This window comes from Bos taurus, chromosome X, assembly GCF_002263795.3.
Source record: "Bos taurus isolate L1 Dominette 01449 registration number 42190680 breed Hereford chromosome X, ARS-UCD2.0, whole genome shotgun sequence".
Classification (NCBI taxonomy): domain Eukaryota; kingdom Metazoa; phylum Chordata; class Mammalia; order Artiodactyla; family Bovidae; genus Bos; species Bos taurus.
The window spans coordinates 56,289,376-56,433,554 of NC_037357.1; the positions used below are offsets into that span (position 1 = coordinate 56,289,376).

The window sequence follows — 144,179 nt, forward strand, 5'->3', positions numbered from 1 at the left end:
TCGATTCCCCCCTCCTGATGTCTAAGCTTGTTTTTGTGGCTGTAGAGGAAAGGCATGGGCGGGGCTCTGCTGCACAGCACCAAGAACCACAAACCCGTCCCCTGAGTGAGGGTACAGAATGTACCCAGACTGCAAACCACACCCTGTGGCTTGGGGAGGCCCCTGGGGCGGGCTGGGGAGCTGTCACACTACATTGTTTGAGAGCCCTGTGCCTAGCAACTGGCTTGGGATGCCACAGCATTTGGACAGTGGGATGTCCCAAGGGGGCCAGGATTGAGTTAAAGGACCTCCAGCCAAAGCATCTCCCAGGACCCTGGGTCTCTCTGATCTGAAGAGAGGTCTGTGGACCCCTGGCACCCTCCTGGGCCAAACTAGGTCTGGAGCTGACCTAGGAGAGCTTCCAGCCTAAGGCCACCAAGAGGGAGCATTTGCAGTCCCAACCAGACCCTCCTCCACCCCAACCCATTTCGGGGAACAGATTCTGCCCTCCCTCCACCTGTCTGCTCCAAGCCCAGGAGGCCTCACCAGGGTTCCCAGAGCAATGAAAGCACAGAGACAGATGAGACCTTTGGGGAGGGTGGAGACAGTTTATTGAAGCAATTTGAAAATGAAAGCAGGTTGGGAAGAGGCCAAACCCACAGAAAATGACGGAAGGACTTCTGGTCAGATGAGTTGGAGAAAGAAGGTCCTTTGAAACCAGATGAAATTCAGTGGGGACAAGTGCAAGGGGCTTGTTAGTGACAAAACCTGACAACATAATTTGGCTCAACACAAATAAACACAAAAACACCAAGTGAAGGAGGGAGTTGACCACAAGTTGGATATGAATCAGCCTCAGAAGACAGCATGGCTCACTTACATTGGCTGCATTTTCCAAACCAAAGATCAGAATGCCTAGTAAGCAAGGATGAGTATACTTAGGGGAAACAAGTTTCAGTGGTTGGAATTGAGACTCTCCCCAGCAAACCTAAGTCCTAGGCTCACTGAGACCATGCTTTGTATGAGAGCTATGTCCAGAATCTGGGGGAAATGGAGAAGGTTCAAAAGGAGAAAAAAGATGAAAAATGGGACATCTGAGCAAAAATTGGCAAAGGAAAGGTAGCACGACCCAGGCACCAACATTCAGGAGCTGGACACTGAGCTACTTTGCAACATCAGGAAAGGTACTTAACCTCCTGAGCTCCAGTTTCCTTGTCCTTAAAAGTGGAATCACAATATCTGCCATAACAATTTTTGTGAAGATTTAAGTGAATCCAGAGACATAAAGCACAAAACACATAGTAGGTCCTCAATAAATGCATAGCTGTCAGTTTGGAGAGGGAAGAATAAGATACAGAGGATTTTATGAGAACGTTATGAAGTAGTTGTTCTCCCATATCCATGGAACAAGGAGAAATGGATGACAACCGGAGTAGGAAGCACTTTGGTAGGAGTGGGTCAGAACCTGGGGATCATCCGAAGTTGCAAACTGACAGCTGACAGGCTGAATCCAGCCCTCAGGCATGTTTTCTTTGGCTCAAACAGTGTTTTCCAAAAATCTGAATTACTTGCCAACCTTTTAAAATGTGAAAGATTTCACATGAAAGTACATATTTCTGGCCTCTCTTGAGAAAGCAGAAAATCTAGCAATCCGGGACCCACATGTTTGCATGACAGCAATTATGGGAAGGGAGCCAGCAAGGGCTGCTTCTGGAAGGTCTCTCACACCAGTGTTTCTCAAACTGTAATTCTCGGAGTAATCACCTGATGTACGTGCTAAATTGCTTCAGTCACGTTGGACTCTTTGCGATCCTGTGGACTGTAGCCTGCCAGGCTGCTCTGTCTGTGGGATTCTCTAGGCAAGATTATTGGAGTGGGTTGTCATGCCCTCGTCCAGGGGATCTTCCCCACCCAGGGATCAAACCCATGTCTCTTACATCTCCTGCATTGGCAGGCCAGTATTCTGTTAAAGTGCACATGCTCATATCCAGAAGAGGCAAATCCACAGAAAGTATAATAGGGGCTGCCCATGGCTGGATGGAGGAGGGAATTGGAGGAGGCGGGGTGATTACTAATGGGTACCAGATTACTTTGGGGGGTGATGAAAAGTAAATCAGGTAAGAGGTGGTAGTTGCACAAATTTGTGAAACTTATAGTAAAAATGATTGAGTTGTCCTCTTTCAGAGCGTGAATTTTGTGGTGTGTGAATTATATCTTAATAAAGCGGTTACTTTAAAAATGCAGAAACTGATTCAGTAGGGCCAGAGGTGGGGCTGGAGACGCCCGAAGTTCAAACAAGCTCCCGAGTGTGGTCAGGGCTGTGAGGCTGAAGACCAGCTCACTGAGGCTCTAGACACCGTGGGCTCTCAATCTCGGGTGCACACTGGAACCATGTAGGGAGTTCTTAAAAGCTACTCACACCTGGGTCCCACCCCCAGGGACTCAGATCACTTTGGTCTGGGGTGAAGCCCGGGCACCGGGATTTTTTTTAAGCTCCTCAGTTGATTCTACTTGGCAACCAACTTTGAGAACCCCTGTCTTGGCCGGTGGCTGCTTTCCCCTTTACTTCCTTGGCGCTCCCCAAGACATCTGAACCCCTGCTCCGCTCCAAGCCCCCCGAAGGAAGGCTGTGACTGGCCACCCTGGCCCTGCCCACTGCCCTCATCCCACGCTGGTTCTGGGATTCTAAACCCAAACATCTCCTACCCCAACTCCTCTCAAGTGCCTGGGAGTTCGCATAGGTCGTTTGGTTTTCCCGGGGCAGCTTTGGGTGAGGACGTTTGTCAGAGGTTTTTGGGAAATTGAAAGAGCCCCCGATCCTCCCAGGTGCCTCTGGTAAGTAAGCCGGGATTCGACAGGAACACAGGTGGGGCTCCGCGGCAGTCGGGCCTCCCCTCCCCACCCAGCCCTCGTCGGGCGGCTGCCCGGCCCACGCACACGCCCTCTAGCTTCCCCGGCCCACGCTGCATGGGAAGCCATGTGCTCACCGGGGAGGGTGAGCGGGAGGCAAGGGATGCCTTGGATGCCGCTTAAGAACCAACCGCAGCGACTCTTCCTGTGGGACCTGGGCAGCAGTGGGGCAGGAGAGAGGGCGGGGGAGGAGAGCGTCCGCTGAGGTTGACTTGGGTAACTCACGATTGCGATTGCGTGAGAGCGTCTTAGAGCGGCAGCCCTGAGCAAGGTCCAGACACGGGCAAGTCATTCCAAGTGAAAAGAGGTTATAACCACAGAAACACAGAACATTTCGTTCTGAGTGGGAGGAAGACAGCTGGGCAAGGCCAATGGAAAGCCGCCCCCCACCACCAACCAGCCTTGCTTTTACAGGACTGACACCATTTCCCAGATGTTTTAAGGATAACATCTATATTTTTTCCCCCACTGACTATTTTCTCTGTGTAGTTGCCTTGAATGCAGCTATTTGTGTCCTCTTTTTCTCAAGTGCTTGTCTCTTTTTCCTAGAGATTGGAGAAGATCTAATTGGCTTCTATCTAGAAGGTGCAGTAAAAGCTCTTGTTAAAGGCTGGATTGCCAAAGCGATCCTAATTGATTTAGCACCAGGGACATTTTCACACTTGCTCTTGATAACTCCTGGGAGGTGCAGGAACAAGGAGGTGCCTTTGAGATCTGGTGTACAGTTGGGAGAGCAAACAGATGCCTCCAGTGGTGGGTCACTGCCTGGCCCTCCAAGACTCCCTCTGTTTTCAAGACTAGCTTTTCTCCTTCGTTTTTCAGTGTGTGGTATGAATCTGGGCACATGGGTGCCTGCACTGGAGGAGGGTAGCTGAGTGGCCACGGGGATGGCTAGGTAGGAGGTGATCTTTGAGTTCTTTGAGCTCCTTGTTCCTTCCTTCCACCCAAGAGATCAGAGCTTGGAGGGGGGAAGGGGCCATTCCCCCCGACCCTCCCTCCGCCACATACACCTGCTGCTACCTCCCAGCATGGCTGCTTAAGGCAAGAGTAAGGTTGGACATTCTTACAAAACTTCCTCCCTCGGCGGTAGCTGCCTCCCCACACTGAAAAAGGGCTGATTGGACAGTCAGCATCTCCTTGGCCCCACCTGGTGTAGCCTGCTGGCTCTGCCCTTGCCCTTTGCCCTCTGTCTCTGGCTTCTTCTCCAACAATGGCACATGAGATAAAAGGCAAAAGGCTGAGCCATAGAGGCAAGTTGCTGTGAATTAGGATGAGAGGCCCTGGAAGGACCACTGTCTATGGAGCAAGGACTGAGTCCCTGAGACAAGGGTTCTTAAGCAGGGCTCTGTGGCCACGCGGTGGTGGCCTGAAGGGGATGGTTCTGAGCTGTGACCCTGGGGAAAAATCTGACAAGGGGAGATGGACATAAAGTCAAAGGTGGGCAATTATACCCTTTAGCATTTATTGAATGCTTCCTAAGTGCCAGGTACAGGGCTAAATGCTTTACATATATAATCTCATTTAATCCTCCCAACTATGTGCATGCTAAGTCACTTCAGTCATATCCAACTCTTTGCAACTCTATGGACTGTAGCCTGCCAAGCTCCTCTGTTTATGGGATTCTCCAAGTAATAATACTGGAGTGGGTTGCCATGCCCTCCTCCAGGGGATCTTCCCAACCCAGGGATAGAACCCGCGTCTCTTATGTCTCCTGCATTGGCACATGGGTTCTTTACCACTAGTGCCACTTGGAAAGTCCCCCAACTACCCTAATTGGCTCTATTTTACACATGGCTAGTAGCAATTCTGGCTCAGAGAGGTTAAATAACCTGTCCAAGGCCCATAGGTAGTAAAGGGAAAGCGAAGCCTAGACTTCAGCTCCATCTGAGTTTACAGCCACTACCCTTGGACCGATAGCCCCCTCACCGCCAGCATAATGGCCTCAGAATTACCAAGGAAGGTGCTGGCAACTCCAGCCCAGGCACTGAGGGACCACTGCCTCCCAGAGATTCTGAAGAAAGACAGTGGGGCTTGTGGAGAAAAAAATATCATCCCATCCTCTGTGCCCAGCTTTGCAGCCTGTGATGAGCCCTTTCCTTCTGTCAGCTGTAGGTGTCTGCCCCAGCCGTGTGTAGATCCACGTGCAGCCCCAAGGATCATGGGACCAGGCAGGACCAGAGGGCGGTGCAGATGTCTTGGCTGGTGGGAAACAAATCAACATGCAGGAGGCTCGGCCTTCTTGGCTCTTGCAGCCCCAGGGAGCCCTAGGTTTGAGCTGGGAGAGTGTTCTAGATGTTCCTGGCCAGCAGGGCTAAGATGGGGCATCTCTTTCATCAGCCGTGCTAAAAATTGTCCCCCAGAGAGAGCCAGCACTGTTTAGACACCTGTTGTTCTCCTCGGTGTGTACTTTTCTGTAAGGGTTCGCACCAGGGGGCCCTTTGGGGTGGTCTTGGGCATGGCCTGGTCCTTGTCCCAGCAGGCAGGGCCTTCTGGCCAGGGAGAGTGAATCACCCAGCCCAGAATTCATGCATCTGTTTGGGAGAACACTGTGTGCTCTGGACTGGCACTGGAGCCCGAGGGGAAAGGGAAGAGTGCAGAATGGAAGGCAGTGGAGAGCCTGGGAGGGGCTTCGGCCCTTGCCGCTGCTCAGTCTCTTCCTCCCAAGTGTCACCGCTGATGCCTGGATTCCCCACCTTGGGTGGCAAGAGGTAGCAGGTGAAATCACTCACGGGCGCCCCAACTTGGAGGCAGCTCCCTCGATGGCCCTAGGTGTTGAGTCACAGCCCCCATGCCTTACTCCTGCAGTGTGTATTTAGCATTACTGGAGCATCTGATTTGAGCTGGGTTCTCCACCCCTTCCTGCGCCCACCATTTCTGCCAGGACTCAGACCCTTGAGCGTCTGTCTTCTGAATTACTGTTAAAGCCTCCAGCCACCACCACCATGCCTCAGCCCGTTACCCTTGCCACTACGTGAACCATCACTGTGAAAGGTATCTATTCACCTGTGGTTAAAACCCTCCAGTGGCTCTTCATTACCCACCAGGGCACAGGGTGAACATTTTGGCGTGGCATTCAATGTTCTCCAAGTTTGGCCCCATCTTGCTCTCCACCAGTGTAGGCATGTCAGGCGAAATGCAGGGGTGCTCAGTTAAATGTGAATTTCAAATACACACAACATATTATTTTTTAGTTAGTGTGTCCCTTGTATTGTGTCCTGTATTTTCATTTGCTAAATCTGGAAACCTTACTTCAGCTGTGTTGCCATTCCTACTGATAGAGCCCTATTTCAGGCCCTTGGCATCACACTTTCTTGGATGAAGTTGCCAAGGAATCAGCATCCAAACTGATTCCTTCACTCCTGGGCCCTCCCTCTTCCAAACCATCCTCCCCTCCATCCCAAGATGTTTCTTGGGTCATTCTCTTGCTGCCATGGAAGACTGCTTTTTACATTTCCCACTCCTGTCCAGATCCTTCTCCACACTCGAGTTCTTCCTCCATTATGCTCTGTTCAAGAGTCTTAACATTGGTCACTGCCCTCTCTTCTGGAATGCCATTAGGACATCCCACTGTTGCACCAAAACACTTGGTTATGTCATGGTTTCACTGCAATGCACTGATCTGTGGAGAGTGTATCTTGTCCACATCCTCATCATGGCTGCCATCATGTGCGGATGCTCAGTTGCTTCAGTCCTCTCCGACCCTTTACAACCCCATGGACTGTAGCCCACCAGGCTCCTCTGTCCATGGGATTCTCCAGGCAAGAATACTGGAGTGGGGTACCATGCCCTCCTCCAGGGGCTCCTCCCCACCCAGGGACCAAACCCGAGTCTCCTATGTCTCCTGCACTGGCAGGTGTGTTTTTTACCATTAGCGCTTTTTATTCTTTCTTTCCTCCCACCATCACAGAATGGGGCCTCAATCAATGTTCACTGGTGAGTCAGTGGTTTATTTGCTCTCCCACAAGACTGTGAGCGCCTCAAGGGTGGTCTGTGGACTCAATCTCATGCAGTTCTCTTTGGTTTGACAACCGTTTCTTTTAAATTGGAGGATACTTGCTTTAAAATGTTGTATCGGTTTCTGCCATACAACAATGTGAATCATCCATAATTATCTAATCTAATCTAATCTATCTCCCCTCCTTCTTGAGCCTCTTTCCCACCCCAACCCCCCATCCCACTCCTCTGGGTTGTCACAGAGCACCAGGCCGTACTCCCCGTGCTATGCAGCAGCTTCCCACTAGCTGTCTGTTTTACACATGGTAGTGGATATATGTCAGTGCTACTCTCTCAATTAGTTTCACCATTCCTTTCCCAGCTATGTCGGTAAGTCCATTCTCTATGTCTGCGTCTCTATTCCTGAGGATACAGAGATGGCATACAGGGGGCATCATGCTACTGCTCTCAAGGAACTCATGGTGTGTCTAGGGAGGTATGATCAGTATGGTTACTTACAGAGCAACATGAGTTGTGCAATGAATAAAGCATATACAAAGTGTAAAGTGCTTACAGAGGAAGTGATAAGCAGAATTTGGGATATGGAATGTTGGAGACATTTTACCAGAGATTATGCCTCTTTAGGGGGATGGAAAGGGCCTCTGGATGAGGGTGAAAGAGGAGAGTGAAAATGCTGGTTTAAAACTCAACATTCAGAAAACTAAGATCATGGCATCTGGTCCCAACACTTCACGGCAAATAGGGAAAAAGTGGAAATGGTGGCATATTTTATTTGGGGGGGGGGCTCCAAAATCACTGCAGATGGTGACTGCCACCATGAAATTAAAAGATGCTTGCTCCTTGAAAGAAAAGCTATGGCAAACCTAGCCAGTGGATTAAAAAGCAGAGACATCACTTTGCAGACAAAGGCCCATATAGTCAAAGCTATGGTTTTTCCAGGAGTCAGGTACGGATGTGAGAGTTGGACTGTAAAGATGGCTGAGTGAAGAAGAGTTGATGCTTTTGAATGGTGGTGTTGAAGACTCTTGAGAGTCCCTTGGACAGCAAGAATATCAAACCAGTCCATCCTTAAGAAAATCAATCCTGAATATTCATTGGAAGGACTGATGCTGAAACTGAAGCTTCAATACTTTGGCCGCTTGATGCCAAGAGCTGACTCATTAGAAAAGACTGATGCTGGGGAAGATTGAAGGCAGGAGGAGCATGGGATGACAGAAGATGAGATGGTTGGACTCATCCAGCACTCAGTGGAGATGAGTTTGAGCAAATTCTGGAAGACAGTGAAGGACAGAGAAGCCTGGCATCCTGCAGTCCTTAGGGTCACAAAGAATCAGAGATGAGTTAGTGACTGAACAACAAAGTACATTCCAAGCAGGGAAATTGCAGGCACAGAGGTGTGGAGGCAGGAAAGAGTGTATTGGATTGGCCAAAAAGTGCATTCCTATATGTTAGGGAACCACAGGGTACGGTATAAATAACGTGGAACAGTAACATGAGGTGTCTGATGGGTGAATGATGAACAGCTGCTCAAGATGTTTTTTCCAACTCTACTGAGATGTAATTGATATAAAACATTGTGTAAACTTAAGGTCTATCTGATGATTTGATATACATTTATATTGTGAAATGATTATCACAGTAAGGTTAGTTAACACAACCCATCCACCAGCTAATTATCATTTCATCCAAGGGTTTTAACTGAGCAGATGTGTATATTAAGAGAAGCAATCAAAAAGCCCAACACAAAAGACCACATATTGCGTGATTCCATTTATATTGTAATACCCAGAAAAGGCAAATCCGTGGAGACAGAAAGTAGATGAGTGATTGTCTGAGGCTAGGGGTGAGAACAGGAAGTGACTGCTAATGGGCACGAGGGACCTTTTCAGGGTGACGGAAATGTTCTAAAATTGGCTTGTGGTGATGATTACACAACTCTGAATATACAAAGATCACGGAATTATATGTTTAAAACAGGTGAATTGTATGGTGTGTGTGTTGAGTGGTAAGTCACTTCAGTCATGTCTGACTCTTTTTGACCCCATGAACTGTAGCTAGCCAGGTTCTTCTGTCCATGGGATTCTCCAGACAAGAATATTGGAATGGGTTGACATGTCCTCCTCCAGGGGATCTTCCTGATCCGGGGATCGAACCCACATCTCTCATGTCTCCTGCTTTGGCAGGCGAGTCCTTTGCCACTAGCGCCACCTGGGAAGCCCTGAATTGTATGGTATATAACATATATCTCAATAAAGCTGTTTCAGAATAAGACCATCAGTCTGACCACAGTGTGGGAAATGGATCAGAGTGAGGCAAGCCTGGGCTTGGCAAGAGCAGTGAAGAAACTTCTGCAAAGGTCTGCAAAAGAGTGAGCTGCAGTGCTCAGGCAGTGCCAGAGGGGTTGGGGGAGGAGGGCTGAAATCACTAGACATTTAGGAGGTGGAATCAATGAGACTTGGAAAACAGATTGCCTGGAGGGGATAAGGAAGAGAGATGGAAGGGTCTAGGACGACACTCTGGTTCCTGACTTTGATAGGTGGCCAGGTGGTGGCACCATCAAACCTCACAGCACTTAGTACAGGCCCTCAGCACAAGTCTGTGGAATGAAGAAATGATTGGATGAATGAATGAAGTGCATTCGTGTCATCTCCTACTCTGTTGCTCTATTTCACCCATAGGCTAGGCCTTTGGACCCCGGTGTACTCACTGCCCATTTGGAGACGGAGCAGCCTGGAGATTCCACTGTTCCCAGTTCACCTCTAAGAAACCCGCATCTTATTCTTTCCCTTCTGGCCCCAAAACCACCCCAGCACACAAGGGATCCTTGGTCTGGGGGTGGGGGACACGTGGGAACAGATGGCCGCATAGGCCCTGAGGACTTTTGTCATGGGCTCAGGACTCTTACATACTTAACCGCCACCCTCACCCAGACTCTGTTACTTAACCCTAACCCCTCCTGCATCCATCAGCAATGCATCCAAGTGCTCAGGAAGTACCGTCATCCTAAGCTTCCACTTAAGTTCCCACTCAGGCATGAGTCGCCTGCCAGAGCAATGTGCCAGTGTCCCTCTAAGTGTTCTCTTTAGAGCCCCTGCCTCAAGATGATGTGGCGGGGGATGGGGGGAGGGTGTTTATTAAACAGGCAGATAGCCAGACTCCACACTTGACCCCACTCGATCAGAATCTACAGGGCTGAGTAGGAGGAAGGAGTGGGTTCCACATATTTCAGAAATTCCCTGGATGGTTGTGAGAGCCAGCAATGTGTGACTGTATTTGGGGCGCTGGTGGCCCTGCTACCCCAGCAGGCAGTCCCTGAAGGCCACCCGATGGACAGAGTCCACCCCAGAATGCTGCCCCCGACATGGGCATCCTTCTTTCCATCAGGAAAAGCACTCCTGCCCCGCCACTAATTAGATCACCCTCTTGCACAATCTTCTGCCCCCCCTTCCCCCACTAAATTTCCACAGGACAATCAATGCTCAATTGCTCTTTCCTCTGTCCTCCCGGCACTCAGCACAGGCTGCAGCGTGTGAGAGCTGGTTGTTTACACGTGAGCTCTTTCGGAGCCCAATACATTTAGACCAGCAGCCTTGAGGAAGGGTCAGGCATACTGTAGGTGCTGGATGGATACTAGGGGGGATTGAATCACTAAAGAAAGGAGCAAGAGGACTGAATGACATAAACCAAAGTCCTTCACATTTGCCTTTCGGAGACCATGTTTGCCTGCCAGTGAGGTCAATAGATCAACACTGCTGCTTTCGAGCCCCAGAGAGGGTGGGAACACAGTGACCAGATTAAGGAACTATGGGGCTGACATTGTGGGCTGCCCAGGCCAGCAAGGAGCTTCATTCATTCACTCATTCGTTCACTGAAGCAAATGTGCCAGGCACTGCACAAGGTGCATTCTTATTTGCTCAGTCATGCCCAACTCTTTGCGATGCCATGGACTGTAGCCCACCAGGCTCCTCTGTCCGTGGGATTTCCCAGGCAAGAATACTGGAGTCAGTTGCCATGCCCTCCTCCACGGGATCTTCCCAAACCAGGGATTGAACCTGGGTCTCCTGCATTGTAGGCAGATTCTTTATTGTCTGAGCTACCAGTCAGGGAAGGTACTAAAGATAAAAAGGGGAACAGGACAGACAAGACTCCTGCCCTCACAGAGCTTACAGTTCTGTGGGGAAGACAGATGTCAAATAATTGTAGAAAGACTTATAGTTGTGAGAGGGCTATGAAGGCAAAAAACAGTGTCCGGTAAAAGCATATATAACAGGAGTACTTGAATTAGCCTTTTGGGAGGGGCGAGCAGGGACAGGGGAGCCTGGTGGGCTGCTGTCTATGGGGTCGCACAGAGTCCGACACGACTGAAGCGACTTAGCAGTAGCATGCTGTCTGTACAAGGAGGATTTTCCCAGGGAGCTGACCTTGAATCAAGACCATAAGCATGACCAGAAGGTAAACAGGCAAAAGGCTGGGGAAGGGCATCTCAGGCAGAGGGTACAGCCACGTGAGGACCTGAGGCAGTTACAAGCTTGACGTGTTTGTGGAACGTGCTGGAATGCTTGGACTGGAACAGAGGGAGTGAGGAGGCAGGGGGTGGGGGGCAGGTGATGAGACTAGACCAGATCACATGGAGCTTTTTGTGGGTCATGGTAAGGACTTCAGATTTTATTTAAAGTGGGATGGGAGGCTTTTAACCTGGAAGAGTTACGATTTAATTTGCATTTTTAAAGAGGGTCCCCTGGCTGCTGTGTTAGCAATGGATGAAAAGGGGGACGGGAGTGGAAGCAGAGAGACAAATCAGGTTATGATGGTGACCTGGTTGAGAATAGTGGCTATGGAGACCTCAGTGAAAGCGTTCAGTCCACACATTTCACAGATGAGGAAACTGAGGCCCCGAGAAGGGGAATGATTTGCCCACACTCACCCTGCCCCGGGTCCTATTCTCCCACAAGAGAGAGGTTAACAGAGGAGCAAGCAGAGAAAGCTGAGTGCATTCTGGTAGGATGAATTCATGGATGCCTCGTGGCACATCTGGGTTCTGGCAGCCAAAGCAGATGCTTGGAGAGGGAAGGAAATGAAGTGACTCTGGTATCCATTATTTGGGGGTGCTCTGTAGTTCCACTGCCCGGGGGTGCAGTGAAGCCAGCACCAACCCTCAGTCGCATATCCCAGCTCTGTTTAGTCTGGCTGTGGCCCAACCAGGAGCTAAGTACTTACTGGCCAGTTCCTTCCTGCCTCCATAGTATAATGAAGTGCTGAGCTGGGCAGAACTCCCAGTGCTCCTGGGTCCAGGAGCAAGCAAGCAGCAACCTCATGCAGGGCCACGTGAGGTCAGGGGCGGGGCCTGCACTCCCCAGCTTGCGTGGAATTGGCTGCTTGTTGACACACCACTTCCGCGGATGGCCAATCACAGGAGCCACAACATCCTTGCTTTCCCCACCTCGCCCCTCACTTGTCCTTGTGAAAACCACAGAACTTCCCACCACAAAGTGAGCTGGGGAGAGAAGTCTCTTTCCTCTGCTACCTCACACCAGGCCTTGAGGAGAGGCGTCCTGCTCACAGTCCAAGGAGTATCAATTGCTTTGCTTCCCAAAGCAGAATGTTTGCTTCTGGGGAAGAACTCCGTTGAAGACCTATTAGGGAGTTCAGTTCAGTCGCTCAGTCCTGTCTTGCGACCCCATGGACTGCAGCACGCCAGGCTTTCCTGTCCATCACCAACTTCTGGAGCTTACTTAAACTCATGTTCTTCGAGTCGGTGATGTCATTCAGCCATCTCATCCTCTGTAGTTTCCTTTTCCTCCTGCCTTCAATCTTTCCCAGCATCAGGGTCTTTTCCAATGAGTCAGTTCTTCGCATCAGGTGGCCAAAGTATTGGAGTTTCAGCTTCAACATCAGTCCTTCCAATGAATATTCAAGACTGATTTCCTTTAGGATGGACTGGTTAGGTCTCCTTGCAGTCCAAGGGACTCTCAAGAGTCTTCTCCAACACCACAGTTTAAAAGCATCAATTCTTTGGCGCTCAGCTTTCTTTATAGTCCAATTCTCACATCCATACATGACTGCTGGAAAAACCATAGCTTTGACTAGATGGACCTTTGTTGGCAAAGTAATGTCTGCTTTTTAATATGCTGTCTAGGTTGGTCATAGCTTTTCTTCCAAGGAGTAAGCGTCTTTTGATTTCATGGCTGCAGTCACCATCTGCAGTGATTTTGGAGCCCCCCAAAATAAAGTCAAAAGAGTCGGACACGACTGAGCGACTGATCTGATCTGATCTGATCTGAAAATAAAGTCTGTCACTGTTTCCATTGTTTCCCCATCTATTTGCCATGAAGTGATGAGACCAGATGCCATGATCTTAGTTTTCTGAATGTTGAGTTTTAAGCCAATTTTTTCACTCTCTTCTTTCACTTTCATCAAGAGGCTCTTTAGTTCTATTAGGGAGAAATGACTCCAAATGGATAGTCAACCAAGGTTATAGCCTTTAGCTGTAGATAATCACAAAAATCACCCTAGACAGGAAAATTCTCACAAAGCCTCGCTTGCTAGTCAGCTCTGGTACCTCCATACACTGCACAGGCCAAAGAGGCATTTGCCATCTGCTCTCCCTGGGCCCCAGCAGGTCAGGCCTGGCCTCACTATCTACTCTCTGCTTTGGGAGTGCCCTTCCTTGGGCAAGAGAGGCATTGAAAAAGTGCACTGAAAAGACTCAGGGAATCTTTCCTTTTCTTTATTTTTTATTGGAGTTGATTTACAATATGTAAGTTTCAGATGTACAACATGTATGTGTGCTTAGTCACTCAGTTGTGTCTGACTCTTTGCGACCCTTTGGACTGTAGACCTGTCCATGGGATTTTCCAGGCAAGAATACTGGAGTGGGTTGCCATTCCCTTCTCCGGGGGATCTTCCTGAGCCATGGATCAAACCTGTGTCTCCTGCATTGCATGCAGCTTCCTTATTCACTAAGCCATTGATTCAGTATTAGTATAAATATTTACAGTTATTATAAAATATTGGTTATATTCCCCGTTGTTATATATATATATATATATATATAGTGGTTTGTACCTCTTAACCCCTACCCTTGTCTTGCCCCTGCCCCCTTTCCTCTCTTCACTGGTAACCACTAATTTGTTCTTTATATCTGTTGAGTCTGCTTCTGTTTAACCCTGGTTCTTTTATTAGGAGTCTAATAGCTACTGTGCACCAGATACCAGGCCGAGCATTTTACATTCTTCATCTCATTAAATTCCCACAGCAACTCCTGTGACATAGATACTATTATGTCTCACCTCCTCCCACTTTACAGATAAGGAAAATGAAGCTCAGAGAGGCTAAGTGACTTACTCAAGAACATAAAGCCAGCAAAGGGCAGAGCCAGGATCTGAGTTCAGGTCTATCTGATCCCACATCCCATACTCATAACTGCTTCCTTAAGCTGTGACTTTACAGGCTCCACACCATCCAGACTGCCCTTGGAGCCCTGACAAGCTGGGAAGGCCCAAGAGACAAATGACCTTGCCTCCTCATTTTACATTTTTTGTGCCAGCCTGTTATGTTGGTAGATGGACACTTTTCTGCCATGAGCTGAGGGGTCAAGAGAAGGCCTCTTTCAACTAGTTCCTGGCAAGGGTGCAATGGTGGGGAGTCCTGGGGGCCCAGGAAGAAGCAGGAGGGCACTGCCAGCTGGGAAAACTGGCAGGAGAAATGCCCCATGAGGGCATCATCAGATTTATAGCTTAAGATCCCTTCCCTGGGTTCTGGGATATCTGACAAATATTGGACAAGTTCTCAAGTCTATACCTTAATGATATTAATGAGGGCAGGGGAGCTTAGTGAAAATTTAATAGACAACTATAAAAAGTTTCACAGACTCTGTCTGCAGAAGTTCTTTTGAAGGTCTGCACAAAGCCACAAGGGCTGCTTGGAACTCTTCGTCCAAGGAAATTATTAACCTTCCTCATTTTTGGAGAACGATGCAATCTGTTTATTAAACGCCTAAATTAAAGGGAAAGGATACAGTGCAGTTGGGGGTTTTCAATCATAATTCATTGGAGGCTCTCAGTCAGGGAAATTCGAGCCTGGGGCTGACTGGGCTTCCTGACCGCTTCCGGCTCCCAGGCTCCCTCCAACCATGTTCCTCTAATAAGTTCAGGTTGCTGGGAGTTCAACTCTCATTAACCCTTTGAAGTCTGGGTAGATAAATTACAATCAAAGTCCACGAACTACTTAATGTACATCAAAGATTGGCCAAGGAAGCAATGGTTCCAGCATGGATGCTTCTGTTGTATGGATCAAATGAGACAATGTGTGTGTGTGTGTGTGTGTGTGTGTGTGTGTGTGTGTGTGTGTGTGTGTATGAAAGCACTTTGTGATCCTTGAAGCACAGTAAGTTACTTTTATTATTTTTCTGAATAGGATGGTTTATTTATTTACAAGATGGATGCCTGTCCTCATTAGATGCCTTTGAACAAACCAAATTGGTACTCATTGAGCCTAGAAAAGTACGAAACTTTCCTTGAACTTCCTCCTCTGTTCCTCAAGCTGATTGAGACTTAAGAACCTTCTGATAGGTCTGGAGCCTTGCACACGTGGAGCCAGTGTAAAATTTGCTGATTGTTTTTCCTTCACAAATAATGTGGAAGGCAAAAGATGCAGGAGCATTGCCAGCAATGCAGGGTGTGGGTTTCTGCCTTGCTCCACCCAGAAGGAGAATTCTCAAAGGGCAGGATTGTGTGCTGAGAGGCTGAGCAGCCTTCTATGTGCTGGGGTGGATCAGTCACAAAGACAGGTGAGCTGGGAAACAGAGCTCATGCCCTGAGAAAACCCTCTTCCAAAAATTCCTGAGGTGACTCTCATACATTACTGGTGGAAAAGAAAATGGATACAACCCTTCAGGGGAGAATTTGACAACATCTCACAAAATCATATATGCATTTACTTTTTAACTTACCAGTCACATTTCCAGGAACCTACCCAGGTGGCTCAGTGGTAAAGAAACTGCCCTCAGTGCAGGTGATGTGGGAAATGTCGGTTCAGTCCCTGGGTCAGAAAGATCCCCTGGAGGAGGAAACGGCAACCCAGTCCAGTATTCTCCATGGATGGAGGAGCCTGGTGGGCTACAGTCCATGAGGTCGCAAACGGTTGTACATGACTGAGCACACGCACACACACACACACAGACACCCTGACAATACACCTCAAACAATATGAAAATGTATATGCACAAGGTTGTTCACTATAGCTTTGTTTACATATATGCAAAATATTTGAAATTACCTAAGTATCCTTACAGAGGAGAGTGGTTGTACAGACTTTGGTACAACCACAGAATGGAGTCCCAAGCTGCTATAAAATAGAAGGAGGGTGCTCTTTATGAACTGATAGGGAGTGATTTCTAGGATATGTTGGTACATGAAAAAGGCCAAAAGCAAACAAGAAAAGTATCTGTAGCATGCTTCCTTTGGTGTAAAAAGAAGAGGAAATAAGTAAATATAGATGCATCTTCTCATTTGTATAGGAACACAATAAGTAGAAGCTGGAAACTCATAGAATTGGTTACCTACAGAGAGGGTGGGAGCAGCACATAGTAGGTGCTTTACAAGCATTTCCTGATAATGACCATTGGGTGCTATAGAGGACACTGTGGAAGGAATGGTAGATTCAGCTGGGAATAACAGGAAGGGTTTCTATTGTCGTCTTGAAACATGAGTCTGTGGTCAAATTGTTGGCTGGCCATTTTGAGAGATTGTACCAGGCAGAGGGAAGAATTGTGAGCAAAGATCCAGAAAGGGGAGAGAGTGTGGCACGGAAAGGGGCTGGGACTTTTGATGGGAAGGGGGACTATTGTGAGAATGGCTGGATAGGGCAGGCGGGAATCAGAATGTAGACTTTCTTTTATGCAATGGTAGTGAGTTTGAATTTTATTCTTAGGAACATGAGAAGCTGTTGGAATATTTTGAGCAGAGGAGTGATATGGTCAGTTTATGCTACATTGATCCCTGTGGCTATAATGTGGGATGTGAACTGAAGTGGGAGAGAGTAGAAGCAGGGAGGCCACTTTGAAGTGACAGAGGATGGTGACTTGGAGCAGGAAGGTAGTATTGGGTTGGCCAAAAGGTTCATTCAGACTTTTTCCGTAAGATGTAGTGGAAAAACACAAATGAATTATTTTGGCCAACCCAATAGTAGAAATGGAAAAGAGTGGTCATGTTCTGGATATGTTTGAAGGTGCAGCAGGTGGGACAAACTGATGGACTGGGTGTAGGGGAGGAAGAAAGAGGAAGAGGGGTCTGGGATAACTCCCAGCTATCTGGCTTCAGTGATTGGGTGTCTAATGGGGCCATTCAGCAAGATGGGGACCACAGTAGAAAGAGTAGAATTTGTGGGGAAATGTCAAGTCACCTCAGATGTGTCAAGTGTGAGGTGTCAGCAGATTGGATCTGTTGGATGTATGGGTCTGGGGCTCAGGGGAGAAGTCTGGGCAGGGACCATAGATGTGGGACCATATAGATGGAGGTTGAAAAGACGAGGCCAGAATGGGGGAGCGTAGGTATCACTGTGAGAAGAGATCCAAGGGCAGAGTCCTGGGGAACACTAACAGGAGAGGCAGAAGATGAAGACCTCATGAAGGTGGCTAGAATGAAATCGTAGTAGTAATTGCATGAGGACCAGGAGAGAATAGGGTCTGGAGGCCCAGGGGGAGGGAGTTGTAAGAGGAGCATGCTCAGCAGTGCCCAGGGCTGCATGGGGGGGCCCCAAGACAAGAGCTGCACAGATGGGGATGGGGGGCAGCTAAAGGCAAACTACAAGGGCTGCAGAGTGAGCAGAAGGGCTCAGTGATGGGGTTCTTCTTTAAGGACCTTTGACTGTGAAGGGAAGGAGTGAGGTGGGATGGCAGCTGGAGGAGGGGATGGTGAAGGGTTGAAAGAGAGCCATTATTATAAGGAAGAAAGAAGGAAGCTCATTTTTAACTCCCGAGTCAGTAGACACACAAGACTGAAAACCCAGAAAAGGAAGGAATTCACCTGTGGAGGAAAGTGAAAGTGTTAGTCACTCAGTCATGTCCGACTCTGCAACTCCAGGGACTGTAGCCCACCAGGCTCCCCAGTCCATGGGATTCTCCAGGCAAGAATACCAGAGTGGGTTGCAATATCCTTCTCCAGCAGAGGAAGGTGGGGGCCTAATGACAGAGAGCCCAGAGACTGGGGCTAGGGTTGAGCAGGAAAAAGCATATATCTCTCTAAAGGGTCACTGCCCGTGGAATCATTTTCAACATGAAGGAAACAGCGAAGATCAAATTATCCACGTGTGAATTGGGGTGGTCTGCAAAGTCAGAGAGTGAGGGTGTAGTCATGTGTCAGTTCAAATAGGGCCCCAGGCCGTGGTCAGAAGCATCTGGAAAGGACAGCGTTGACAGAGGCACTAGTCGCCCACAGGGAACTGCAGACAACGCACACTTCAGGTACACTGGTAGAGACTCAAACATAGCTTCACACACGCTTGGGAGCTTTGGATGTTAATCAAGGTAAAAAGTCTCCCTTAAAACAAATTATGAGACTTTATGATGAATAAATAGGACCTAATGAATGGGTTTACCAACTGTTCTTCCCTGTTCTGGACTTTGGGCAAGAGCTGGAGGGCTGAGAACGGGACAGAGAGCCAGGCCCCAGGCTCCTTTGTTGGCTTTGGCCTCAGGGGCCGCCCCTAACCCTGATGGTTCAGTAGAACTTGGATAGAAGCGAGGCCTGGGTGTGGCGCTGATCTTCTGGGAAGCGGAGAGTTTGTTCTCCAAGGGTGAAGGACTGCAGGCTAAAACATTCTGTCCTTTTGCAGACAGTGGAGCTGGTAAGCTATTTCAGAGGTGTACATTCAAATCATTGTCTAACTAAAAAAAAAAAAAAAAACACTAATGTGCTGACCCTTGCTACCTGGTGTGATATATATATATATCAGACAGAGAAACACAACATTTGGTTTAGGCCCAGGCTCTGCTACCAGCTTGCTGTGTGACTTTAGGCAAGTACCTTCTGCTGTGTGGGCCTCAGCTGTTGCATTTGCCAAATCAGTAGAGTGGACAGATGATCTCTAAGGGAAATGCTGCATCAACATTCTGGGTTTTTTTCTTTAATTAATAGACTATTTTTTAGAGCAGCTTTAGATTCACAGTACAACTAAGTGCAAAGTATAGAGTTTCTGAATACCCCTTGTCCCCCCAAATGCACAGCCTCCCCCACTAGGCTCGCCCCCCACCAGAGGGGTACATTTGTTACAATCAATAAACCTACCTTGACATGCCATTATCACTCAAAAGTCCTTATTCATGTTGCACATGTTATGGGGTTTTGACAAATGTATCTGCCATCATAGAGTAGTTTCATTGCCCCTAAATATCCTCTATGCTCTGAGAATTTGTCCCTCCCTCCCCTCAACCCCTAGCAACCACTGACTTTTTCCCTGTCTCCATAGTTTTGCCTTTCTCAGAATATCATATAATTGATACCATGCAATTTGTAGTTTCTTCAGATTGGCTTCTTTCACTTAGTAATAAGCATCTGAGATCCTTGCATGTCTTTCCATGGCTTGATAGCGCACTTATTTTTAGTGCTGAATAATATCCCATTGTCTGATGTACCCCAGTTTATTTATCCATTCACCTACTGAAGGACCATCTTGGTGGCTTCCAAGTTTTGAGAATTATGAGTAAAGCTGCTCTAAACATCCACATGCAAGTTTTTGTGTGGACATAAGTTTTCAACTCATTTGGGTAAGTAACAAGGAGCATGACTGATGGATTTATGAAAGTGTATGTTTAGTTTGTTAAGAAACTACCAAACTGTCTTTTAAAGTGGCTGTCCCATTTTGCGTTCCTACCAGCAAGGAATAAGATTTCCTGTTTGCTCTACATCCTCATCCAAGCATTTGGTGTTTTCAGTGTTTTGGATTTTGGCCATTCTGATAGGTGTGTAGTGGTATCTCATTGCTGTCTTGATTTGCCTTTCCCTGATAGTATATGATGCTGAACATCTTTTCATATGCTACTTGCATCTGTATAGTGTCTGTTCAGGTGAGATGTCTCTTCAGGTTTTTTGTTCACTTTTATTTTTTTATTAAAAAAAATTGTTTTTGGCCACACCTCGAGGCTTTCGAGATCCCAGTTCTCCGACCAGGGGTCGAACCGGGGCACTCAGCAGCGAAAGCGTAGAGTCCTAAGCACTGGACCACCAAGGAGTTCTCAGTCTTTTGTCCAGTTTTGAATCAGGCCATTCATTTTCTTATTATTAAGTTTTAAGAGTTCTTTGTGTATTTTGGATAGTAGTCCTTTAACAGATGTGTCTTTTGCAAATATTTTCTTCTAGTTTGTGGCTTGCCTTTTCATTCTCTTGACAGTGTCTTTCACAAAGAAGTTTTCGTTTTAATAACGTCCCGCATAGCAATTATTTCTTTCATGAACTGTATCTAAAAAGTCATTGCTAAACCCATGGTCATCTAGATTTTCTCCTGTGTTAGCTTCTAGAATTCAACGTTGTCATAGTTTTACATTTTACATGTACACATAAAGTCCGAGGACTGACCACTATCTAACGTGAAGACTTACTATGAAGCCACAGTGATAAAGATCTGTGTCTAGATTCATTTTCTTTTGTATGTGGATGTCCAGGTGTTCAAGTATCATTTGTTGAAGAGACTACCTTTGCTCTGCTGTATTGCCTTTGCTCCCTTGTCAAAGATCAGTTGAGTATATTTATGTGGGTCTATTTATAGGGCTCTTTTTTGTGTTCCACTGATCTCTTTGTGTATTCTTTCATCGATACCATACTGCCTTGATTGCTTTAGCTTTATAGTAAGTCTTAAAATCAGATAGTGTCAGTCCTCTGATTTTGTTCTCCTTCAGTCTTGAGTTGCCCAAGAGTTTGCAATATACATTTACAATATACATTATCCAAGTCGACTTTCAAATAATACTATACCATCCTATGGGCAGTGCACATACCTTATAGTAACAAAATATTCCAATCCTCTCTCTCGTCCCTTGTACTACTGCTGTTGTTCATTTCACTTATACACAAACATACATAATCAAATGGTTATTGTTTAGTCACTCAGTCATGTCTGACTCTTTGCAACCCCATGAACTGTAACCCACCAGGCTCCTCTGTCCATGGCATTCTCCAGACAAAATACTGAATTCAGTTGCCATTTCCTTCTCCAGGGGATCTTCCCAACCTAGGGATTGAACTGCATCTCCTGCATTACAGGCAGATTCTTTACCACTGAGCAACCTGGGAAGCCCCATACATAATCAAATACATTATTGCTATTACTATTTTGAAAACAACTGTTATTGTAAGATCAATTAAGAATAAGAAAAAAGTTTTTACTTTAGCTTAACATATTCATTCTCTGATGTTCTTCCTTTCTTTATACAGATCTGAGTTTCTGACCTGTATTATTTTCCTTGTCACTAAAGAACTTCTTTTAATGTTTCTTACAACACATGTCTACTGGCAACAAATTCCCTCAGTTTTCATTTGTCTGAGAAATTCTTTATTTCTCCTTCAATTTTTTAAAAATATTTTTTTTGATGTGGACCATCTTAAAAAGTCTTTTGTGAATTCGTTACAACTTTGCTTCTGTTCTGTGTTTTGGTTTTCTGGCCAGAAGCCATATGGATTCTTAGCTCCCTGACTAGGGATCTAACCTGCACCACCACCTCTCACACACACACATGCGCACGCACGCACGCACACACACACACACACACAGGTGAATTCTTAACCATTGGACCACCAGGGAAGTCCTTATTTCTCATTCACCTTTTTTAAAAAGTAGTTTTATTTATTTATTTATTTAGGCTGTGCTGGGTCTTCATTGGTGCTCAGGGTTTTTTCTTGTTTCAGCAAGTGGCGGCCACTCTCTAGTTGCAGTGTGTGGGCTTCTGACTTGGGTGGCTTCTCCTGTTGTGGAGCATGGGCTCTAGGGTGCATGGGCTTCAGTAGTTGTGTCACATGGGCTCAGTAGTTGCAGCTCCTGGGCTCAGTAGCTGTGGTGCACAGGCTTAGTTGCTCCACAACATGTGGGATCTTCCTGGATCAGGGATCAAACTCATGTCTCCTGCATTGACAGGAGGAATCTTTACCACCGAGCCACCGGGGAAGCCCTCTCCTACACTTTTGAAGGATAATTTTACAAACTACAGAATTCTCTGTTGGTGTCTTTTTTTTCTCTCTCAATACTTTAAATATTTCACTCCATTCCTTTCTTGCATGCATGGTTTCTGAGGAGAAGGCAAATGTGATCTTTATCTTTGCTCCCCTATGGGTAAGGTATTTTTCTCCCTCTGGCTTTATTTCAAGGTTTTTTTTTTTTTTTTTTCTTTATCTTGGATTTTTCTCAAGTTTGAATATGATATTCCCTTATGCAGTTTCTTTAGCATTGTTCACTTGGTGTTCTCTGAGCTTCCTGGATCTGTAGTTTGGTGTCTGACATTAATTTTGAAAAGACCCTGATGCTGGGAAAGATTGAGGGTAGGAGGAGAAGAGGGCAGCAGAGGATGAGATGGTTAGATGGCATGACCAACTCAATGGACATGAATCTGAGCAAACTCTGGGAGATAGTGAAGGACAGAGAAGCCTGGCGTGCTGCAGTCCATGGGGTCACAAAGAGTCAGACACAACTTAGCGACTCAATAACAACAACAATTTGGGAGAAATTCTCAATCACTATTGCTTCAAACATGTCTTTTCTTTTTGTTTGCCTTGCGGTATTACTTCATATATATCATGCTTTCTGTAGTTGTCCCACAGTTCTTGGATTCTGTTGTGTTTTTTTCCTGCACTTTTTTCTTTTTGCTTTTCGGTTTTTGAGGTTTCTATTGTCATGTCCTTAACCTCAGAGATTCTTTCCTCAGTTGTATCCAGTCTACTCATGAGCCCATCAAAGGCATTCTTCATTTGTGTTACAGTGTGTTCAGTCTCTAATATTTCTTTTTGATTCTTTCTTAGACTTTCATCCCTCTGCTTGCATCATCCATCTATTCTTGCATGTTGTCTACTTTATCCATTAAAGCCCTTAGCATATTCTTCATAGTTTTAAAAAATTCTTGGTTTGATAATTTCTACATTCCTACCATATTTGTGTCTGGTTCTGATGCTTGTTCAGTCTCTTCAGCTTGTGTTTTTTGCCTTTGAATAGGCTTTGTATTTTTTTTTTTCCATTGTTGTTGAAAGGGGGACATGATGCACTGGGTGAAAGGAACCAGGGTAATAGTGAAATAGTGGTAAATTGTCGAGGAGGGGAAGAATTCCACAGGTCTATGGTTAGGTCTCAGTCCATGATGTTGTGCCCCTCGACTTTGAACACCACCAGTGCATCTCAGTTTTTCCTCCAGCTTTGATGGAACAAGATGGTTAGAATTGGCTGGAATTGACTACTTCCTTCTCCTGGGTCAGTTAGGCTCTGATAAAACCCCAGAAGGTTAGGCATTGGTTAATTGGCTTCTCCAGAAGGCAGATCATTTGAAGAAGTGCAGAATGATCTGGTGTATTTCAAAATGATTGCTTTTTGCCTCCCCTCTGCCTAAAGCACAGGAAGTTTTTGTTTTCCAATATTCACTCTAAGGACCTGGTTGAGCTCCTGGATACAAAGTTAACAAAAGTATTATGGCCTCCCTGTGGACTGGGTCCTCTAGAATTTTAAAATCACAGCTTGTCCACACTGAGTAACCAGCAATTCCTTAATTACGTTCAGATTTTCCTACTCCAGTACTGGTTTCGGTGGAGCTTTCTGCTCTAAGTTGTGAGTCTGTATCTCCTTGTCTGTCTCTCCAGTTTGGAGGGCAACAGTTTACTCAGTGACCTCACTTCTCTTATGAATCTAAGCTTTTTATTTGTTGTTCAATGGAGTGCTGACTTTTCAACTCCTTACATGTTTTTTTTTTTTTTTTTTTTGTCATTTAGTCACTAAGCTGTGTCCAACTTTGCAACCCCATGGACTGTAGCCCTCCAGGCTCTTCTGTCCATGGGATTTCCCAGGCAAGAATACTGCAGTGGGTTGCCATTTCCTTTTTCAGGGGATCTTCCCAACCCAGGGATCAAACCCGCTTCTCCCATATTGCTGGCGAATTCTTTACCACTGAGCTACCAGGGCTTCCTTACATACTGGACTAGAAACTGTAAGTTTCTCTGGTTTTCTTTGTGTTTATTTATAGAGACGCAGGAGACGTGGGTTCAATCCCTGAGTTGGGAAGATCCCTTGGAGGAGGAAATGGCAACCCACTCCAGTGTTCTTGCCTGGTCAATCCCATGGACAGAGGAGCCTGGCGGGCTACAGTCCCTGGGGTAGCAAAGAGTTGGACATGACTCAGCACGCACACACTCCCTGATTATACTATAAACTCTGTAAGGACAGGAACCCTGTCTGTCCTATTTATCTTGTATCTTCATTGTCTAGCACTGTGCCTGGCACATAGAAGATACTTGACACTCAAAATATATTCAATGAAAAACTGAGAGACAGAGAGAAGACATGGACAATACAATGTTGGGCAAGTCTCTTCCTGTCTTGTAGCCTCAGTTCCTCACTACCTGATGCTGCTGTTGTTTGTTTGCCTCTTTGTTATGGCTGTGCAGCATGCGGGATCTTCCTTGACCAGAGACTGAACCCATGTCCCCTGTATTGGGAGTGTGGAGTCTTAACCACTGGACCACTGGAGAAGTCCTTGTTTGTTTCTTGATTGTCTGTTTCCCTCTGCTAGAATGTAGGCTCCAGGAGATCAGGAACCTCATCTGTCAGAGAGCTCAGCACACAATAGGTTCTCTATTAATATTTATTGAATGAAGCAATGGATGACTGACTGAATCTACTAAAGGAGGGGGTTAGCCTTCGTAATTTGATGGCAGAAATTTCTGGGAACTTTCCCTTTCCCATGCCCTAATGGGCATGCCTGTCTGAACTAGTTTATGTACTTCTAAGAGAGCTTCATGCCTGCCTAGGACAGGAACGGAAATAGGTCACTTGAGTTAAGATGATCAGAAGTGTATGGAAAAACAGCTTGCTGAAATTTGGAGCTCAGTGGCTTCCCTTCACGTCACCCAGGAGAACACAGGCTGCACTCCAATGTGTATCTGAAAACAATTTAAAGCTTGATATTGAGCCCTGCTAAACCACACAGACTCAGATAATGTCACCCAATTCCATGGTTTTGCAAGGAAGAGGGTGTGCCACGGGGAGAAGATAAGGCAGTTTTTACCAGTTTCTTCCTCAGGGCAAAAAACAGAATGTTCAGCATTCGTGGGAGGGGCAGGAGTTATGTTTTGCCTGAGGAATCTTGCTTGCTGGATGGGCAGGGTCAGGTGACAGACTTCCATAGCTTGGCCAGAGGCAGGAGCAATATTTTCTTCAAGTCCTAGTTTCCTCAGCATTCCCCAGCCATTCCCCAGTGGCCCATTTTATGGGCTTGATAGGGAGAATCTTAAGTCATTAACCTGTGGGACCTTCCAAGGAAACTCTTGTAGAAGAATTCAATTGGGAGCCCGAAGGATCAAAGTTCTAAAGGGTCCCTTGCTTTTTGCTAAAAGCAAAACAAACCCATTCCTTCTTGCAAGGCAGAAGCTGCTAAGATGACATGGATGCCTTTGGAGTGAGGAGAAGGGAATTGAGGGAGCAAGCTGGTCCTTCAGGGACACGGAATCGTCTGTTATTCTTCATAAGGTCAGCAACCGCTCTTCAGCAAATGTGAAGACTGTTGAAACAGATCCTGTATTCCTAGGTTTGGGGAACTAGGTGTGATTGGGTAATTTTTACCCACAAAAATCTTTTAGCGTTGCAAAAAGCTACAATCCCATAGAAAATAATTCCCTCAAATGCATGTCTTCTCCATGCAGCCTGTCTTCCCTGCCCCTACACAGCATGCAGGATCTTCATTCTCCAACCAGGAATAGAACCCTTGTCCCCTTCAGTGGAAGTTTGGAATCCTAACTACTGGACCACCAGGGAATTTAGTGTCTTGACTGTGAGGTTTTGGAGGGTGGAAGACGGTGACGATTGGTGGGATGTGGATGGACTGGGTGATTTGCAAGACCCCTTGCAGTCCCAAGATCTGAAGATTGTGTGCTGATGTTCCCTTTATATTCACCTAAAAGTAAGAGGATCTTTTCTGGAATTCTGACTTTGACTATTGGTGTCCCAGATTTTGACCTATTGAAAGTGAAAGTTGCTCAGTCATGTCAGACTCTGCGACCTCATGGATGTACAATCCATGGAATTCTCCAGGCCAGAATATTGGAGTGAGTAGCCATTCTCTTCTCCAAGGGATCTTCCCAACCCACGGATCAAACCCAGGTCTCCCACATTGCAGGCAGATTCTTTACCAGCTAGGCCACCAGGGAAGCCCAAGAATACTGGAGTGGGTAGCCTATCCCTTCTCCAGTGGATCTTCCCGACCCAGGAATTGAACCGGGGTCTCCTGCATTGCAGGTGGATTCTTTACCAGCTGAGCTACAAGGGAAGCCCCAGATTTTGACCTGGAGCCACGTATTTCACATATTACTATCCCGTTTGCTTCCACAGACATTTAAGAGGATATAGTTTCTGGAATCTCTCCAACGAGAGGCCTCTTCAGTCAGCTTCTAAGGCCTGAAAATTCTCGGCTGGAAAATTCTGGGAAAAGAGTTTTGCAGCAGCAGAGACACTACGCCCCCAAGGGTTGCTCTGCTCACTTGGTTCCCAGGGCACAGATCTCACCTGCAAGCCAGTTTTGGCCCACTGGAGTAGGCACATCCTCTTATGCAGAAGTCAGCGGCCATAGGCCCGTTTATGATACAGTTTGCTATGCTTTCTTTCTCTTTTCTTCTTCTCCCTCCTTCTCACCTCTCAATATATCCAAACCCCTGAAGAAGAAACTTCTGGTTGTTTACTCCAACATCTGTTCTTCTCTTCCTGATTACCATGGGAAGAGGTAACCGGGCGGGTGGGGGTGGCAAAATAGGGGTAGGGGATTAAGACATTCAAGCTACTGTGTATAAAATAGAGAAGCAACATCTTTAGATTGTACAGCATAGAAAAATATAACCATTACTTTCTTTTATTTCTTTTATTTTTTTGCTGCACCCTGTACCACGCAGAACTTCTCTGACCAGGGATGGAACCTGTGCCCCCTGTATTGGAAGACCAGAGTTTAACCACTGGACACCAAGGAAGTCCCAATCATTATTTTATTTGTTAAAAACACATCTTTTAAAAATGTTTATTTATTTTTGGCTGCCAGGGGTCAGCGTTGCTGTACCAGGGCTTTCTCTCGTTGCAGCGAGTGGGGGCTACTCTTGTTGTGGAGCACAGGCTCTAGGCACTCGGGCTTCAGCACTTGCAGCACACGGGCTCAGTAATTGTGGCACACGAGCTTAGTTGCCCCAAGGCATGTGGGATCTTCCCAGACCAGGGATCAAACCGGTGTCCCCTACATTGATTGCAAGGTGAATTCTCAACCACTGGACCACCAGGGAAGCCCCTCAACCATTATTTTATAACTTTAAATGGAGTATAATTTATAAAAACATTGAATCACCTTGTTTTATACCTGAAACTAATATAATACTGCTACCCAACTATATTTCAATTAAAAAAACTCCACAAAAATGAAAAAGTATGTGCACATCACACAACACCAAATTAAACACTGTTAAAAATTAAATCACAAAAAATTTTTAAATACTTTGAGATGAATAAAAAGAAGCCACTAGGTACCAAACTTACACTGCTTAAGTGGTGCTAAGAAGAAAATGTATAGCTGTAAACATCGCATCCGGTCCCATCACTTCATGGCAAATAGGTGGGGAAACAGTGGAAACAGTGGCTGACTTTATTTTTTGGGCTCCAAAATCACTGCAGATGGTGACTGCAACCATGAAATTAAAAGACGCTTACTCCTTGGAAGGAAAGTTATGACCCACCTAGACAGCATATTGGAGAAGGCAATGGCAACCCACTCCAGTACTCTTGCCTGGAAAATCCCATGGACGGAGGAGGCTGGTAGGCTGCAGTCCATAGGGTCGCTAAGAGTCAGACACGACTGAGCGACTTCACTTTCACTTTCCACTTTCATGCATTGGAGAAGGAAATGGCAACCCACTTCAGTGTTCTTGCCTGGAGAATCCCAGGGACGGGGGACCCTGGTGGGCTGCCATCTATGGGGTCTCACAGAGTCGGACACGACTGAAGCGACTTAGCAGCAGCAGACAGCATATTAAAAAGCTGACACATTGCTTTGCCAACAAAGGTCCGTCTAGTCAAGGCTATGATATTTCCAGTAGTCCTGTATGGATGTGAGAGTTGGACTATAAAGAAAGCTGAGCGCAGAAGAATTGATGCTTTTGAACTGTGGTGTTGGAGAAGACTCTTGAGAGTCCTTTGGACTGCAAGGAGATCCAACCAGTCCATTCTAAAGGAGATCCGTCCTGGGTGTTCACTGGAAGGACTGATGTTGAAGCTGAAATTCCAATACTTGGGCCACCTGATGCAAAGAGGTGATTCATTGGAAAAGACACTGATGCTGGGAAAGATTGAGGGCAGGAGGAGAAGGGGACGACAGAGGATGAGATGGTTGGATGGCATCACCGACTCGATGGACATGAGTTTGGGTAGACTCTGGAAGTTGGTGATGGACAGGGAGGCCTGGAGAGCTGCAGTCCATGGGGTCGCAAAGAGTCAGACACGACTGAGCGACTAAACTGAAACTGAACTGAAACATCTATATTTCAAATAAATATTTTAAGTCAATAACCTCATCTTTCATCTTAAGAACTACAAAAACAACCAGTTAAAGTAAGCAGAAGAAAATATAAAAGCAAATATGGAAATAAAATAGAGAGTACAGAAAAATAGAAAAAAAGTCAATGAAACCACAGCTGGTTCTAGGAAAAGATCAAGGCACATGAGTGAGTATGATTGAAAGAAAATGAGCTCAGTCCAAATCAGCTGAACCCTACAGACTCATGAGCCAAATAAATATGTATTGTTTTCTGTTTCTGATTCTGATGGTTGTTTGCTATGCAGTGTTATCATGGCAGTAGATAACTTAGGCAGTTTAAAATAAAAGGTCTCACAAAAACAGAAACTTAAATTTCTTTGGGGGTGGCCATGCACACAGCTTAAAAGAAGCCTCCCTTAGGAGGAGTAGCCAGACTAAGATCTGGCCAATGAGATGTAAGCAGAAGTACACTGTATTTCTGGGAAGCTTCCTCAGAAGGAAGCAGTGACTTTTTGCAATGGCTGGAGGGTGAACAGCCATTGTCAACAATGAAGCAGCATGCTGTATATCTAGTAGAGCAGCAACTTGGAAGAAACTTGGGTCTCTGGTGACGTTATAGAGTCACTCATCAACCTTGGACTGCCTACCTTCAGACTTTTCTTATGGGAGAGATAAATGAACATCTATTCAAGCAACTATCATCATTTTTTCCATTATTGCAACCAGAGCTAATCCTAACTAATAGTATAGCCTCTCCCTAACATGAGACTGGAGTTTGACAAGTAGCTCTAGGTAATGGGGTGAAGTTTTATAGGTGAAAATGTGGATGTGGAGAAAAGTGAGCATTTAGACTAACTTAAGGGATAACAGAGGGAATTTCCCTAGGAAAGAGGTATGGGAATACAACTAGGCTGTATGCAATTTCCCTTATGAGCAAATCCCATGAGAACCCACACCATACTCTCAGATTTGTCACAATATCCTCAGTACCTCAGCCAGTGCCTGACACATAGGAAAGGCCCAAGTAAAAATCGTTGAAAGAATAAAGAGCTTGTTGTTTTCATAATTGACATAATCAACAGCTCAATTTACTTGTGTGATTTGAAAAACTTTGGGAAAGTTCCCGCCTTGGCCCCATCCACAGTTTCTTCCCTAACTCACCATTACCCGCTACAACATCTGAAACTCTCATAATTTGTATTTACTTATTTATTTTTGGCCACACCGGGTCTTCATTGCTGCATGTGAGCTTTCTCTAGTTGCAATGCATGGGCATTGTGGTGGATTTTCTTGTTGCAGAGAATGGGCTCGTGGGCTCAGTAGTTGCAGCTCACTGGCTTAGGTGCCCCGAGGCATATGGGATCTAGTTCTCCTACCAGGGATCAAACCCATGTTCCCTGCACTGGGAGCATGGAGTCTTAACCACTGGACCACCAGGGAAGTCCTCCATATATATATATATATTTTATTGATCAACATGTGTCAGGTCACGGGAGGTAGTGGTGAGCAAAACCAGTGTGGGTCCTTCCATCAGGGAGCTTCAGTGCAGTGAGCCAGAAACAACAAACAAAAATATGTGAAGTAAGGATGGCCCTAGTTGTCCAGTGGTTAAGACTCCATGCCCTCAATGCAGGGAGCACAGGTGTGGTCCCTAATTGGGGAAGTAAGATCCCACTTGCCAAGTGGTGCAACCAAAAAAATATATATGTATGTGAACTGCTCATTACCATTCGGAATAAGAGCAAGGAAAGAAATAAAAATGGGGAAAACTCCTGTGGACAAGGTTAGGAGTGAAACCTGTCAGGAAGGGAGACAGCCAAAGGACAAGAACAAAGAGCTATGGGCTTCCCTGGTGGCTCAGAGGTAAAGGATCCACATGCCAATGCAAGGGACACGGGTTTGATCCCCAGTGCTGGAAGATTCCACATGCTATGGAGCAACTAAGTTCGTGTGCCACAACTACTGAGCCTGTGCTCTAGAGCCCAGGAGCCACAACTGCCAAGCTCACATGCCCTAGATCCTGTGCTCCGCAGCAAGAGAAGCCACTGCAATGAGAAGCCCACACACTGTAATGGAGAATAGCCCCAGCTCACTGCAACTAGAGAAGGGGCTGTGTAGCAACAATGAAGACCTCGCACAGCCAACAATTAAATAAGTTAATTTTTTTTTTTTTTTAAAAAGGACAAACAGCCATAAAGAGAATTGGATGGCAGAGCTAGTGGGATCATCTGGACTGAGGGAACCACATGCACAAATGCTCTGAGGTGTGTTCCAGGAATGAAAGGGAGTTGGAGCTTGGTAAAAGCAGGGGAGTGACACACATAAAGGCTGGAGAGGTCGGCACAGGTGGGATCACGTGGGCACTTGTAGTCTGCGAGAAGGAGTTTGGACTTTATTCTAAGCACAACGATAAGCCTTTGATAAGCTTAAAGTAAAGGAACACCAGGATCTAGTTTTGCGTTAAGAAAGTCACTCTGGCTGCTGTGGGGAATTGCACAAAGGCCAGCATGCAAGCAGGGAGACCAATGTGTGAGACGGTCCCCATGTGAGAGATGAGGATGGTTTAGACCGGGGAACAGTGATGGGGCTGGAAAGAAGTGGAGGGATTCAGGGTGTGTTTTGGAGGCAGAGTGGCCCACGTTGGGTGATGGATTAGATGCGGGTGCTGAGGGGGTGGGGAGGGATCAAGTGTCTGGTTGAGCAACTGTGTAGGTGGTGCTACTTTACACTGAGGTCAGATATGCTGGGGGAGGTGGGAGTCAAGACTTATTTTGATCACATAGATGTTGATGTACTTGTAAAACATACTATATGGGGCTGTCAAGGAGAAAGTAGAATATTTCAGTTTGGAGCTCAGGGGAATGCTTAGGATTGGTAATGTAAATTTGAGAGTCACTAGCATGGGGTTGTTCGGAGAAGGCAATGGCACCCCACTCCAATACTCTTGCCTGGCAAATCCCATGGATGGAGGAGCCTGGTAGGCTGCAGTCCATGGGGTGGCTGAGAGTCGGACACGACTGAGCGACTTCACTTTCACTTTTCACTTTCCTGCATTGGAGAAGGAAATGGCAACCAACTCCAGTGTTCTTGCCTGGAGAATCCCAGGGACGGGGGAGCCTGGTGGGCTGCCGTCTATGGGGTCACACAGAGTCGGACACGTCTGAAGCGACTTAGCAGCAGCAGCAGCAGCAGCAGCATGGGGTTGTTACTTAGGACCTTTGGAATAGATGGAGTCAACCAGAGAGAGAGTAGGGTAGAGCCAAGCCTAGAGGTACTCCAACATTTAAAGAAAGACAAGTCTGCAAAGGAGGCTGAGAAGGGGGCCTTAAGGTTATTTGTATACTGCTCGTCATCTCCAGCAGAATGGTTTAGAGTTTTGAAGAGGCTAATAAATAGCATCTCTTTTCTTCTGCCTAAAATCAGAATCAATCGAAAGAGACACACTTATGAGTCAGACAGGAGATAAGAATATCACCTCTATTAATCATAAGGCTGCCTGGAGAAAGTAGAGTTGTCTGTGAATAGGCTGCTAATATGAGCAGCCTGTCTCAGCCACCCTGTCCACACAGAAACAGGAAACCAGCCCCAGGATCACAGTGTCCACTTCTGCTCTTGCCCGGCTATAGCTGAGGGCCTGGCACCCAGCAGGTGCCCATGTGCGTGGCACGAATGGATGTCAGAATTGAAACCAACCTCACAGATCATCCAGGAATTCCCTGGGAAGCTGATCAGTGCCAGTGCCCATGTTACAATCCATGTTATAATCTGGTTTTATCAACATTTCTGAGGACAGAGTTCAAGGCAACAGTATTCCATTCAAGTCTTGCTGGGTGATTCCACTGTGCAGCCAAAGTTAAGAATTATTGCTCTTGGGAATCCCCTGGTGGTCCAGTGGTTAAGACTGTGCTTCCACTGCAGGGGGTGTGAGTTCGATCCCTGGTTGGGGAACTAAGATCCCACATACCATGTAGTGCAGCCAAAAATAAACAAAAAAAAACTTTTTTAAGTTTTTTGTGAAAACCAAAACACCATTGCTCTGACCCAGTTCCTCATTTTCCCAATGGAAACACTGAGGCCTAGAGTAATTACGAGGGTCATCTGTAACTTGTGGGCTCGTCCCAGCCCTACTGCCGACTGCCTGAGTGGCTGGGACAAACCTGTTTCTGTCTCTGGATGTCAGTGTCCTCCTCTGGGAAATGAGGAGGTTGGGACAGTTGATCTCTAGCAGGAAGTTCACCACCAAAACAGCAGAGGAGCCCAGCTAAGAAAGGTCTAATGGGCTGGGGATGCCCCTTGGGCCCACATTTGTCCTCTTCTAATTCCTGTCCAGCTCTGCCCACCCACTCCTAAGTCATCTCCTTTTCATTTCTTTCTTGCCCTCTCTATGTATTGGCATCGGTCACAAGTGTTTTGAAGGTGAGCCTATCCCTTCTGCCGACCAGAGACATCGTTGGTGCAACCTGCCCTCCCTCCTGCCATGTGAATTTGGTGACCAAGAACTCGTAAGTGTGTTGTCACAATATAGGCAACCAGAAGTGATTCATGCAATGAGAAAGCCTGGGAAATAAAGATTGTCAATGATTCCTTCTATAAATTCACGTGGAGTGTCGGGAAGCAGTGTATTGGCCTTTAAAAGTGATTGTTTCTGCAACATGGATGGACCTAGAGACTGTCATACTAAGTGAAGTAAGTCAGACAGAAAGACAAATATATGATATTTTTTATATGTGAAATCTAAAAAGAAATTATATAAATGAACTCATTTACAAAACAGAAACAGACTCACAGATTTAGAGAACTTATAGGTACCAGATGGAGAAGGCAATGGCACCCCACTCCAGTACTCTTGCCTGGAGAATCCCATGGACGGGGGAGCCTGGTAGGCTACAGTCCATGAGGTCGCTAAGAGTCGGACACAACTGAGCGACTTCACTTTCACTTTTCACTTTTATGCATTGGAGAAGGAAATGGCAACCCACTCCAGTGTGCTTGCCTGGAGAATCCCAGGGACTGCTGGGCTGCTGTCTATGGGGTCACACAGAGTTGGACATGACTGATGCAACTTAGCAGCAGCAGCAGCATAGTTATCAGAGGGGAAAGGAAAGGTGGGGGGAAGGAATAGTTAGGGAGTTTGGGATGGACATATACATACTGCTATATTTAACATGGATAACCAACAAGGACCTATTGTATAGCACAGGGAACTCTGTTCAATGTCATGTGGGAGCCTGGATGAGAGGGGAGTTTGGGGGAGAATGGGCACATGTATATGTATGGCTGAGTCCCTTTGCCATCTGAAAATATCATAATATTATCAATCAGCTACATTCCAATATAAAATAAAAAGTTTAATAAACATAAATTTTAAGAAGTGTCTGTTTCTTCAGCAACTTGTTAAGAGCTCAATATGAGGATGAATAGAATCTGGGCGCTGGAAAGGAAACAGGCCTAGAGCAAGGAGGTAGCTGTATAAATCTCACTCTCACACCGAGAGGGTTCTTCGTGGCCAGAGTACTTACTAGGTACCTGGCTGAGAATTGATTCTGGGTAACTGCTTTGTTTAGCAGATTGGGAAGCTCAGGTCTGGCAACACTGCCAATGCCTTGCCCAAGGTCCTATAGCTTATTGGCTGAAGACAGGACAACAGCCCAGACTCCTGACTTCTCTTCTCTTAATATCTCAGCTGCCTCCTTCTACCCCAAAATGACCTTGAGGGACTTGTTTAATTTTATAAGCTGGTGGGGCTTGTGCTAAGGACTTTGAAGAGGAAATGTCAAAAAGAATAGACAAAAAGATAAAGATGGGGAGGAGATCACAAACCTCAGTGTTCCCTGGGGGGCCCTGTCTTGTCTTTCTCTGACACTTCCCAGCTGGCCCTCCATCCTGCCTCACCCAGCCTCACTGTGGGCAGCCTCCAAAGTGCAGCTCTAGGCTTTCTGCTGGGCCTCCTTGGCACCCACTTCCTGGAGTACATGTCCCCTCACATCACTCTAGCTCCTGTGACACGTGGACACACCCGCATCTGGTGCTGTAGCCTTGAAGCTGACAGTTCTTTCCATAGCTGGTTCTGGGATTTTTCCCTATGTAAATATGGTTAATTCCGTTGGAGATCAAAATTGGAATTTATCTTTCCTCTGCAAAACTGTCTCCTTTGGGGCTTCCAGGATTCCCCAGTCTTCCAGACACAAAACTTTCAGATCACCTGAGGCTGAGGGGGTAGGGAGGCAGGAATGGAGACTTGGTGTCTAATGGGTCCAGAGCTTCAGTCTGGAGGAGGAGACAGTTCTAGAGATGGATGGTGACAACGGTTACACAACAGTGTGAACGTACTTAATGCCACTGGACTGCACATTTTAAAATGGTTGCAGTGGTCCCTTTTATGTTATATGTATTTTCTCACAGTTAAGAAGAAGAGAAAACACAAAACTTTCAAGTCATCCTTGGCCTGTGGCTACTTTGCTTTCTCATCCCAACTCACTGTGTTACCAGGTCATGCTGATTTTTCACTTAGCAGAGGTTCCTCAAACCTTCACATCCTGCAGCATGACCAGGGGAGCTTGTTAGAATTATCAGTTCCCAAGGCCCACCTGCTTCCCTCTTTAGTCTGGGGGTAGGGCCTGGGATCTGCCTTTTAAAATATTTATTCATTTATGTAGCTGCATCGGGTCTTGGTTGCAGCACTCAGGATCTTCGTTCCATCAGGCAGGATCTCTAGTTGTGGCGCATGGCTCAATAGCTGCCACGCACAGACTTAGTTGCCCAGTGGCATGTGGGATCTTAGTTCCCCAACCAGGGATTGAACCCATGTCCCCTGTTTTGCAAGGTGGATTCTTAACCACTGGACCACCAGGGAAGTCCCCTGGAATCTGCATTTTAAATCTACTTCCCAACAAACCTGACACGAGTGGACCGTAGACCACACTTGGAGAAACACCGCCCTTCACCTCCTTTTGGCTTTGTCCCTTTGTCTCCTTTCCACTACCCCTTCCTGCCCCGGCTGGCCTTCATCACCTCACACCTGGATTACTGCAACAGCTGGCCTGCCTTCAGCTAGCCTTTCTCTGCTCCAGCCTCCCCAGCTGCCAGGACCCATCTTCTGCAAATATCTTTGGCATCACATCACTTCCCTGCTCAGAAGTTTACCATGGCTCCCCCAGACCTATGAGATCCTAGCTTAAGTCAACCAGCTGGGAGCCAGCCAACTCGGCCTCCCATTCTTTCCCTCCCCTCCTTTCCTAGTCACTCCGGCCAGCCAGCTTCATTGGTCACTTTTAATGTTATGTTAGCCCCTCTGCTAGTTGGGAGTGATCTTCTTTCTACCCCAACCCCAGGATACCTGCACCGTGCCCAGAACACCTCTTGTGACTTAGGGGGAATTACAAAAACTGTTGAGACTCTCTAGTCCATTTCTCAGCACATCCATCTCCCCTCCCGCTATCATGGCTTGGCCATTCACTTCGCACAAATTGTTTCACCTCTCTGTGCCTTAGTGTTCTCATTTTCTCATCTGTAAAATGGAGATCTTAATGGTACATCCTCATAGGTTTGCAGAGACGATGAAAAGAAGCTCTAGGTGTCAAGGGAACCTAGAATATTGCCTGACATGAAGTAAGTGCCATGTTAAATGTTAGCTATTATTACTTAATCATTGTTATTATGGCCCCTTCCAGTGAGCTCTTCCCTGGAAACCACTTCTGTTTGGAATAGCTAACTGGTTGAGTTCTCTGTCAGACCTTGCCAGATCTGGCAGAGGTGGTTAATTGCTAAGTATTTGGGTTCCAATAAGCAGCTCTGCATGAGACAACCTGAGGAACTGGGCTGCCTACAAAGCGTTAATTACGTCCATTAATTTCTAGCCACCTAGGAGGAGAGGAGGTGAGATTTGAAATCAAGATTTTTCCAGCGTAAGTAGGATGATGTTAGCATACTTTAAAATACCCTAAAGAGAATGTGCAGGTTATTTCCTATGGTCTTTCTAGACTCCTTCTCCCTATACCTCAGGTCCCAGTGGCCCTGCTTCCTCATCTCACTCCATGGGTTCTTTCTTTGGAGCCTCACCAGAAGTACCTTCTTCTGTAGTGGTTCCCAGTCTGAGAGCCCTGTGTCTTGCGCCCCTGCAAGTCTTAGTCTGTAAATAATCTACCACCCACATTTCTGTTCTACTTTTCAAATCCACCTCTATACTTGTGTGGCAAATACAGTAAGTTCCTTTAAAAGCCCCACTGAATTCATAGTCACTGCTTGTCATTACGTATTCTCTTTCTCTATCTCAGTGAATAATACCCTGGAGACACCATGTGTTCGGTTCCAGACTGTGGCCATAAAGTGAATATCATAATAAAGCAAGTCATGTGAATTTTTTTGTTTCCCAGTGCATATCAAATGTATGTTTACAGTATATTGTAGTCTATTAAGTGTGCAGTAGCATCGCTAAGTCGCTTCAGTCGTGTCCGACTCTGTGCGACCCCATAGACAGCAGCCCACCAGGCTCCCCTATCCCTGGGATATTCCAGGCAAGAACACTGGAGTGGGTTGCCATTTCCTTCTCCAATGCATGAAATTGAAAAGTGAAAGTGAAGTCGCTCAGTCATGTCCGACCTTCGCAACCCCCCAGACTGCAGCCTACCAGGCTCCTCTGTCTATGGGATTTTCCAGGGAAGGGTACTGGAGTGGGTTGCCATTAAAAAACAACGTTCAGTTCACTTCAGTTCAGTCGCTCGGTTGTGTCCGACTCTTTGTGATCCCATGAATTGCAACATGCCAGGCCTCCCTGTCCATCACCAACTCCCGGAGTTCACTCAAACTCATGTCCATCAAGTCAGTGATGCCATCCAGCCATCTCATCCTCTGTCATCCCCTTCTCCTCCTGCCCCCAATCCCTCCCAGCATCAGAGTCTTTTCCAATGAGTCAACTCTTCCCATGAGGTGGCCAAAGTACTGGAGTTTCAGTTTCAGTATAATTCCTTCCAAAGAACACCCAGGACTGGTCTCCTTTAGAATGGACTCTTTGGATCTCTTTGCAGTCCAAGGGACTCTCAAGAGTCTTTTCCAACACCACAGTTCAAAAGCATCAATTCTTTGGCACTCAGCTCTCTTCACAGTCCAACTCTCACATTCATACATGGAAAAACCACTGGAAAAACCATAGCCTTGACTACATGGACCTTTGTTGGCAAAGTAATGTCTCTGCTTTTGAATATGCCATCTAGGTTGGTCATAACTTTCCTTCCAAGGAGTAAGCGTCTTTTAATTTCATGGCTGCAATCACCATCTGCAGTGATTTTGGAGCCCCCCAAAATAAAGTCTGACTCTGTTTCCACTGTTTCCCCATCTATTTCAAGTTGGCTTAAAGCTCAACATTCAGAAAAAACAGTGTACATACCATAATTAAAAAATACTTTATCACTGAAAAATGCTAAGCATCATCTGAGCCTTCAGCAAATCATAGTAATATCAAAGATTACAGATCACCATAAAAATATAGGAATAGCGAAAAAGTTGAAAACATGGCAAGAATTACCGAAATGTCATACAAGGACACAAAGTGAGCAAATACTGTTGCAAAAATGGCACTGATAGATTTTTGTGATGCAGGGTGGCCAGAAACCTTTAATTTGTTTTTTTTTTTAAAAAAAAGGAGTATCTGCCAAGTACAATAAATTGAGGTATGACTATATTAAGAGTTCAACTACTTTTGGGTTGGGATAGATTGGGGAAGAGTTTTCACATTTAAAAGGGGCTCTTGATGTCACAAAGGCCCCATGGGATCAGTGGGAGCCATGGGAGTAGCACCAAGCTCTCTAGTCCTCAGTTTTCTTATCTGTGAAATGGAGGTGAATCACAAGTGTCTGTTTTTGTAAGGGCAGGAAACATGGATGTAGTGGTGGAGAGCGGGGCGGCAGGCTGCATGAGGATCAGATGAGATGGTGTTAGGAGGGTCCTGGGAGAAGGGGCATGTCCAGGCAGGGGAACATACAGCTTCGGTACTTCTGGTTCTTTTCCTTGTACTGGGTCCAGCCCGACCAGCTGGGCCCGGAAGCCCCAAGCTGTGAAGGTCTTTTCAGGAGTCATGTTTTCTTTTGCCTTTCCCCACCCCTGCTGGTTTTCTGTGGAACAAAAACAACAAGAGCTGCTCCTCTATGTGACTGACAAACAGCCACAAAGTTCCTCTTATCTAGTCTAGCAACTGCTGTGGCCTCAGAAGGTGCAGTGTTTGTCTCTGTTTAGTCATGGTTGCCTGGGCAACGTACTTGTTCTCTCTTTCCCACTGTGTGACTGTGGGTATGTTTTTTCCCCTTTCTCGTAGGGAAGGGCTGGATGACCAGAGAGGGCTGTATGTTTGCTGGGCCATCTCCTGAGTTTCCTTTTTTCGTCTGTTTGTTCTTATTTGGCTGGAAATCAGGGTATGGGAAGTCTGCAGATGAGCCTAAGAGTGGAAAAGTCCCTCAGTATGTGAGATGGGGAGGGGATGGGAGTAAGTGGGAACTGGGGAGAACTGGGTTGGTGGAGGGATGAGGGGAGGGGGAGTAGCTGCCTGATACAACGTTTGTGTCCATTCCAAAAGCTGTGAAGTCTGAACAGCCAGGAAATTGATCAAATGGGCAAGTGTAGACAATAAAATTGGCATCATGAGTTGAGAGGTGAGGAGTAGGAAGGGAAGTTGGGATTTGAGAGACCAGCAAGCAGGGTACGGTTGTGAAGAGGAGGTTTAGTGATTTGAAATGAACAGGCCTACATGTGTGACCTTTACAGTGAAAGAAGCCTGCCACTTGAAATACATTTGGTCAGTGATGGGTGCAAGAAAAGGAGCCAAGACCTCTTGGCCCTTGAGGTTTATGGATCAGGAAGGTCAAGGAGTTCCTTTAAATTTCAAGTGACAAAGAGGTAGGTGCATATGCTACAGGAAGCTGAGATGGAATGGAGTTACTCACACAGGAGTGATTCCCTCCCTTGGGAAACTGGGGGTCTTAGACCACGGCTTAGGGCCCATGGTGGCTCCAGGTAAAGACACAGTGGAGGAGACAGTGAATGCCCAGAATCAGAGAAATGGCAGGACCCCAGATGCCAGAGACATGGGGCCCAGGAAAGGGTGATGGGTAAGTAAGGATGCCTCCAAGGACAGACGGAGGAGGGAAATGGAGTTGGGAAACTTAGACTTGGCCATGCCCAAGGGGCTGGTGGGTTTTGTGAGCAAAATCTCAGCAGTAACAAGTGGAGCAGCAGACTTTGAGAGCATCTCCCCTTGGGGGAGTGGAATTGGGTTTGGGCCATGGTATATACTGTGTGTCCTTTTCTCACTGAGGCCCTCTTAGCTCCTTTTCCAGTGTCAGTGATCTCCTGTGGGTGGTATTAAGGTAAATGTACTAAGTGATCTGGATGAGGTTTCAGAAGGGGAGAGGCCCACTTGCGTTTATTTGGTTCCCCCCTTCTTGCTCCTTCACACGGACCCCCTGCCATTTTCTTTTGGGGCCTTTCTTGGGGTACCCTTCCTTGCAAATCACCCCTCAAGCTGAAGTTGTACATTAGTAGTCACCTCCCCACTCACTCCCAAGCTGCCATATGAAAGCAGGAGTGGGAGAGAGGGATGGATGGAAGATTGGGTCCCAATTTGCCATAACAGCTGTGTAACTTTCGGCAAGTCACTTCAGCGGGCTGAGTCTCAGCTTCCTCATCCGTACAATGGGGGTGTTGTGACAGTTACGCAAGATCATGGCTGTAGCACAGGCCTGCCACTCAGGTGATGCCCATGAGCAGATGAGTCAGAAAAACAGTGCCCCCAACCACCGTTAGAGCCTCTGCCACCCACTCTGTTTTAAGCTCAGGCGGACACCAGGTTTATTTTTAGAAAAAAAAAAAGAGCAAAGTTTATTGAAATTTCAAGCTACATTTGAAAAATCAAAATCCAAATCCTGGAGACATAACATCAGGATAAGGTGTTAGAAAGTGGGAAGTGTTCACTGCCACAGAACTCCCTAGAGACAAGCTCCCTGAGCACATCACGCAGGCATCATTGGGTCAGTTACTCCCTTGTCCATGAGAGGACACCGGCTAGCTGATCGTTCTCTGCACTTGAAAGTTTTCCACAACCGTTAAAAACAAAACAAAGTTTTCAGATGACAAAGTCCCAGCTGATCTTCTCTCAACCCCATTCTATGTAGTCAGCACCAGTGAATGGTGGGTTTGGCATTCAGAAGGGGACCTCACATGTATTCAGGGGACATATGGGGCCAAGGTTGCAGCAGCAAGGCATTTAGAGGCTGGCCCCCTCCCTGCCTTTACTCTTTTTTTTAATATAAATTGACTTATTTTAATTGGAGGCTAATTACAATATTGTATTGGTTTTGCCATACATCAACATGAATTCGCCACGGGTGTACTCTTGCCTTTACTCCTTAGTTTTACTTAACCTAAAGGACAAACTGGATCGACTTGGTAAATGAACAGATCTAAGAATTAGCCTTAAGAGATAAGGGACCACTCAATACTTCCAAAGCTGATTAGGCCCTTCAACACATAGGTGTATGTGTATATGTATACATCACTACACTAAGATACAGATCTAGCCCTATGGGTATATATACGCATGTATGGCTATATAGAAAAAACTATGCCAATACTAACCAAACAGAACTTTGTAAGCGGTCATCCCAAAGCCATAATCGCACACTGGGCTGTGCACAAAGCCATGCATTACACCATATTCACCAACAGAAGGCTGACTTGGCTCAATCTCTCCCAACTGTGGCCCTGTCCTGGTGAGGCAATGGAGGAGAGAGAGGTTGCCTCTGCTTAAACCACAACTGGTTTCTTCATAGGACAGTTGTTGTCAGGTTGAAGCTGTTGAAGATGTCCATGGAAATGAAAAAAACAGACCCCTTAGACTTTCTGGAGCGGCCCGTCTCAAACTACCTTCCTCCTTTGCCAGCTGCAGCTAAATTGCTCAGGCCCTGGGAGCCCACAGGGCGCAGTGGCATTAGAGGCTCACTGGCTTGGGGTGATGAGGCCCCATGCAACTCAGCCTCTAGAGACCTACTCTTTGTCAGGGGTCTGTCACTGGAGTGGACCCAGGTGGCCATGTCCTTGGGACATCTCTTGGCACCAGCTAGGCTAGGTGTAAAGTTCTCCACGTGAGATGACGCTTGGGGAGCCAAAAAACAAACTGGAAAGAACTAGGTAGAACAAGTTTAGTGGCTCTGCCCACCCTGAGGACAGAGCCACTTACACCGCAGAACCACCGGGGGCCTCGGGGGTTTCTGGGGTTTCGGGAGCTGGCTCCTCCGGGCTCAGACGGGACTGGAACTTCTCCAGCTGCTCTGGGCTCGCCAGGGTCTTCAAGAGAGTATTCTCCCGCTCCAGCTGGGAGTTCTTCTCCACCAGCTCCCGGATCTGCTCCTTCAGGATCTCCACCTCCTCTCTCACAGCATACATCAGATGATTCTTCACTAGATCCTGACCCGGAGGAGATGACGACAGAGGCATCCGTTAGCCATGGCGGCCCCTCTGCAGCACTGTGCCCTGGCCATTGGGGTGCCTGCTGTCTCTCACATCACTGACCACCATACTTCCCTCAGCATGCTGGCCCTGTGTGGCCCTGCTCCTCCCACCCCTTTCTCCAAGCACCTAAAGCCACGCTCAGAAGAGCCATGGGATCGGGGCCACGCCTGAGTTGGGAGCCCAGCTTTGAACTACATAGGATTCTCCTCCCATAAGTTTCTAATAACTTTCAAAGCTGGCCTCTTGGGAGCCTTTTGGGTGTGACTTACGCTGGCTGGTGGTGGTTTGCTCTATCTCCATTTCCACATAAGGTCCCGCTGCTGGCCCTGATCCCAGGGAACACTGCAATGCACCCCCTACAGTCAGTCTGCTTGACACATCTTCACCAAGAGAGGAAAATGGGCTATTTTGGAGCCTCTCCCACTCCTCATAAGCCAGCATACTGAGCTGCAGCTGCTCTGCAGCCTGGCCAGACAGGACACTGGCCCTGGGGGAAGCTACCAGCATGGCCACATCCTCTCTGAAATTGGATGACTGCACTGGAGGCAGAGAACAGTGTCCTTAGGCTCTGGGGCACAATGAAGTGGTTGCTAACTGCTCGTTGCCCCAAAGCCCTGCAGCCACTGTGGCTGCTTGATGGAATATGACCTCTACCTGGTAAGGAGAGGGAGAAGGGACTGCAGCAGTGGTGGGGGGTGCTTTGCCTCCTGTCTCCTCCCAACTCCTGACCCCAGCCCAGGCTCTGCAGAGGCACTGCAGTGTGCTTATATCCAATGAGCTCTGGCCCCTGCCAAGTGTGGGATGTAGACAAATGCAGGTGTCTGAGCTCCCTGCCCTGCCATGGGCCCAGGAGGGAGCCAGACATGGCTGTAAAGCCCTGAGATTGGAGAAGAAGGAGGAGAAGGAGGAAAGGAGAGGGCCCAGCAAGTGTGGACTGGAAATGCCCTAAAAGGTGCCATTCCTATGGGACTCTACTTAAGGCCTCTAAGGGGAGAGGAGACAGGCTGTCAGCTTCCCCATGCTCTTGGCTTTTGCACCCACCCCCTCACCACTATCCTGAGTTACATAAGCAGAAGCCAGGTCTGGGAATGACAATGACGCAGTGATGCCACTCACCATGGCCTGCTCGATCTTGTTGTCTATGGCCACCACACTGGCTCCGGAGGCACTGTCAAGACAAAAAGGAAAGCGACCACGTTACCCACTTGGTTACAGTCTTAAGTACCTGGTAGTGGTGGCCACAAGGTCCTCTCTCTGCCCCAGCTCTTCCTCTCTACCGCAGCCCTGGCCGGGAGTTTCAGGCACTTTGTCCCCAGGTCCCTCTCTGGCCCCTGCAGGAAGCTGCACCTCCCCACCTAGGCCAGCTGCCGGCCACTGCTGTCTGGAGCTCTGCGGGGAGCGGCGCGCAGGTCCGGGGGTGCACGGGCCAGCGTGGCCTGCTCGGCGACATGCAAACAATGGGGGCGCGCGGCCCAGCGAGTCGCGGGCTGCCGGCCCATTACGGCGCCGGCCCACAAGGTCCAAGGCAAACCTACCGAGCTCTGCAGCTAGCTAGGAATTCCTCCTCGGCTCAGAAGCTTCCGGCTTGCTCCCCAACGGCGCAAGGCGCGCGGCCAGCCTCCCGCCCAGCCCTGCTGCCTCTGCCTCCGGCTGTGGCAGCTCGTTCTTACGGCGCAGCGGCCGCAGGGACGCTCCGACGGCGGATCCCAGCGCGGCGGTGACCCCCCCCTCCCGCCCGCCCGCGTCCCCTACCTCCGCCCCTTCCCAGGATGCTGCACCGCGGGGAACGGAGGCCGCCGGCACAAGGCTCGCTCGGAGATCCCGCTCGCAGCCCAGCCCCCGCCGCCGGCGCCCGGGCTCGGGAGCTGTGGCCAGCCGTTACCTGTTATCCAGCTTAACGGAAACCACATCCCCTCCAAGCAGGGAAGAGAAGAAGGAGATGTTGAAATTGTGCAGCTGATAGACCGCCACCTCCATGGGGGTCTGATACATTTCGGTGTTCATGGCTCGGGCTGCCGGAGAGCTCTGGCCAGGCTGCGGGCTGGACTGGGCTGGGCAGGCTGGGCGGCCGCCGGTGGCTTGGCGCGCTGCGCGGGGCTGGGCTCTGCGCGTTGGGCCGGGAGCTAGGAGGGGGGCGAAGGCTGCCAAGAGGACCCAAAGCCGGGCGTGCGTTCCAGAGTTGAAGGGAAGTGACTCGAGGGGTGTCACCTAGTGTGTCACAAACTCCACGGCCGCCGGTCCAACCCAGACTCGGAGATATTTCGGCTCCTTCTTCTTTATATAGGAGGAGCCGGCTGCGTCACATGGCGTCAGGGGCCATGCAAATGAGTTGTGTACCAGGCTTTGTGGCCCAGTTAAACCACATCCCCTCCCTGAACCTTAGGCTGGGCCTGTAAACAGTTCAGCACTTTCTTGTGCCAATTGGCATCTCCAAAGAGGGCTCTGGAGATTGGTAAAAACCAAACTGGAGCTGATTTCTTAGAGAAATGAGAAGTACAAATGCCATTATAGGAGCTAGGAAGCGTTTGGTAGAGGGTGGCGCAGGTTTTAAAAGCTCTTCCTCAGATGTCAGCCAGCACACTCGCCTGTCTTTGCCATGCGATCATAGGATGCTGCCCTGGATACCCACCCTCACCACCAGTATCCTCACTCCTTCCTGCCACCTGCCTTCTTGGCCTCTCTCCTGCACACAGACTTTGTCACCTGCAGGTCCCCTCTCCCAGCCAGCTTGCCCACTGGCTTGCCCCTATCCCCAGTACCTATCCACTCACCTCATCCTCAGATGTACCTGTCCATGTACTGACACATGCACAGATCTGTGGCATGCACAGACTAGCCATTCAGCATGTGCCAGTGTGCTTGTATGGAGGACACTCTAAGTGTTTAGGAACTCAGATGAATTGGGGAACATGCACAAGGGAGCAGCTGGGGCAGGCAGGTGGCAGAGGGGATGGGGAGGAGCCAGTAGGGGAGTGGGCACTGCAGTGACCACAAGATGCCAGAAAATACTTTTTAAATTTTTTGGCCATGCCACACAACAGGTGGGATCTTAGAGTTCCCTGATCAGGGATCGAACGTACTCCCCCTGCGTTGAAAGCACATAGTCTTAACCACTGGACCACCAGGGAAGTCCCTCATGTCCTTAAAGACAAGATTTTGTTACCTTCCTAGAAACAGCTAATGACAACAAAATTATGAATCAAGGCTATATATAAACCATCCTAGGAGAGTATCTGCCCTGTGATGGGGTCCAGTCATATACAGGGTTACAGGGCACTTCATAAACAGATTCCAAGTCACAAGGAGGATGAGGTGATTGTTGCCTACTAAAAATTACACGTTTCCATCAAAATATATTTTTATTCTTTCTAGCCTCAATCTTAAAAAACAAAAAGAAACCAAACCATCAGAGGCTCGAAGTCCTTTTATCCTGCTCTTTCCTAAGTGAGGCCACCTAGTGGACAGAAGGAGAACTGCAGACAGATGGAGCAATCTAGAGAAACAAGGGACAGGTGACGCAACTGGGAGTATTATTTACACCAACTCAGGACCATAAGGAGAACATCGGGTTCCACCACATATACAATAGTTTGGATGAAGTTAGGGCCAGTACCCATGAATCAGTTTGTGATTCAGGCTATGGTCCAAAGAAATAACTTGGTGCAATCACACTATTGGAAAAGTACTAGGGGCTTCTTATCAGCAAAGGTTATTATTATTTGCTTCAGGATATTTCACCTAACCAGGTGCCTGGCACGGACACCCTGGCCAAGGCCCCAGTTAAGCCTCATCTGAAGGCCTTAATTTTCTCTAGGCTGCCAGTGCAGTTATGCCACCGAACAGCCAACATTTTTTAGTATGATGTGAAGCTCCCAATGGATAGTGTGTGTGTACTAAGTTGCTTCAGTCGTGTCCCACTCTTTGCAACCCCGTGGACGGTATGTAGCCTGCCATGCTCCTCTGTCCATGGGATTTTCCGGGAAAGAATACTGGAGTGAGTTTCCATTTCCTTCTCCAGGGGATCTTCCCAACCCACAGATCAAACCTGCGTCTCTTATGTCTCCTACATTGGCAAGTGGGTTCTTTACCACTAGTACCACCTGGGAAGCCCTCCATTGGACCCCACCAGCAGTAATACATGGACAAAGATCATTCTATTCGCAAAGGACTGACAAACAGATCTACCCAAGCAAACCTACTGCACTAGCCCCGGATGGTGATTTTCTTCACCCCAGTTTGGCTGGGAGACAATCCCAATCTCAGGATATCAGGTTATCCTCAGGTCACAAACTCTCTGAACAAGGTGTTCACACTAAGCTGCGTGTAGTAGATGGAACAAAGTGCAGACTGTATTTATAGATCATCAGGAACATTATCTGAGCAAAAAAACAACAACAAAAAACCAAACCTTCTTAAATCTGGAGCTTAATTGATATTGGAATTCCCTGATATCTTAATCTGCCTTCTGTGTCACATAGCTTTCCTGGTCCAGAAAGGGTCTGAGCTGACCTTTCATTTGCTTGTAAATCTTTCTTAAACTCACTATTGCTACCCACCTCAAGATTCCAAGGGAGATGATGAAAAGAAAAAAGAGAGATAAATAAGCTAGGTCAGGAGGGAAAAAAACACCACCAGGAAAACAGGGCATAGGAGAGGAGAAAAACCGGCTCCTTCAATGGGAACTCCCTTATATGGGGAGAGAGGCATAAAATTCCAGGTAGTTTGGGGAGGAGAAAGCAAAGAGATGAAGTTTGCTAGCGAGGCTGTGTTTGAACTGTACATTGTTGTTGTTGCTCAGTCACTAAGTCGTGTACTGTAACTGTACATTAATTATACTTCAATTAGAAATAAGCTCAGTTTGAGACCCGCTGACAATAACAGCTACCAATACACTGAGCTTCGGCTATGGGCCAGATGCTGTGTTGGCTGAGTTACAAACCTGGCAGTGTAGGCGCTGTTACTGTCATTTTTACAGATGAAGAAACAGAGGGTCTGAGAGGCTACCTTGCCCAAGGTGGTGGTGCAGTGAATAAATTATAGAGCTGGGACTCCAGCCCAGGTCTTACTGACCTAGAGACCAAGTTTGTTCTTACTACACTTACTAGTGGGGCCGGGAGTTAAGTTTATTGAATGAGTGAATCAAGGCAGTTGGTGGATGTGTTGGAGGTGCCAGGAAAGTAGTGAGGGAGGAAGAAAAGGTGGGGGCAGGCCCACCTAGAAGTGTCTAGGACACTAGCAGGATGTGGGACCAGAAGAATATCCAAAGTGTCTGCTGCTAAGTTGCTTCAGTCGTGTCCGACTCTGTGCGACCCCATAGACGGCAGCCCACCAGGCTCCCCTGTCCCTGGGATTCTCCAGGCAAGAACACTGGAGTGGGTTGCCATTTCCTTCTCCAGTGCATGAAAGTGAAAAGTGAAGTCGCTCAGTCATGTCCGACTCTTCACTACCCCATGGACTGCAGCCCACCAGGCTCCTCCATCCATGGGATTTTCCAGGGAAGAGTACTGGAGTGGGGTGCCATTGCCTTCTCCGTCCAAAGTGTCTAAATGAGGTTTATAAGAGGGCTTTGCTCACCTGCATTATTTCAAAAGGCAGCTATGCAGTCCTCAATGAAAGCCCTCTCTGTCTAGAAAACTGAAATTATGACTCCCATCAGGTGGCTCCCAGGATGGACTACACAGCGCCCCACATGATATAGGGAGTCTCAGAATAATCAGTCAAACCTAAAGTCCCCAGGGCCCCACTAACTGACGCCTTTAATTAACTCTTTCCCCTCATTCCTGCTGTGCTCAGCTTTTAGAAGAATGAAACTAAGAGCAAGAAAACAAGCTCGTATCAGGGATGTAGTTTTAAAAAACAACTTGGAAAGAATGTCCCAAGTTCAGCCCACACTCAGCGGATCTCTCTCCCCTGCTCACCTCTAGTTCACCAACCGGTAGTGAGAAGCACTTTCTGTGAGGCCTCATGGCTCTCAGTTTACAAATTGTGGCTGGATCCCTGGACCCCAGGGTTTGCTAAACTAAGGCCACCAACCTAAATAAAAACTGTCCCTGTAGGAAGATTTTCAAACAGCAAGCATAAGGGAGATGTGGCGGGTAGTAGGGAGAGAGGGAGAAATTGGAGGAACCCAGAAGGCTTTCTGCTGAACCCTGAGCACACTGGAAAATTCCTCTGTCCAGAATAGCTGCACCAGACCTTGCAGTGAGTGGAAGTGTGCACTGTAGAGGGTATCTGTGATCTGATTTGATCTTTCTGAGTAAAGTGCTGATCCATGAAGCTGTCAGGATCCTTGTGTCCCGTGGACGTGGGCCCCAGGCAGGAAACAGTGGCCTAAGGATTCAACAGCACAGCCACCCCAACGTGTGTGTTTCCCGACTCCCTTTCTCCCGTGCTGTGAGTTACATGACAGGCTGGACTGAAAGGCCCCCCAGTCCCAGCACACAGCTGATGAGCCGGCTCCTTTGCCGGCTCTGATCCTAGCCCTACAGCTGTGGGTTTCTGTGGTTAAACAGACACAGATGACCCTCCCCCTTCCAGGGTGACCTTCTAGATGGAGGGCAGCAGGAAAGCGAGTCAGCTCCTCAACTCCCACCATCTCAGGTGGCCCTGGAAGCCACCTGAGGCTGGATGCTGAGACACTTGTTCCCTCGGAACTGGAAGAAGTGTCTCAACATTATCACCAGTCTCTTCTACTTCAAAAGCCAGACTCTCTAGGGCTGGAGCCCCTTCCTATTTCGGGTTCCCACAGCCCAGGAAGACGGAGAGTGGCCAGTCTGGGCCACAGAACTTGTGGGCAGGATCTGAGCATGCTGCCGAGGTGTGGGGACCAGATTGGGGTGGGTGCGGTAGGTTGGGGGTGGCAAGGAGGGGGAACATCTCACTTCCCTTTTTGTCACTTGAAGCATTGTGTACCACGCAGCCCAGAGGAAACTATTTATAGGCAAGTCTTCCTTATTTTCTACAGGATATGTTCCACCCCCAAGATTCAGCCCTGTTGCCAGCAAAACACAGGGTCTTGTGTCAGGAGACACGGGAAGGTATGGGACGGACCACCAAGGAAACGCTGAGTTAGGAGCCGGACAAGGAAATCATAAAGGCTATTGAGCACCGGAGCGCCAGCACAGTTGACGAGGTGGCTGCAAACAATCCTCCCCACTTACTCCCCTACGCACCCCCTCCGCCTGAAGCTCTGTCTACCTCTAAGTACTTACTTGTCCCTTTTTCTGAAGAGGCTGGGGGAGAAAGGAGGCTGAAATGCCATCATTTAGTTTGTCCTGGCTTCACTCTTCTCTTCTCTCTTGCCCTCAGGTTCCACGCCAGGGGTGGGAGAATACAGACAGGAAGGACGCTGCCACTTACATGGTTACTTTGGCCTCATGGAAAATCCCCAAAGTCCAGAAGGAGGGAAGCAAGAAGGAAAGACAGTGACAGACAAAGTGCCTTGTCCTCAGTGGGTCACGTGAACTGTCCCGCATGGCTGGGACCCAGAATGTCGACTCTGGGGGGCAGGAAAATGGGGAGGAATCTGTGGGCGAAGATGCAGAAGGCAGCGGTGGGCTGTAGGGAGCCCAAGGGGAACTGGGGCAGAGAGGGACACTGTCTTGGAAAAGTGGCTCTAGCAACCAATTTGGGCCAAACCTTGGCACCGAATGGTGGCAGAAGCAATGAATTGTGCCTTTCAGCTCCCTCCGGACAGGGTCCCATGTGAGCTTCACAAACAATCTCCCAGTGACACTATGGATGACAGGCAGAAGCTAAGCCCCATCTGGACAAGGCATTCCACCCTTCTGACCCTCATTCAAAGAAGCCGGAAAGGGCTCTTGTCAAATCACCTTGGTTGCCCCACCTCTGGCGTCTTACTTTGGGGGGGGGGGGCGCGGTTTGTGTTGGCATCTCAGCAAGACTGGAAGTATTGGCAACGATATCCAGGAATGCAGTTTAGTTCAGTGGATCTTAAATTTCATGAACCTTGTGTCAATATTTATGCTTGTCTCCCTTCTCCTTATGCCTTGCAGCTGGGAAAATTTACCTCCATAATTTTTCTAAGTTCTCTTCCCATTTTCCACTGTCCCCATTACCCATCTACAAGTATGAAACAGACATTCCTGAAAAAAAAAGAGAATGTCAAATTCACCTCAGTAAATGGAATACCCTTCTCCTCCCTCCTCCCCACACTAGTTGCCATTATCATTCAATTCAGTTCAGTTCAACTCAAATCAAAATAGATTAACACCTATTCAAAGTACAAGGCACATTTTATGGAAATTAAAAAAAAAATAAACTGGTAGTACAGGTCAACAGCTGTGCTTCCTTCTACAATATCCTAGGCCTGTGGTGAACTCTGAAGTCTCCCTACTGGTTAGATCTCAGTGAAATGTTCACTTCAGGAAAAAGCCTAGGGCTTCAGGGTGCTCAGGATGGCAGTCTGGGGTTTGGGAGGGCCATACCACCATCATCACTCCATTCCCGAGAATTGGGCACACTTGTTTTCCCCCCACCCTGTCATTTGGTCCTTGTCCATCTAGACAGGGATAACAGGGGCTTCCCTGGTGGCTCAGATGGTAAAGAACCTACCTGACAATGCAGGAGACATATGAGACTCTAGTTTGATCCCTGGGTCAGGAAGATCCCCTGGAAAAGGAAATGGCCACCCACTCTACTATTCTTGCCTGGAAAATCCCATGGACAGAAGAACCTGGTGGGCTACAGTCTATGCGGTTGCTACGAGTCAAACACGACTGAAGCCACTTAGCATGCAACAGAGCAGTCGTAAAACCTGGAATTTCCGTGGGACCTAAGGCTCCTGTGACATGGTGGTTGACAGTGCCAGGGTCCCTCACTCTGATTCCCTTCCTTTGTAAACCAAGGGAACAAAGCACAGGTCCTTAAGGGTCTCACAATTGCCAGTGTCTTCCTTCTGATAAGGGGGGATCTATGTTTAGCATGGGCAGGGTGGTCACCTCTGTCTGCCAACCTCCTGGTCTCCCTTCTTTGCCCAGCTCCTAGTGGTCTCATCCTTGTTCATATGGCCCTCCCAACTAGTGAGCATCTTCAGGTGGGCAAATAACCCCCTTCATCGTAGCCCACCTTCTGGGAATCCCTGTGCTCAACAGCCTTCCCAGAGGCTGGGAGAGGAAGCAGCAAGAACACGGCCACTCTCCGTGTTTGTTCGTCTGCACCAGCCCTCCACCAGCTTCTCTGGGCCAGGGCGACCGACACTGGCAGGGCCTCTTCCCAGCCCTTCTGCTCTATGGAGTGGCCACAAGAGCCGAAATTCCAAGGCAAGCCATTTTTTTCTGGCAGTTGCTGGGGTTACTCTGAGTGGTATGTGAAGGACTTGTGATGATTGGCAATGCTTGGAAGATGAGAACCAGGAGGATCTTGTTGGGGACGCTGAGCCAGCAGCCGAGGGGCCTGTGAAGAGGCCAGGGGCTCTGAGGTGGAGCACCTGGCTCTATTGCGGGCCCCCGCGATAGAATGGGTGACCTCTGAAGTGGTCCAGGTTCCCTGGGGAACAAAACGCTGGTAATAATGCCGGCCTCTTCAGGCGCAGGGAGGCTCCCAGGCCAGGATGGGTAAGTATTATGAGCCTCCCCGGGCTCCCACATTGTACTCCTGAGGCCCTTGCTTAACTCACAGTGGAGCTATTCACAGTAGGCTCACTTGAGGTGGCTCCTTGATCCTCTGTTGTGGGACTCTGTGGGCCTCTGGCTCTCCAGCCACCTGCCCCCCTCCCTCGGGCTTCCTGGATGGCATGAAGGCAGCCCAGTTGAGGTGGGGCAATGGCAGGAAGGGGCAGGCTACACACTACTCTCAGAACAGAAAGAAAGGAGAGAAACAAGGCAAGCTCCTCCCTGGACAGCCCCCCTGCCCCCACCCTCCCCAGCCATGGGAACTGAGCCAGGGAGCTCAAAGGAGTGCTGGGAGACGTTAAGGAAGGCCCCCTGCCCAGGGTTTGAGAACTGCTGGCAAGGAATATACACCTTATCAGGAAGAAAGAGCAGCACAGAAGCACACGCACACATGCACTTATGCAAACACCCTTTTGGCCTTTGACGAAGTCTAATTCACAGAGAGGGGCTTCCCTGGTAGCTCAGCTGGTAAAGAATCTGCCTGCAAGGGAGGAGTCCTGGGTTGGGAAGATCTGCTGGAGAGGGGATAGGCTACCCACTCCAGTATTCTTGGGCTTCCCTGGTGGCTCAGACGGTGAAGAATCCAACTGCAATGTGGGAGACCTGGGTTCGATCCCTGGGTTGGGAAGATCCCCTGCAGGAGGGCGTGGCAACACACTCCAGTATTCTTGCCTGGAGAATCCCCATGGACAGAGGAGCCTGGCAGGCTACAGTCCACAGGGTCACAAACCATCAGACACGACTGAGCAACTAAGCACAATTCACAGAGATAGGCAAGCCCAGGGCATCATTCAATCTCTGTCTCTCTCTCTCAGCTGATGCCAGCTTCCCCGTGACCCCAGAGGGGTAGTAAAGCAATAGGACATGGCAAGGTGGCAGGGCAGGATACTCTAGACCCAGCCAGAGTGTCTCAAGCCACAGCCTCTACTCTGACATCCAAGGATGACTGAGTACTGTGCAAGGGTCATGGTTGACAGGGTCTTGGGAGTGGAAGTCAGGTGGGTATAGGGGGAACCAGCTTGATACTACACACTGTCCACTGGCTGCAAGGAAGTGCTGGTGCTGCCAGGCCCACAGTTTTCAAAGAGGTCAATTACCCATTCAAAGAGATAAAAACGAGCACCATTTGTGCACCATCAATCATATGAATGCCTAAGAGATGATTCCTGCAGGCTCCTCATGAGATCAGTTCTAAGGAGACCCAGTCCTGGCATAGGCATCATATGTGACTGATGGTCTGAGAAGCATGATTTGAATGGCACTGAGGAAAATTTCCCCCTCAGTCCAAGCTGTTTGCCTGACCAGACTACTGCAGTGCCTACCAACACCACCCTCCAAGTCACACCTTAGAGTTCTAATGGAATTCTTGACACTTTGAGGAACTACGAATTTTTTTTCCCCATGCAAAAGCCCTGGGAGAGTGCCACATTCTGCCACTATCAATTACAAATATTTAAATTGGGATAAACTCAATTTTTGTATTACTTTCAACAGAGTATTCAGTGGCCGATCAGCATAAGATGAGTAAACACAGCAGGTACACCTTGCCGGTGGGCTGTGGGGAGCAAGAAACGGGTCCAGATGAGGAGAATACGAATGTCTGTGGATTGGGGAAGGTCCTTTCAGGAGATGTGGATGCAGCGCTTGTGGCTCCAGTCCACGGAACTGCTTTTGGGAATCATTGGCCTACAGGTGAAAGCCGCAACAGGGTCTACCTGAAGAGTCACCATAACACCAGGCACCACGACCCACTTTGTATCACACACCATGATGAGGTTGAGCACTGTTGTTCAGTCGCTCAGTCATGTCCATCTCTGTGACCCCATGAACTGCAGCAGGCCAGGCTTCCTTGTCCTTCACTATCTCCCGGAGTTTGCTCAAACTTATGTCCATTGACTTGGGGATGCCATCCAACCATTCCGAGCCTAACTTCTGTTCAGTCATCTCCTTCTCTCTCCTGTTTGGCTACCTCTTTCCCTCTCGCTCCTAAAAGCTTAATCAGAAAATGAATGAGAGCCACTATTAGAAAGATAACCCCAATCTGCTCTGATTTATAAGTCAACATTTGGCAAATTTGGCCTCTCCATTATGAGGAACAGATTGCTTCTGAGACACTTCCCAGCTGTTGGTGGGTACTCTTGGCCTAGGAGGTCAGAGGTATGGGGGTGGGCATCAGGGCGACAAGGGAGAAGAAGAACCTGGAGAGAGGGTGAGAATGGGGAGAGGCTGCTTTTTTTCCAACAGCACAGTCTGGTCAATTAACCAGCCCTACCTCCCTTCAACAAAAGCCAGCTCTACTCCAGCCCTGTGGCTGTCACTGCCTGGTCAAACATGGATCCATTCTGAGGTTGGCTGGAGGGCTGTGACTCACTGCCCCCTCAGGAGCTTGCTGGGCTGACTATAAAGACTGGCCAGGATCTCTGCCAATGTACCCATCCCCACCCTGAGCCAAGCCTTGCTCTCCCCTGCCCCTACCACCTCATCCCATCCCATGGCTTGCTAGCGCCTGCCTGGCCAGGAAGGCGCCCTTGAGGCTCACTGACTCCCCCTCTCCCCAGGGAGAGCAGAAGGGGAATTCACTGCTCTCTGTGGTATGCATCCGGCCTGTGTTTTGGTATCTTATTTTATTTTTATGTTTAATTTACACTGCCTGCTAGGTTTGGGGCTTAAGTAAACAAAGGCTGTGTTTCCCCCAAGGCTTGGACTTCCTGGTTCTCTGTCAGCAACCAAGTGACCCTTTTAACCTCTCACTCCTTGAGACAGGCAGTGTTGGGGGCGGGATTGGAAGAACAACATACTTTGCGTCAAAAGCCTGGAAATTCTTAGTGCCAGCCTGAAATACCATCCCCTCGCCCTTCTCCACGTGAATGTTAAGTCCCGAAGCTGCCTTACCAAGTACGGACTGCTTTTAAAGGGCACTGTAAGAGTGTAAGGGTAAAGCACAAGAAAAGGAAAATTCAAAGTATTCACATTGATTTTTTTCTTTTGACAGATATCTTTGTGCATGCTAACTCGCTTCAGTGATAAGCAGCTTCAGTCATGTCTGACTCTGCGTGACTCCATGGACTGTAGCCCACCAGGCTCCCCGTCCATGGCATTCTCTAGGCAAGATGGGTTGCCATGCCCTCCTCCAGGGGACCTTCCTGACCCAGGGATGGAATCCCCAAGGGTTGAATCCGCATCTTTACCACTACCGCTACCTGGAAAGCCCGATGTCTTTGTGCCATCAAGCAAAGTCAGAAAAGCTCAAGTCTTGGTGGGCGGAGCCTTGGCAGTGAGCAGCCTTAAAGGCCTATAGACGGAGCAGAGCACGCTGGGCCTGCCCGGGAAAGGCTTCCTGACAAATCTCATACATCTTAAAAAATAAGAGGAACACTGGCCCCTATGTCCTGGGATAGAGCTCTAACAGCAAAGTAACGAATCCTGGTTAACAGTTCTGACATTCTGTTATTTGCTAAAACTAATAATACCATGGCGTTTGTTGACAGAGTCACAGAAGAACTCAAGCAAACATGGAAACTGAGTAATGGCCAAGTGTAGACAATTACTAACTCAGCAGTTGAGAAGACGGAGTTTCTCAGACACTCCTTGGACCTCTTGGGGCAGCGGGGCCTGAGCACAGTTGGGAGACAATCCAGACGCATCTGTCATCTTGCTGGGTGATTTCTCGGAGTTGAGTCTTCAGACAGAGTAATAACAAGAAGAAGTGAGAGGGACTCTACCAGTGCGCATGGCAGGGGAGGGGCTCCCTGAGAAACACGGCTCTAGCACCTATTTATTTTTTTTATGAGGCATTTATAAGAATGGCCTTTTTTTTTAAATATAAATGTATTTATTTTAATTGGAGGCTAATTACTTTACAATATTGTATTGGTTTTGCCATACATCAACATGAATCTGCCACGGGTGCACACATGTTCCCCATCCTGAACCCCCCTCCCACCTCCCTCCCCACACCATCCCTCTGGGTCATCCCAGTGCACCAGCCCTGAGCATCCTGTATCCTGCATTGAACCTGGACTGGCGATTCGTTTCTTATATGATATTATACATGTTTCAATGCCATTCTCCTAAATCATCCCCCCCCTCCCTCTCCCACAGAGTCCAAAAGACTGTTCTATACATCTGTGTCTCTTTTGCTGTCTTCCATACAGGGTTATTGTGACCATCTTTCTAAATTCCATATATATGCATTAGTATACTGTATTGGTGTTTTTCTTTCTGGCTTACTTCACTCTGTATAATAGGCTCCAGTTTCATCCACCTCATTAGAACTGATTCAAATGTATTCTTTTTAATGGCTGAGTAATACTCCATTGTGTATATGTACCACTGCTTTCTTATCCATTCATCTGCTGATGGACATCTAGGTTGCTTCCATGTCCTGGCTATTATAAACAGTGCTGCGATGAACATTGGGGTACACATGTCTCTTTCCATTCTGGTTTCCTCGGTGTGTATGCCCAACAGTGGGATTGCTAGGTCGTATGGGAGTTCTAGTTCCAGTTTTTTAAGGAATCTCCACACTGTTCTCCATAGTGGCTGTACTAGTTTGCATTCCCACCAACAGTATAAGAATGTTCCCTTTTCTCCACACCCTCTCCAGCATTTATTGCTTGTAGACTTTTGGATTGCAGCCATTCTGACTAGCGTGAGATGGTACCTCATTGTGGTTTTGATTTGCATTTCTCTGATAATGAGTGATGTTGAGCATCTTTTCATGTGTTTGTTAGCCATCTGTATGTCTTCTTTGGAGAAATGTCTGTTTAGTTCTTTGGCCCATTTTTTGATTGGGTCATTTATTTTTCTGGAATTGAGCTGCAGGAGTTGCTTGTATATTTTTGAGATTGATTCTTTGTCAGTTGCTTCGTTTGCTATTATTTTATCCCATTTTGAACGCTGTCTTTTCACCTTGCTTATAGTTTCCTTTGTTGTGCAGAAGCTTTTAATATTAATTAGGTCCCATTTATTTCTGCTTTTATTTCCAATATTCTGGGAGGTGGGTCATAGAGGATCCTGCTGTGATTTATGTCAGAGAGTGTTTTGCCTATGTTCTCCTCTAGGAGTTCTGTGGTTTCTGGTCTTACATTTAGATCTTTAATCCATTTTGAGTTTATTTTTGTGTATGGTGTTAGAAAGTGTTCTAGTTTCATTCTTTTACAAGTGGTTGACCAGTTTTCCCAGTACCATTTGTCAAAGAGATTGTCTTTTCTCCATTGTATATTCTTGCCTCCTTTGTCAAACATAAGGTGTCCCATAGGTACGTGGATTTATCTCTGGGGTTTCGATTTTGTTCCATTGATCTATATTTCTGTCTTTGTCTAGCACCCATTTTAAATGAACTTGGTCAAGTAGGAAGAAAACATATCAGAAGGCCAGAGTTTTTTTTTCCACCTTAACCCTAGACCCCCTGGACACTTAGAAGGCTTCTAAATATGAAGGGCCATGTGAATGGGGGGTAAGGGCCCTGTCCCCAAACACTGCTGGTAAAATGGCTCACCATATGAGCAGCCTTATCACTGCTCTTTCAAAGTCTAGCATTTCTAATTTCCTGTCCAGTTCCAGTTTGTTGCTTCCATGGTTTCACAAGTTGTGGCTACTGCCTATGGGGAGGGGGATAGTGTGAGTGACTGATGTTCAAAAGGGTATCAGCAAGTAAAATGTAGTCTCTTGAAGGTCTTAGCAATTCTTTCCTGCATGGACAACTTATAACCTGCATACAGTTTTGGCATTGAGAGTCTCTCTCCAGGCAAGAACACTAGAGTGGGTTGCCATTTCCTTCTCCAAGTGATCTTCCCGATCCAGGGATCAGACCTGCATCTCCTGCACTGCAGGCATATTCTTTACTACTGAGCCACCAAGAAAGCCCCAAATGGCACCAGCAATCAGTAATCACTTTTAGTCTTTCAAGCAGGACTAAAGGCACAGCCAGATAAGAACATGTCCACCAGAAGTGGGCAGTGCATACGTTCTCAAGTGAGCAGTGACTGGCTTTCTAGACTAGAATAAAAGCTCTTTGAGGGCAGGGGCTTATCTTATTCATCACTGTATCCCTCAGAGTTTGGCCCAGTGCCTGGCACACAGCCTCAATGCCATACACCTGTGCTTAATAAGTAAACAGAAGGTTTAGATAAGTATTTGAACTTGGTTCATGGCCCCCACAGGGAAGAACTATAGGCAAATTCATGAATTTGCTTCCTGTTAATATTTTAATTTGGTGACAATCATTGTCAGAGAGCAACTCTACAGCTAAAAACACGAAAGACCTGTGAAAATCAAACATACTTGGGAAACCCAACCCAAACACAATCTAAGTGGCCACTAATGACCTGGAATCAAGGCCTGACCTCTTCAATAAAAAGGATAATTCATCCATGTGTGCGTGCCTGGCTCTGTGCAAATGCTGGGACTTTGGTCACTTTCCATCTTTAGCTGGAGGAGCTTGGTCAGTTGGGAACAGGGCACCCACAGGGAGCACTAGAGGGTGATGAAGCCTGGGAGGAGGACAGCCAAGTCTCAGCTGGCAGTAACATCAAAGAGGGATTTCAGGCTAGCAGGCCTGATTCTGAGTGAGTGACAGCCATATAACTGGAATGATGGTGCAGTGGGCTGGAGGTGCAGGTAAAAAACCAATCCTGATTAAAAATACTCTGATGTCTGCCAACATAGAGGAAATTCTCACCACTAATGTCACCCTTGGCTTTGAAGTCTTGAGGATCCCTGTTGAAATGAAAAGTCTTTCTCAGAAGGGAAACGTTTGTTTTTCTCAGGGAAGAACATGATGACCTGCTCAGTGTGGTCTGAATATACTTCCTTTATTTGGAGTACTAAGTTGACTATTGAAAATGAGTTGGGGGGCTTCTGGGATTAGTGACCCAGGCTGACTAAGTATAGACTGGGCCTGAGGTGAGGCCTTACAATGGGTCCTGGCTAACTGGTGGCCTTGAGCTTTCAGGGAACAGGCAAATATGCCCAAACATTCCTGAATTCACTGTAAATAAACCAAACTACCTGAGTGGGCACATCTGAATAGCAGACTTTATGACAAAGGAGTTTGTTTTCTCCTGCTCTTCTTGGTAAACACAAGCAAAGTGTTCTGCAGAGGCCATGAGGAGCAATCATATATATGTCTAAGCCCTACTGGGAATATTTCTTTTCAGCGCTCCTTGTGCAGGTAACCTGGTTTGCATGCTCATCAAAGAATCCTCCCTGGAAATCTCCTCCTCAGGTCCTACCAACTCACTGATAAATTGACACAGGTGAGAAACTGACCCCCAGGAAAGCTCTGTGACTGATAAGGGGTACATGGGTTCTCCTTCCCTGGGGTAATTTCTTTTTTACCAAGAGCCTCCTGTTAACCCCAGGGAATGAGTCCAGTGCAGGGAATGCCAGGCAGGAGGTCAGGTTGCTGGGGGAGCTTTCTTTGGCCATTTTCTGCCACTCTCTGTTGGCAGCTGTCTTCTCTGCCTGTGTAGCAGGCGGCCCTGGCGGCAGACACAATACTCACACCAGAGCTGGCCAGGGCAGCCCTTGCCCCTCAGCACCCCTCCTTCTTGCCCTTGTAAAACTGGCAAAACCTCAGCCCCAGAATCCCACTCTAGCTTGACCAGGCGATGGCCAACTGCCTGATACCAGGCAGAGTTGGGCTGATGGAGGGAGGCAGGGGAGTTGGGCTGGGCAGCAACCCCCCCCCCCAACCCCTGTGGCTCTGTTGTGAGGTGCTGACAGCTGGGAGAGGACCTGAAACCAGTTAGCTTGGGGCTCCCAGCCAGCAGTGTATTTTCATCTTGTTTTGACTGGGACTGTCCTCCTCTATGTAAACACGTCCATATCAAGAGGAAGAAAATGTAGAACAGCTTAAAATAGGTGGGTGGAACGCATCCCACCCATGAATCACCAGCTCAGGGAATGCCCTGCAGGTGGGCCTTGCTTTAAGCAAACCTGACATATGAAAACCTCAATTCAACAAGAGGGCAGGGATGCGCAGCTGTTAGGTCTTGACCTATCTCTGGGAGATCTCACAGCCACATCTGGTCCAAATAATAACATCAGTAGTTCCCATGTACTGATTGCTTAGCAGGTGCTGTGCTAAGATTATATCCATTAGCCTTTTGAACCTTGTCAATAGCTATGGATAGTTGACAGTAGTAGGAATTAGGTATCAGATTATCTCAGGCCCATTTTGTGGATGAGGAAACTGAGGCTCAGACAGGTTTCAGTGACTCTGCTATGTGCTAAGTTGCTTCAGTTGTGTGCGACTCTTTGAGACCCTATGGACTGTAGCCTGCTAGACTCCTCTGTCCATGGGATTCTGCAGGTAAAAATCCTGGAGTGGGTTGCCATGCCCTCCTCCAGGGGATCTTCCCAAGGATCGAACCTGCATCTTCTGCATTGGCAGGTGGGTTCTTTACACTAGTGCCATCTGGGAAGCCCCAGGATAGTTGGTAGTAGGAATAGGGTACTGTATTATCTTAGGCCCATTTTGTGGATGAGGAAATCGAGGCTCAGACAGGTTTAAGTGACTAGCCTAGGGTTACCCAGCCAGCAGCTGCAGAGGCGAGACATGACCCTTTGGTGTGTGATTCTAAACTCCAGGCTGTCTCTGGCTGGGGATTTCACCTTGTTTTGAGATTTCTAAGCAGGGCTGCATTCTAGGCATGAATGCCCATTTACACTGAACCCCCTTCATCACAGTTTGCAAGGGAACTATTAATAGGCCTTTATCAGGGTTAGGGTGGGGAAGCCCCCAGATTGGGGCTGGTTCTTTCCACTGACTAAAAGACTCTCATGGGGAGGGGGGCCCTACCAGCATGCCAGGATGGGATGGATCTGCATTTCAACTCAGGCCTGGCAGACTGGTTAAGGCAGTAGTCCCCAACCTTTTTGGCACCAAGGATCGATTTCATGGGAGACCATTTTTCCATGGACTGGGGGTTGGGGGATGGTTTCGGGATGATTCAAGCACATTACATTTATTGTGCCCTTCATTTCTAATCTGATGCTGCCAGTGATCTGAAAGGAGGACCAGTCCACAGCACAGAGGTTGGAGAACCCCAGGGTTAAGGGCAACTGCTTGACCGGACACAGGGAAGGCCCCTTCTAATCGCAAATCAGTACAAACTACTCCCACAGCAGGCTGGGGCAGGGACAAAAGACTCAATATAATCCAAGTAGAAGGAAAGACCAATTGTAAACACATATTTTTGAAACAAAATGCCACTGGTCAGTGTTGATGTTGGTGCAGGGCTGGCCTCCAGGCTAAACTGTGAAGGAGGAGCCTGTGTTTAGAACCTTCCAGCTTCCTTTTCAGGTACCTTCCTCCTGCCTGTCCCTGCAAGTGACCTGTGCCCTCCTGCTGCCTAGGGTTCCATGGGGCCCCTCACTGACGTTTGGAGGCGCCCTGCCCCACCTAGCAATGCCCCCTTTAAGGGCACAGTTGTTCTCCCTTCCTGTAACGATATGCACCCAGCCTCTCCTGAATGACAAATTGGGGAAATGTGTTTGTGTAAATGGCAGGTAATGGCTTAACAGGTTTTCCCCAGATCATGGGGCTCTAACCCTTAGATTTCAGTTAGTCGTACAATTTTACACGTGGATGGGGACCTGGGGGTGGGGAGGGAACAAGCTAGAGGGGTCACAACAGTGGGAGAGGGGAAATTGCTCATCGGTGATCTTCAAGTCCTGACAAGTAGGCCATGTGCAACTCTGACTATAGGTTAAGTCTGGGTCTGCATAGAGGGATAAGCACTCTGCCCTTACACTCACTGTATTCTTTCCAGAGTATTGTGGACAGGGCACTGGGGTAACAGTCAGGAGACCAGAGTCTGGTGTGGTTTTGCCCCTGGCTGCCAGAACAACACTGGAAATGTTTCATAACCACTCTGGGCCCCAGTTTCCCCTAAATGCAAAATGAGAGGCTTGAGACTACAAATGTACAGTACTTTAGGTGCTTATTTGATGAATGATACCCCCATTTAGGAGGCTTCCCCAGTGGCACTAGTGGTAAGGAACCTGCCTACCAATACAGGGGACATAAGAGATGAGGGTTCAACCCCTGGCTCGAGAAGACCCCCTAGAGGAGGGCATGGCAACCCATTCCAGTATTCTTGCCTGGAGAATCCCATGGACAGAGGACCCTGGCAGAGTACAGTCTGTGGGGTCGCACAGAGTCAGACACGACTGAAGTGACTTAGTACACACACATGCACCTTCATTTAGACCTGAGAGCTCCATGAAGCTACATACCAAGGGCCTATAACAGTGTCTGGCACATAGTAAGTGCTCAACAAATGGAATAATTGAAGGAAGGGAGGAAGGAAGGAATGGCAAAAGTACTTCTAAGGTTGCTGCCAGTTCCAGCTTTGATGTCCTCAAATGCAGCTCTTTATAGTTGTGCCTTTGAGTGGAGAGGCCCAGGCCAAGGGCTGAGTGAGGCCTCCAGGCGCTTGCCCTCAGGACCAGAGGGTACAGGGGCAGTCTGCACTTTGGAAGGGCAGCCTCTGGGACCAAAGGCAGCTGGGAAGAGCTTCCAGGAGGCCCAGGAGGCTTTTAGGATGTTGGATGGGGGCGGTAGTGAGGAATGTAGGAAGGGCAGGGTCGGTCAGGAAGAATCAGGAGAGTAACTTTTACACAGTTTTCTGTAAAACGGGAAGCCGAGATAACAGAGACTTGATGGGTGTCTGGGCTGAGGTAGGAAAAGTGCCGAGTTGCAATGGTGACTCAAGGTCAGGAGCTGGAATGGGGCCCGGAGCTCTCAAGCCTCTGCTCACCCCCTTGGGACGGGCCCCTGGCTCCAGGCCAGCTCCCTGAATAGCTCTCCCACCCCCACTCACCCCTCCACCATTCTAGCTTCTCAGGCCAACCTGCTTCCCTAACCAACCGACCAGTGGCTGCCCTCTCCCTCTCCCCCAAGGTGACGTGAAGTCCACCCCCAACCTCCCTCTGGAGGCAGATTTGCTGCTCCTTCTCACATCGCCTGCATTCACACTCTGACGCAACTCCTCCCCTTCTTTCGCAAAACAGGTGCATTCGCCAGGCTGCCTCTCCTCCTCTCCCTTCCCCTCCTAACATCCCCCTGCTCTCCCCCTCAACCCCACTCCATGGCCAGGGCCCTCTCCTAGGAATATTCATGTGTCCCCACTCTCCACCAGCACCCTTTCACGTTTTAACAGGACCCACAGTTTCAATCCACAAGAATGAGTCTTTAAGAGTGAAATTTCAGGTATTAGTGAGTGGAGAGAGAGAGAGAGAGAAAGAGAGAGAGAGAGAGATTGATTGATGGGGCAGGGGTCTCTTCCGGAATTCCTGGTATGACATGCCATCCTCTGGATGCTTCTTAGACTAATTCTGTCTTTTGCTGCCCTTGGAGTTGGGAGACCAGAGTTCTGGTCCCATCTCTGCCACTAAAACTGTTTGTGTGACCTTGGGCAAGTCACTTAATCTCACTGAGTCTCAGTTTCTTCATCTGTCAAATGGAAGTAATTACCCCTGCCCTACCCTTGCCACCCTCAACAGAGGTGTTATGAAAATTAAAGGAGATGTGTGTGTGTGTGTGTGTGTGTGTGTGTGTGTTGGGGTGGTGGGGGAGCTAACTCCAAAGCCTGGGACAAGTATCGGGGTTATGTCTCCCCGCTGCTATGTTTGAAGGACTCATGCAGGTTACATGGTAAAGCCCTTTTTTACAGAAATGCCAGTGTGCCTTTGGCCTGCCCCTTTCCCCTGCTTCTCCTCCAGGGCTTGGGTCTTTGCCAAATCTGGTCTCCTGTGCACCTCCGCCCAGCTTTGAGAACATCTCCTGCCCCGCCCCCATACCCCTCACCACCCATCCAGTTGCCCTCAGGCCTTCCTTCACCATCCAAGGGCCTCTTGCTCCATTCTCCCCTTCTCTCGCAGCCCAGTGCTCAGGGCCATCCCTTTGCCGAATGACCCTGCTCTCCTGGCGTGACCTCAGCCCATCCCCATCAAAGCTTTGAAGGGTAAGGACTCTGGGGTGGGGGTAATGACTGAACTTGACGATTCGATATAGAGGCTGAGCACAACACGGAACACCCAGCATGCGTTCCAGAAACGCATCATTGTTTGGTTGCCTGTGCTGGGGGAGACTTGGGGGTGGAGGCAGCTTCAGGGCCCCTGACAGCTCACCAGACAGAAGGTTGCTCCACTTCTAGATCTACGGGGCCCTGCCTGCGTGCTCTTCCCACCCATCTTCCCCTTCACCTCTCAACCCAGAGAATGGGCTGGGCTCTTTCATCTCCAGGACCTGCATGCTAGAATGTGATTTCAGGCCTCCCTGGCCTACTGCCACTGTGTTTCTCCGGTGACCCCACCTTTCCCTCAGGGACAAGAGGCTGAGAGCAGTTTGGAGCACCCTCTGAATTTCCCAGCATAAGCAATCACCTCCCTCTCAAGGCCACACCTAGGAGTCTTCTCACCTGAGGAAAATCTGGGTTTTCCTCTGCAGATGTGGGGGCTCTTGGGCTTTTCCCCCTGACTGGAATGTTTCTTGGACTGGCAAATACTGGAGAGGGTTCCTCCCAAACTGCGGGGGCAAACCCTTCCCTTCTATCCCTCAGGGCTATTGTAACCCTCCTCTCCCCAAAGGAGGAAATTAGAAGCAAAAGGTGACCTTGCTAGGCCTTGGCAGGGAATCGGTGACAGGGTGGCAACACACAGCCTCATTTTGTTGGCCTCTGCCACCTGTCTCCCTCCCTCCACCCACTGCCGGGGCCCCACGTTGGCAGGCAAGTCAGGAGGAGGTGGGACTCTCTGGACAGGCCACCCAGGAAAGCTGGTCTCATATTGGAGGTGACAAAGTTGGTTTCAGAGCCCAGTGGCTGAAGTGGTAGCAGGATTCTGAGGCAAGTCAGAGGAGAAGGAAGTTGATAGTGCAGAGTGTGGGTCTTTGGTGGGAGTGGGAGACTGGTAAGAAAGACCACTACCCTCACATTTGTTAAACCAGTCACTGTAAGAGTAATGATAATAACCACAGCTACTAGTTATTGCAAGTGTATTATGTGCGAGGCACAGCGCCAAGCACTTCTTGTGCATTTTTTCACTTACTCCTCACAATAACTTTATGTAAAAAAAATTATTTTTTTTTCAGATGACAAATAAGGAAATAGAAACTCAGGGAGGTTGTGACCAGCCCAAAGTCACTCAGCTGGAGCTGCTTATCTGAGGACCTAATTGACTCTGAAACACCCCTTCTTCACTCCTACCCAGCCCTCACCGCCCTTGCCCCCAGCGTGAGCTCTGCAGCCAAAGGGCATACCAGGCACTCTTCAGCAGGTTTTTGCCTCCAAAGGTGCTGAGAGCCTCAGTCACCTGGAATTGATTTTTCTTCGCTCCATTCCCTTCTCCCCCACACCACTAAGAAGCTAACAATTCCAATCTGGCATTTGTTTAAGAGCATCCAGGAGGCTGAGTGGTAAAGAACCCACCTGCCAATGCAGGAGACATAAGAGATATAAGAGATGCAGGTTCGGTCCCTGGGTCAGGAAGATCTCCTGGAGGAGGGCATGGCAACCCACTCCAGTATTCTGGCCTGGAAAACCCCATAGACAGAGGAACCTGGCGGGCTACAGTCCATGGGTTGCAAAGAGTCAGGCACTACCGAAACAACTTAGCACACAATCCAGTGAATGGGACAGGGGTCATGCATGAGTACTGGGCTTTGAAGGGATCGGTGATGTATAAAATCAAACTCCCTAACTAATCCTTCCCCTCTGTGCACACCACCCCACTCCTGCCTGGAAACCATAAAGTTGTTTTGAATATAACTTCATTTGAATCATTCTTTTTTAGAAGATATAGTTAGGGAGTTGGGGATGGACGTGTGCACACTGCTATATTTAAGATGGATAACCAATAAGGTCCTACTCTATAGCAAGGAACTCTGCTTGATGTTATGTGGCTGCCTAGATGGGAGGGGAGTTTAGGGGAGAATGGATACATGTGTACGTATGGCTGAGTTCCTCTGCTGTCCACCTGAAACTATCACAGCATTGTTTAATCAGCTATACTCCAATATAAAATAAAAAGTTAAAAAGATTTTAATAGCTTCATGAAAAAAAATCCGAGTGTCCCTTACTGATGGGCCCCTGAATCCTCTGCTCTCCATGGAAGAAGCCCTGCTCATTTGAAAGTGTTTCCACTCCCCCCACTCCACTCAGAGCTTACCCTTTGGAGTGTCTGCTGTCACCCTCACCAACCTTAATCTTTGGTCCACTACTCACTCAAGACCTCGGTGCCAGGCAGTGGCTCCTTAACTGGCATGCCCTCCAACCAAGACCTCTCTCACCAAACATGCATCAATGTCCCTTCCTATCACTCCTCTGAGATGACCTTTCCTTGCCTCGTCCTCCCCCTTCTCCTTGTCCTCTTTTCCCCTTAACTCACTATTGCTCTTTTCTCTTGGCAAACAAGTCTGATCCACAATGGCTGGCTTCCTCCTTAAACATGCAATTCTCCCCTTTGGCCTACTTGGCATAATCTGGCCTCTCTTCGTTGTGTTTTGTTTTCCCACATATTCAGAGAGATGGAAGGAACCTGGAGGATCAGCTAGTTAGTTCCAACCCCTCCTTTCGTGGGCGAGGAAACTGAAATTTGAATAGAGTAAATGACTTGCCCAGGGTCACATGGCCGGGCAGGGGTAAAGCCAATACCCCGTCCAGGTCTGCCTGATTCTGGGGCTTCTGCTCCTTTACTCTGCTCCTTTTACCCTTTAGATAAGGCCTTAACCCACCAGCTGCCAATCCCCTCTCCTTCTTCAGATATACCTATGGCTCATGTCACACCACTATGCACTGATTCTATTCCCTACGTGTTTCCTACATGTATATCTAGGTTTTACAATGAGAAAGTAGTCTGGGCAGTAGGAGCTAACCCCTTCCTCCCACTTGAATGATGCACAAAAAGGGGAATTGAGCTGCCTAAGGTCATGCAGCTCTCTAGTGGCACAACTTGGGGCCTTATCCGTGACACCCCAATGCAGTGCACCTCTCTTTTTATCCCATGTCCCCCTTCAGTACTGCTCTGGGATGGTTCGTTCTTGCTTCTTTTCTTGATATTCTTATCCTCCTTCCCAACTTCTGCATTTTTCACAAACCTGCTGGATTTTAGAGCTGGAAGGGACCTCAGGGATCATTAGTTTCACCTATCACTGCACAGATGAGAAAAATGAGACTAGGAGAGGGGAAGTCATTTGCTTGAAATCAGACAGTTAATTAGTGGCCCAGCTGGGACCCAAGTCCAAGTCACCAACTCCTAGTTCAGTGTTCTTTCAACCACCCTCTTCCTGTCTGTGCTTTTTGTCAAGAATTCTTCATGTCTGGAAACCTGTCCCCCTCCCATGATGCTCAGGTCCTGCAAGATCTGGCAGGGCTTTGGCCCAGGGTGACACAGTGTCACCGGGGAAAGGTAGAAGGAGCAGAGGCCTGGAACTGCCTGTATCCTCCCATGTCTCACCATGGGAGGCCCCGGCCTGGCCTTGCCGAGAGTGGTGACTATCAAGTATGTGTTGAGATAAAGCCATAGCCTCTCGGATTCTCAGTTCATGGCCTAGACACTGGCGTCAAAGCCCGAGCCGGCTGCAAAACGAGGTCAGTTCACTGGCCTCCCAATGGAAAAATCTTATAAAATCAATAGCACTTATAACGTCAACAGACTCAGAGACCTTTCCTCTGTTTGTTTTTTCCTTCTGGGCTGCTCTTTCTCATCCACCCTGCTATGAAGGCATAGACAATACAGGAATCTGGCAAGCAAAGCTGCAAAGGCCAGACCACTGCCTCCAGAGCCCCTGAACTGAATGGGGAGTGGTAGGAGCATGTCGAGGTGTGAATGATTTGTGTAGACCCTGACCAGGGCCCTCCTGGCTTCCTTGGGCAATGCTAATTGGATCTGAGGCCCTCCCTGGTAGCTGGCCCCTGAGAATAATCAGAAGCTGTCCTGAGCTCCAACAGCAATTCTGGAAGCTCAACTGGCCCCAGCTTTGCCGTACTGGGCCTTCACTAAGGAAGAGAGTAACTAGAAAGCCAATTAGACAATGCCATGGGGCCTTCCTGCAATGGGAAGTGTCTGAGGCCCTCAGACTGGAGTGGATGTTGGCCCTTTTCCCAGACATCCTTCCCTCAGCCCCAGTGGGTGTATCCTACCTTCCCTCCATGCACACAGAGGGTGGCTGCCCTCATGCTGTTATCTGCATGGTCACAAACAAGCTTCTTCCTCCTGTCTTGAAACTGGTCCTGAAACCAGACCACAGAGCTTGAGCCTGATATTTCTACCATTAAATGGTGTCCTTTCTATGAAAGTATTATGAACTTATTCCAGTCTGAATTCATTGAACAAATACTTACTGAGTACCTACTCTGTGTCAGACACTAGTAGCTACTATCAACTGTGTTTTGTGCAATTGAAGACTGCTGTACCTCATGAGCTCCTAATGAGCATGTAGGGTCAGATGAAATAGCAGGTTTGTTGCTACAAGGCAGAGGAAGCTTGGGGATAAACTACAAAGGTAGGTCCTGAGAGTAAGTATGTACCACAGTGTGGGTCTTTGGACATCGGGGATATTCAGGTATGGACGCTTAGGGTGGTAAGCTGGGAGATGCCACTTCCACACAGACTCCTAGGACCAGGGACAAATCTCACACTCGTCCTGGGGAGCCACAAATGGCAGAGGTGTAGACAATCGCAGGAACTTCCACAGCTAAGAGACAAGCCGTGCTCTCTGTCCTCAGTCCTTACCTACTGACCTCCCCAACAAGGCAAAGGACAGGACATTTTGTAAGAAGCTGAGATGGTTAGATAGCATCACCAATTCAATGGACATGAATCTGAGCAAACTCTGGGAAACAGTGGAGGACAGAAAATTCTGGTGTGTTATAGACGGTGGGGTTTCAAAGAGTCAGAGATTACTTCATGACTGAACAACAGTACTCTCTTTTCTGATATATTCCCTGGGCACTTGAGTTTGTTTCCTTTGCTGCTCGAGAAGTGTTCAAGGCATTGAAAGGTAACTTCAGGGGAAAGCATTCCTAGTTAAACACCCACCTTCCAAATGCATGAACTCAATTGTGCAGCTCATCTTCTCCGAGGCATGGTTTTGGCCCTGTGCCTGGTGCCCTGACCTTGCCCTCTGGGTGATCTTGCTCAAGGATGCCAAGGGAATTGGTGGCAGGGGTTGGGAGCAGAGCCCAGGTTTCCTGGATCCTGGCCTGGCACTCTGGCCACCAGACCCCACTGGCTCTCCTCTCTTGCCCTTTGTGCTCTGTCTGAACCGTCTGGAGGCATGTGCCTGCACCCAACTAGCTTCCACTGGGTGAGATATTTCTGTCTCACACCAGTCAGCGGTTCAGCCATATGGGGCATAGGTAGTCTGGCTGACTGCTGACCAAGGGGCCAGGCCCAGGTGGGGGCGGGGAGGGGGGTCACTCTGCTGGTCTGGGATCTGCAAAGCTGGGTCCCTAATGCAGTTCTTCTTTGTATTAGGGGTCTGAAGTGTGGCCCCTAAGCTCAGTATCCCAGGGCTCAGGCCGGGTCACTGTGGCCCCCCACTCCCAGGCTTGTTGCTACGATACAGGGTTCTACAAGTGCTGAGCGGCATTGTTGGGGCCGGATGCAAATGGCACGCAGCAGGGTCTAGCTGTGAGCCAGTTGGCCAGCTGACATTTCAGGGTCCAAAGAGCTTGTGTGTACTGGACAAGCTGTTTATTGTGGTCTTGGCACTGTCCGGCCCTTCAGACAGCAACAAATGCTCCCAAACTGGGAAAGGAGAGGAAATAAGGAATCAGCCGTAGCCAAAGACGACCTGGAATCTCTCTCCTCACACCATTTGCTCCCTGCAGCTGACATGCTGCTGGTGCCAACCATCGGAAGTGCCCCAGTGAGGGAACCGGAGGGGGCAAGCCCCACAAACCTCCATTCGTGAAGACCTAGATTGAAAATCGTGTACATGCCCACGTCAACATCCTTCTGACTGCCCAGCTCTCAGATGCTGCTGCTGAGGGAAGGTTGAGCAGTCAGAAAATACCAAGAAGGAGAAATCTTGATGTCATAACGTTTAAACACACAGAAGAACTGGGACCCCAAGGTTGCAGGTTGTTGATACACACACACATACACACACATCATCATCATTATCGTCATCTTCAGGGAGATGGTTATCAACAGGACATGACAGAAATGGTCATTTCGAGTGCTGGCCTAGTTTTTTCAGTTACACTCAGAGTTGACAATGGGCTTCCTTGGTGGCTCAGACGGTAGAGAATCCTCCTGCAATTCAGGAGACATGGGTTTGATCCCTGGGTCAGGAAGATCCCCTGAAGAAGGAAATGGCAACCCACCCCGGTATTCTTGCCTGCAGAATTCCATTGAAAGAGGAGCCTAGTGGGCTACAGTCCATGGGGTTGCAAGAGTCGGACAGGAGTGACCATCTTTCACTTTCAGAGTTGACAACACGCTGGAGAAAATGCGGCAAGAGCATGTGTATTAGAGCATAGGCTGAGGTACAGGTGAAATATAAGAGACCCCAAATGAGGGAAGCTGAGAAGCTAGAGTCCAGAGAAATTGCGGGAAATGTGGCATTTCCCAGAAGACATCTGGCCCTATCCACACTGCCTGGAAATCTAGTCTGGCCTATAGCCTGAGGGTAAGCTGTGCTTGGGAAGGATGGAACCATGGATAAGTGGTTGAACTCTCTCAGGCTCTTGACCTCCAAACCTTGCTCCACCCAAGATTGTGGCTGCCTAGGCTGGGCAAATGGAATTTCCAGAATGCCTTCTGCGTGTCCTGGTCAGGGTCTCCAGTTTATCTGTGGTTAAGCACATAGTCAGTCCTATCAGCCCAGCTGTGCATGATAGACACCTTCAATACACATACACACACATATAGACACAGACACACACAGCAGCAGCAGCAGCAGCAATAAACACCAGCAGTTAACTTTCACTGAGCACCTGTGAGTGCATGTTCAGTAGCTCAGTCGTGTCTGACTCTTTGTGACCCCATGGACTGGAGCCCACCAGGCTCCTCTGCCCATGGGATTTCCCAGCCAAGAATACTAAAGTGGGTTGCCATTCCCTTCTCCAGGGGATCTTCCCGAGCACCTACTTTGCACCAAACATAGTTCAAAGAACTTCATATACGGTATGTATTTTTATCTCAATTAACCCTCCCCAGTTTACAGAGGGGGAATCTGAGGTCCAGAAAGGTGAAATAACTTTCTCAAAGTCCCATCAGGTGCAGTGTCTGAATAGGGATTCAGCAGAGGTCTGGGCCCAGAGCTTGTGCTTATTAAATTACAGGGCCCTTGTGACTAAGCATATCAATGTGCCCATTTATACAAAAAGCCTCAGGGAAGGAAGGAACACAAGGTTGTAAAAGGGAAGATCCAAGAGCTGGGCCTTTGGAGAAGAACCACCTGGGTGGAGGAGATGGTGGGCCATGGAGTAAAAGAGTTAAGATGTGCGGCAGAATGCCCACTAGATGCCAGAAGCTCAGGTGATCTAAGTTTGCAGCCTCACATGTCTCAGGAATTGCCAAGGTCTCCATCATGGTGCCTACCATCACACCAGTACTCAGCTCAGTAAAACAGATCAGGAGCAAACAACACGGCAACCTTGGGGGTTACACACAGACCAAATGCTGCCTCCCCCTTGGTAAGACCCAAGCTTTAAAGTGGCTTCCTCACAGGCCAGGTCACCAGACATTATTTAAGCTCCCAGCACATGGCAGGCAGTGGGGGGCTAGAGACAAAGCCAACAGGGACCCTGCCCTTAAGATGTGGCCAGGCTGGCAGCGGGGAGATGTTAGTTGGGCCTTGAGCTGTCCCTGGGGTTAACTGGGGCAAATGATGCAGGCTGTGCCCAGTCAAGGAACAGAAGGAAGCCCCTGGGCCTCCCCAGACACAGGGCCGCTGCCTTCAGCTCCACTCACAGAGCTGGACAGCCCAGCTGGCACCATTCCCCACCAGGGTTGCTGAGACAAACACAGCTCGGAGCAGCCTTTCAGGGCTGTGCCGGCCACTTCAGCTGACACACCAGGAGCCTGCAGTGGGTGAGGGCTGGGAGAGGTGGGGAAGCCACAGGAGGTTACCCTCACCCTCTCTCACTTGCCAGTGGGCCTCCCGCCTCCAGTAAGGGGAGAATGCTCTTCTTCAGAGCTCTCCCCCACCAGCCCATCATCTCCTCCCTCCCTGGGAAGCCCAAGGCTTAGAGAAATGAGTCCAAGTAATTAACTAATTAATGAATATGGATGGCAAAGTTGCTGAGGTTGCTGGAAAACACCCTGTTGCCGCCAACACACACAACCCGGCTCGGCACCCGCCTCCCACTGTGGATGAAAAGGAAGCTCTGAGGGACTACTTGACTGCGTCTCCCCAAGGTGCCAGCTGCAGCAGAAGCGCCTGCCACCCAGAAACCCCTTGCCTGATGCCAGGAGACCGGCTTCCAGACAGCACATCCCCCTGAAAGGACAGCCACCCTATCCCACCCTCAACCCCAGCTGGGCCTGCAATCTACTCAGTTACTCGGCATCAAGGGGACTCTCTGTGGTCCAAGGAAGTCCGTCTGTGGGCTCTCCCAAAGCCAAGTGCAAGGCTGCAGGAGATGGATGGATGGAGATAGAAGAAGAAGAGAGAAAAGCAGAAGGAGCGACCAAGAGGCACACACAGCTGGCAGGAGCCCATCTCCAGCTGTTGGGCGGGCTGTTTCCTTTGATAAAGCACTTGGCAGTACTCCCAGTTCTGTAGTTTCTGGCCTGTGAAAGCACACCCGGAGCACGAGCCTGCCTGTGGGAGGACTTCAGCCTTGCTTTGTTTTCTTTCTTTCTTTTTTTCTGGAGCTTAAAAAAAAAATGCTCCCCTCCTTTCAGGAAACCTTGTCCCTCCCTGGCACCTGGGTTAGAGTGAGGGTGTACCAACCAGTGACTTGGGCTGGGCCACGAGCCTGTCATCACAGAAAGTCAGTGCCACAGAGGCATGGGTTGTGCAGTGAAGCCTCAGCATGTGTGTGTGTATGTGTATGTGTATGTGTGTGTGTATGTGACAGAGAGGGAGGGAGAGAGAGACAGTCTGTGTCTGAGAGGCTGTGCTTGTTTGTTGTGGCTGACATGGCCTTCTGTGTGGCACATCGTCACTGTTCTCCCCACCTAGGCTCCTTCCAGCCCACTAATGCTTTCCCAGAAAGCACTGGGAAATAGGGCAGTCCCAGGGTCATGTGATCACAAAGAACAACTCACCCTCCCTCAAACCCCTGGTCATGTGGCTTCATAGAAGCCTGTTTCCTCCATCTTGTCCTTTGTGAAACAAGGAGCCAGGCTTGAAGGCCTCCCAGGTCCCTTGGAAGAAGTAGGGCATGTACTGTGGCCCCCTCCTTCGCCCCCAGGATCATTTATAGCCTAATGACAAACAGCCCCCAGATCCACACTTTGACCAGCCCCCACAGGGCCTCCCTCAGGCCCGACTATCCTGGAGGAACTTGATATCTTGGGGGTCAGCACCAGCTCTTCACACAGTCCCCATAAGTTCCTGTTCCTCGGGGCCCTCCTAGCCTAGCACCCACTCCCACACCCAGCCAGCGCCAGGTGTCCATTGGCTGGGTCTCCAAGGGGGCCTCTGGGGTCAGTTCACAAGGCTGCCTCTGAGGGGAGGAGGCTGGCCTGGCCCGGAGGAGTTGGGTGTCTCTGGCAGAAGACAGAGAATTCAGCCTCTGCAGCCAGAGAGGGAGGACCAGGGCAGCCTTGAACCACTGACCCACCACCCCACCGTGTTCAAAGCCCAAGCCCAGTGGCTGCTGGCCCTTACCAATGTGAGAAGCCAGTTGGGAAGAAGCAAACAGGAAAACAAACACAACCTGGGAACTTTGGACCAGCTTCCAAACTGAAAGTCCTCAAATATTCCTTGTCTGTCCCCTTGCAAAAAAAGGCCCTCTCATGAAAAAATGGGGGACCTTTAGACTCCAGGATGCAGAGCCAGAAGCACCTCAGGAATCCTGTGTTCCAACCATTTCACCTTATGTATGGGGGTCCAGAGTAAGGCGGTTAGTAGAAGAGCTGGCACTTGAAGTCAGGGCACCAGGCCAAAGAGTTCTGGGTCCTGGCCATGGTTGACAGTAGATATACCAACCTGAGGCCCAATCAAGAATTCTGGGATCAAGAAGCTCTGGGTTGACATGCGTGGTGTAGCCTGGTGAGCTGAATGTGGCCATGAGGCTGGTGTGGGGCTATGAGTTCTTAAAATCCCTTTCATCTGCCAAGGGATATGTCTATTGACTTTACGGGGCCAGGTGTGCAACACAACTGGGACTCAATGTCAAGTCAGACTTGGGTTGGGGACTCTTGCTCTTCCCTGCCTTCATGTTTTCTAGAGTATTCTCCCTACCAAGGCCTTAGGTCTGGAAGGGAGAAGAAACTAAGACCTAGTTTTTCCACTGATGGGAGAGGGCAGTGTGAGGGCAACCCTAGGTATCTAGCCTTTGCCACCCCTTTGAGGTTCAGAGCCCACCTTGCTCCTTCGCAGCCCAGATGTAATAGTCCAATTGTGAACAGGAAAGAAAAAGTGGGTAGGTGGGAGGGCCTATGAACTTCAAGAAGGTAATAAGGCATGGATTAGCTTTCTTTACTTTGAGCAAGCTCTGAGGCCAGATTGTGGGCAGATGGCAAGGCCCACAAGGCTGAGCCTGGCAGGATGCTCAGTACAAAATTATATCGACTGAGTCTGTCTTCAAGCCATGGGCTGGGGTGAAGCTGAGTTGACCCCACCCTCTCAGAAACAGCCAACCCTCCAGTGTGGAAACAGCACATGCTGTTTTCTGAGACAGGGTGACCTGGATATCTGGAAGAAGCTTCATTAAAATAAACAGCTCAGCATGGAAGACAGTCATGCCCCAGACTTTCAGTACTTAAACACATGCTTTAGAACCTACTGTTACCACTTCCATTCCCCTTGTTCTTGCTGAGGGCTATGGCGTTCAGGCGACAGTTAGAACAAGGTCCTTCTTGACCCCACTCACAAAGTCCTGCATCAAGATTCCAGACAGCTGCACTGGCCACTTACTTCCACCTACCATTTTATAGAGACGATTATTTTACAGGACATTTTGGCATGTGTTATTTTGTATGTGTGGACTATCTTTATAATTGTTCTGGAGTTATTTCTCTGCATGTAATCCATCTCCCTGACTTGATCCCAAAGCTCCTGAAGGGTGGGAAGCAGGCCTTTGGTGGCTTTTTCTCCCCTCCTCCCTCCCCCTGTGGCACTCAGGACAGTGGTGTGGCCAAGAGGATGGTCTCAATTGTGCTTGTTCAACTCAGTAACAACAACTGGGGAGGCCAGCATAATTTCTGAATTCATCAGCGAGCGCATCCAGTGATGACGGAAATCTGCAGCTGGATGGATCCGTTGTAGCAAAGAAAGAGCTATTCTTGAAGGGAGGGTCACCCAAAGCCAGCATGTCAGTTGACTTAACCACCCCCTCCTCGTCCCATCTTGATGAAACAACAAATAAGCAGTTGGGACAAGGGTGGGGTGCCTCACACCAAGCGGCCATTAAGCCCACAAGCTGGATATTGCATTTCCCAGCATCCTCCACTCCGATACATCCACCTCTTTGGCAACGGAGTGTTAGGCTGCTTTCTAGCTTCGTTTCCAGATGTGGCAGTTCCCTGACTCTAGCTGTGGGACTCCATTGGACCCAGAGTGAGTTATTGATAGGAAATTATTTGAAGTTAGAGATCATGTTTGCTCATTAATGGTTCTTAATGTATATCTTCTTTAGGGGTTTATCTAGTAGAAGGTATTAGAGGATTGGCTTTGATGGTGGATACACATTTATGGATGGGGACTTTGAGTACTTAGGAACACTCTTTTAAAACACTCATCCCAATCAGAACTGTCACTAGGTTTTCCTTCTCTACTGTTTCACAAGCAACCTCACAGACTGAGTAACTAAAAATCTTTCTGTTTCTAACAGAAATAACACAGAGGTAGTCTGGAGACCTATGTTATAGCTGAGACTGGGAATTTAGCTAATATCTCTAAAGAGTGAGCTACTTACTATTAACCAAGTCATTAATTAAGGTCATGTTTGCACTTCAATTGTCAGCCTCAAACATCTGTTTGTTTAAACTGAGGTCACTTTAGTTTATTACAGTTATAGCCACTGGTGAGATAATCTGCTTAGATTTCACAAGTATGTGTGAATTGCCTACCTCAGCCCTTATTTTCACAGAATAAGAGTTCTCCTGAAGGCACAGGGTCAGACTTAAGATAATAAATGATTTTCCTTCTCAACAGAACTAAAAACAAGGCTTTAATTAAGTCACCAAAATTCTCAGATTGAATATCTATATTATATTTCTTAATGACGGTAATCCTTCCAAGGGTGATCCACAGGATTCCCATTGATCCAAGAACAATCTTTAGGCAGACATTTCATTGGCTCAGAGATTGTTTCCCAATCACTGACACTGCCCTTCTCAATGGTGGAGTCACCCCCACTTTGTTGGTAGAGACTGCAGGTGGCCTGGGAGAGGGGGCAGTGGGAAGGGATGATAGAGATCATGAAACAGAATGGGGGAGAAGACATGGTAGAAAATATGTCCCTAAAGAGGATAAAGTAGAGGCAGAGAACTTAAAGATATCTGTGAGTGGAGAAAAAGAAATTGGGGCCAAGATGGTTTTCCCAGGCAAGCCTAAGACTTGAGGATAGTCCAGATATATACATCCTCACAAACCCTCACCAAACCCTCACCACACACACACACACACACTCGCATACACACACAGAGGCACACATGCCTCTTTCACATATACCTTCCTCATCCTGACTCTCAAGTCAAAAATATAGGAATAGACTCAGACAGTTACACACTCATATGTCACACACACAAGAACACCAACCCTCCCTGATGCCATCCTTACAGCTGTCCCTTCACAAACACAAGTATCCCTCCCCATCCACATATAAATACATTTCCCATACATTTCCATAGCTTTTGTGCCTATGATTTGAACATATTTTTATGTATATCTACATTACTACTGAAACTCCCTCCACACAACCAAGTCCTCCTACCCACATACATGAGCTTCCCTGGTGGCGCAGGGGTGAAGAATCTGCTTGCTTATGCAGGAGACATGGCTTTAATCCCTGCATGGAGAAGATCCCCTAGAGAAGAAAATGGCAACCCACTCCAGTGTTCTTGCCTGGGAAATCCCGTGGACAGAAGAGACTGGCGGGCTACAGTCCATGGGGTCGCAAAAGAGTTGGATGTGACATAGTGACTAAATACCACCGCCACCATACATACATACACTCAAACACATCTTCTTCCCAACAAAGGCAAAAAGAGGTCTGTGCTCAATAAATTCTAGTGCTTTCTTCCCTTGGTGGATGGGATTTGAAGGAGTGACTGGATAGCTAGGTGAACTGGAGAAGTACTTTTGCTAATGGTTCTTAGCATGGTGGAAAAGTCCATCAAGGACATTTGAAAGCCTCACAGAGTTCACTCCCTTGGCCTATAGACAAGACACCAGCGGTAACCTTTAGCAGCTGCCAAAAGCGTCTAAGACTCTCTTAGTCCTGCTATGCTAGCTGACCTTTGCAAGGAATCCTGGGTATTTTGAACTAAGAACATTTAGTATAAGAAACAAAACAAAAACAAATATCTTTCCCTGACATTTAAGAACAATACTAAAAGTGTCTATCCAAATTCACCTGGCAGGCTTGGCCTGTGGCAAGATGGTGAAGGAGGAGAAGTTGATTTTAAAGCCCACCAGCCCTGGGTGTCCTCTTGGAGCTCCCACTCCCTTCCATATATGCTCTGGAACCTTACTGTCATCCTCACAAGGCTGCCTCTGTGCTAGCCAAAGAAGACTAGAATTGGGAAAATGCTTTTGGATTCAACCAAAAGGAAGTCATGGGCAAGCTGACAGGGTACAGTTAGTTTATTAGATCTAAGATTCAAGTGGTGGGCACTGTGATCTGTGCAGTGCCATCTGCATAGGAAGTCTATGGTCCAGTTACTTTTTATCCTGGCCCCAACAGCCTGCCCATTAAAAAAGTTCAAATGTGGCTCAGCTGAAAAGCAATCAGATCTGTTATTGACACTGTTTCATTCTGAATAGTACAGAGGACTAAAGGCTTTCTTTACTTAGTTCATTAGTTAGCTAACAAGCATTTTCCAAGGACCTACTGTGCATGGAGCACAGTCCCAGACACTCGCTCTTGCCATTGCTGCTTCTGCTATTTAATTTCTGAATACAGGCTGTTGCCAGACATCCAATTTTCTGAGTGCCTGCTCTGACAGGGAACAATGACTAATGAACCAAACATCAGGGAGGGCCCTCTGATCTCCAGCACAGAACATGCCCATAAAGGCAGAGTCTAATTTGTTCAGCAGGCAGCTGCCAATTCTTCTGGGATCTTAATTACCTGGAGCAGTTTATATGGGCGAATCCCCTTGGGAGAGAAACCCTGAACTCTGTCTTTCTCACACCCTATCATACGCCAGGCCCTACAAATGGCTTGAAACCCCAGCCACTGCACATAGGTACAAAGTCCAGGCCACAGTGGTTCACCAGACAGGCATTTGGGCACAGCACACAGCCCTCCTTCACACCTCTGCATACACTCCCCTACACACACATACATACACACAGCAGCAGCAGCAGAGGATTATAGCGGAAAGCACTATGGATTGCAAGTATCTTGGTATCAACTCAGCTCTGTCTCTGCTTCTCTGGGTGACCTTGGACGAGACTTTTTCTGTCTCTGGGCTTCTGTTTCCTGTCCTATAACGTGAGAGGTGGGACTAGATGATCTCTGTGGGCCTTTCCGGTTCTAGGACTTGACATTCTGCTTCCTGACCCCCAAGAGAGTTGCGTGACCAGGTCAACTTTGTAAAATGGGGCTGAGACAAGATGGGGGCAGTAGTCAGAGTCACAGAGGAGGGAAATCTCTCTGTTTCCTTGGGTTGGCCCCTGCCAAAGCTCCAGTCTATTTCTGAAAAGTTTCACAAACCAAGCCGGGGGATCCGGTGGCACTGTGGGTTCTGCTGTTCCCTTCAGCCTCATCTCCCTCCCCCATCATTCTTTTTATAACACTTGTTCCAACTCTCATTCCTTTTAACTGGCCCTTAAGCTCATACTGACTAGTTCCCTTTAGCAAGCTCTTCAGAGAGACCAATGATTAAATGGTCTCGAGAGTCTCCTGAGTCTGTAAAATGTAAATAACAGCCCCTGCCCTGGCGGCCTTCACAGGCTTTTCAGAGGATCAAATAAGATAAAGTCTGTGAAAGTTCTTTGGAAATTGTCAAGTGCTATGCAAATGCAAGGGATTATTATTAATGATGGGTAAGGAGGTAGCCACGTGAGGCGAGGGGGAGCAGAGTGCCAACTTGCCTGCTCTCATCACCATCTTCACTGGGTGAAGACACTGGCACTGCCAGCTGGCCTGTAGTCACCTAACACATCCGTGGGGGTGGTTCTTTGATTAGCATTACCCCCATTGTCCCCTAGCAAAGTTCAAGCCAGAGGAAAGAGGACAAGGAAGGAGTAGGTTAATTTGGTATGGAGAGAGAAAGGCCTAGGGTTGTGATTTTTTTTCTTAAAAAAGGCAACCTTTTCCTTCAAACAGAGTCTCATATGGAAAACTCAGTTTATAAAACATGAGAGCAGAGCTACTCGAGTTGAAGTTGGGATGATGCCCATGGAATCCCACTGGCTGGAGTCTCTACTTGCCCTCAAGATCACTCTGGTGTGTCCCTAGGGCTCCAAAGGAGCACATGGAAAAATCCTCAGTGTAGAGTGGGTGCTCTTGCCTGGCATCTGGGGCTCCAGACACACAGGGGACAGCCATAGTCTGGGCACTGGAGCGAGGGAGTACAGGGCACAGAAAAGGGGGATGGAAGAATGCCATAGAAAGGCAGAACTGGGGGCAAAACCTTTAGTTTACTCAGCAGCTTTTGTCTGGGCCCCAGGCCTGCATTCTGAGGTTACCCTAGAATGGTTTGGTTTGGTTTGGTTTGGTTTAATAAGTTGTGTCCAACCCTTGCGACCTCATGGACTGTAGCCTGCTAGGCTCCTCTGTCCATGGGATTCTCCAGGCAAGAATATTGGAGTGGGTAGCCATTCCTTTTTCCATGGGATCTTCCCGATCCAGGCAGATTCCTTACTGACTAAGCCACCAGGGAAGCCCAGGGCTGAAGTTTTGTGAATCAGTGCTCCAAAATCAGTGCTACAGAAAAACATGGGTCTAGAAATGGGTGAAGGGGCTTCCCAGGTAGCGCTGTTGGTAAAGAATCTGCCTGCCAATGCAGGAGACATAAAGAGATGTGGGTTTGATCCCCAAGTCAGGAAGATCCCCTGGAGGAGGGCATTTCAACCTGCTCCAATATCCTTGCCTGAAGAATCTACATGGACAGAGGAGCCTGGTGGGCTACAGTCCAGAGGGCTGCAAAGAGTCAGAAACCACTGAAGCAACTAACATGCACACATGCAGAAATGGGTGAAACAAAGGATGGGACCAAATGAATGTGAGCAGGTCTCCTGCTTTCTCACTTTGCTTTGAGGGGGAAGGAGTCTGCTGGAGCAGCTCTTTCCAGCCCATGAGCATCCTTGGCATGCGATGAGGAAAAGGCCAGAAGGAACTGGCCAGACATCTTTAGGTGGGCTCAGTGGCCAGACAGACAGCAAGCTACCACCAACTCTGGGGACTGGGCAGAGGAGGAGCGGCGGACACACAGGTGAGCACAACTATGGACCTGGCATTCTGAGCAGGGGGTGTTGGGCCTGGTCAGGACTAGAGTCCAGACACCTGAGACACAGAACAAGGAGGGAGAGCTAAAGAGTTGGGGAGGGGGCGGGGAGACAGCAGGCTTCCTCCTGGAGTGCTTGCTCCATTTTCCCACCCTCCCCACCCAAACAGGCTCAGCGACAGGGCACAGTTGACTGAGTAGGCAGAAAGCAATCAGATACCACAGGTACAAGCTGAATGTTCCAGATGCAATAGGGGTATGTGTGCCGAAGACTTTCACACGGCCAGGACATGAGTGGTTGCTGACTCCCTAAGGCAGATGGAACAGTGTCAGGGATTTCTTTTGAGTCTCTGGAACTGGGAGGATATAATAATAATAATAATAATAACAATAAAATCACCTTAGACTAAATGATGCTGGCACCAGAGAAACATCCGGTGCTGGTATTTCTGTATTATTCAGGCCCTTTGCAAAAGTCCAACATCTTTCTTGAGGAGATTCTTATTCCACATGTGTCTTCTCTGATTCCTTTTCCACATGTGGTGGCCTAGAGCTCCTTCTCAAATTACCCTGAGGTAGCTGCTACAGAGACACGTTCTCTGTGCCAGGGTTGAGCAGGAAATGGGTAACCCAGAGCAGAAGGATCAGCAGCAAAAGCCATTTGCGCTCGAAGGAAACGAGAGTATTTGGAATTCCGGTGTGCTTGGGCGGAGGGGAAGAGGTCGTTACACCAGCCCAGACAGTCTTTGTCCCCACTCTTCTGTAAAGGAGCAGTGGGACCATCTCGGAAAATGTGTTGGATGAGAGAATCACTTGGCTAGAGGTTACTTCCCCTGCATAAGCCTGTGTGAGCACAGACACTGGGAAGGAGGCAGAGAGGGGGGTTCCTGAGGGGCCTGGGGAGGAACAGGACTCCAGGAGGAAAGAAGAGCAAATGAGCCAAAAATAGCTTTGCAACAGACCCCTCAGAAGGACTGTAACCCTTGCTCTGTAAGTGGTTAGAGCTCCTCCCTTCAAATGAGGATGGTTTTGCTATTACAAGGATATTTAAATCAAGTACACACACAGACACACACACAGCCAGGAAGGATTTCTAGTCTCTTCCTAGCATCTTCCAAAAGAGCCTGCCTGGCTGGTGCTGGGAAGGTGTGCATGCTAGGTTGCGTCTGATTCTTTGCGACCCTATAGACTAGCCCACCAGGCTCCTCTGTCCATGGGATGCTCCAGGCAAGAATACTGGCATGGGTTGCCATTTCTTCCTCTGGGGGATCTTCCCGACCAAGGGGCGTCTCCTGAGTCTCCTGTATTGGCAGGCAGATTCTTTACCACTTTGCCACTTCGGGGGAGGGCACAGGGGCCTAGGCCGAATTTAGGCTCAGCTGGAGCCCTCCTCCTCTGTCTGGGCTTCTATGAGGGTAGGGTCAGGGCACAGCCAGGACTCTCCCAGTCCCCTCTGCTAACGTCAACAGCATCCCCAGGGATGGTTTTATACGTGGATGGAGAGGGTAGCTGCCTGCTTGGTATGATTTGAGAGGTAAAGGTCAGAGGAACGTTGCCGCAAAAGGTCAGCTCTGCTAGCCCCTAGTTAAGCCTGCAGTTCTCACAGTGCTTACTCTTGGCAAAGGTCCAGGTCTAAAGAGAACTGTGACTTGGGCAGGGGAAGCACGTTCAGTTACTACCAGCTGTTTACACCTTGGCTGGATTCACAGTATCACATTAGCAGAAGCAGTACTAAGCTTCCTAGAGGGGAATGGTTAAGAGACAGGGAGATCAGGAAAGTTCTGGAACATGTGCTATCTATCACCCTGAGCAGCTGTGGGGAGTTTGAGGGAGCTTGTGCTAGAAAGCAGAATGGGGGAGAAGAAAGAGGGTCAAAACCAAATTCTACCCAGTTGGCCATTTTCTGAGGAATGTGCCTGCTTCCTCTATCCAGGCTGAGAATGTTTCAGATTTGACATTTAGGTTTACAACAAAGGAGATAAAATCTCCTCTCCAGAGAGAGGCATTTCCCCAGAATTCAGACTCATCGCCTCCCACTTAACCAAGGGAGCATGTGCTGGTGAGGAGGGCCGAGATCATGAGCCAGGGTGTCACTCACCCTTCAAGGCCTGGTGTGGCCCACTCCTTGCTTCCTGAGAAGAGTGTGACCACCATCACCTGGTCTTTGTCATGGCGGGGAATCTGCTCCCTTGGCCAAGCCCCTGCCCTGGACACAAAGAATAGGAAAGGAACACACAAAGAGCTCCACTTAGATGCCAGGAGTCTGTTTCCATCGGTGCCAGGAACAGACCTGAGCAGTGGGTTGGATGTTGCAGCTGGGGTGCCTTGGCACTGGAGAGGCTAGAAGTTATCCAGGCAATAGAGCCCAACAGATGGAGTCCTGCAGCCCATCTTCTATTCCCCAGAGATACCACGAGAGCCTAATGATGTTGCCGAGGCCCATAGCCAAAACGCACCCGGTAGGTAAAAATGCAAAAATCGATTCACAAAATCCGCAAAGAATTAAGGGTAGATAGAGCCAGACTGAATGAACCCCCTGACCTCTGTGGGCTGCAGGGACCAGAGGAACCCCATTCACCTAGATTGCTACAGTGCCTGGCATGGTGACATGACATCAGCTGCAAGGGGTTATGGCTGGCTCAAGGATCTGAGCTCTGTCCCCTTGGCTTCTCACTGCTAGGCAAAAAGCAGTAGCAAGCCTCTTTCCTTCACCTACAGCTTGGCCCCTGGTGGGACGCACCTGGCCAGCTCTGCTCTGTTTCCTTAAGTGTATGCGGAGCAAGGAGCAAGGCAGGGAGGAGGCGAGCAAGGAGGGAGGATGGACTCCAGGAAGGGAGGAAGGGCCAGGACGCTGGCCTCCTGAGGTAGCCCAGATTCCGCATGAATACACTACTGACTGTGAAAGGTAGCAGTGCTGCCTCTTCCAGTTCTAGCACTTCTGGGAGTCATTTCTCAGCTCACACTTCCCTCCTGTGACAGATACATAAATCCTTGGCTGAAGAGGCTGCCGTGCCCCTTCCTGTCTCAGACGTGATTTTCTTCAGATGAATTGCACCACCTCCTTCAGACTTGCTCAGGTCAGGTGACCAGACCAGGCACAGTGCAACAGCCATCAGGCTATGGTGAGGAAGGAGAATAGAACTGTGATTTCTGGTCAACTCCCTGGCTCTGTGTCTCCCCAAAGCAAACTAGATACCCGCAGACAGGCCCCTTAGACCTTCCTGGACAAGTCCGTTGCATAAACAACCATATGACACGTGCCTAAGACACACAGAGAAGATTTCTGAAAGCCAACTCCCAAGTATTTCTGGGAGGCTTTTCCACTTTGAGAAATGTCTGTGGCAACACTTGGTCTCAGCTTAGCTTCTCCCTACACCCAGGTTCTTCTCCTAGTTTCTGTATACTCCAGGAATGCAGGCTCACTTTCATATTGGCCCAAATAATTAGGAAAGCAGAACTACTGGGAAAAAAAAAAAAAAAAAAAAAACTAGGCCCATACTGCAATTTAAAAGCTAGCTATACATGATTTCTGGGGGGTATAACTTTTATTTTGGATTATCCATGCCACAGGTCCCATGTTACCCCATCTACATGAAATTCAACTGTAATTGTATCTGGAATCTGTGTGTGAGTGGATGATTTCTTTTTGCAAGACTCTTTTTTATTTATGTTTGACTTGGACTGGTGTCAAAGTGACTCTGCATGCCTGAGTACCCAGAGAGCAGCTCACTCAGGTGGGGGTGTGCTAGCAACCTAGGAGTCAGTGACTCCTATGGATAATCCCCAATGTGGATAATGAATATAAGAACAACCAAAATGAGACGGATACAAGAATGGATCTATGTGGCTAAAGACAGAGGCTGCAATGAATTAGAAGTACACAATTTAGTATTATTAAGGAACATCCAGCATGATCGTGGATGCTCTAAATAGAGAAGGAGCCTGTAGGAACTCTGAGGTCATCTTCCTTCTCTATTCCATGGCCATTGGCCACTAATGAAACCCTATACTGCTCCAGTCTCCTGTGGGACAGCTAGCTCAGGGAGTTAGGACAGGTGATTAGGTCCTCTGAGGTTCAGTTAATTTTGCTCTTTTCCAAACCTGCCATCTTGCAAAATGTGTGTCACTGGTAAGAATAGAGATGGGGGTGACCGGCTAAAGCTGTTACAGAGGACATAATGAAGTTTCTGATAAAGAATTTGGAGATTGTCTAAGGGATAGAGAAATACAAGCTGGTTCAAATTTTTTATAATAGATTTTGTTAATTTGGAAAAGAAAGCTGACAAAGGGCATCAGAACTACCATTAAGCATACTGAGGTGGATCAGAAAGCAGGAGGACAAAATTTGGGAGGAATAGTCTCAGAGAGCAAAGGTTGTTAAACACTGGACTGGACCACCAAAGGATGTTGTGTAGTATTTCCTTTCTTAAAGGTGTTGGAAGCTCAGCTGTCTCGGCTTGAGTCTTTGGCTAAAGACAGTTCCAAGGACAACATAGCAAAGACATGCAAGGCTCCTGTGGTACAGTCCAGGCGGAAGGTAGGAGAACAGACCCAAAACCTTGATCACCTTTCCATTTCCTTCTAGGGCTCACCTCACAATCCGCAAGGTGAGCCCCAGGAGGAAGCAGAACTAATAACCATGTTCCCTATCTCAGAGCAATGGAAGGAGGAAGGGGCCCATCACAAATTCTTCATAGAAATGGGAACCCTCTTGTACAGTTTGATTTTATACAAATTTCCCACCAAATCTTGCCTGAATCTGTCCAGAAATCAGCGCCAGTCCGTGTGAAATTGCCACAGTGACATATTTCCTGTCCTTCTACTGGGGCTTTGTGCATTCAGAGAAAGATTGGAACCTCTTTGACTTACTTCCCGGAAATACTCCTTAAGTTGGAGCTGAATATGCCTGTGAACAATGCTGAGAAGAAATCAGTGGAAGGTGGTGAGGACAGCCCCACCAACTTCTCAGCGACTGTGTCCCAGAGTGTGGTAGAGGCGGTGCCCTGGAGCCAGGGGAAAGGCCTGCTGCTGATTTGGAGTGTTGAGTGTCACAGGGCAGAGCAGGACACCAGAGATATAAAAATAGCAGAGTGTTCTTACACTTGGAAGTGGGCTGTCAGAGGGGGCCTTCAAGCTAGGTGTACATGGATAAGTTAAAAAGTGAAAGTCGCTCAGTCGTGTCCAACTCTTTGCAACCCCATGGATAGTCCATGAGATTTTCCAGGCCAGAATACTGGAGTGGGTAGTTGTTCCCTTTTCCTGGGGGCCTTCCCAACCCAGGGATCAAATCCAGGTCTCCAGCATTGCAGGTGGATTCTTTACCAGCTGAGCCACCAGGAAAGCCCGTATATGGATACTGCTAACTGCTAAGTCACTTTAGTCGTGTCCGACTCTGTGCGACCCCATAGATGGCAGCCCACCAGGCTCCTCGGTCCATGGGATTTTCCAGACAAGAGTACTGGAGTGGGTTGTCACTGCCTTCTCCGGTATATGGATAAGAGGATCACATACACTGTATGATTTCTAAAATATTCCTGAGCTGGAAGCAGTTTTAAAAAATGAATCTCCTGTAAGCTGTTTTAGAGAAAATGTTAAATAAATAAGGTTTCCCATGTGGCTTAGTGGCAAAGAATCCACCTGCCCATGCAGGATACTTGGGTTCCATCCCTGGGTCGAGAAGATCCCCTGGAGAAGTAAGTGGCAACCCACACCAGTATTCTTGCCTGGGAAGTCCCATGGACAGAGGAGCCTGGTGGGTTGCAGTCCATGGGGTTGCAAAAGAGTCGGTAGACGGCTGAGCGACTGACTAAACAACAACAAATAAAGAACAATACTGGTGGTCCTCAAACATGGCCTAATCTCCCCAAATCCAGTGATTTGCCTACCACTTTCAAGATTTAGGCCATGTTTGAGGACCACCAGTATTGTTCTTTATTTGCTGTTGTTTAGTCAGTCGCTCAGCCGTGTACCGACTCTTTTGCAACCCCATGGACTGCAACCCACCAGGCTCCTCTGTCCATGGGACTTCCCAGGCAAGAATACTGGTGTGGGTTGCCACTTACTTCTCCAGGGGATCTTCTCGACCCAGGGATGGAACCCAAGTATCCTGCATGGGCAGGTGGATTCTTTACCACTAAGCCACATGGGAAACCTTATTTATTTAACATTTTCTCTAAAACAGCTTACAGGAGATTCATTTTTTAAAACTGCTTCCAGCTCAAGAATATTTTAGAAATCATATAGTGTATGTGTTAGACGCACTCCTCCCCCTCCATACATGTTGAATAAATAAATAGCTATAAAAATAGAAAAAGTCCACGTACCACCTAAAATGGTCTTGCATACCACCAGCGCCTGTTTACCGTGCTTGGGGGGAACAGTGCTTTCTGTATAATGCACGCAGAAGGTCCCCACCGCCAACAAGCATGGCTTTATTTCCTCCTGCAATGTAAAGCCGGCAGGGCTTTAGACGGCTGAATGGCCGGGATGCCATCCTGAGCCTGCTTCCGTCACGCCTTCCTCTAGGGCTAGGGCCCCGGCCCTTACTGTTTTCCTCCTTTCAGGTGCCAACCCTGGCCAAGGCTGCAGTTTGCAGCAGAACACAGGGCCCTTATTCTTGGTCAAGTGCTCCTTCCCTCAAGCTATTTTCCCTGCTGAGAATTCCTCACTAGACCTCACTTAACTTGGACAGTGCCCTCTGTGGAGCGGACTTCCTCAGCCTTGGCCCCAGGGGCTGCTTTGGCTGGAGTGCCCCCAAGCCCACATCAGTAGCCTGCCTGTCCAGCCCAGTGCTTACACGGGGCCCAGCCACCTCTGGCTGAGAAGCGTGGAGTGCGTGGTGCCCCGAGCTGGGAACACCGTCTTCCCTGGGAGGCTGGCAACGCCCCTTTCTCTGAGCTGGCTCCCCAGGTGGTCAGGAGACAAAGGAAGCCTACAGCAAGAACATGAGCAGTGGGGCCAAAGTGTTCTGCAGGCCAGAAAGATTGTGCCAATGTGGGCTAAACACAAGGACTATCTAACAATCAGGGCTGACCAACAAGGGAACCCGCTTGTGGGTAGATGCCTACAGGCTGAAGCAGTGTGTCCACCCCCTGGGGATGCTTTACAAGATTCCTGTTTCTGCTGGAGAGTTAAGGCCCTTTAGGGGCTTAGAGTCCTTTTTGCTGTTATTAAACAGATAATCATTCCCCATTCCACAATCCCCCGCCCCCACCCCATCTAACTTGGACTCTGTCAGGGTCTCTGAATGCAAAGTCCCCAGAAACAAAACTGCTCTGAGGGAGGCAGGGCTGAGGCAGGGAGATCTGCCCGTTCCACTCTCCAGGCTCCCAGAGCTCCCTAACTTCCACTACCCACTGGGAGATGCTTTCCAGTTCAGGTCAGTCGAGCTTGAAAATACTGTGGTGAAGAAAATTAAACCAGGTGAAGACCCAAACCCCTTCAAGTTTAAAAGACACACACAGATTTTTATTTGTGACCTTGCTTGTTTGGAGGTGTAACCTCTATTTGGAGATGAGGGTGGTGGCACAATGCCTCCTGTCTTTCTTTGTGTCCTCTCAACTCATTCTTCTTCTCCTTCCCTTCAAATTCACTTTCACCCCGGCCTCTCTTCCTCTGCCCTCAACTCTCTCCTCCCTTTCTCTGTTCTTTCCCTTCAGACCCCAAGGCACCAAGGAGGACCTTAGGGCTCTATATAGTGCAGCACTATTCCCTGTGGGAATTCTAAGATCCCCTGCAACCACCGGACTCTATGACTGATTAACTGAGGGACAAGAAATGATTGTCGAACAAACTGAGCTAAGAATAAGGAGGGCTAGCTAGCAGCAAAGGAAGCAGAGTGTGTGACTCTGAGGGTGAGGGCACTAGGGCGGTAGGCAGGTGCCTGACAGGCGGGGCCGGCTTCTCTTCTACTCACCCTCCCCACTTCAGTAGAGAGGCTGGTGGGTACACAGTTGGCAGAGGACATTGGAGAAGATCTGCCATGGAGGGAGCCCTGAGCTCTCAAGCCTCTCCTGGCAAGGAGCACTCTCTGGTTAGTGAAGTGTCACCTACTATGGCTATGGACCCTCATCATATAATCCAGGGAGACATGGTCCACTGTAAAGGAATCAGAATGCAGTGAAATGTACCAAACACTGACTTTCACCAAGCAGATTGGTTTCTGGTGGCTCATCTGTGCATAAGTGAGGGGGAGAGCAGCTATTTATAGCAGCAGTCAAATTCTCAAAGGGCCCTGCATTGAGTCATGCAGCGGTGGTTCTGGTGAAAGTGGGGCTTTACCAAGAAACCAGATTTCTAAGACAAAGGACCAGTCTAGTCCTTCTTCTTAGGTAGTCTTTTAGATGGGGTGCAAACATCCAAGACCAGAAAATCCCGCTAGTTCAAATGGTAATTTATCCAAAGACACACATGAAGAACTCAAGAAACTCATTCTGGGTTGAGGAGCTGAGCTTTGGGGCTAAAGGGGTCACTGGGAGACATTTGGCGGAGAACTCATTAGCAACTATACCTTGACCACACCCCCAAACACCTTGATTCTCGTTACTAAATCATTCCAAGTCCATCATCCTTGAGTTTTCAAAGTGGACCCTAATGTTCTATTCAGCCTAGATCCTCTCTTGGAGTTATGACTTTTTACACATTTACCATCTTCTCCTTTCCCTTTCTTGCTTATGTGAATCAATGACATATTCATGTGTCCACACATCCCATCTATACACCAAGATGCTAGAGGTGTGATCTTCCAGAATATCTGAATTGGAAGAGAGTCAATAAACCCATTTTCTCTCTCCCCTCTCTCATTTTGTAAGTAGGGAAAGCAGGCCACAGAAGGGCAGGGAGTTACTTACTCAAGCTCAAGCATCAGATTGGTGGCAAAGTCGGGACTTGAACCCAGATCTTCTGGATCCAAATCTGACCCACTTTCTACAACCTCAAGCTGTAGCTCCTCCAGGAACTGTGCCTCCTCCATGAATTCAGGATCCTCTACAAGCTGGGGCTCTTCCATGAGCTGAGGCTCCTCCAGCCTTTCCCCCTTCATTGTCACTGTTGCCCAGGGAAATCTTGATTGCCTGACTGGAGTTGGTTTCTCTCTCTCTCTTGCCTGGCTGGGGTTGGTTCCTTTCTCTCTCTCTCTGTACCTCCCTCTCATGCTCTAGCTCTCCCTCTAGCTCTCCCTCTATAGCTGCCGGGCTAGGGCGGGATCAACTGGAAACTCTTTCCCAGGCTCAGAAGAAAAAGTGCTCAGGGAGCCTCGGGGCCAGCCTGGGCTGGCTCAATTGTGGAGGCGGGAGGAAGTTCCTGGCCCCGAGTGCCTTCGGGGGCTCCCAGGCTCTGAGGGAAGGCTGGAGCTCCTGGGGCAAGTGCTGCCCTCCAGATCTTCTGCTGAGGCTGGGCCAGCTTCCTAAACTAACTCTCAGACTGAAGGGGAGGGCTGGATCCTCCAGGGGAGCCCAGACAGTGGCTCTGCCAGCCAGCCCCTGTGGCTGGAACTTTCAAAAAGACCAATGTTTCAGCAACTTATTTCTTTTCCAACCCGAACAGCAAGCCTTTCTGTCCCCCTTGCATGACTGTGGCTGTGGTGTGAAGCCCCAGTCTGAACAGAAGCAGAATTCCAGGGCTGGGACTCCATAACACCCAAACCACTGGTCAATTCCATTAAATAAAATCAAATAGAAAACCACCATTTGGGCATCAGGGAAACCCAAAGCTGGTCTCTTGGCAGGGAGATGCTGTGTACCTACTGGGATGGGATATGCACAGCCATCTAGAGATGAGAAGTCATAAGACCATTGGGTTAGAGAATCAGGAGACATGGTTTCTCTTTTCAGCTGGTCACTAATTGGCCATTTGGCTTGTGACAGGCACCCACCCATCTCTGGGCCTCAGTTTCCTCATTTGTAAAGGGTGAGGGTCAGACTGAATGACTGCAGAAACCCTACCAGTTCTGAGCCTCTGTCTCTGGCTAAGATGCAAGTGAAGGCAGAAGGTGCCAGCCCCCAACACTGGGTAGATGGAAGTTCAAGGTCTTGAAGAGGCAGTCCCCAGTCTCACTGCCCTCTGAAATCCTTCTCTATTTTCCAGCAGTGCCAGTAGGGTACCCTCATGCTTCTTCAGGTTTCAATCTCTGGTAAAAATGTCAAAGCTCCCAGCAGTTTGTCCCTAGCAAACAGAAGTAAAACTAGAAGCCTTGTCAGTCACTTACACCTGAGTGTGAATGAAGACGGTTCAGAGAGCAAACCTTGACAGAGATAAAGCTTGCCAGACTGGGCTGCAGGTGTTAGCTGGCTTTGGGCAGGACAGGTTGTGTAATTGACAGAGCAACGGGAGGGGTCTGTGAGGGGACTGGTGAAAGAGGGAGATAAAGCATGTCCCAAAAGGTTTTGTTCTGGCTCTTCATATGATTTGCCTAATGATAAGGTAGGCTTCTCTTCACTGAGTGCTTTCTGGAATGTGCTCTCACTTAACCCCCACCCCTCAACCACACTTCCACCATTTTCTTTTTCTTTTTTTACTTCCGCCATTTTCTAAATGAGGAGACTGAGGTCGGGAAGTCACTTGCTAACGTCACATAGTCTGTCAGGCCCTTCTCTACTCCTCAGTGGCTGCTCTAGGGTCTTTTGAGGGTGAATAAGCCCACCCCAGCTCCCCACAAAGGCCAGCACCTCCCACCCTATGGGGAGAAAAACTAGGAAAAACAGAATGGGGCCCTGACCCTCTAGGATCTTGGCTCCCCAGCATTCAAAAGCTATGGACATTCAGGATGGGGAACACATGTATACCTGTGGTGGATTCATTTTGATATTTGGCAAAACTAATACAATTATGTAAGGTTTAAAAATAAAATAAAATTAATTAAAAAAAAAAAAAGCTATGGACATATCTTGCAGTTAATACTAGAACATACCAGCAAAGTCACCCACATCTGAATAGGTGGCTGAAGACATAGCATTTTGGAGACATGGTCATTTCGGGGGGCTAGTTTTGAGTATAATTTTCAGTGCATTAGTTCTTTATTCTCTTCACTGACATTCGCTCTGTTCATCTGGCAGGTGAAGAGCTCTTCAAAGTCTTTCTGATCTTGATTTTCAGCTGATAGGCCATTAGGGCCCTTAGACAATCACTCTGCCTAAATAATGGCTGCTTGATCTTGGCAATGAGAAAATTTCCTTGGGGGTTTGCTCCTATCTGAGACCCCAGTGAGCCAGAGTAACTTCAAAATCCACACCTTAGGGTATTAGCAGTGACTGGGTTCATTTGAACTTTCCTTCCTACTGATTTGGGGCAAGAATCCCTCAAGGACATAAATGATAAAATGCCCAAGGTTTTAACAAGGTAACTTTTGTTTTCGTGAATTTTCTAATCCTGTGGGAAGGATTAGAACACCACTCAGCCAGTGTTCTCACAGCTTCCTGCACCTTTTCTTCATTATGATCAATTGTAATGATATGGCTATTTGTGTAATTATTATTTGATGTCTGTCTCCACTACTAGATTGTAAATTTCCTGCCACGGGGATCCTGCCTGGCTTGTTGGCTGCCACTTTCTCCCCGTGTCTGATTTTCACGTGTGTGTGGAAGAAGAAATCCTTCTCTTCCCCAAGCACCTGGGGTGTGCAAGTCTTATTTCAATGACCTCCCACACTGAGATGCTCCCCAAAATTGTTAAACCATTAGGATGGATGTCCCACGGAAGCTAATCTGCCTAGGAGATAAGAAAGCTGAAAGATTCAGAGGGGAATTAACAGCTCCTTAGTCTGTTCCCCCACATGATTCCAGTCCTAGAAGAGCTGGTAAAGAATACGCCTGCAATGCAGGAGACCCCAGTTCAATTCCTGGGTCAGGAAGATCCCCTGGAGAAGGGATAGGCTACCCACTCCAGTATTCTTGGGCTTCTCTTGTGGCTCAGCTGTTAAGAAAGCCGCCTGCAATTGTGGGAGACCTAGGTTTGATTCCTAGGTTGGGAAGATCCCCTGGAGAAGGGAAAGGCTACTCACTCCAGTATTCTGGCCTGGAGAATTCTATGGACTGTATAGTCCATGGAGTCACAAAGAGTCAGACATGACTGAGTGCCTTTCACTTCACTTCACTTCCATTTCCAATGGAAATATCATATGTGTTTCTATTATGAAAGTATTTTCAAAAAAACATTCATCTCTCACACATGCACTTTTCTTTTCCTTATAAGCGCCTGCATCTGATGCCTTTGCTTTCCCCACCTGTCTGACCCCTTCTGTCCATGATCCTTATTACCAGCCCTCTCATACTTTTATTCAGTTTTTTATCACTAGTCACCACCTTCCCCATGTTTGTATTTTATGTAACATCCCTTGGTAATTCTGTCTAGCTTCTCTGCATGCTGGTAGTCAGGAAGTTCTTTCTGTTATCTAATCACAGTTCTTCATGCTAGAGTAGAGGCCTATTTCCTCTCGTTCTGTTTCTAGTGTGGTTTGGAAACAGCTAGTCACCATCTCTGAGTTGTGACTTTCTTATATTTGAAGATCAACCTCTCTTTGACCACCGTCTGGCCCATTCTTATGCTCCTCTTCAGTCAATCATCTTGGCTCCTTTAGTTTGGCCCCACAGCTCCCTGAAGTCCCAGGCGTTAGCCAGCTGGCTAAGCAAGCTTCTCTTCCCTTCTGCATTCAGACTGTTTTTCAGCCTGGACAAATTATCTGACATTTGCACCCCAGAAAATTTAACCCTGGGGCCCCAGAAACGAATGCAGCCTGAAGCTTTGTGCCCCACAGCCACTGTACAATGAGAAGCATTCACAACATAAAAGGAGGTCTGCAAAGGGAAAATAAAAGCCCGATGACCCTCTGTGGTTCTTTTTTTCTTTACAGTAAATAATTTACAAAAACAAATTTTCCTCCACCATAGGTTTTATCACTGGTCCCCAGGGCCAGCCTTTACGCATTTCCATACCGTCATGGACTATTTTTAGTGAAAGATGACATTAAGTACTGGCTGCCCTGTGGGCTTCAACCCCCATCTCTTCCTCCTGTCAGAATGTTGTCAGGCCTCCCCTTTTGGACCTGCTGGCCACTCATAGCCTAGAAATATTTCCAAGAGTGTGAGTAGCTATGGCATGACTTCAGGGGTTTCTGAGAAAGCCTCTGTCTAAACATATCTCCTTAGGCTTGGGTCTGATGATTAGAATTTCAGCCATAGAGATTCAGAGATTCATTTCTTTAGCTCAATATCACTTCCTCAGGAAGCCTTGTCTGATACTTTGTTACACTCTCAGGGAGGAGCTTATTCCTTTTCCCTCTTGGCACTTCTTTGTAAGTAGATTCATTGGTGTGGTTGTTTTGGTTAATGTTCATCTCTTTACTCTATTATTCCATGATGGCTGTGGCCATGCTTTTTGTGAGTTCCCCACTCTATTCCCAGTGCCTAACAGTGGTCATGTATAGATCTGAGAGTTGGACTGTGAAGAAAGCTGAGTGCCAAAGAATTGATGCTTTTGAACTGTGGTGTTGGAGAAGACTCTTGGGAGTCCCTTGGACTGCAAGGAGATCCAACCAGTCCATTCTAAAGGACATCAGTCCTGGGTGTTCATTGGAAGGACTCATGTTAAAGCTGAAACTCCAATACTTTGGCCACCTCATGCGAAGAGCTGACTCATTGGAAAAGACCCTGATGCTGGGAGGGATTGGGGGCAGGAGGAGAAGGGGACGACAGAGGATGAGATGGCTAGATGGCATCACCGACTCGATGGACATGAGTCTGAGTAAACTCCGGGAGTTGGTAATGGACAGGGAGGCCTGGCGTGCTGCGATTCATGGGGTCACAAAGAGTTGGAGTCGACTGAGCAACTGAACTGAACTGAACAGTTAGCCTGACATATGGAAGGCATGAGAGAAATATTTGTTGTTGACTGAATCTGCTCATGAACCTAAATGTGAATTTCCCAGAGCACTGATAGGAAAGGGTGTAGGCATGCATGCCCAGGACATTAGCTCGGTGCGAGGGCCCCAGAAAGCAAGGTGCTGACCATAAGCAGCAATCTGCTTCCCCAGATGACCCAAGGCTGCTTCCTTTTTGCTACTCCAGCTCCCTTTCCTTTCCTGTCAGCTTGAGACTTCCCTCCTTCCTCAGCCCAACCCCAGGACCTTCATTTATATGGCATCTGGGAAGGAAGGGTTTGACCAAGGTATTGATACAAATAAGCTAAAATGACACCCTGTGGGGCCATCAGGAACTTTTTTTCCAGAGAGATTTGGGTGAGCAATGTGTGTGTGTGTGTGTGTGTGTGTGTGTGTGTGTGTGTATTCTTGGGCTTCCCTGATGGCTTAGCTAGTTAAGAATCTGCCAGAAATGCAGGAGACCTGGGTTCAATCCCTGAGTTGGGAAGATCCCCTGGAGAGGGGAATGACAACCCACTCCAGTATTCTTGCCTGGAGAATCCCATGGACAGGGGAGCCTAGTGGGCTAAATCCATGCAGTCACAAAGAGTCAGGCACAACTGAGCAACTAACACTACTACACTACATATGTATTCTCAGGGCAGCGCCTTGAAATGATCCTGGTTCTGTTATCCCCCTCAGAAGAGGCCTGGTGAGACCGAGGCCAGAGATCCACAGATGCGAAGCCATACCTCCAGACTCCTCTGGCACCCACTGTCAACTGCACTCCCACGCTTAGCCTTCTTGGTTCTGATTGGCTTTCTGCAAGCATCCTTGAGGGGTGCCTTTCTGCTCTTGGGCCCTGAAGGCCTCCACCTACCCAAGACTAGCTAGGCCCCTGAAGGGATGCTTGCTCCGACTCAGAGAGGGGCCACAAGAGGAGAGCCAGAGCAGGCCTCTCATACGTGGAAAGTGTTCCTTGCTGTCCCCATCCCAGCCAGCTCCTTCTGACCCATGACCCTTGCTGGACAGGCAAGGTGCCCCTCTCCCCTCCCAACCAGACAGCCTCACAGCTCTTCCCATGGGCCATTCTTTAAGGCCCTGCTGGAAGCTGCTGCCATAAAGAGACTCTCCCTTCCTAGTTTGCTTTGGCGCTGCCTAAGTTTTGGGCTTGCAGATGCAGAAACAGTAAGCTTGAGGCCTTTCCCTCAAGAAGCAGAAGCCCCAGCTTAGCCTGCAGTGGCTGGTGGCTCCGCTGCAACCACTTTGGTCCTGCCGCCTCCCTCCTCTACCCCTCTACCGTGCCTAACGGGGCAGGCATTCAATAAATCTGCAGTAGGTGCTGGGTAAATAGCAGACCCATGGTCGATAAATGATGGATTGATTAACTGAAGTACTTGGCCGCTCAGTACAAGGTCTAATGAGGCACTGCCGTGGTTCATTTTCCTGTGCACCTGGGGAAGCAGAGTTTAGTGCATTAGGACTGGGCCAGGTTTATCTTATTCCTTTTTCTTTGTTTCTTTCTTTTTTTTTTTTTTTACTGCAACTTACTATGAACTGAAAGGGTGAGGGATAGAGAGAAGTGAGGGGCTGGAGGCCTGGGAGGAGCCTCGAGAAAGGGGAGTCCTGCACCTCTGCCTCAGTTCTCGCCCCTAACTGTCATTGGATTCAGGGAACTTGGGGAGCCCAGCTCTCCTGAGCCCTGAGATGATGGTCCTGGGCTTGTCTGAGATTTGCATACAAATCACACCTGTCAGTAATTCCCGTGCTACCTTTTGACTTTACCTCGCTGTTTCTTCCTCCTTTCCTTGGACAGGAGGGCAGAGTCCCCCACTACACTCAGCCTGTGAGCCATTTACCCACTGACAACACAGTGTGACAGGCTGGGTGGAGACAAGGAAAGAGAAGAGGACCTATTGATTTAGACAGAAACTTTGAGCCAGTGGACTATTAGATTGATGGGGCTATTCTGTGTTGCAGATATTTGTGTGAGTTTATTAGAGAAATATGTCATAGAATTTAGCAAGTCCCATTTCACTGGGGGCTCAGTTGCACCAAACCAGTAATGCCATTTTCTGAAAAGGCTAGGAAGTGAACTCAGAGAAGGCAATGGCACCCCACTCCAGTACTCTTGCCTGGCAAATCCCATGGATGGAGCAGCCTGGTAGGCTGCAGTCCATGGGGTCGTGAAGAGTCAGACACGACTGAGCGACTTCACTTTCACTTTTCGCTTTCATGCATTAGAGAAGGAAATGGCAACCCACTCCAGTGTTCTTGCCTGGAGAATCCCAGGGACGGGGGAGCCTGGTGGGCTGCCGTCTATGGGGTCGCACAGAGTCGGACACGGCTGAAGCGACTTAGCAGCAGGAAGTGAACTAGGTATCACTGTGAATTCAGGCCAGCCTGGGGACTTTGAGACTTTGTGAAGAATGGATTGGGCCTCTCAGCTTCCACTAAACCCAACTCCCTAAAGTCCCCAGAACAGTACCTGACCCAACAAGCAGATACAAAAGGAAGAAGAACTTGTGACACCTGTTCTGCACCCCCCACCTCCAATGCACCAGGCTGACTTCAGCACTGTACCATCAGGTGACAGCAGGAGATGCCAACCCTCAAGAACACCCCAAACCACGCTTAAGTCCATAGCAGCTCACCTGCCTGCTTACATGTGCTGCAGAGCGTGGGGGCCTCAGGGGGGAATCACCTTCACCACCTGGCACTTGCCTCTGAGCAGACTCTTGGCCTGACACTAGGCAGGGGAGGCTTTTCCTTTGGAAGTGTAGTGAGCTCTACTTAGACCCCCAGCAGGCTTCTGAATGCCTGGCCCCAGGGAAGCCTGCCACTGAGCAAGCAGAAGCTTGATGCCTCAGTAACCTGGCTCTGTTACATAAGGGACTACGAGAGATATGAGTCAGGGACCTCAGGCTGGCCCAGGCCCAGCCTAGCCTGGGAGTGAGGCTAAAAGGGAGGTGTGTGTTTGTGTGTGGGGGAAGGGGGGGTAAGCCAGGAAGGAGCTGCTGGAACCACTTCCCTTCCTCTCACTTCTCACCCCCTTCTTCCTCAGGGATAGCTATAGCCAATCGCTGGCCTACAAAGCTGAGTGGGAATCCCGGCCAGACCCTGCGTTGTGAGCAGCTGCTCTCCATCTCCCGTGAAGAGAAGACAAGAGGAAGTAGGCTGAATAACCAAGGCTGTTTCGTGAGTAAATTCTTCCTTCTAGGAAGGATGGGGAAGGTCCCTGTGGGGCTTTGTCCACAGGCAGGGGCCTGATTTCAGGCTGGGCCTATTTGAGGAAAGTGGTTCCCAGGGGAGGAAGGCTGATCGCATGCCTGGGGCATCACTGACCAAGCAGCTTAGGGCTCTGGTTTCCCCTCGGGCTAGTGCTGCACAATGGGAAGCCTCCCAGTCAGTCTCCAAGCTGGCTGGGATCTCACACCTCACAAACTGTTTCCCATAGGGCAACAGCCACTTTGGGGCAGAGATTTCCAGGTAGAAGGTACAAGTGAATTAGCTTTGCCCCATGAAAAGACTCCCTCCTGCCCAGATTAGCATTTGAAAAAGCTTATTTTCTAGACTCCTCCCATCTTATCCCCACTCTGCCTCCTTAGCTAAAATGGATTTTGGCATGGGTACATGGTGGCTTCCATAAGCCATTTCCCCATGCTGACTCCTCATCAAACCTGCTTTGAGGCTGAGATCTAGCCTTCAGCCTTCACAGAGATCCCATTAGTCCACAGGGTCCTGCTCTGCTAAACCCATGGCCCCAAGCGAAGCCCTAACCCTTGTCCCATTATTGCAGGCAATGGGACAGCACAACATGTCCTGGGCCATTATTGCCTTCTTCATCTAAAAGAGAAATTTCGTCTTTTTTGACCCTTGTGGTCAAGGAATGCTCTCCCTTGAGTGCACTGAGCACACTGAGTGCCCCACCAAATGGGCCCAAGCTTCAGGCCCACTCAGCACATTGGCTTCCCCAGGGCTAGTGAGACTACTGCATGACACCAACCAATTTGTTATGTAAACCCAGCCAGTCATGGCAGATTATGGCTCTGTGGTCATATTGAGGGATCCCTTACATAAGAGGAGAAAGTTCAGGTAAGAGCGTAATCGTGATGCACAAACACGACGCAATGGCTACCACCAAGCTAAAGACGTGGCTGACCTTATTCCTCTCAACCAGCCCACAAGGTACAGGCAAGTGCTCTGCTGGGCTCCACCACTCAGGGGACCCAGAGACCCTGGCAGCCTTGGCCAGACACATCCATCTCCATTTACCCAGACTTCCTGGCCTTCATGACCTGTTATGGAAAGGAGCCAAAGCTCTACCTGGAATTGAGAGCTTGTTAGTTTATCTGGAAGTGCAAATATAAGCAGGATTGTTAACCTTCTCTTCAGGCGAGGAGGGAAAATAAGGTCACCCTGGAAAGAGTTATTTTCTGAGGTGTGGGCTCACATGGGCCCATTCCTGGCAAGACTGAGGAGGAGGAGGAGGTGGAATTTGTGTTCTGTTCTTGTCACTTTTCTTGAAGAGCACGAATCTTCCATCCAGACCTCTCGAGCTCTGTGCTGCCCAGAGCCCCACATTGCAGCAGGCCTTTCAAGGACTCTGGCCCCATCTCTCTACTTCTCTTCTCCAAACTTGGCTTTCATAGGTTCCATTCCCATAGAACACTATTCCCAATGAGCTGTCACCCCGAAAGGAAGTTCTGATAAACAAATCCACATAAGGTGGTCAATGGTGAGTAAAACATTTACATGTTACTCTTTTAAAAAGGAAATCTTGGGTAGCAAACCTGGGTAGACCCTGCCCATTCATGAGAGAGACACACTCAAACTTTTTCCAGTCCCTAATTTATGAGCATCCTGAAAGCACATCATTTCCCTCATAAAACTTCTATCATTTGGTTAAACTTCTTGGCTTTCTTTCATTGTAATCACTAGCACTAGCAGCTGACTCAGGGAGGGAGGCCTTCTCCCCAAAGAAATAGACATTTGCTCTTTTCATGGGCATTACTACACTTGAATGAATTGACTATCAGAAAAGGACTACAAAACTGGGTTGAAAAGTAGGTTCTGGGCAACTCCACTCCTAGGTAGAGACCTGAAAGAATTGAAAGGAGCTCAAAAAGATACCTGGACACCAATGTCCAAAGCAGCATACTTCACCAGATCAAGCAGGTGGAAAGAACTGAAGTTTGTGAACAGATGAAATGGATGACACAAAATGTGGTGTATCCATCAAAGGAATGTCATTCACTCATAAACAGGAAGTAAGTGCTGATAAATGGATAGACCTTGAAAACATTGCCTCAAGTGAATGAAACTATACAAAAGGCCACATTTTGTATAATTCTACTCATACAAAATACCTCAAATAGGCAAATTCCTGAGATAGAAGAACGGAAGTTACCAAGGACTGGAGGGAGAGGAGAACAGGGAGTTACTGCTTAATGAAAATGAAGAGTTAGTCATTCAGTCATGTCTGACTCTTTGCTAACTCATGGGCTATAGCCCACCAGGCTCCTCTGTCCGTGGAATTCTCCAGGCAAGAATACTGGAGTGGGTAGCCATTTCCTTCTCCAGGGGATGTTCTGGACCCAGGGATCAAACCTGGGTCTCCTGCATTACAGGCAGATTCTTTATCACCTGAGCCATCAGGGAAGGTACTAAATAGGTACAGAGTTTCTGTTTGGGATGGTGCCAAAGTTCTGGAATGGGTAATATTGCTGACTGCACCGTTGTGAATATACTTAATACCACTGACTTGCACACTTTAAAATGGTTAAAATGACAAATTTTATGTTATAAATATGTTATTGGTATATACGGATATACCTAATATATACATATTCTTTATATACATATATAACATACACTCATATATAGTATATATAGTAGTTGCTAGTAGAGCAGCAGGGTCACTCACCACCCAAAGCCTCTGAGCACATGTAATTCACATCTGTGTCTCAGTAAAAAGACAATTTCTAACACATCAGGGCTCTCATGAGGTATACAAACCATGAATGTTACGTCTGCAAATGCATTTGTGTTTTCAACAGACAATGTGTCCTAATTCAAGGTGCCTATTCTTTGTCAGACCACTAGGCACTAAGGAAAAAGTTATTTTAAATTACCCTGGGCTAGGAAAGGACTTTCAGAGTTTGATATCAAAAGCAAAACTCACAAAGGCAAAGAATAACAGACTTAAGCACAGAAACTCAAAACCTTTTCCCAGCAAAGTCCACCATCCTCAAAATCAAAGGGCAAAATTAGTTGAGAAACGGTTGCAACCTCTAAATCAGAATTTCTTGTGGTGTGGCCCAAGTACTGCTGCACTATGGAATAGGAACTTTGGATGGCAAGGACAGAAAACTGATCTTAGAGTATAAAATTAAGCTCTACAGCAGGCAGGTGGGAGAGTTTTGCCCCCCAGATCCTCTCAGTTCAGTTCAGTCGCTCAGTCGTGTCCGACTCTGCGACCCCATGAATCACAGCATGCCAGGCCTCCCTGTCCATCACCAACTCCCGGAGTTCACTCAGACTCACGTCCATCGAGTCAGTGATGCCATCCAGCCATCTCATCCTCTGTCGTCCCCTTTTCCTCCTGCCCCCAATCCCTCCCAGCATCAGAGTCTTTTCCAGTGAGTCAACTCTTGGCATGAGGTGGCCAAAGTACTGGAGCTTCAGCTTTAGCATCATTCCTTCCAAAGAAATCCCAGGGCTGATATCCTTCAGAATGGACTGATTGGATCTCCTTGCAGTCCAAGGGACTCTCAAGAGTCTTCTCCAACACCACAGTTCAAAAGCATCAATTCTTTGGTGCTCAGCCTTCTTCACAGTCCAACTCTCACATCCATACATGACCACAGGAAAAACCATAGCCTTGACTAGACGAACCTTTGTTGGCAAAGTAATGTCTCTGCTTTTAAATATGCTATCTAGGTTGGTCATAACTTTCCTTCCAAGGAGTAAGCATCTTTTAATTTCATGGCTGCAGTCACCATCTGCAGTGATTTTGGAGCCCAAAAAAATAAAGTCTGACACTGTTTCCACTGTTTCCCCATCTATTTCCCATGAAGTGATGGGACCAGATGCCATGATCTTCATTTTCTGAATGTTTTCCTCAGAAATCAGGTTCAGGAATATACATTTATGAAATCATTACTTTGAAGACTCAGAGAAGCACAAATAATTTTTATGCAAATTTTTCTTGGAAGCTTGATTTCTGAATCTACATCTTTCCCTTTACTACTATATATCACATCAGTAGGGAAGGTTAAAAGAATTAACACACGTAAAACAACTAGAAATCTTGCTATTATTTTCTGAGCATCTAAGTGGGGACCAGTTGTTGCTGGCGCAGAAGCTTAAAGGTAGAGTCCAAGGGCTCTCAGAGCTGCAGGAGAACTCAGATTCAAAGTAGCTCAAATCACACTGGCTGGGTGCTGGGGAGCTGAAGAATAGAGCTGATTAAGTAGTTCTGGATAAAATCTTAGAAATAAATTTGAGATTACAACAATGACAACAACAGAATATGGCAAAAGCTCCCCTTTCAGCTTGCTATACTTTACTGATCAGAGAATTTGTTGTTGTTTAGTCACTAAGTTGTGTCCAACTCTTTTGTGACCTCATGGACTGTAGCCTGCCAGGCTCCTCTGTCCACGGGATTCTCCAGGCAAGAATACTGGACTGGGTTGCCACTTCCTTCTCCAGGGGATCTTCCTGACCCAGGAAATGAACCCATGTCTCCTGCATTGGCAGGTGAATTCTTTACCAATGAGCCACCACAGAAGCCCAGATCAGAGAATTAAGGCCCCTCAAATTTCAACTTCGCAAATTTTTTAATAGGCTGCATTTTAATTGAAAAAAAATTAGCTCTTTGCCCAGCATATTCTATCTGCCACTTAGGTTTTCCAGTTTTAGAAGCATTTTCAACAAATAATACAGTATAATAGATTGACCAATCATCCCAGTTTCCCTGGGACTGTCCCTGTTTGAGCACTGAAAGTCCTGTGTTGGTGGAAAGTCCTGGGATGGTTGGTCACCTGACCTAATTAGGACATTTTAACCATTTGATTAGTTTATGGGCTAATATTTGCCTCTGCTTAACAATTCTTCCTTCATCGGCAATTCTTTAGTGTCCTACTGATCTTAGGTGGAGTCTTGGCTCTGCTCTTCATTGTAAGGCATCGAGAAAGTTATTTAATTTTCTCCAGCCTTAATTTCCTTCATTAAAAAATGAAGAATGTACCACAGGGAGGAGGGAGGAGGGTTCAGGATGGGGAACACATGTATACCTGTGGCGGATTCATGTTGATATATGGCAAAACCAATACCATATTGTAAAGTTAAAAAATAAAGTAAAATTTAAAAAAAAATGAAGAATGGTGATAACAGTACCCATTTCATTGGGTTGGTGTAAAATTAAATGAGGCTATGCAGATATAATGCTTAGCACACACTGTAAACACTCAGTAGATATTTAGCTATTAATCTATTATAGTTATTAGTTACCTAACACAAGATTGAAGGGCTGGTGTATGAAGCACTTCTCCCCCCACAAGTAGTTTAGAGGGACTATTTACACACCAATGAGCTACATGCCCATTACCACTGATTCATACATATATACACAACACTGTTCATCAGGGCTTCTACCAGGCTATCAGAGTTACTGCATGTGGTTCATACCAGAAAAAAAATCATATTTAAACCCTTATAAGAATTTTCCAAGAGTCAATTAAAGTTGTAAAATCTTTACATAGGACCACACCAACAATTAAGAAGTCATCTAGCCAAAAAAAAAACCTTTATTGAGTACTGGCAGTATAATTAGAAGCCAAGGGAAACCCAAGTAAGTGGAAAACACACCTTACCCTCAAATTACTTACACTCTTGTGTTCCAAGGAAACCAAGAGCTAAGCTGAGAGTCAGGGACAGGTCAAAGCAGAAACCAGATAGAAATCAAGAATCTGCCCCACGCTTCCTCCCAAGAATATAGGAGCCCTTGCAGTGGGGGAGTGGGCTGTAGGAGGAAAGGCAGAAAGAGTCGCTTCTCCAGAAGAGATGGCCATGAAGGAGACAAGTTAGAGGAAAAAGACACTCAGGCAGGAATCTGAAGTATCAAATAATTAAATGGAATAGAAGTAACAATGATGGCTGTGGTATGAAGCTAGAAAACCAGGGAATAAATGAAGTAGGAAGAGGAAATTTTCACTCAGAAGACTGTCCAGCCTAGATTTTGGAGAAACCCCATGACCAGCAATAATGGCCTCCTATTTTGCCAATAAGCATGTCATTAGAGGCAAACTTTCAACCAAATTCAGAATCTCCAGTCTCTAAGGTCCCAGTTGTGAAGGCAAATGACAGAATGGTTTGTCTTTCTGGAACTGTTAAAGTGGTTACCACAGGACCCTGTCACTCCCCAGCCTGGGGCTTGAGTTGCTCTGTTCCCAGGAGGGGAGGCAGGGTGCTCAGAGACAACTTCCCAATGATATGCCCTGTTCCCTCCACTAAAGCCCTCAGCCCCCAACCCAACCTGGTAGCATTTCCAGGCTTTGCCAAGAACCAAGAGGTGTCAACAGAGTAGGTGGCAAAGGAGGTCTTGCTGTTTTCAAGAAATCCAGACCACCAGAAAGCCTCCCAAGGTGTGGCACAAGTGAATACTTTGATTTCAGACTTTCAGCCTCACATCTCACTCACTTAGGTCTGACCCTCCCAGGCCTCCAACCTAGGACCCAGAGCTGAGGAAGTGTCCCCTCTTATGTTTCATCAGGCCATTTTGGAGCAGATTCTCTCCCAGTTGAAAGAGTGCAAGTGCTATGAGCCGTCTTTCCAGGTGTCGCTGCCACCCATCCCCCACTACCTACAGCCCTAAGCTCAGTAGACTATTAGGAACCTGTTAGGGCTTTCGCTCTGCAGGGTTGCAGTGGCTGTGGTCTGAATACACTTGTAGTAATCTTTCACCAGAAATGAAGATTCCCTGGAAACTCAGCCTGGTTTCTTAGAGACAATGAGATAAACTGATGCCTAAAGCGAAATAATAGATGAGAAAGGGCTGTGATGGCGTGGAAAATAATGTTATAATAATGCTAATGAAGTCGGCAGCCTTGCTTGTCCCCTCCTGGAACTTCTGGGACTGTGGAAGTTAACATGGGCTGAGCACTAAGTGAGGTAGTTCTTGCCTAGCTCGATGGCTTTTAAAATTTCCTATTTGTGTCTCACCGACAAACCATCAAATTATTCAATTACTCTGTGGAAGCCCAAAATTACTTATTACCTTGTCTGAGCACATTACCTGCCCATGACTTGGAATCTCAGAACTAGAAGGAAGCTTAGAGACCAGAGAGGTCAAGCAACTTGCTCAGGGTCCACAGGGAACTAGACACATAACTTGTACTACAACCGAGGTCGCCCACAGAGGGTTTCTCTTTCTCTTACGGTAACCTGTGACCTTGAAGAAGAAGAAAACCCACCCACCCCACCCCCACGCGCGTGCACACACACACACTCACCAGTGCCTCAGTCCTGTGGCTCTAAGAACACCAAACCCACAGCTGAGTTTCCTAAAGTTGCCTCTCCTGCCTCAAAATTGCTGCAGTTGTCTCCCCAAGACCGGCTCTTACCAGAGTGCCTCAGACTGGAAGACTGCAGCCACCTTTGGTCTTCCCATTGTGTTTTTCTCCTCCACTCTCCCTTTCTTGCCCTTCAGCAGGATTTCTAGAAAGTCTGACCTGCACTCCAACAACAGGCTTGCCATGACATACACTCATCCACCCTCCTGTCCTGGGATGCTCTTTGGGGCTGCTTTTATTTGTCACTGGAAATGGAAGGCTATGATCCATGGTGGATCATGGATGGGGAGGGGTCCCTCTATCCAGAGTTTCAAGAAATTCTCACAGGTCTCTAATTTTTCTTATTTCCCATCCTCCCCCACACCAGTAGCAGCTGAATCTGTCGGGACAATTTGCTTGCCCCTATTCTCAGTCAGGGCCACTCAGTAATTTAAAAGCCCTTGCAATTTCTGCCCAAGTTTGCCTGTTTGGAAATGGACTTTTGATAAGCGTGGAACTCAGGTCCCAAGAGCATCCCATGGCAGACTCTCCAAAGTGGCCATAGAAATGTAGGCATTTGGGTAGAAAGTGCCGCCGGCTATCCCCAAAACATCTACCGCTCTGTCACTCTGTCCATCTTATGTGCTCCAGCATTTCCCCAGCAAAGCCTCCGCAGGCACCTTTCCAAACAGGGCTCCCACCTGCCAGGCCTCCCCTCAGCCACACAGGAATCCAGGTAGCCTCCTGGGTCGGGTTGTGGCGGTCCCGGGCGCCCAAACCTCCAGTGCCCCTCTCAGCCTTCCAGAGGGGGCGCCTTCAGCCCAGGCAGGTGCGAGGCAGCCGAGACCAGGTGCCCACCCGCGCGTGCCCCGCCACCCACCTGTGGAAGAAGAGCAGAATGGAAAGCATGGTCTGGTCGATGTTGCGGTTGCAGATGCCCTCGTTGATCAGGTAGCAGGGGTCCCGCAGTACGGGCTCTAGCGAATCCTGCCGCATTATGCTATTGAGCTTGTCGGTGTTGAGGTTCTCGAAGACCAGCTTCTCCTGCAGCTGCCGAAAGTTGCTCACGGTGGGACTGCCCGAGTTGTTGTTGTCCCCGCCATTGTCGCGCTGGAGCCCGCTCCGGTGGGCCAGGTCCAGGCAGCAGTTGCAGCAGTCGAGGCCGACAGGTGAGCGGCAGTCGGACTTGGGCTGGGCCATGTTCTCCGGCTCGGGGGCCGCCTGGCCCGCGAGGTCAGGGGCAGCTGGCAGGTGCGCGCCCGCCGGGCCGGCCGGAGGAGACTCCAGGGTGTCTGGGACAGACAAGCTGAGAGGAGAAGAAGAGTTGGAATTGAGCGTCAAAAGCCGGCCACCGTCGGCTCGGCCCCCTCTTGGCTGCGCCGCTCGGGGTGCGAATAGAAACAGCTGGACAAACAGCTCTGAGCGGATCCTTCGGGCTCACTTCCTCCTCTTCCTCCTCCTCTCCGCCCCCCTCCTCCTCCTCCGCCTCTCCAGGCCAGGGCCGCCCCCACCCCCCACCCCGAGGTGCCGCACGCGGCCCCCGCGCCGTCCCAAGTTTCCCAAGTGTGACAGCGGGGGCCTGAGGCGGACCTGGGGTAGCAGGAAGGGCGGGCGGCGGGGCCGACAGAGAGCCGGGGCGCGCCCTCGCTCCCTCCCTCTCGGGTTCCCTCCCTCCTTCGCCAGCTCGGGGACTCGCCGGCTCTCAGGCTCTCCGGGGCTGCGCCGGCGGAGCGGTGGCAGAAGCCGAGCGCGAGTGAGTGAGCGAGCGAGCCGCGCGCCCGGGAGTCAGCGCGGGGCCGTGACAGCATGCAAATGACCCGCCGGGGGGCCGGCCGACCACGCGGGGCCGCCGCCGCTTCGCCCGCGCGCGCCCGGGAGCCGGCGGCACGGTACTGTGCCCCCTCCCCCGCTCCGCTCCCACCGGGCTTCCGCCCCCATCTTGCCCCAGCACCCGCAGGGCCGCCCGCACCTTCTGCCGTCCTCCTGGGAGCCCGGCCCCGCTCGGCCTCCTTCCGTGAGCCCCGCCGCGCTTTGGCTCGGGCTGTCTTGCTGCTTCTGGCGCATCTTGGGCCAGGAATCCCTGAGAGCCGCCGCGCCACCCCCGGTCTCGAGCTCAACGGGCGGACCAATGTGTCTGGTCCCACCGCGGACGGGTCCCCCTACAGGAGAGACGCCGCCTTCGAGAAGCGGGGTGGGGGTGGGGTGAGGTGCAGAGAGCGCGTGGCCCCTGCTGGGTGTCCGAGGGCGCTGTGCGCGCCTCGGGCTAACCGACACGCGCATGTAACAAAACTCAGACGTACGCTCAACCGCTCCTCGGTTTCTGTCCGTTTCTTCTCCCTTCATTCCTTTTCCCCTTTCCCCTCAAGTGCTCTCTCCTATGTCTTCCCTGAACCCCATCTGAGGTGGTCTTTGCTCCAGCTTCCTGGAATGCCAGTCCGTTAGTAGTTCTCCCTCTGTCTGCACTCCCCACCCCCACACCTTGCTTCTCTTTGCCCTTCTTCTTCTATTCTTTCTCTCATATTTATTTTTCTGTTCCTTTGCCCCTCTTTCTCTCATTTATTTTTCTGTTTTTTTTTTCTCTTTCTTTACTCGTTTCGGCCCTTTCCTTTCTTTCTTGCCCCCTTTCTTATTACTTTTTCCCCCCCCTTTCCTGGATTTCCTTATTTAGGATTTTTCTCTGCCATTCCTCTTTTACTCCTCTCGGTTTCTTTCTTTCTCCTTTCCTTTCCCTCATTTTATTCCCCCCATGCTCCCCTCACTTACACACCCCCTCATTCTCCTTAGTTTTGTCTCATCCTCCCCATTTCACTTAGCTTCCCCAATTTTTCCAAACTTGCAGTTTTTTGCTCCCCACCTACCACCTTGTGAAATGAAGTCGCTCAGTCATGTCTGACTCTTTGCGACCCCATGGATTGTAGCCTACCAGGCTCCTCTGTCCATGGGATTTTCCAGGCAATAGTACTGGAGTGGATTGCCATTTCCCTCTCCAGGGGATCTTCCCGACCCAGGGATTGAACCCGGGTCTCCCACTTTGTAGACAGACGCTTAACCATCTGAGCCACCAGGGAAGTCCTACCTACCACCTTAGGTGATCTCTATCCTTACCTTTTGGAGGAGTGTAGTGATTGGTTGTTCATGGATGCTGCAGAGTGTCCTGAAACCTTGGCCTGAGGGGTTCTTGGCTCTGAGGGAAAAGTGCCCCTGGAGCCGAGCTGAGGTGAAAGGGCACGTTTGTGGAAAGCAGGCAGATTTGTGGAAAGCGGGCAGATTTGTGGAAAGCAGGCAGGTCTAACCCCAGCCGTGTGTATGTAAGTGGTAGGGTTCTGAAGTGTCTCGGGACTTGGAGACTTGGAATAGTTTGTATACATAGAATTCAGTAATTATTGGTTTCTGAGAAAAATTGAAAATATTCCTGATGTGTTCAGTTTTCACTTAAAACTCAAATGGATTGCAGTCAGCACTTCCCCACCCTTCTTTCAGCTCGCTTTCACAAGGCCGTGGCCCTTGCGATAGACCGGTACATACTGCCATCTTGTGTTCACAAAGCGGAACATTTCTTGCCTGAGTCAGATCTTGGCGGAGACACTAGAGGTGCCCCCTAGTGGGATTCACACTGCACTCGTCCTGAGAGCACGAGGTAAAAAGAGGCAGATCGTCTCACTAAGAGGGCTCGTTGGCCAGGCTGTACATCTGGATACCAGTCAGGGCACAGCCACTCTCTTTCTAGTGCCACTCCACTTATCTGAGTCTCTGGAGATCGGGCTTTCATAGATTTAACATTCCCTCTGTGTGCCACAAGTATCACCCCCATGATGAGGAGCAAAGGACAGCTAACAAACTCCTGTTTCCAAGGCTCTATAGATCTTACAAGGGGCCCGGCAATTTTCAGAAATGGAAGGAGGACAGTACTCTCTCTGCTGTAAGACGCAGAAAGCCAAAACCGATCTATGTCCCTGCCTCCTGACAGGATCCCAAGATAAGACAGGAAAGAGGGGTTGCAAGGTCACTGACTGGGCCAGCAAAGCTGAGGGTATGGTCCCTGTGTTCTCACAGACTGTTGAAGACTGTTTATCTCAAAAAAGCCAGTCGTTTAGATGCATTAATTTCCCTTTTTCTTCTTCATTGTCTTTTTTTTTAATGTTCTTGGTTAAAAGCCAGAGGAGGTAGTAGAATATGAAATTTCATATGCATTATGTAGACTTATAGCCGACTGAATTGTTTTTTAATTACAGTGTTTATGATTTTCCCTCTTGTTTATAATTATTTTATGTTAAACATTATAACAAAATATATTAGCTTCATAAATGTTTATTTAATTTGTGTTTTGAGAACTGCAGGGGCCTTTTGCTTCTACACTTGCCTGAATTCTTTTATCTTTGTGCATAACCTTGGGACAAGGCCCTGGCGGAAGTATTTCCTTCTTGGCATTTGGCACCATTAAACTCCAGAGTTTGTCCCCTTGACATTTCCCTTGTTGTAGTCCTTGCTAGCAAGCAGTATTGTTAATAATTCAGTACAGCTTTGCATACTATATCCAGGCTGATCAAGAGCAAATATAACTTAGAAGAAAATCTAGATAGTTCTGAGATAGAGTTCAGAAAGCTGTTGTGTATTTGCACACAAGTCCAGCGTGTATTGACATATAGCATACCTTCCTGAAAAGGCTGACTGGTCGGGGCCTTCTTGGCTCCTCTCTGTGAAGCCTCCCTCTGCTCACATATGCTGTGTTGGATGGAGAGATTCCCAAGTAGCAAAACGTTCTTATATAAACCCAGTGAGCAGAAGGGGACCCATTTGCAGACAGGGTGGAATAGAAAGGGGGAAAAAAGGGATACCTTCTCTGATGGAGTCATCAACAGTCACTCTCTGCTCGCCCTGTGCCAAGTATGGGGTGAGTGGGGATTCAGAGGTAAGTAAGACACAGCCCAAGTACCCAAAGAACTCATGGTCTAGTTGGCAAAACAGAGACATAAACAGACAAAAACAGCACAATCTGGGAATGACAATGGGGGCCTGGTGTGTGGGGGGGAGCACTGCTGTGGGAGTGTGGAGAAGGGGTCAGCTCTGGAAGGAGGGAAAGGCACTCTGCATGGAGAGAGGAGAAAACAGAGGCCTGGAGGTGACAACAGCATGTGTGCAGGGGCTGGGTATGAATTACAAAGAAGTCAGTGTTACTGGAGAATAAGATGTGAAAGATGGAACAGTGAGAGTGAAGGCTAGGAAGAGATTTGGGGACCAGGTATCAGGGGACCTCATGTGAAATGGGAAGGAAATCCTCCTGCTTCACAAGTTTGCCACATATTCAGTAATTATTAAGAAAAGGAATAGGTATCATTTACTGAGGTCATGCTATGTGCTGGGTACTTTACATATATTATCTTATTTAATCTTCACAACAATCCTATGAAGTAGGTTATGATTCCAGTAATGAGATGGCCTTGGGAATGTTCAAGAAGCTCTCATGTCACATAAGTAGTAAGTAGTGGCATTTGGATTTGAACCCACCCCTTTCCAACTTCAAAGCTTATGCCTTTAACTATTAGGTGACTTTTTAGTTATGGTTTATCAAACATTTACAAAGCATAACGTCTATTTTAAGAAGATCACATACTCTTAAAAAAAGTGCAATCAATGATTTACTAACACACACACTTCCTTTTTTAATATTTAAAATTTTTTATACAATTTTAAAAGGTTACTTTCCATTTACAGTTATTACAAAATATTGGCTATACTCCCCATGTTATACAATACATCCTTGAGCCTCTCTTACACCCAACAGTTTGTATCTCCCACTCTCCCACCCCATATTGCCCCTTCCCTCCACTGAGCCACTACACTGTTCTCTATATGTGAGTCTACTTCTTTTTTAGTTATATTCACTAGTTTGTTGTATTTTTTAGATTCCACAAATAAGTGATATCACATAGTATTTGTCTTTATCTGACTTATTTCACTTAGCATAACGCCCTCCAAGTCCAACCATGTTGCCCCAAATGGTCAAATTTTGTTCCTTTTAATGGCCAAGTAGTATTCTGTTATGTATGTATATATATCCCACATCTTCTTTTCCATTCATCTGTTGATGAACACTTAGGTTGCTTCCATATCTTGGTGAGTGTAAATAATGCTGCTATGAACATGGGGGCACATGTATCTTTTTAAATTAGTGGGATTTTTTTCAGATATATAACCAGGAGTATAATTGCTGAATCATATGATAGTTCTATTTTTGGTTTTTTGAAAAACCTTCATACCGTTTTCCACAGTGGCTGCACAAATTTACATTCCCACCAACAGTGTACAAGGGTTTCCTTTTTTCCATATCCTCATCAACATTTGTTATTTGTGTTCTTATTGATGACAGCCGTTCTGACAGGTGTAAGGTGATATCTCATTGTAATTTTGATTTGCATTTCTCTAATAGTTAGTGATGTTGAACATCTTTTCATGTGCCTGTTGGCCTTCTGCATTTCCTCTTTGGAAAAATGTTTATACAGGTCTTCTGCCCTGACCATTATGTTTAAAAACTTTTATTTGTGCTGCAGAGAGCCAGAAAGGAAATTGATTAATCTGGTATAATAATGAATATTATAATAGCTGAATTTTTTTATTATTACCAAGTGCTAGATATTTCCAAGTGCTTCCAGAGACCTCACCTGTGCTTTACATAGTATTATCCAGTTTAATTGTCACAACACGCCTGTGAGATACTACCATCATATCCACTTAAAAGATGAGGAAACCAACACACTGAGAGGTTATATAGGGTATCTAGAGAATAGGAACTGTCTCTAAGCACTTGCAATCTGTTAATAATTAGGTGCAAGTTAAGACATACAATAGTTTTTAGGCAAGCCCATTTCCCTACCATCAATACTCAGATTTGTTAAAGTTTCTTAATGGGAGAAAGCAGATTATTCTTCCTGAAACTTTTCAAAATTGTTCACAGATTTGTAGACCGCTGTAGTTAGTAAGGGATTCTCAAATGGCACAGTGGTAAAGAATCTGCCTGCCAGGTCTGGAGATGTGGGTTCAATCCCTGCATCAGGAAGATCCCCTGGAGGAGGAAATGGCAATCTTGTGTGGAAAATCCCATGGACAGAGGAACCCAGGGGGCTGCAGTCCATAGGGCTGCAAAAGAGCCAGACTAAACAACATCAGCAAGAGTTAGTAAGGGTTTAAAACCTTCTAGATCAGGGGTTCTTAACCTTTTTTATGCCAAGGACTCCTTTGACAATAAAATAAAGCCCATGGATCCCTTGGGAGAAAGCAATGGCACCCCACTCCAGTACTCTTGCCTGGAAAATCCCATAGACAGAGGAGCCTGGTAGGCTGCAGTCCATGGGGTCACTAAGAGCTGGACACGACTGAGCGACTTCACTTTCACTTTTCACTTTCATGCATTGGAGAAGGAAATGGCAACCCACTCCAGTGTTCTTGCCTGGAGAATCCCAGGGGCAGGGGATCCTGGTGGGCTGCCATCTATGGGGTTGCACAGAGTAGGACATGACTGAAGCGACTTAGCAGCAGCTGCAGCATGGATCCCTCTCAGAAGAATGTTTTTAGATATGCAAAATACAATATGTAGAATTACAAAGGAAATAAATCATATTGAAATTCACTTATCAAAATATTAAAAATGGAAATTGTCATATAATTATATATAAGTGCTTGTTATTAATGTATATAACAATATACAGATGCAGCTCTGATAACCTCGATAACTTCAAAATAATAATGAGTGTAAAAATATTTAAAGACATCTGTAATAACAGTAATGTGACATAAAACTGTGATTCCTACTGGTGACAAACTCACAGTTACTGCTAATATATTGTGATCTCTTCTCTGCATGTATAAAAGAAGGAAATCTAAATTTCAGTTAGAGATTGGTGAAAATACAGCTGTAATATTTTCCCTTGAAGTTCATTTATCCTCTGATTTTTCAAGAGTTCCTGTTCTAGACCAGCCATGGTATAATATTAATAACAACAGCAAACACGAATGAGCCTTTACTATATGCAAGGCACAGTGCTAAGGGCTTTACTACCATTTTCCATTTATTCCTCATAGCAAGCCCATGAGGTAGCCTTGCTTTACAGCTCTCAGAGAGATGGAATTAATTTTCCAAGGTTACACAGCTGGCAAGTGGAAGAGAATAACAGAAATTTATTTTCTCACAATTCTGGAAACTAGGAGTCTGAAATCAAGGTGTTGGTAGGGTTGTGTTCTTCTGAGAACTCTCTCCTTGCCTTGTAGATGGTCGTCTTCTCCCTGTGTCTTCACATGTTCATCCCTCTGTACATGTCTATGTCTGAATATCCTCCTTTTAAAGGGACAGTCATATTGAATTGAGGCTCACCATAATGACTGATGCTGAAGCTCCAGTCCTTTGGCCACCTGATGCAAAGAACTAACTCATTGGAAAAGACCCCGATGCTGGGAAAGATTGACTACAAAAGGAGAAGGGGGCAACAGAGGATGAGATGGTTAGATAGCATCACCAACTCAATGAACATGAGGCTGAGCAAACTCTGGGAAATAGTGAAGGACAGGGGAGCCTGTGCTGCAGTATTTGGGGTTGCAAAGAGTCAGACATGATTTAGCAGTGAAACAACAGCAACGGCAATAAATAATGACCTTGTTTTAATTTAATTACCTCTTTAAAGATCTCATCTCCAAATATAGTCACATTTTGAGGTATAGATAGGATTTCAACATGTGGATTTTGAGGGGGAACACAATATCACCACAACAGATCCCAATTAAAAGGATTCAGATTCAGTAGGTCTGGAGTGGGGACCAGGTATCTATAATTTTAAAAGGTCCCCAGGTGATACTTATAGATAGCCAGGTTTGGGTTCCCAGCCACAAAATTTCTTAGCATAGTGCTTGGACATGGTAGATACTCAATAAAAACTTGTTGATTGATTATGCAAGAGGAAATAAAATACGAAGATGAGCAACTGGGGGAAATTTTAAACTGCCTTCAGGGATCTTCAGGTTGAAGTTAGACAATTAGAGAAATAATATGTTTTGGTGCTCAGTCACCCAGTCATGTCCAACCCTTTGTGACCCCATGGACTGTAGCCCTCCAGGCTCCTCTGTCCATGGAATTCTCCAGGCAGGAGCACTGGAGTGGGTTGCCATTTCCTGCTCCAGGGGTTCTTCCTAACCCAAGGATCAAACCCGTGTCTCTTATGTCTCCTACATTGGCAGGCGGGTTCTTTACTACTAGCACCACCTGGAAAGCCTAATCTTCCCCATAGGGCTCAAAAAATGGTAAAAATTATAATAATTTAAAAAATAGTAGCAGTTGTAATTAATAGTAGTAGTAGTAGCAATAGTATAAGGCCCAGAACGTAAGAATTTATTTTCTAGATCTTCTTAGTGCTCAGGGCTCAGTCATGTCTGATTCTTTGTGGCCCCATAGATTGTAACCTACCAGGCTCTTCTGTCCATGAAATTCTCCAGGCAAGAATACTGGTGTGGGTAGCCATGCCCTCCTCCAGGGGATCTTCCTGACCCATGGATTGAACCTACGAGACGTGTAGGTTCAAAGTGGATTCTTTGCCATGGAGCCACCTGGAAGCCACAGATCTTCTTTAAATACTGATTTATTTTACTACAGTTTGGTTTTCCATCCTTCTATCACAAGTAGGATTTACTCTATTTAGAATTGACACATTTTTCTCTTGATTAAATTTGAAATATATATCCCCTCTGGAAGGATGCCAACTAAGCTGGTGACAGGGGTTACTTCTAAGGAGGATGTGGAATTAGGTGTGAGGGGAAAGGAGTGAAGGAGAGGGACTTTTTAGCTTTATCATTTGCCAAAAATCAGTATGTTTTACTAATATAAATTCAATATTTTTTAAGTATAAAAGCAATACAAGGACTTCCCTGGTGGCTCAGTGGATAAGAATCCATCTGCCAATGCAGGGGACACAGGTTTGATCCCTGGTCTGGGAAGATTCCACATGTCATAGACCAACTAAGCCCATGAGCCACAACTACTGAACCTGCTTGCCCTAGAGCCCATGCTTTGCAGTAAGAGAAGGCACCACAATGAGAAGCCTGTGCACTACAGTGAAGAGTAGCCCCAACTCGACACAACTAGAAAAAGCCCATGCAAAGCAGCAAAGACCTAGTACAGCCAAAAAAAAAAAAAAGTAATACGAGATTATTTTAGAAAATTGCTATTGCAGGATGGTAAGGAGAAGCCTCAAAATTCACCCACAATTTAGCCGGCCAAGAGCAATTTTTATCTCAACCTCTATCTTTATAGAACTGTTTCATGGTGGTCATGTATTATTGCAGTGCAGGGGACCTGGGTTTGATTCCCGGATCGGGAAGATCCCCTGGAGAAGGAAATGTCAACCCACTCCAGTATTCTTGCCTGGAGAATTCCATGGACAGAGGAGCCTGGTGGGCTACAGTCCGTGTGTGTGTGCTAAGTCACTTCAGTCATGTCTGACTCTGCGATGCTATGGACCATAGCCCACCTGGGAAACCCAGTAAAGGGATAATCTCTGGTTTTCTGATCAGTAAAGCCCCTGAAGACAGCTGATAGAAGTCAATCAAAAGCTTTTCTCCTCTTTCTTGGGCACTTATACTGTCTGGATCACAGGGTATATAGGCCACAAGTATGGTCCTCAGTCCAATCCCATCTTCCCACAAGAGCCAGGTCTTCCTTCCTCACTAGCAGTTGATGATCAGTTTCCACACCACCCCCCTCCGCAGTTTCACTAGCTAGTGCAACTCTTAGTGTTCTTGCAGAGCTTCATGGATATTGTACCTCAGGGTTTCCCTGGTGGCTCAGATGGTAAACAATCTGCCTGCAATGCAGGAGACTCTGGTTCGGTCCCTGGGTCAGGAAGATCCCCTGGAGGAGAGCATGGCTACCCATGCCAGTATTCTTGTCTGGAGAATTCCATGGACAGCGGAGCCTGGTAGGCTACAGTCTGCTGCTGCTGCTGCTGCTGCTAAGTCGCTTCAGTCGTGTCTGACTCTGTGCAACCCCATAGATGGCAGCCCACTAGGCTCCTCTGTCCCTGGGATACTCCAGGCAAGAATACTGGAGTGGGTTGCCATTTCCTTCTCCAATGCATGAAAATTAAAAGTGAAAGTGAAGTCACCCAGTCGTGCCCGACTCTTAGCGACCCCATGGACTGCAGCCCACCAGGCTTCTCCGTCCATGGGATTTTCCAGGCAAGAGTACTGAAGTGGGGTGCCATTGCCTTCTGCGAGGCTACAGTCTATGGGGTCACAAAGAGTTGGACACGACTGAGCAACTAACGCTTTCACTTTCATGGATATTGTAATAGGCATTTGTAAATGGTGGGCATCAGACATTGCTAGCTAGCCCTATTAACTCAAGAGTTCCCCTGTTTATTATATAATCAATCTTCTTGCTAAACACTTCAGTGAGAAGGCACACGAGTCGTTTGCTTTTTCCATGGTTCTTTGTTATTAGCTTTCCACCTCTCTCCATCCTGGGGATCCTGTTTTCACTAGTCCTTTCATTTAACCCAATACAGTAGTATTCTCCCTCTTCATAAGGAAAAACTGTGTGGTACTTTCCTGACGCTTTGATCTCCTCTTGAAAGAAGGAGGTAAGGGCAGAAAGAAGCCAACTGAACCTGGAAGCTGGCTGTCAGGGTGTGGGAGTGAGGAAGATGGGGGCCAGGATGATATTTTCTGTCTTCTCTGAACTGAGAATCCAGGCAAATTACAGACATCAAGGCAAAGGAGGGTAACCACCTTGCGGAGATAACTTGTAAGGCTTCTATATTGTTTGTAGATCCCAAGCTACTGATTAGGGGCCCCTAACTTAATATAGTAGAAAAACGGTTTGTGTTGTTGTTGTTGCTGTCTGTTAATATCTTTCCCAAGGTGAATCTCCCTTCCTGCACTAGCTTTTAAAATCTTGATGCTGTGCACTCAGATTGATCTATTTACCCTACCTTCCACTCCTTGGAGCATTCTCATTTACCTTTCAGCCACCTCTGGAATTGTGGACTCGGTTTATCTAGCCCTTTGTCACTGCTCTATATGTTGATATTCAGGAAGCCTCTAACTTGTACACAGGCTAGGATCTCAAAGTTCACTCTGGAGTCAATTGTTTGGAAGGTGACATGCATTTTTCCATAGGAGAAAAAAATTGTTATAAATGGTAGTTATATTTCCAGATCAGACCATAAAAGACTTTTTTAAACATTAATGTACTAGGACTGTGGGCCATTTGTGATGAAAAAGTAGAAAATCTTCCTAATTCAGCAAAAACAGGAAGATAGTCTAAGGGAATAATTCTTAGTGTGACTGCTGGCTGGCACTGGAATCAAGGAGGTTGAACTAGATGAGGAAAATGGAGAATTCACTCCATTTTGGAGGCTCTCAAGGGGACTTATCGGGGACTTGGGAAGGCTACACTAGTTCTTTATTATTTCTAACTTCACTTCAAAACTGATGGCTTTCAGTAATAATGACTGCTATGTACTGAGCATCTACTGTGTGACAGACCTTGTGGTAGACAATTTTCATATTTCTCTTCATTTCACCCTCACAACAGCATGCGTGGGTGCTAAGTCACTTCAGTTGTGTCCAACTCTTTGCCACCCTATGGACTGTAGCCCGCTAGGCCCCTCTGTCCTTGGGATTCTCCAGGCAAGAATACTGGAGTGGGTTGCCATGCCCTCCTCCAGGGGATCTTCCAGACCTAGGGACCGAATGCAAATCTCTTATATCTCCTGCTTTGACAGGCAGTTTCTTTACCACTAGCACCACATGGGAAGCGCCCTCACAACAGCACTATGAGGCAAATGGTATAATGACCTTTATTTTACAGATGAGGGAACTGATGTTCAGAAAGGTCCATAAGCTTGATGAAGGTTATTCACACAGTATAATGGGAAACCGAGTCAGTGGTTTCCCACCCCACAAATTCATGCTTTATAATGTGTTACCTGGCCACTCTTTTCTTTTCCTTATCTGGGCATATCATGAGCACTAAGGCTACCAGCCATAGAGTTGCTTGTTAGCTTACAATGTAAACAAGGATCAGAGAAACCAAGAGAGGTGGAGGGAGGGAGAAAAGGAAGGAGGAAAGGAGAGAGTTTTGCTAGGCAAAAGTTCACCTAAGAAACCAGTGCTTCTCACTGTACTGTGCATACAAATCACCTGATACTTGTTAAAATGGTTATTCAGCAGGTCTGGGTTGGGGCCTGAGCTCCTGCATTCCCAACAAGCTCCCAGGTGATGATGCTACCCTTGGTCCATGGGCAACACTTTGAATTGCAAGACCACACAGAGCCAATGATAAGCAAGCAAACATATTAAGCATCATTAATTCCTTGTTACGAATTTAATCGAGATCAGCTTCTATCAGATCAGATCAGTCGTTCAGTCGTGTCCGACTCTTTGCGACCCCATGAATCACAGCACGCCAGGCCTCCCTGTCCATCACCAACTCCCGGAGTTCACTCAGACTCATGTCCATCGAGTCAGTGATGCCATCCAGCCATCTCATCCTCTGTCGTCCCCTTCTCCTCCTGCCCCCAATCCCTCCCAGCATCAGAGTCTTTTCCAATGAGTCAACTCTTCGCATGAGATGGCCAAAGTACTGGAGTTTCAGCCTCAGCATCATTCCTTCCAAAGAAATCCCAGGGCTGATCTCCTTCAGAATGGACTGGTTGGATCTCCTTGCAGTCCAAGGAACTCAAGAGTCTTCTCCAACACCACAGTTCAAAGGCATCAATTCTTCAGCGCTCAGCTTCTATGCTAAACACTTATTATTCTCTTTTCGCCTGTAGGCTGTCATAGGTCATTGTCTCTGCTTTGGGTCTGCCTGTCTGTTTCAACTTATGCTCAACTGCTTTTTAAAATAGAAGTGTTAAAGACATATGAGCATCTTTTACAAATACTTGGAGCCCTAAGCTGCCTCAATCAAGCATTACTTTCTCTTGGCCCAAGCCATATCTCTGGCCATGAGGTCCAGACCTCAACAGCTACTCTCAGCTTTCTCTCTCCTGCTAGGAACAGTCTTATACGGGTGAGGCATGTAACACTGCTGTCCCAGCTCTTTCTAATTTCCTTCCTCAAAGCTACTGCCTTCATCTGCAGCAGGAAACAGCATGGCTTTTTGAAGAGTCCAAATCTTTATTTCTTCCGCATAGTTGAAATAATACCAAGCATTGATTTAAGGCAGCCATTGAAAAAGTTCTTTGCAGAGTACTCCTGCTAATTCCAGAAGACTAGTAAAATTTGTTTCCCTGGAAGATTGTTTGATTTATCTTGCCACCTTCTCTCCTCCCTCCCCTTAGGATTTGATTGTGATCATTTTGAGCCATTCTTCAAGTTTTTCTTCTATTTTTAGATGCTCTGACTCATTCTTCCCCAATACCAAGAGGCAGGGAGGGCCTTCTATTCTAGCCAAGCTCTACTTTATAAAGTAGGAAATAGTCTCTCACAATGTCTACAAATCAACTTGATGATCTGTGGCCCGAAATAACTCCATTGCTTTTCCATCTTCTCTCTCCAACTGTGGCCTCTCTGACTCCCTTTTCAGGTAGGTATTCATCCAATCTTCACTTGAATATACTAGGTAGGTTCACATTTTGCCATTGGATAAATGAAAAGCCATGCATAAAAAAGATTTGCAGTCTTCTCCTTGTAACTTCTATCCATTAATCTTACTTTGACCATAGGGAGCAGAAATAACCCTTCAAATGTATCATGACACTAGCCACATCTTCCTGTAAAGGTTAACTATCTCTTTGCTAGACTAAATATGCCCAGTTGCTAATCAATTCACTATAGTTTGTAAATGCTAATGTTAAAATAAGGCACCTAGGAGTGGGTGTAGTGTGGTTTGAACTGAGCTTAGTATATTAGAACTGTTCCTTCTTATGATCTTCTAATGTGATTTTACTATTGTGTTGGCTTTAAAAAGTCACTTCTTCACATTTGTTGAGAACCTCCTTTGGGTCCAGGAGATGGCATAGCTACCTTCTTCCCAGGCTTCTTCCTCATATCCACTGCCCTCCAGGTCTCTCACTTATTGAGGATCTCGGCATCTCACTTATAGTCTCCCCAACTCTGGCCCTTATCCTGAGTGACTTTAATGTCCTTGTAAATGACCCATGTCCACGTTTCATCCTTTCCATTTCCTACCCTCACCCCACCCTGCCACAGAGTTGCATCCCTACATGTCCTACCTCCTTTCTTCTTACATTGCAGAAACTGCTTATGATTTGGAGCCTATTCTCTCTCACCTCCTTGACCTCTCTTCTTCAGTCATCACCTCACTCATCTGTATCTTCAACCACTCTTTGTCTTTTTACTGGCTGTTTCCCCATCAGCATTTAGATATGCACGACTTTCTCCTGTTACAAAATAAACAGACATGGACCTAGACATTATCATACTAAGTGAAGAAAGTCAGAAAGACAAAAATCCTATGATATCACAAATATATGGAATCTAAAAAATTGATACAAATGAATTATTTACAAAACAGAAACAGACTCACAGACATTGAAAACAAACTTATAGTTGCCAAAAGGGAAAGGTAGGGGGAGGGATAAACTAAGAGTTTGGGATTCATAGATACAAACTACTATATAGAAAATAGATAAGCACAAGATCCTACTGTATAGCACAGAGAACTATAGTCAATATCTTATAATAAACTATAATGGAAAAGAATCTTAAAAAGAATATACATATATTTGTATGTATACATTCATATGGGCTTCTCTGGTGACTCAGACAGTAAAGAATCCACCTGCAATGCAGGAGACCTAGGTTCAATCCCTGGGTTGGGAAGATCCTCTGGAGGAGGTCATGGCAACCCACTCCAGTTTCTTGCCTGGAGCATTCCACGGACAGAGGAGCCTGGTAGGCTACAGTCCATGGGGTCTCAAAGAGTTGGACATGACTGAGCAACCAACACAACAACAATACATACATGTATATACATACATACATAATATATATATGTTAGTATGCACGTGTATATATATGTGTATATGTGTGTGTGTGTGTATATATATATATATGTATATATATATATGTATATATATATATATATGTGTATATATATATATATATATATATATATATATATATATATATATATACTTGAATCATGTTGTTGTATACCAGAAACTAATACAGCATTGTAAATGAATTATACTTCAATTAAAAAAAAAAAAGAAGCTAACTCTCCTTTGGCTCTATCTTTAACTGGTGCTCACCCTATTTCTTTCCACCCACTATCACAGATGCCTTTCAAAAGAATAGTCTACACTCATTATCTCCATTTCCTCACCTCCCATTCAAAAGCCAGCCCTGCCTCCCTCCACATCCACCTCCCCCCCACCACCCAGTCTGCCTTTTCTGATCCCAGAACACCACTGTTACTGCTCTTGTTAAGGAAACTAATGACATCCTGATTGCCAAATCCAATGAACAATTTTAAGTCTTTGTTTTAACAGACCTCTGTTTTACTGGACATCGTGCTGCTGCATTTAACATCTCACTCTCACTCCATTTCTGTCCTCATGCCTCTCTTGAAAGTGTCTACTCCTTGGCTTTGGTGCTGCTGCTCCTCTCCTGATTCTCCTCATTCTTCCCTAGTTACTCCTTTATATGCTTCTTTGTGGACTCTACCTCTGCCACCCTTTAAATGCTGATCTTTCCCAGGATTTTTCTGATTCTATACCTTTCCCCAAACTGTAGAAAATTCTTCAAGAGATGGGAATACCACACCACCTGACCTGCCTCTTGAGAAACCTGCATGCAGGTCAGGAAGCAACAGTTAGAACTGGACATGGAACAACAGACTGGTTCCAAATAGGAAAAGGAGTACGTCAAGGCTGTATATTGTCAGCCTGCTTATTTAACTTCTATGCAGAGCACATCATGAGAAACGCTGGACTGGATGAAGCACAAGCTGGAATCAAGATTGCCAGGAGAAATATCAATAACCTCAGATATGCAGATGACTCTACCGTTATGGCAGAAAGCGAAGAACTAAAGAGCCTCTTGATGAAAGTGAAAGAGGAGGGTGAAAAAGTTGGCTTAAAACTCAACATTCAGAAAACTAAGATCATGGCATCCTGTCCCATCACTTCATGGCAAATAGTTGGGGAAACAATGGAAACAGTGACAGACTTTATTTTCTTGGACTCCTAAATCACTGCAGATGGTGACTGCAGCCATGAAATTAAAAGACACTTGCTCCTTGGAAGAAAAACTATGACCAACCTAGGCAGCATATTAAAAAGCAGAGACTTTACTTTGCCAATAAAGGTCCATCTAGTCAAGGCTATGGTTTTTCCAGTAGTCATGTATGGATGTGAGAGTTGGACTATAAAGAAAGCTGAGTGCTGAAGAATTGATGCTTTTGAACTGTGGTGTTGGAGAAGACTCTTGAGAGTCCCTTGGACTGCAAGGAGATCCAACCAATCAATCCTAAAGGAAATCAGTCCCGAATGTTCATTGGAAGGACTGATGTTGAAGCTGAAACTCCAATACTTCAGCCACCTGATGTGAAGAACTGACTCATAGGAAAAGACCCTGATGCTAGGAAAGATTGAGGGCAGGAGGAGAAGGGGTTGACAGAGGATGAGATGGTTGGATGACATCACTGACTCGATTGACATGAGTTTGAGCAAGTGCTAGAAGTTGGTGATGGACAGGGAAGCCTGGTGTACTGTAGTCCATGGGGTCGCAAAGAGTCAGACATGACTGAGCAACCGAACTGAACTGAACAGTGTTTTAAGGACTGTGAAAAGTGAAAATGAAAGTCGCTCAGTTGTATCCAACTCTTTACAACCGCTTGGACTGTAGCCTGCCAGGCTCCCCTGTCCATGTGATTCTCCAGGCAAGCATACTGGAGTGGGTATCCATTCCCTCTTCCAGGGGATCTTCCTGACCCAGGGATCAAACCTGGATCTCCTATGCCTCTGGCATTGGCAGGCAGATTCTTTACTGTCTGCGCCACCAGGGAAGCCCCTTTAAGCACTATGATAGGTGTTTTCCCCTATGACATTGTTACAGCACTTGCTTCAAGGTACATGTTTTGATCCCCAGTTTACAGATGAGGAAACTGAAATCACTATGGTTAACTACTTTACTGAGGGTCACACTGATAGTAAGTCGTGAAGCTTAGGTTTGAACTGAGGTCTTTTGACTTCAAAATTTATGCTTGATTCATGACACTACAAGAGTCAGCCTGAAATCAGGAGATGCAGGTTTGATCCCTGGGTCAGGAAGATCCCCTGGAGAAGGAAATGGCAGCCCATTCCAGTATTCTTGCCCTGAAAATTCCATGGACAGAGGAGCCTGGTGGGCAATAGTCCATGGGGTTGCAAGGAGTAGGACATGACTGAGCAACTAACACTTTCACTGTTTTTTCTACTTTTCACAACACTACATTGGTTAAAAGGGGTGTCTCCACTGCTGACTTCCAGGCAAGGTATTCTCCAAGGTTGACTTGAATTCCTAGTGCTAGTACCTAGTGCTCACTGTTCCCCAAGGCAGCCATTCCATCTTTGGACATCCATATTCTGACCATTTTTAAAGCTCTTGTTTGTAGGAAGCCAAAATTATAAATGAGCTGAACAAGACACAGCCAAGAATAGAGCTTTTGGGCTCACTCCTACAACTTCCCTTCATGTATGATACCAAACCATTCATTTGTTCAACTAGTTACAGGCTCATCGCAACAAACAGCTGGGGCACCCAGCCTATATTTTACTATCTTATCAACAAGGAAAATATGGGAAACTTTGCCTAATGCCTGGATGAATTGCAATCCACTATAGATATCACAGTCTCTGATCGGCCAATCTAGTAACCAGATCCAAAAAAAAAAAGGAAATGAAGTCTGGGAGGGATATTTGTTTTTAAAAGGGGCAATTTGTCAATGACTCAAAGTAATGAGTTTCCAGCAGAAAGTTTCCAGAGTTTCAAACGTCACTGAAAGGCTGTCAGGAAGATTTGGGGGCAGTGGGCTTCCTGCTGCTGCTGCTGCTACTGCTCTTCAAATGACATCTAAATAAGCAGAGGCCCCCATTTTTATTGCTTTGAATGGTACAGCACTGTTGTTTGCACCTGGTTTTATTTAGGCTCCCATTTCAGTTTTCTATGCTTTTATTTTTCTTTGAGTTTTACTCTTGCACATGTTTCTTCTGTCTGGCTTGTTCCCTAAATTTCTATATTCTCCCCTCCCCCAAAACACACACACACACATGCACACACCCTCCTTGTCATTTGAGAATCAGTGTACCCAACCTTCCCTCTGGACACCCTCTCTGGTGCCTCCAAACTGAATAACTGTTCCTCCTCCTGTGTGATGTAGTGGAAAGTGCACACAAAGTCTATCACAAAGTCCATGCCCAATGAACATTTGTTTCATTCTCTCTTTCCCCATGTATATCATTAAAACAGTATGGATCACACCATATTGTATTCTCTTGTTTACTTGTCCCCTGCAATCAGTCAATTCTGAACTCATGCGTTCTTTCATTCAAGAGGTATTTATTTCATGTTTACTGTGTGTGCGAGTCATTGTTCATGCTAGTTGCTGGGGATACAATAATTTCTGAAAATCATACTTACACTGTCTTTTTCATTTTTTCACTCATAGCACTTTGCATAGTGCCTGGCAAATAAAGATTGCTCATTGTAGGTTTGGTAAGAGAATGCATTTCCTCAGAAGAGTTTCTCCAAGTGTGGTCCCTAGACCGTTTGCATCTAGATCACTGAAGGGCTCAGGTTACATGTTAAATGTCAGTTCTTGTTCTAGATCTACTGAGTCAGAATCTCTTAAGTGTGGACTTCAGGAAGCTGCATTTCAGTCTAGTTTGCAGATATTTCTTTCCCACTAAAATTTGGGAACCACTGCAAAATAGGAGTCAGGGGAGGGGGGAGAACTAATGCATATTTTTGGAAAGTGTAGCTAAACCCAGTTGAATCATGTTTAATGTCTCCAACTACAGTAAGAACATTTAGTAAAGGGGGAAAAAGGCATTCATTAAAATTATCTGGGAAGGGTTTTTAAATAGACTTGGAATATTCAATTAATTATATTAAAGTTCTAAAGTCTAAGATAATAAGTGAAATTATTGCTAATAAAATCTAATCTTAATTTAGATCAAAGTTTGTGATGCCAGAGAGTTTTCATTTTTATATAATTACTTGTATACTGAGGGCTTCCCTGATAGCTCAGTTGGTAAAGAATCCACCTGCAATGCGGGAGACCTGGGTTCGATCCTTGGGTTGGAAAGATCCCCTGGAGAAGGGAAAGGCTACCCACTCCAATATTCTGGCCTGGAGAATTCCATGAACTGTATGGTCCATGGGGTCTCAAAGAGTCAGACACGACTGGGTGACTTTCACTTTCCCTTTTCACTTCACTTGTGTACTTGATAATGTATAGAGATTTTGCCTAATTCAACAGTATAATATAGTGATTGCCATATTATAGGCCTGAATCACAAATTTGTTATTTTAAATTATGAGAGTATGTCACAACTATATTGGTGCTTTGGCCTTTGGTTAGGTATGTTTTATCTGATGCATAGTCCTTGATCAGGAATGGTGGTAGTGTTCATTCTCCATGAAAATTTGATTCATTTTACCATTTTATGCTGTATTTTCCTGGAGGGTACTGTTATTAAATGTGTTCTTTGGTAATAGATGAGGTATGTACAACATCTGAGTCAACCTAAGGCAGCATAACTTCCCTTTCAGGAAGACTTGCAAAACTGGATTTTATGACCGTGTTCCTGGGACTTGGAACTTACCAATTTTGGTTTGCCTTGATGTGATTTTCACAGTCAAGAGCTGAAGTTGTCTATGCCTCTGGATGCAAACCTCAAATACACACAAGTTTGTATTTTAGTTTCCCTCCTTGTAACTTTACTTTCTTTAAAATTTAATTTAGGGCTTCTTTGGCGGTGTCACTACTGCTAAGCTGGATCAGGAACCGCCCTCATGGTGCCCACATGGCGCCACGTCCAATGACCTAAGCATTCTGTGCAATGACTCCTCCCTGGAGCTGAGCGAGTACTGGGACCAGAAGTTTAGTGGTGACAACGATGAGCAAGAAAGATTACTGATGGAAAGCTCCACACTTTATGTGGGGAATCTTTCCTTTTATACAACCAAAGAGCAAATATATGAGCTCTTTAGTAGGTGCGGTGACATCGAGAATGTTTATATGGGCCTGGATAAAATAAAGAAAATGGGCTCTGTGGTTTCTGTTTCGTAGAATACTTTAACAGAGCTGAGGCCGAAAATGCCATGCAATTTCTAAATGGCACCAGCCTAGATGACCATATTATCTGCACAGATTGGGATCTAGGCTTTAGAGAGGGCAGACAATATGGCCGTGGTCAATCTGGGGGCCAGTTAGGAGATGCGTTTCATGAAGACTTCAATGTTGATAGAGGAGGTTTTGGAAAACAGGCTCAGGTCCCTGGTAGGAGAGGAATCCATTCAAAAAGTCTTTGTTAAAGAACAATGCCAGGCCAGCAAACAGCCCATTTCATAACAAATTTAAATTACTTTATTTGCTGGGCAGAAGCCCTATTGATGTATTTTTCTCTCTGAAATGATATTAAATGGTGCAAACAAAAATAGTCTCTTGTTCTTATCTTAATTTTGAGACTGGTTGTCAGGTTACCAGTTTGATCATCAGGTGGTCAAAAGTGAAATGTCCTTCAGGAATAAATTAGCTATGTGAGATATGAGTCATGAAAAGTACAACTTCCCATTCAGGAAGATTTCAGATGACCATGTTCCCAGAACCTGAAATGATCATTTTGTAGACTTTGCATAAAATAAAGTCAAATAATTGGAAACAATTTAAAAAGCCATTAAAGGAATGTAAGCACATTATTATAAAGTATTAAAAAAAATCCAGAGGAGACTATAAGGAAAGCAAAAATCCTTCTGTCCCTCCTCTTCCTACCCTAGGCCTATTCCCTGGGTAATAACTTTCAGTTATTTTAGCAGCATGTTTTCGTATCTTATGGCAGAAAGTGAAAAAGAACTAAAGAGCCTCTAGATGAAAGTGATAGAGGAGAGTAAAAAAGTTGGCTTAAAGCTCAACATTCAGAAAACTAAGATCATGGCATCCCGTCCCATCACTTCATGGCAAATAGATGGGGAAATAATGAAAACAGTGAAAGACTTTATTTTTTTGGACTCCAAAATCACTGCAGCCATGAAATTAAAAGATGCTTGCTCCTCGGAAGAAAAGCTATGACCAACCTAGACAGCATATTAAAAAGCAGAGACATTACTTTACCAACAGAGGTCTGTCTAGTCAAAGCTATGGTTTTTCCAGTAGTCATGTATGGATGTGAGAGTTGGACTATAAAGAAAGCTGAGCACCAAAGATTGATGCTTTTGAATTGTGGTGTTGAAGAAGACTCTTGAGCGTCCCTTGGACTGCAAGGAGATCCAACCAGTCCATCCTAAAGGAAATCTGCACTGAATATTCATTGGAAGGACTGATGCTGAAGCTGAAACTCCAATATTTTGGCCACTTGATGCAAAGAACTGACTCATTGGAAAAGACCCTTATGCTGGGAAAGATTGAAGGCAGGAGAAGGGGATGACAGAGGATGAGATGGTTGGATGACATCACTGACTTGATGGACATGAGTTTGAGCAAGCCCCAGGAGTTGGTGATGGACAGGGAAGCCTGGTATGCTGCAGTCCATGGGGTCACGAAGAGTCAGACATGACTGAGCAACTGAACTAAATGACTATGGTATCTTTCCTGGTAGTTTTCTCCATATTTCTAAATAACACGACTACTTACACTGTTTATTTTAATTTTAAATGTCATCTGTTGACTTTCTGCTTTCAGAGATGAGGATGTAGCTCAGTTACACCCCCACTGGCGCTTCTCTTCTCTCAATTCTCTCAATATAGTTTACAACATTTTACTTACATTTTATATTGTTAAAACATAGGTTAGGTTATGCTGCAGTGACAAACAACCCCAAAAGCCTTAGTGGCTTAAAATCACTGAAGTCTCTTCCTCAAACTACATTCTCATTGCTGATTGCCTGGGGGTTCTGCTCCATGCCATGATCATCCTCCTCTGGGGGCCCAAAAGGCTTATCAACTATCAGTCATGTGAATCAGTTATGGTAATTCCCTCTTTATTGTTAGTGATTGGTTTAGGAATCCAGGCTTAAGCCAATCAGAGGTTTACAATCCCATGAGATTAGTTATTAATAAGGCCATAGGTGGACAATGACCAATGGGGACCCCAGTAAGACAGAAATGAAGGATTTTTAATTTATATTTGAATGAACCATTGGCTTTCTCCTTCCCACTGCATATGAATAAGTATGTGTACAGTGATTGCTACAAATGGCCTTCTTACAACCACAAGAGAAACAAGCCCAAGATGAATTGGGCTCTTTAGATGATGGGAAGAAGAACCAAAGCAACTGTGTCTTTCATGAAATTACCCAGATGCTGAATCAACTAGCCTTGTAGCACACACTATGTCTGGATATCCTATTATGTGAGGTAATACAGTATTTTATTCTGTAAACCAGCTTGTTGACATGCAGCTGAAAGTACTCTGATACCGATTACTTTTTCTTAATTTTATTCTTGTATAAAGGATTTAAACTGTTTTCTTATGAACCCAAACATACCTCTCCAGGGTTCATGACCTTTCATCTGGGAATTTCTATAAAATCCCCATCTTACTCTTGATTTCTTCACCCTGTGTCCTGATGTTATTCTCATCAGTAACATACTTTCCTGAGTAGGAGAAGAAAGGGAATGTCAATTTTTATGACAATTAAGTTCTGGGCATTTTGAGGGAGGATTTAAAACACAATTTCATTTATTCTTAACAACTCTATGCCCCTTACATAGATGAGAAAACAGAGGCTCAGAGAGGTAAGGGCACCAACTAGTAAGTGGCAGAGCTGGGGTTCAAACCAAGGAGTCTCCATTGAAGGTGGTGTTAAGCAGGGTACTCTATTATCTCTTTCCCTTATATGCAGTCAGGACGGGAGGTCCAAACCTCTATTAGAGTTTTCTTTCTCCAGAAATTGTCTCACTGACTACATCATATCTGAGCTCTCTTTCCCTCAAGCAAGCTTCTCGAGCCTTTCTGTCTTGATGTCGAGGACTCCACCCGGCCATATTTATTTTTACTCTCTGGGAGAAAGAGGAGCACCTGACATGCATTTCTGGCCAATGTAGCTTACTCTGCCTACAGCAATCGGAGAAGGCAATGGCACCCCACTCCAGTACTCTTGCCTGGAAAATCCCATGGGCAGAGGAGCCTGGTAGGCTGCAGTCCATGTGGTCACTAAGATTCAGACACGACTGAGCGACTTCACTTTCACTTTTCCCTTTCATGCATTGGAGAAGGAAATGGCAACCCACTCCAGCGTTCTTGCCTGGAGAATCCCAGGGACGGGGGAGCCTGGTGGGCTGCTGTCTATGGGGTCACACAGAGTCGGACACGACTGAAGTGACTTAGCAGCAGCAGCATACAGCAATGGAGTTTACTGAGTTTTTAGTATCTCCTCTTTGCAACTTCCCTAAAACAGAAAAAGAGACTTTTCAAGTCATGGGATTAAAATTTTGTTTTTATCACAGGATGTTTCTGGAGGAGTACCTTGGCATATCTCCCAGCCACTCCTCCTAGTGGCTACCCACTTAGCCTGCTCCCAAATATGTCTTTAAGCATTTGACAATGTCTTATGAAGCATACTGTCAGTTAAGTTAAAGGAACTTTCATACTGTGTGGCTAGAGGACTCTTCCAGTAGTTCTTACAATATAACATATTCTTGAAAATCATGTTGAATAAATCAGTAGACTAAAGGATAAAAATCACATGATTATCTTAATAGATGCAGAAAAAATATTTGAAAAAAATTCAATTCCCTTTGCACGACAAAAATGACCAACAAAATAGGAATAGAACAGAACTTCCTCACTCTGATAAAGGGTATCTATGAAAACCCCATAGTCAATGGTGAAAAACTGAAAGTTTTCCCTCTAAGATCAGAAACAGTAGACTTTTGTTCAATATTCTGCTGGAGATTTTAAGCTAAGACTAATTAGGCAAGAAAATGAAAGAAAAGTCATTCATATTGAAAAGGAAAAAGTAAAATTCTTTATTTGCAGGTTGCATGATCTTGTAGAGAGAAAATCCCAAGGAGTCCACTAAAAAGAGAACTACTAGAGCTAATAGCTCAGCAAAGTTGCAGGAGATAAAATCAATATACAAAAATCAATTGCACTTCTATGAACTGGGAATAAAAAAATCCAAAATGAAATTAAGAAAGCAATTCCATTTAAAATAGCATAAAAAGGAATAAAATACTTAGGGAAAAAACACAAGAAGTGTCTAATTTGCACTCTGAAAACTACAAAATATTGTTTGAAAGAAATTGAAGAAGGCTTAAATAAATGGAAAAAGTATCCCATATTGGAAGACTTATTAATATTGTTAAGAGGACAATATCTCTCAAATTGATCAGTAGCTTAAATCCAATTCCTATTGAAACCCCAGCTGGCATTTTTTTTTTTTAACGAAATTGACAGACTGATCCAAAAGCTCATATGGAAATGTAATAGAATAGCTAAAAAACATCTTGAAAAAGAAGAACCAAGGGGAGCGGTCCTAAGATGGCAGAGGAATAGGATGGGGAGACCGCTTTCTCCCTCTCAGATTCATCGAAAGATCATTTGAACGCTGAGCAAATTTGAACGCTGAGCAAAACAACTTCTGAATGCTGGTGGAGGACACCAGGCACCCAGAAAGGCAGCCCATTGTCTTTGAAAGGAGGTAGGACAAAATATAAAAGATAAAAAGAGAAACAAAAGAGTTAGGGATGGAGACCTGTCCCAGGGAGGGAGTTGTGAAGGAGGAGAAGTTTCCAAACACCAGGAAACCCTCTCACTGGCGGGTCTGTGGGGAGTTTTGGAATCTCAGAGGGCAACATAACCGGGAGGGGAAAAAACACCCACAGATTACGTGCCTAACCACAACTCCCAGCAGAGAAGTAGCCCAGACACTCATGTCCACCACCAGCAAGCAGGGGCTGAACAGGGAGTCATGGGTTGCATGCTTAGGGTAAGGACTGGGCCTGAATGCCCTGAGGACAATCTGAAGGAGCTAACATGAGATAGCAACCCAAACTGAGATAGCCAGAGAGAGAGAATAAAAAAAAGAGAGAGAGAGAGAGAACTTTCCCACGAAAAGCTCTAACCTAAGGAACTGCTGGGTCCATTCACAGAACAAAGGACTGAGTGAATACCAGAGAAGAGCTAGCTGGCTGTGGACTGGCCCATCCCCCACCAGAGGCAGAGAAGCGGGCAAGCGACAGTCAGAGCCAAAAGGTGAGGGGCAATCTCGGCCCCAGAGACGGCATCCTCTACCAAACTGTGAGCAGGCTCCCAGTTGCTAACCAAGTCTTCTTGGGATCTTGGATGGTTGACATCCACCAGGAGGGTCGCAGCCAGAGATCAGCTCCCCAGAGGAGACACATAGCACACCTGAGACGGTGCTCCCACTGCACACCCAGGAAACTGAGCGACTGGGACTGGGGAGGTGATAAGATGCACCATCCACCTGGGGAGAGTGTGCTTGCCAAGCACCTGGTCGCCTGAGATGCTCAGACCTGGGAAGGGCACACAACACAGTCCCAACCTAGTCTGCCTTTGTGGAGTACCTGAGAACCTGAACCTGAGCGGCTTAGACCTGGGAGTGCACACAACCCAGGGCCAGCTTTAGACAGTTCCCCTGCAGAGCAACCTGGAGCCTGAGCAGTGTAGACTGGGAAAGCACACACGCCTTGAGTGGGGACAAACCCAATGTAGCCCAGACACTACAAGCATTCCCCACACACACCAGTGGGATTTGTTTGCAGTGTTCCTCCCTCCCCACAGCACAACCGAACAAGTGAGCCTAAATAAGTGTCCACCTTCACCCCCTTGTGTCAGGGCAGAAATTAGACACTGAAGAGACTTGCAAACAGAGGAAGACAAAATAAACAAAGAAGAGGGAACCGCTTTGGAAGTGACAGGTGCAACAGATTAAAACCCTGTAGTTAGCACTGACTACATTGGAAGGGGCTTATAGACCTTGAGAAGAAGTATAAGCTGGAACAAGGAACTGTCTGGAACTGAACTGACCCCACACTGCCCTCAACAACTCCAGAGAAATTCCTAGATATTTTTATTATTATCATTTTTTAAACATTCTCCATTCACCTAGATGTTTTATCATCAGTGTAGTGTGGATGGACAAGTCTTGAGGCTACTGTAAGAATAAGACTGAAAACCAGAGGCAGGAGGCTTAAATCCAAAACTTGAGAACACCAGAAAACTCCCAGCTCCAGGGAACATTAATCAACAAGAGCTCATCCAAAAGCCTCCATACCTACACTGAAACCAAGCTCCATCCAAGAGCCAACAAGTTTCAGAGCAAGACATACCAAGGTAATTCTCCAACAATGCAGGAACATAACCATAAGCATTAAAATACAGGCGGCCAAAGTCACACCAAACACATAGATACCTCAAAACTCACTACTGGACACTTCATTGCACTCCAGAGAGAAGAGATCTAGCTATACCCACAAGAACACTGATGCAAGCTTCCCTAGCCAGGAAACCTTGACAAGCCACTCATCCAACCCTACCTACAGGGAGGAACCTCCACAATAAAGAGGAACCATAGACTTCCAGCATACAGAAAGGCCACCCCAAACACAGCAATTTAAACAAGATGAAAAGGCAGAGAAATATTCAGCAGGTAAAGGAACATGATAAATGTCCACTAAACCAAACAAACAAGGAGGAGATAGGGAGTCTACCTGAAAAAGAATTCAGAATAATGATAGTAAAAATAATCCAAAATCGTGAAAACAAAATGGAGTTATAGATAAATAGTCTGGAGACAAGGATTGAGAAGATGCAAGAAATGTTTAACAAGGACCTAGAAGAAATAAAAAAGTCCTGGGTGTTCATTGGAAGGACTGATGTTGAGGCTGAAGCTCCAATACTTTGGCCACCTGATGCGGAGAGCTGACTCATTTGAAAAGACCCTGATGCTGGGAAAGATTGAGGGCAGGAGGAGAAGGGGACGACAGAGTATGAGATGGTTGGATGGCATCATTGACTTGATGGACATGGGTTTGGGTAGACTCCAGCAGTTGGTGATGGACAGGGAGGCCTGGCATGCTGTGGTTCATGGGGTCGCAAAGAGTCGCAAAGAGTCGGACATGACTGAGTGACTGAACTGAACTGAATAGCCAACGAAACAACTGACAAAGAATTAATCTGAAAAATATACAAGCAGCTCATGCAGCTCAATTCCAAAAAAATAAACGGCCCAATAAAAAATGGGCCAAAGAACTAACAGACATTTCTCCAAAGAAGACATACAGATGGCTAACAAACACATGAGAAGATGCTCAACATCACTCATTATCAGACGAACGCAAATAAAACCACAATGAGGTACCGTCTCATGATGGTCAGAATGGCCACTATCAAAAAGTCTACAAACAGTAAATGCTGGAGAGAGGTGTGGAGAAAAGGGCACCCTCTTACACTGTTGGTGGGAATGGAAACTAGTACAGCCACTATGGAGAACAGTGTGGAGATTTCTTAAAAAACTGGAAATAGAACTGCCATATGACCCAGAAATCCCACTGCTGGGCATACACACCGAGGAAACCAGAGCTGAAAGAGACACTTGTACCCCAATGTTCATCACAGCACCATTTACAATAGCCATGACATGGAAACAACCTAGATGCCCATCAGCAGTCAAATGGATAAGAAAGCTGTGGTATGTATACACAATGGAATATTACTCAGCTATTAAAAAGAATGCATTTAAATCAGTTCTAATGAGGTGGATGAAACTGGAGCCTGTTATACAAAGTGAAGTAAGTCAGAAAGAAAAACACCAATACAGTATACTAACGCATATATATGGAATTAAGAAAGATGGTAACAATGACCCTATATGTGAGACAGCAAAAGAGACACATATGTAAAGAACAGTCTTTTGGACTCTGTGACAGAAGGCGAGGGTGGGATGATTTGTGAGAATAGCATTGAAACATGTATATTATCATATGTGAAACAGATCGCCAGTCCAGGTTCAATGCATGAGACAGGGTGCTCAGGGCTGGTGTGCTGGGATGACCCTGAGGGATGGGATGGGGAGGGAGGTGGGAGGGGTGTTCAGGATGGGGAACACATGTGCACCCATGGCTGATTCATGTCAATGTATGGCAAAAACCACTACAATATTGTAAAGTAATTGGCCTCCAATTAAAATAAATAAATTAATTGAAAAAATAAAGTCTGGGAGAGGTGGAGGAAAAAAAAAGAAGAACCAAGTTGGAAGGCTTACATTTACTGATTTCAAAACATACTACAAATAAACAGTAAACAGGACAATGTTGTACTGACATAAGAATAGACGCATAGATCAATGGGGTGCCCTGGTGGCTCAGATAGTAAGGAATCTGCCCTCAATGCAGGAGACCCTGGTTTGATCCCTGGGTCAGGAAGATCCCCTGGAGAAGGAAATGGCAACCCACTCCAGTATTCTTGCCTGGGAAATCACATGGACAGAGGAGCCTGGTGGGCTACAGTCCATGGGGTCACAAAGAGTCAGACACAACAGAGTGACTAAGCACCTAGTGCTCAATTCTGCCCACCTGATAGATCAACTAGAATAGAATTGAGAGTCCAGAAGTAAACTTTCACATTTACATCCAAATTATTTTTGTCAATGAGGGAAAAGATAGCCTTGAAAGCAAATGGGACAGGAACAACTTTAAATGGATATCCACATGCAAAAGAGTAAAGTTGATTATCATACACCATACACAGAAATTAATTTTAAATGGGTTAGATAGCTAAAACTATAAAACTCTTAGGAGAAAACATAAATCTTCAAGACTTTGGCATAGGCAATGATTTCTTAGATATGGCACCAAAAGTCAAATAAAAATTAGATAATTGAATATCATCAAAAATTTAAAACTTTTCTGCTTCAAAGGACACCACTAGAAAAGTAGAAGATAATCCACAGAATGGGAGAAACATTTTGTAAATCATATATCTAATAAGGAACTTGTATCTAGAATATATAAAGAATTCTTACAATTGATCTAAAAAGACCAAAAAATTTTATAAATGGGCAAAGGAGATGAATAGACATTTTATCCAAAGAAGAAAAACCCATGGTCAATAAACACATGAAAAGATATTCAGTATCCTTAGCAATAAGAGAAATGCAAAGCACAGCCACAGTAAGATACTACTTCACAAACAGTTGGATGGCTGCAACCAAAAGTCAGATTCTCATAACAAATGTCGATGAGGATATAGAGAAACTGGAACCCATATACATTGCTGATGGGAATATAATGTGGTATGGTTGCTTTGAAAATAGTCTGGTAGTTCCTTGGAATGTTAAACAAAGTGTTACCAAAGGACCTAGTAATTCTTCTCAGAGTTATATACCCAAGAGAAATGAAAACATGTACACACAAAAATTTGTACATGAATGTTCATAGCACCATAAATTAGAGCCCAAAAGTGGAAACCACTCAAACATCCATCTACTAATGAATGGATAAATAAATGTGGTATATCCATACAGTAAAATATCATTTGGCCTCAAAAAGAAGTGAAGTTGCGCATGCACATTATCCTGAGAGACACCAGTAAAAAATGAAATGTGAAGTGTCCACAGTAGATAAATCCATAGAGACAGAAAAGCAGATTAATATTTGCCAGGATCCAGGGAGTTGGTGGGGAATGATCACTATTGGGTATGAGATTTCTTTGGAGGGTAGTGAAAATGTTCCAAATTGATTGTAGTGATGTTTGCACAACTCTGTGAATATATTAAAGCCTTTAAATGCATGAATTGTTTGGTATGTAACATATCTCAATAAAGCTATTTTTAAAAATCACATTGAATAAAAATGTGTTGGATATGAACAGATACAGGGATAGGCAGGCTATTTTATCTGTGTATATCCTGGTAGTATTGAAGGCTTCTTCAATTTAAAATTTCTTACATAAGGCTTACCTTCCCTATAACCCTACTTTTACCCGCAACCCACCCTCTTCCTATTTGCATTCCTTGATGGGTTTTGCTATTGTACTAGCACACCAACACTTTCCTTTGTGGAGAGGGAGGATGCATATTTAGTCAGATACTTGGATTCATTTCTATATTCTGTTCTAGGACAGCTGTCCCTTTGTCCTGGAAAAGATAGGGCACTGGACCAATATCTGATCTCAATCCAGGGATAACTGGAAAGGATATATAATGCTACCTTTAAGTCACCTCCTCCCTGAAAGACACTTTCTCTGTCCTCTTGATGCTCTCGGATTGATTTATTTATTTGCAACTGGACAATGAGATTTTCATCTTTACCAAATTTCCAGACTGAAACCACTCCACCCAGAACTTTAACTAGCTGTCCCCAGTGGGTATAAATTGGGCACAAGATACAAAATAATGAGTTGAAATGGCCTTATACCTCACCACATGTGTGGATGCTAAGTCACTTCAGTGTGTCCAACTCTTTGAGACCCTATGGATTATAACCCGTCAGGCTCCTCTGTCCATGGAATGTCCTCTGTCCATTCTCCAAGCAAGAATATTGGAGTGGGTTGCCATGCCCTCCTCCAGAGGATCTTCCTGACCCAGGATCGAACCCATGCTTGTTACATCTCCTGCATTGGCAGGCGAGTTCTTTACCACTAGCGCCACCCGGAAGCCCATCTCACCTCATAGGATCTCAAATTTGATCTCATAGGAGTCCCCTCAAACTCCCTTATTGAGATAACCCATGCTTTTCTCTAAAAAGCACAATGTTTTATTATATATGTTCATTTGCTGGTGGGGAGATAAGATCTGTGGGCTTCCCTGATAGCCCAGTTGCTAAAGAATATGCCTGCAATGCAGGAGATCCTGGTTCAATTCCTGGGTCAGAAAGATCCACTGGAGAAGGGATAGGCTACCCACTCCAGTATTTTTAGGCTTCCCTGGTGGCTCAGCTGGTAAAGAATCCGCCTGCAATGCGGGAGACCTGGGTTCGATCCCTGGGTTGGGAAGACCCCCTGGAGAAGGGAAAGGCTACCCACTCCAGTATTCTGGCCTGGAGAATTCCATGGACTCTATAGTCCATGGGGTCGCAAAGAGTCAGACATGACTGAGCAACTGTCACTTTCTTTAAGATAAGATCTGTAGATAACAACTTATTCAAGGCTTACCAAGAAATCAGGGAGATGAAAAGGAGGGAAAACTAATGAATTACAAATTCTTTAATATTCTTATAGTATATATCTAAGTATCTATAATATATATCTAAGTATCTATGTGTTTAGGTTTCACTATTTTTTAATTCATATTCATTAAATAATCACTGACTTTCTAGTATGTGCCAGCCACTCTGTAGGTTCTGGGAGTATCAGATCAGATCAGTCGCTCAGTCGTGTCCGACTCTTTGCGACCCCATAAATCGCAGCACGCCAGGCCTCCCTGTCCATCACCAACTCCCGGAGTTCACTGAGACTCACGTCCATCGAGTCAGTGGTGCCATCCAGCCATCTCATCCTCTGTCGTCCCCTTCTCCTCCTGCCCCCAATCCCTCCCAGCATCAGGGTCTTTTCCAATGAATCAACTCTTCACATGAGGTGGCCAAAGTATTGGAGTTTCAGCTTTAGCATCATTCCTTCCAAAGAAATCCCAGGGCTGATCTCCTTCAGAATGGACCGGTTGGATCTCCTTGCAGTCCAAGGGACTCTCAAGAGTCTTCTCCAACACCACAGTTCAAAAGCATCAATTCTTCGGCGCTCAGCCTTCTTCACAGTCCAACTCTCACATCCATACATGACCACAGGAAAAACCATAGCCTTGACTAGACGAACCTTTGTTGGCAAAGTAATGTCTCTGCTTTTGAATATGCTATCTAGGTTGGTCATAACTTTCCTTCCAAGGAGTAAGCGTCTTTTAATTTAATGGCTGCAGTCACCATCTGTAGTGATTTTGGAGCCCCAAAAAATAAAGTCTGACACTGTTTCCACTGTTTCCCCATCTATTTCCCATGAAGTGATGGGACCGGATGCCATGATCTTAGTTTTCTGAATGTTGATCTTTAAGCCAACTTTTTCACTCTCCACTTTCACTTTCATCAAGAGGCTTTTGAGTTCTTCTTCACTTTCTGCCATAAGGGTGGTGTCATCTGCATATCTGAGGTTATTGATATTTCTCCCAGCAACCTTGATTCCAGTTTGTGTTTCTTCCAGTCCAGTGTTTCTCATGATGTACTCTGCACATAAGTTAAATAAACAGGGTGACAATATACAGCCTTGACGAACTCCTTTTCCTATTTGGAACCATAGTAATGAACAAAATGGACAAAATTCCCTGCCTTCATGGATTTTGTATCCTAGAAGGAGAAGACAGACAACAAGTACATGCAATATACATGTTGGGTGGTGATAAGTTCTGTCTGTTCAGTTGCTCAGTTGTGTTGACTCTTTGTGACCTCACTGACTGTAGCCCATCAGTCTTCTCTGTCCTTGGGATTTCCCAAGCAAGAATACTGGAGTGGGTTGCCATTTCCTTCTCCAGATAAGTTCTGTAGTGTTAAAATAAAACACTCTTTAGGGAATGGGTAGATGGGATTTCAATTTAGAGTGGTCAGCAAAGGCCTCACTCAGAAAGTATCTCTTGAGCAAAAATCTTTAAGAGGTGAAAGACTGAGCCATTTGGATATTTGAGTGTGGTAGATTGTATGACTGTAATAATCTCTCCCATTCAGCATACCCGCTTTGTAATGTGACTTTTCTGCTCCTTCTATCAAGAATTGGAACTTTCCCTCTTCTTCTTGAATCTGGGATGGTCCTATGATTTGCTTTGAAGGGGACAGGAATGATATGTAAACTTGTCAGTGCTAGGTCTTAAGAGATTTTGCAGCTTCTTTGTTTTAAATTATTTATTTTAATTGGAGGATAATTACTTTACAATATTGTGATGGTTTTTGTCATCCATCTTCTGTTTTTACCCTCTGAATGTGGCTGCTATATAGAGAACTCCAAGCTTTCCTGATGTAGAAACAGGCCACAAGGAGAATTAAGGTGCCCCAGTTGGCAGCGAGCACAAAGGTTCCAGTCTTGTGAGTGGGGCCATATTGGATCCTCCAGAATTAGTCAAGCAGCTCCATCCAGCATCATGTGGAGTAGAGATGAGCCAGTCCCACAGAATTCTGCCCAAAGAGGAGACCAACAAAAAGGTAAATAAATGGGATAATTATAAATTATAGTAAGTTCTACCAAAGAAACAAATAAGAGGTTAAGAAGGAGAATAATACAAGGGGCCTAGTTTATTTAGAAGCACTTCCCTGATAGCTCAGTTGGTAAAGAACCCGCCTGCAAGGCAGTGGACCCCAGTTCAATTCCTGGGTAGCGAAGATCCACTGGAGAAGTGATAGACTACCCACTCCAGTAATCTTGTGCTTCCCTGGTGGCTGAGCTGGTAAAGAATCCACCTGCAAGGCAGGATACCTGGGTTCAATCCCTGGGTTGGGAAGATCCCCTGGAGAAGGGAAAGGCTACCTACTCCAGTATTCTGGCCTAGAGAATTCCATGGACTGTATAGCCCATGGGGACGCAAAGAGTCTGACATGACTGAGTGACTTTCACTTTTCAGTTTACTTAGAAGGATTGACCAGGGAAGGCATATCTAAGGAATTGGCATTTGAGTTCATACAGAAAGGATATAAAGGAAATAAGAGTATACTGGGCAGAGGGGAAAGCAAGCATAAAGGCCCTGTCTCAAAAGAGAGGTTAGGTGTTTCAAGCACTTTTTAAAGAAGACTAGCAGGGCTAAAACAAGGGAGATGGTTCCAGGGAAACAGACAGAGACTAGATTATACAAGGTCCAGCCAGTTGATGAAGAATTTGTATTTTTTCCCTAGGTTAACTAAAGAGTTCTAAGCAGTGTAATGATATCATTTTTCAGTTTTAAAGTGTCACTTCTGCCACTGTGAGAGAATAGATTAGAGGGGTCAAGAATGCAAGTGGAGTCTTACTGCCATCCAGACTTGAGTTGAAAGTAGTCCAGTTAGAGTGATGACAATGAAGATGGAGAAGTGTGAGTAGCTTGAAGATGTGTATTGAAGATACAGCCTACTGAGAAGTGAAGACAGGATAAGAGAAAAGGGAAATGGAAAGCTCAAAGATAATATGACTATATCTGACTTAGGCAATAGGATTGATGGTGGTACTCACTACTGAAAGTAAGGAGATGATTAGAGGAATCCAGAATTTAGTTTTGAATATATCAAGTGTGATATATTTGTAAGGTATCTTTATATAGGTGTCAAGTGGACAGCTAGAATTCAGAGGAGAACTCTGATTGGCAGATTTAAATTTGAGGGTCATCAAAATAAAATAAAATATTTAAATCTATAGGAATAGCTGAGATCATGCAATGAGAAAACATAGAGTAAAAACAGAAGAGTGTATAAGACAGATCACTGAAGAATGCCAATATTAAAAAATAAACTAAAGGAAGAGCAAATAACTAAGCAGAGTGAATAATGGCTAAGCAGTTAGGAGGGAAAACCACAGGAGTATGGTGTCAAGAAAGGCAAGAGAGACATGTATTTCAAACTGGAAGAAGTGGTCAATAGTGCTGAATGCTGCTAAGAGCGTGAGTAAAATGAGAACAGATAAGCACCTATTGGGACTTCCCTGGTGGCTCAGACAGTAAAGAATCTGCCCGCAATGAGGGAGACGTGGGTTTGATCCTTGGGTCAGGAAGATCCCCTGGAGAAGGGAGTGGCAACCCTCTCCAGAACTCTTGCCTGGAGAATCCCATAGAGTGGGGAGCCTGGCGGGCTACAGCCCATATGGTCACAAAGAGTTGGACACAACTGAATGACTAACACTTTCACTTTTCAACACAGATTCAGGACTGGTTAAGAAACAAAATGAAGTCAGGATGGAGGCTGATAGATACTGAGAAGAGTGATGACCAGTGGATTGGAGGTTTTAGAAAGGAAGTGTGTGTGTGTGTGTGTGTGTGTGTGTGTGTGTGTGTGTGTGTTAGCAGTGAGGGTGGGGGAGGGCAGAGGAATGGGATGTTTCAACTACAAATGGCAGAGGTGATAGAATTTTTGTGATGATAAGGTCCAGGGTGTAACCATGGGAGTAGATGGCTGAATTGGGATGGAGGAAAAGATCATGGGAAATGAATAGATCAAGGAACTGAGAATCCAGTGGTACATCCATGTGAATGCTGAAGCACCAACTTTGTGGTGTAGGAGGTAAAGTCATGTACAGACTGTGAGTCAATCACTGCTCTTTTGCAAAGAAGTCAGTTTTTGTGTTTGGATTTTAACTCCCTAGAACCTCAGCTGGGCCCTCAACAATACTAGGCAAGTCAACAGTTCCCCAATTAGTTTCCTCTCCAATTCCTCAGAATAACTATTTTGACTGAATACTATATAATCTTAACACTGTGTAGATGACTTTGCTTCCTACTCACAAAGCAAACGGTCCATCAGGAAGAAAATCTCTCTCATCAACTCCTTACATACAAATTACATATGCACAGTCCCATGTTTTCTTCCTTCTTAAGTGGTAATCGATCCACTCTCCTGTCTAAGGCTAATGCTCCATCAATGCAGAACTCCACCAATGTGTCCCATGCCAGCAACATCCCATCTCTCCTGTATCTTTGCTCTATTTCCACTTGATGTTTCCCCTGAGGCTGTAAACTGGCATGAATCTCTCCCACCTGTACAACAGCAGCAGCTGCAACCCCTCCCACCACTGTCTTCCCTTGGGACTTGCCTCCACAGGCAAATTTGTTGAAAGAAATTGAAAGTAAAGCAAAACTAGTTGAGAAGTTGCTGTATCCACTTCCTCCTCTCAGAGTCACTTCTTTTTTCTAATTTAGCTTTTTATTTTTATTTTTGTATTTTAGCTTTTAAGCATTTTATTTAAAATAAAATTGGAACTGAAGCTCCAATTCTTTGGCCACCTGATGCAAAGAGCTGACTCATTAGAAAAGAACTTGATGATGGGAAAGGTTGAAGGCAGAAGGAGAAGAGGGCAACAGAGGGTGAGATGGTTGGATGGCATCACCAACTCAATGGACATGAATTTGGGCAAACTCTGGGAGTTGGTGAGGGACGGGGAAGCCTGGGGTCCATGGGGTTGCAAAGAGTTGAACACGACTTGGCAACTGAACAACGACAACATTTATCTTTTTACTTTAGCTTTTAATTTCAGACTTACAAAAACTTGCCATAAAAGTTTAAAAAAATCCCATTTTGTCCTTCACTCAGATTCCCCCAATGCTAACATTTTCCCACATTTTCTTCTTTCTCCTCTTCCCTTTCCTCCACTTTCTCATCTCTTCTTCCTTCTTCTTCTTGTCCTCCTCGCCCCGCTCCTGCCTCTTCCCTTCCTAGGTGAACTCATTTCTCTCATAATTCTAACATGCACACTCATGATTTCCACACCTGTGTGCTCAGTCCTTATCTCTCTTCTGAGCTCCTCATCCACATGTCCATTTAAGTCTAGTTATTCCCTAGACTCCTCATGCTCAACATGTCCCAGAGTGATCTCATTATTCCTCCCCCACATTTCTCCATCTCCATTTCTCCCCTATGTCTGCTTGTTTGTTTGCATTCCCTGTCCCAGTTAGTGACACCACTGGCTCCAAGTACCTAACCAGAAATCTGACTCTTTCTTCTCCTTCACTTATTTTGTCACAAAGTTCTAAATCTCTTTCATTTATGTGCTCTCCTTATTTGGCTTTGGTTGAGATGCTCAGTCATGTCCAATTCTTTGCGACCCCATGGACTGTAGCCCGCTAGGCTCCTCTGTCCATGGGATTCTCCAGGCAAGAATACTGGAAGGCAGGTGCCATTTCCTCTTCCAGAAGATCTTCCCGACCAAAGGATTGAGCCCATGTCTCTTACGTCTCATGCATTGGCAGGCGGATTCTTTACCACTAGAACCAACTATCTCTTGGTTAACATATTGCAATGATTTTCCAACAGCTCTTATGCATCAATCTCTACAGCCCTTTGAATTACTTCAGTTACCTGAATAATTTTTCTAAAATGCAGATTTCATCATGGCATTGCCCTACTTAAAACCATTCAAAGATTGCTCATAGCTTCTGGATAATGTCCATACTCCTTGGAATGTCATACAGAGTTCTTCATGATCTGTCTTCAGACTATCAGCCTCTTCATTCTCCTCCACACTCAACCATGTACCTACAATATTATTCATTCATTGAAGTTACCATGTTCCCTTTGGCCTCTGTGCTGCTGTGCATGCTGTGCCATCTTTCTGAAATGCCCTTCTTTCTCTGAACAACACCTATTCTGTTTTCAAGACTCATTTTTCCCAGTTCCACTCGTTAGTAGGATCCCATTCTCCATGCTCTGTAGCAGCTTGTATTTATCATATCTCAGTGCTTTACCACACTTTATTGTAACTGTCTGTTCACTTATCTTTTCCCTACTAGACTGGGGACTCCTTGAGGAGTGGGACTTAGCACACACTGAAAAAATTAACTCTAATATAATGAGTTTGATTTACATAAGGCACCAATAAGAACCAGTCAAATTGCTTTGTACTCATAGGCTTCTTTTTTCATTGTATGTGTATGCATTGATAAATCCTTGAAATAAAATATAAGATTTATATATTACTTGTCATGTATGTTGACATGTTTACTAATTTTCTCATGCTGTCTATCTGGAATCTATTTTCACTCCTTGAAGCTTATATTTCCTTAGAATAAAACTTCAAGTCCCTTCTAAATGATTATGTTCAGTGAACAGGTAGATAATTTTCCAGTCACACATAACTGAATTCTTTATTTTCTCCTGCAAACTTATCAGGAGTTAGAGAATCTAAGAGTTGAAAAAGATCTTTATAGGTTCCCTTTTCTAGTGCTTCCCAACCCTAATAGCTCATCCGAGGGAGCCTGTAAATATACAGATTCTCATGCCCCACTCCAGAGGTGTTGGTTGTTTAGTCACTAAGTTTTGTCTGACCCTTTGTGATTCCATGGAGGCAGCCCACCAGGCTCCTCTGACCATGGGATTTCCTGGGCAAGGATACTGGAGAGGGTTGCCATTTGATCTTCTCAACCCAGGGATCAAACCCAAGTCTCTTGCATTGGCAGGCAAATTCTGTACCACTGAGCCACCTGGGAAGGCCAGGT

The 144,179-nt window shown here is 46.7% G+C and overlaps 2 protein-coding genes across 7 annotated transcripts; one reads left to right on the forward strand and one right to left on the reverse strand.

Moving 5' to 3' along the window:
* Positions 1-40,419: 40,419 nt before the first annotated feature.
* Positions 40,420-106,997, reverse strand: TSC22D3 (TSC22 domain family member 3). Of its 6 annotated transcripts, none has more exons than XM_024987702.2 (4): positions 106,835-106,997; positions 105,746-106,171; positions 43,196-43,247; positions 40,420-42,034 (listed from the first exon to the last, which is right to left on the reverse strand). In XM_024987702.2, the coding sequence occupies exons 1-4, from the start codon at positions 106,927-106,929 to the stop codon at positions 41,804-41,806; spliced, it is 804 nt and encodes a 267-aa protein (XP_024843470.1). In that variant the 5' UTR covers positions 106,930-106,997; the 3' UTR covers positions 40,420-41,803. The 6 variants fall into 6 exon arrangements, with proteins under 6 accessions (XP_024843470.1, NP_001096812.1, XP_024843472.1 ...); NM_001103342.1 differs by lacking the exon at positions 106,835-106,997 and adding an exon at positions 106,562-106,624; XM_024987704.2 differs by lacking the exon at positions 106,835-106,997 and adding an exon at positions 106,456-106,621.
* An 18,736-nt stretch (positions 106,998-125,733) lies between these two features.
* On the forward strand, positions 125,734-126,430 carry NCBP2L (nuclear cap binding protein subunit 2 like). The gene is given in 3 exon segments (XM_024988393.2): positions 125,734-125,766; positions 125,822-126,127; positions 126,130-126,430. Coding segments are annotated over 3 exon segments (603 nt in total). The 3' UTR covers positions 126,394-126,430.
* Positions 126,431-144,179: the final 17,749 nt, after the last annotated feature.

Excerpts from the sequence above, each read along its gene's own strand:
- TSC22D3 (XM_024987702.2), bottom strand. The coding sequence starts at position 106,929 with ATGCGCCAGAAGCAGCAAGACAGCCCGAGCCAAAGCGCGGCGGGGCTC. Across the intron at positions 106,172-106,834 it reads TCCCAGGAGGACGGCAGAAG|CTTGTCTGTCCCAGACACCC; the intron begins GTGCGGGCGGCC and ends TTCTCCTCTCAG. Across the intron at positions 42,035-43,195 it reads ACAAGATCGAGCAGGCCATG|GATCTAGTGAAGAATCATCT; the intron begins GTGAGTGGCATC and ends CCTCCGGGTCAG.